Source organism: Phyllostomus discolor, chromosome 1, assembly GCF_004126475.2.
Source record: "Phyllostomus discolor isolate MPI-MPIP mPhyDis1 chromosome 1, mPhyDis1.pri.v3, whole genome shotgun sequence".
NCBI lineage: Eukaryota > Metazoa > Chordata > Mammalia > Chiroptera > Phyllostomidae > Phyllostomus > Phyllostomus discolor.
This window is the reverse complement of record NC_040903.2, coordinates 153,969,368-154,095,374: the sequence shown is the minus strand read 5'-3', so window position 1 is coordinate 154,095,374 and position 126,007 is coordinate 153,969,368. Positions and strand designations below refer to the sequence as shown.

The 126,007-nt window shown below is 46.7% G+C and overlaps 3 protein-coding genes and 1 non-coding gene across 10 annotated transcripts; 1 reads left to right on the top strand and 3 right to left on the bottom strand.

Moving 5' to 3' along the window:
* Window positions 1-2,146: 2,146 nt before the first annotated feature.
* On the top strand, window positions 2,147-7,234 carry ANKRD63 (ankyrin repeat domain 63). Its single transcript, XM_036031674.1, has one exon. The coding sequence runs from the start codon at window positions 4,280-4,282 to the stop codon at window positions 5,438-5,440; it is 1,161 nt and encodes a 386-aa protein (XP_035887567.1). The 5' UTR covers window positions 2,147-4,279; the 3' UTR covers window positions 5,441-7,234.
* Window positions 7,235-9,427: 2,193 nt separating this feature from the next.
* Window positions 9,428-44,523, bottom strand: PAK6 (p21 (RAC1) activated kinase 6). 6 transcript variants are annotated; one of them, XM_036031661.1, is made up of 12 exons: window positions 43,848-44,523; window positions 42,949-43,030; window positions 31,850-31,968; window positions 26,112-26,248; window positions 20,365-20,573; window positions 18,864-19,514; window positions 13,918-14,424; window positions 13,653-13,786; window positions 13,175-13,301; window positions 12,942-13,067; window positions 12,371-12,505; window positions 9,428-10,980 (listed from the first exon to the last, which is right to left on the bottom strand). In XM_036031661.1, the coding sequence occupies exons 5-12, from the start codon at window positions 20,566-20,568 to the stop codon at window positions 10,813-10,815; spliced, it is 2,052 nt and encodes a 683-aa protein (XP_035887554.1). In that variant the 5' UTR covers window positions 20,569-20,573; window positions 26,112-26,248; window positions 31,850-31,968; window positions 42,949-43,030; window positions 43,848-44,523; the 3' UTR covers window positions 9,428-10,812. The 6 variants fall into 6 exon arrangements, with proteins under 6 accessions (XP_035887554.1, XP_035887550.1, XP_035887557.1 ...); XM_036031657.1 differs by lacking the exon at window positions 43,848-44,523 and adding an exon at window positions 43,195-43,519; XM_036031664.1 differs by lacking the exon at window positions 43,848-44,523 and adding an exon at window positions 43,387-43,519.
* Window positions 44,524-59,177: 14,654 nt separating this feature from the next.
* Window positions 59,178-125,265, bottom strand: BUB1B (BUB1 mitotic checkpoint serine/threonine kinase B). 2 transcript variants are annotated; one of them, XM_028507402.2, is made up of 23 exons: window positions 125,015-125,265; window positions 122,281-122,427; window positions 116,747-116,806; window positions 116,192-116,336; window positions 99,946-100,142; window positions 96,510-96,679; window positions 95,273-95,487; window positions 95,008-95,099; window positions 86,210-86,439; window positions 79,835-79,947; window positions 79,200-79,315; window positions 78,337-78,386; window positions 77,142-77,199; window positions 76,920-77,025; window positions 71,462-71,733; window positions 70,410-70,543; window positions 69,960-70,100; window positions 69,537-69,637; window positions 67,344-67,493; window positions 65,607-65,749; window positions 62,363-62,534; window positions 61,484-61,590; window positions 59,178-59,743 (listed from the first exon to the last, which is right to left on the bottom strand). In XM_028507402.2, the coding sequence occupies exons 1-23, from the start codon at window positions 125,188-125,190 to the stop codon at window positions 59,512-59,514; spliced, it is 3,327 nt and encodes a 1,108-aa protein (XP_028363203.1). In that variant the 5' UTR covers window positions 125,191-125,265; the 3' UTR covers window positions 59,178-59,511. The 2 variants fall into 2 exon arrangements, with proteins under 2 accessions (XP_028363203.1, XP_035887544.1); XM_036031651.1 differs by having other exon boundaries at window positions 76,920-77,022; window positions 125,015-125,255.
* Window positions 111,792-111,955, bottom strand: LOC114493757. The gene has a single exon (XR_003684355.1). It is a non-coding gene; the product is annotated as a U1 spliceosomal RNA (small nuclear RNA).
* Window positions 125,266-126,007: the final 742 nt, after the last annotated feature.

Below are 126,007 nucleotides of genomic sequence, written 5' to 3'. Positions count from 1 at the left end.
GACCTCTGGGATCCTAGCCATCCCTGACCGCATGGTGAGGCTCAGGGTCCGCTCATTCCCTGAAGTTAAGGGCTGTCATTGACCAGCCTGCATACACACAGGATACAGCTGAGGGCGGTGCCCTGTCTCAGTCCTCCAGCTGCACCATCTGCCCCCCAGCTCAGAGGTAGAACCCAGGCCTAGAGCAACTCACTGACCCAGACATGGCGTACACCAGAGCAAACACCAAATAGAGCCAACTGGGCAGCGCCCAGCTTGTGACAGTGAGTGCCCAGGGGAGGGAGGGGCTGATTTCCCCTGCTTTTCTAAGCCAGGCCTGGCAGTCTCTGGGCCCCTAGTGTGGAGCTGGGGAGCCCAGGGATGGGGGTGCAATCCTGCCTCCTAGAGTAAGGCCTCTGCACAGCAAGCTGGGGGCTTCCGGGCCCAGGTGCTCTCCTCCTTGCTTTTTGTTCTCTTAAGAGCAAGGTGCCCCTGGGAAAACACTGTTATCTCTAGGCCCTGGAGATGAATTAATCCCTGGCATCAGGGGATGAGCCGAGGAAGAGTTTACCTCTCTCAGGGCACTGGGCAGGTGAAGGCCACCTGGGTTCCATTCCTGCTGGGTATCTATGGGACTGGGCAAGGTTCCCTGTCTACTTACCCTGCCTCAGTTTCACCTTTTGCATAAAGAGTAGGGTCCCTACTGCCTTCTCAATCCCACTGCTGATTCAGATGCCAGATCCCCTGTTGACTCACCCACCCCCTGCACCTCCCCCCTCTTTTGCCTGCACCCCCCAAGCTCTCCCAGCCACGTGCCACCAGGCCCAACCCTGCTGAGCTGGTGCAACGTGACAGGGTGAGGGGGATGGTGACACCTGAAGAGGAAAGAAGGGGGTCTGGGGGGTGGGCAGCTGCAGACAGAGTGACAGACTGCAGACCTGAGCCGTCTTTGCAAGGAAGCCCTTTTGCCAGCCTGGGGCCAGCAGGGGAGAGGCTCAGCGGGTGGGAGGAGAGAGGGAGTGGAGTGCCTGCCTGCCCCCTGCCTGCCTCGGCTCTATCTCCTGTCAGCCTTCAGCTCCCTAAGAGACAGCTTCTAATTTGGGCTGTTGGTGCTCTGTGCTCTGCAGCAAAGTTTCAGCTTTTTTTTTTTTTTCCAGCTTTGCTATTTCTTTTCTTTTCAGAACATACTGAGCCCACAGGGAAGTCAGAGCAAAGGCTCCAGGGCCTGAGACCTCACCCCGCCTCCCCCCCCCCCACCGCCCTACCCCACCACAGGCCTGGACTGATTGGCAAGGCCACCTGGAGCAAATGAAGCAGCTACTCCTTCCAAAGAGCACCCAGCACAGGGCTCTCTAACAGGCCAGGGTGAGGCCCTCAAGGGCAACCTCCTCAGCTCCTCTCCTCTGTGGAACTGTCTCCATCTTCCACAGCAACAGGGACGTCGGTGAGGCAGAGCTGCCTCAGGGAGGCTCAGGGGAGAGGGGCCATGGCTCTTTAGGGCCAACGACGTGCCCAATCGGTGTTCCTACTGTTTCTCTCCTTCATGTGGCAGGGTCACTGCCTTGCTGTAGGATGGCCTGCCACACACAGATTCCAGGGGTACCCCTGGCCTGACCCTGGAAACAGAGAAAGAAGGGAAGAAAGCAATTTCCTTCATGGTGGAGAAAAGGGAAATTAAGTCACTAAGGGAAGAAAAGCCTTTCTTCTTCTGCCTGAGTAAAGAGCTCAGAGAACATTCCTGTTCTCGTGGGGGTTGGAGAGTCTATACCCACCCCTGGGCGACACCCAGGTCTGGGGGCGGGATTGGGCTTTGTGCATGCTGGATAATTGTGTAGTTCTTCTCCTGACACTCTCTAGCAACATCTTGCCTGATGCAGGCAGGGTAGTATTATTGGCTCCATTTTGCAGGCGGGAATCGCACTGCTAGTAAATGCCTTCAAGCTGGGAATTAATGCTGATGTCAAACCCTGGCAGAGCCCTGAGCAGAGGGATTAAAAAATGCAAAATGAAAGAAGAGGGGCTTCACAGTTGCACAGGTTTACATCACATGTTCCTTCGGGGCAGGCTCCCGGGGGCCTGGGAGCTGGAGAGAGGCAAGAAGTTCAGGGTGCAAGGCCATGAGGCCGCTGGCCATGCACCCATGCACAGTCTTCCTGCTCGAGGCAAACCCTCTCCTGGCCCCGTACCTTTCCCCAGGCAAGTCCTGCTGCACAGCTTCTTGTCACTGCTCTGTGTGGGCTGAGGACACTTTTCCTTTTCTCTTAATTTCCTGTCTTTCATAGGAAGGGACCCTTTCAAGCAGCCCCTTCCAAGGTGTTTTTCCTGCCTCCAGGCCCTTGCTGCAGTAACCGGGTCTGGAATGTCCTCCTTGCTTCTTAGCAGCCAGATCCTGCCCCACGCTTCCTTGAAGACCCCCTCAGAAGCTCTACCCTTAGAATACTTCAGAGCCCTCCCTTCCCCACAACTCCACCTTCTGCTCTAAGGGCTGTCTCCGTTTGTATTTGACAGATAAATTCAGCCTTCAGGTGATAGACTCCACTTTTTATGCCCCACTCAAGAGGGGAGGTCTTTTCCATCCAGAACCGAACTTCTGCTTCTCTATTTCCCACCGTTGGAAACACAATACCTGGCTCACGAAAAGAATCAGCAAATTCTGTGGTTGATACCTGATTTCACCTCTTATTTTACAAATATCAATTTCAACCCTACACACCCCTCCCACATCCCTCTGGCTCTGAGGCGCCCTGACTCCCCGCACCTTAAGCCTGTGCACCCCGCTCCCCAGGGCCACGCAGCTGGCCAGAGGGAGACTCCATGCATTGGTTTTTCCACACCCTATTGACTCAAGCTGTCTTCTCTCCGAAGGGGTCAACTAGTGGTGAAGTTCAGAGCCTTGTGGTCTGGGGGTGGTTTTGTGCTCAAGAGGGAAATGGGGACGGCGGGGAGAAGCCGTGGGGAGAGCCTTGCGTGTGTCCCTCGACCTTTGCTCTTTCCGGGATGGCGGCGGGTCCTGAAGCAGAGAGAAGGCGGTCCCCAAGAGTTGCTGCTGCGGCGGCAGCACTCCGGAATCCTAAGGCGCCTGGAGCTGGCGGGCGGGGCGCGCTGCAGGGGTTGGAGACGTCTGAGACTGGAGAGCGCGCTCTCCCCCCACCCCCACTCCCAGGGAGCCTGTGCGGGAAGCACAATTGTGAATGCGTGGTTCGCTACACGAGTGGCAGTTCCCAGCCAGACTGAGCGCCCCCGTCCTGCACGCAACGCAGCTACCCTTTCTCCCAAATTACTCCCAGTCCGCCTCTCGCAGCCACCCTAGCTCGCTTTGGTCCAGTTCGGCTTTCATGGGGTACCATTTCTTCCCACCTGGACCTCTGGGGACAACGCCCAGTCTTCCCCGACGGTCCCGAGGTCCGGCCAGTTTTTAAGGAGTCTAGGGCACAGACTCAGATGGGAGCAGAGGGCGGGGAGAGAAGACTGTGACTTTTGGATTGGCCCGATAGGGTGCATGTGGCCCACAACGAACAGCCCCCGCCACCTCCCGCAGCCGCCGCTGTAGCCCCAGGGGAGCGCGGAGGAGGAACTGCTCCCGCAGATCTAGGCCCGCGAAGGTGTGGGGGTCAGAGTTGGTCTCCGCCGCCCGTCCTTTTCTGACTTGACGGCTCAGCCCGCTTCCAGGGCAGCCATTGCCATGGAGACCCCCGAGGCTGTAAAGTCAGGTATCCAGGTGGGTGGCGGCTCCCGCGCCGCTGAGCCCCTCAAGTAAGGAGCAAGCGCCCTGGCGTGGCCCGGCCCCCGCGAGAGGAGAGGAGGCGGAGGAGCGGCGTTAGCAGCTCGAGGAGCAGTGCGCCCCGCCAGGGCTAGAGGCAGGCGCGCGAGGCTGGCGCCACCGTCTCAGCAGGGGAGCGGGGGCTGCCTCGGGTGCGGGTGAGTGGCGCGGCTGAAGGCCACGAGGGACTGAGGGACACGGGGGAGGCAGCGGGAGTGTCAGAAGCGGGCCGAGTTTTGGCTCCGGCCGTCTCGTGGTGGGCCAGGCACGGAGCGCGGAGGAGCGAGCAACCTACACCTCCAGGCAGGCGGGAAGCCCAGGGAAGGAGAAGCGAGACGCCAGGCGTGGGGCCCAGTTGCGGCAGGACAGCGGGAGCCGCGGGGGCACCGGAGTGTAAAACTCAGGACCCTCGGCCGCAACCACCCACGCAGGCAGGGAGCCAAGCCAGAGACCCAGCGGAGGCCAGAAGCCGGCGGGGCACGGGAACAGGGGCGCCCCCGTGCGGTGCTGCCGGGCCGCCTAGGGGCGGCGGCCGGTGCCATGCTCAAGCCCAAGGACCTGTGCCCCAGAGCGGGTACCCGCACCTTCCTGGAGGCCATGCAGGCGGGCAAAGTGCACCTGGCCCGCTTCGTGCTGGATGCGCTAGACCGAAGCATCATCGACTGCCGCGCGGAACAGGGCCGCACGCCACTCATGGTGGCCGTGGGGCTTCCGGACCCCGCGCTGCGCGCGCGCTTCGTTCGACTACTGCTGGAGCAGGGTGCGGCCGTGAACCTGAAGGACGAGCGCGGCCGCACGGCGCTCAGCTTGGCATGCGAGCGTGGCCACCTGGACGCCGTGCAGCTGCTGGTGCAGTTCAGCGGCGACCCCGAGGCAGCTGACTCGGCTGGCAATAGCCCCGTGATGTGGGCAGCGGCGTGCGGCCACGGGGCAGTGCTGGAGTTCCTAGTGCGCTCTTTCCGCCGCCTCGGCCTGCGCCTCGACCGCACCAACCGTGCCGGCCATACAGCGCTGCAGCTGGCTGCCGCCCGCGGTCATGGAACCTGCGTGCAGGCCCTCACCGGGCCCTGGGGCCGCGCAGCCGCCGCCGCCGCTGCGGCCGCGGCCCGGGGCTCCAACTCCGACAGCCCCCCTGGCCGTCCGGCTCCGGCGCCCAGCCCGGAACGCCGACGACCCAGTCCCCGGCGCCTACAGCGGCCTCTCCTGGCGCGCTTTGCGCGAGCGGCCGGCGGCCATGGTCATGGAGGCGAGGCTGGCTCAGGGGGCAAGAGCTCGGGCCGGCACCGGGCGCAGGGAAGCGAGCGGCCCGAGTTGGGCCGGAGCATGAGTCTGGCTCTGGGTGCTGTGACCGAAGAAGAGACGGCTCGACTGCGGGCGGGAGTCCTGATGGCCCGACCACACTCGCCCCAGTCTTCGGGGACCGGGCGGTGGCATTCGCATGAAGTGCTGGAGGGAGCGCCCCCAACTTTAGCGCAAGCCCCCATTGGCCTTAGCCCCCACCCCGAGGGCGGCCCCGGCTCCTCCGGCCGCTTGGGTTTGCGCCGACGCTCCACAGCTCCAGACATCCCCAGCCTGGTCGGGGAGGCACCAGGGCCCGAGAGCGGCCCGGAGTTAGAGGCCAACGCTGTGCCGCACTCGATGCCTGGACCCCAGGCGTGGCAGGCAGGCACGGAGGCCGTGGTGTTGCACGCTCAACAGTAAACAGCGTCGAGGACCAGCCCTGTTCCCTGCACCTGCCTGCCTCTGCTCCACGTCCTCACTTTCCTGGCAGTTTCCCTCCCATCTGTGATCCCAGCACCTGTCCCCACTGCCAAGATAAGTGGCCTTCTCTCTGAAAGGGACCCCTATTATTTCTTTTTTGTGCTTGTTGGTATTTTTGGTATTCCCTGCCTAAGTCTCACTTTCTCCGCAGCCTGTCTTTCCTGTCCTGGAAGGGGAGGAGTAGAAGACTGGTTCCATGGGCTACAGCCTTCCAGGAAGGTGGACCCCCTTCCCTGCACCCTGAGGCTCAGTCCTGAGTCTGGCTGGCTCTTGCTTGGTCTCCTTCCCCTCCTTTGGTGGGGGGCCAGGTTTCCCCACACCAAAGCAGCGAGTATGCAGCAGAAGAGTGGACCTGTACAACCAGGGTCTAGTCCTCTCCCTCCCGGTGATGCTGACAATAATGCCATACTCGACCTAAGGCCCCTTCCCCTTAAGTGTTGGAGACAGGGAGCATGGAGATGGGCCTCAGAGACTTTTGGGTAAGAGGGCTGATTAGGAAGGAATCTTCTAGAGGTTAAGTTTTTCTAGGGAGGATCTCCTGCTTCAAGACAATGAAAGCCTGTTTTGCAAGTGACAGAACCTCTGGTGTTGAATGCTAATTGTCCTTTGAACCAGCTTTTGGGAATTCCAGTCCCCTCTTTCTCTTCCCCAGGCCCACCCAGAATTCAACCTCATTGACAGTGTGGCCCCTGCCAACGCCACCCCCAGGCTCAGCTGCATTTGAGTTCCATCTTTGGGGTCTCATCCCTCGTGGCCCAGCCTTATTTCCTCTCACTCTAAGAGGCCTGAAATGGAAAGCACTTCTCCCACCCCCACCTCCTCCCAGCTCCCCCATCCCACACGTGGGTGCTCCTGCAGGGTGGAACTGTTGCGAAGGCATTTTGCTTCATTGTGTTTCTCCCAATCCTCAAAGAACCCGTGTTTTGAGTCTTTGTATATGAAGCAGAAAGCAGCAGGTCTGATCTGAGGCTTAAGAACCTGACAATGTCTCTTTAAATAGAAGCTCCGCGAGGGGGATAATTGACTGAAGTGTTTGCCACGTTAAACGACGGCGCGCGGGAGTCAGAAGCCCACACGAGCTGCAGGTCCGGGTTTAAATTACATCAAACTCCAGCGAGAGCTGGGAGGGGGCTGTTAAACGGCTCCTGCTTCTTGCTGGGCCGTTAATGGAGGGCAGAGCGGATGATGGATGCAAGGGGTCGAGACCAAGGACCCCTGCCTCTGCCCCAACGCGTGGGACGCAGGTCCGGCCCCCGCTTCATTACTGGGCAGATTAGTGAGTCAGAGGCAACCGCAGAGAGGTGGTAAAAGGCCCTTTCCCGGCCTGGCCTTCGTTCCCTCCCTCCCCGCCCCCTTCTTTGTGCCGGCCTAGCCAGGGGGGAACTAAGAGGGCCTGGCGAATCTCACGCCCCCAGGCCGTGCGGAAGTACTAGCACGCGTCTGTGCACCCAGCCCGCCAGGCGGCGGCGCGTGGAGCTCTTTCTGTGAACCCCGAAGGTTGAGTGTGCACCCACTTACTCACCGGCGGAGGGGTCTTTTCAAGACGTCCATCTGTTCGTCTTTGCAGAACGAAAGGTTTCTCACCAGTAGCTCTAAGGGAACTGCCAAGAGGGAGAATGACCTGTGCTGGGAAGTCAGGTCTCGGGGTGACGGGTGGCTGATCAGGAGTGGGCCCTGCGGAGGTAGGTATCAGACGACTCCCTAACCCGCCCACCCTTCCAGGCCCGAGGCCGCGGGGAGCGGGAGGTACGGGGGGGCGTTGGTGGGGGGGGGGCGCCCTACACGGGACGTGATCTCTGGTGACCTCTGGTGGCAGCACTGCAGTCTCACTGTGTCCTGGCTCGGAGTTCGGACTTTTGGTTTTATCTGAGATCACCTCTGCTGTTTACTTCTTCCTCTGTGTGCATTTGCCCATAAAATCTTCAAACTCTTGTAGTATATTAAATCCTGATACTTGAAGTCATTTCACAGCAGTGAAGTAAGGGACAATGAACAAAAAAAATCGCATTTGGAGTAACGGGAGCGCAGACCCTTCACTAAAGACCCCAAGATCTTCCAGTCTAAGTCTCTGTCTTCAGAGGTCCTGCCGTCTTCTGAAAAACTGGAGCTTCCAACCTCTTCTTCGTGATTTCTGAACCGTGGGACCTGCTGATCACGCACTGTTTTCTTCTGATGAGCCCTGCTTTTGTTTCTGGGGTGCTTTGCCCTTCCCCCACTCCTTTCCCCTCAAACATCTGCCTCCCTTAGCCCACTGTCTGGGTGGTGGGGTAAACAATACAGAAGCTCCTGAAAAGCCAGAAGGAGGGGATCTGGGGTAGGATGGGGGTGGTTAGTCACCCCAAGTGCAAACTCCTTTTTTTCCTGATCACTATATCCCCTTGCTTGCTCACTCCCTTTCCAACTGTGTTTAATTTTCATGAAGTTTCTAATGGTATAAAAATACAAGTATTTTGGCTTCTTCAAAACACCCTGAGGTCTGAGTTGCACATTGTGTTGAAAGTTCTGTATCTTTCAAGTGTCACTGACATGGGGCTTTCTGGTTGAATGTCACCTGTGCCCTCTTTATTGGGTAAATAACCACAAGGGCCCCTCTCTGTGGAGTTGCCAAGGGCTGGGTAGTTGAAAGTGATGTTTCTAAAAAAACCACAGCTGATCTTTCCTGTCTGAACTGAACTGTGTGTCTGACTGACTTGCTGTTCTTGCAGGTTTCTTACCAGGCCCAGCTCAGTGCAAAACTTAAATGTTTCACCACATTTTGCTGTCCTGAACTTCCTCTCATTGTCAGCCCCAAGGGCATTGGGGGCTGGGGTCCTCTCTAGCTCTCTCCACTTTAGAAGAGACTTTCTAAACATTTTGCTTTGCCAACTCTTGTTGCTTTCGTCATTGTGAAAACGTACCCATGCCGCTGGAATCCAGGACTGAGATCAAACTCAGAACTGGTCTGAGTGAGGTGGAATGACTTACACACACTCTTTTGGAATGACATGGTGTGGGGGAAGGACTGTCAGGACTCAAAGAATAGTTAATAAATCCCGTATTGTTCAGTTGGGAGAGCTGGCCTCTCTGCCTTACCAACCGCTCCTGACTGCAGGCTTGTTTTGGAGAGGCGGAAGGGTGCACTTGGCCCCATCTCTGCCCGTCCCACTATGGCTGCCTCCAGGAGGTAAGACTCAGGTGCTATTTCTGGCAGAGCTGGTGGGCCTGGAGCCCTGGACCAGGGCAGCTATCTAGGTGTGAATGCTGTGGGGAGCAGGCCATGGTCTGCATGGCTCCTTGCTCCTGATTAAGAGGTTTCAGTGAGCCCTGGGTTAGGGGGTAGAATGAGCTCTCAGAAATGAAGTACTGGAATCAGTTTTAGAGCTGGAAGTTTTAAGATAATTTCTTCCACCCACCCCACCCCCACAACTCAAAGCCCGCTTTCTTGATTTCCAGCCACTGCACAGCTCTTTCACAACTCCTAAGTCCCTCAGTTCTGAGAGCCCAAACAGAGACCGCTTTCTCACTGGGAGCAGTTTCAGGCCCCTTCCTATGGACAGCTGAAAGACAGTAGCTTTTCACTTTCCAGGGATGAGAAGCAAATAGGGGAAGGGAGAAGCTGCTGCAGAAAGCGGTCATTAGCCTTAGTGGCTGCCCCCAGAGCCCCTGTGGAGCCAGCAAGCAAGATGCACGGCCCTGGCTTTCCTGGCTGGGCCCCTCTCCCCTGGGAAGGAGCCTGTCTATTTCTCAGCTCTTGCAGTCTCAGGGGTATTTCACTTCCTGTTTCCCTCACTCTCTGCGCTCATTTTGGGTCCACACACCACCAGGAGGATTGGGTTTTCTGTGGACTAGAGTGGCCAGTGGAAAGCTCATGTTGGGGAGGAGAGGGCCACACTAGACACCTACTACAGAACGCTCGCTCCCAGAGACAAGAGGAAGTCCAGAGGTTTTGAACACTCAGTTTAATTTAAAACAGGCACAAGTGCAAACAATTCACAAAAGTTTCTAGGGAAGATGCTTTTGTTTTCAAAACTCTGACCCTTAAAAAAAATCCTTTTTTTTTCCCCTTGTTTCTTTTTTGCCCCAAAGCAGGCCACTAGGGAGCAGAGGAATCTAAAAATACGATCTAGATAGGGTCCGGGCTCCCGGTGTTCTTCCCTGTCTCACAATAGCCCTGGAAGTAGGAGGAGCACAAGGAGACAGGTGCCTGAGGAGGCAGTGAGGGGCGGAGGGTTTGCACAAATGGGGTGCCCATTCTCTGGACATGATGGGGCCCCAGGAGCTGGTTCACCTCTGCCCCAGACCAGGATTTTGGAAAGAAAGAGTCCCTGATGTCTTGGTTGTTGAGATGAAGCTCACAGGTAAAACAGAGTTTGTTTCCTCGACCTCGCACACTCGGGCCCTCAGGCTCCACCGCGCGGAGGAAACTGGAGCCCCGCGCAGCCCACGAGACGAGTTCGTCTCCACATGGACCTCTTCACTGTTTGGGTAGAGACACAGGACTTTTGGGGGTGGGAAACCAGACCAGGAGAGCCGGTCCCCTCAGAGCAGAACTTAGTGGGGAAGAGGACGAGGATGCCTAACTGAAGGGACCAGGCTGTGGGGGTGGCCTTCCTCCACTCACACACAAACGGGCACACGTGAGCACCCGCACCCCGTGAAGTGACACCACCTTGGCCACTGGTCCCAGTATTTCTCTTTCACCCGGAAAATGTTCCTTCCCCTCCTATGGCCTGTGAATGGGCTGCCCACAGCTGGGAGCGGCTGTGCACGAGGGCGCAGTGCAGGGTCTGGAAGCAGGTGCAGGTGGGGCTGTGCCTTTAGGAAGGCAGATCAAGGGAAGACGATGGGTGCAGGTAATAAAAGCCTTCCCTGTGACCCTCTCCAGACACCAGGGTTTGGAACTGGAGCTGAGAACAGCGAGTATCCCAGTGAAGACAGGCACTCTGCCCTCTTGGGTGGCCTGGGATGCCAGTATACAATTGCCTTTAAAAAAATTGCAGCAGCCTTTTCTGCTGTGTTGGCTGCAATGTCCAGAAATGCTGGTCTCCGTGTGTCTTAGAAATATCCCTGTGCAAATAACAAAGGGTCATTCTGAAAAAGGGGTCTCCATCATCCCAAAGGCAACTGGGGACTCTCTTGTGAGGGGAGAGAGACTGAGGGGCAGGTCCGGCCTGGCCCAGTGGGCTGAAGGGCAGGAGGGTGGGGGTGGGGTTTCACATTCAATCTTTGGAGAGAATACTGAGAGAGTGAGGCAAGCAGGCCCTGCCAGCAAGCTGGTTGCCCAATGTCCCCTGCCTGTGGGCACAGGTGGCAGGTGCACCCTAGGAGTGGGCTCAGCAGGTGGAGGTCTGCTTGCGGTAGAGCTGGATCAGGGGTACCAGGCACTCGGGGAGCCCAGTCTGCAGCAGGAAGGGATGGTCCAGGAGCTCCTGGGCCGTGGCTCTCTCCTGGGGGTCCCGCACCAGCATCCGTTCCAGGAAGTCTCGCAGCACTGGGGAAACCTGTGGAGACAGGGCAGTGAGGAAAAGCTACGATCTGTAGTCATGTTGGGGCGACCATACACCTGGCCCCACCATCATCTGAAAGTCTTAAATTCTCTTTTCTTCCTGCTGCCTCCCAGGTTTAGCACTTCTGGGATTATCCGGTAGGCATAGAAAATCAGTATCAGTCCAGAAAGAGCGGCCAGTTTGCCTCTAGGGGGTGCTGCTGAGCAACAAACTTAGGACGCCTGGAGCCCTGGGGAGGGGAGCTCTGAATACAGCCCAGCTCTAAATACAGCCCATCCCACACCCCCTTTCTCTGGGCCCTCTCCGCGTTCAGGTCCTGTGGAAAGGGGCACGGGATCGGTATCAGTGATACAGCCCTGTGTTTATCCCTAACCTCCAGGAAGCTGTAATTTTCTCTAGACCTCAGTTTTCTCATCTGCAAAATGGGCTAATAATAAATCGTGCTTGTTCTGTCTGCCACAAAGGGCTTTAGTGAGGATAAAAAAAGAGGTTAGGGATGAAGAAGTGTTTCTGAAAAATAGAAAAGAACAAGGTGGGCCCTGAAAAGGAAGATTTCTTTGTTGCTCTAAGCCTTAGAGTCAAGTCAAGGACTTACCTTGGTTACTTTTGAGCCAGTACCTTGAGGTGAGGTAAGTCTTGCTTGGGCTGTTAGAGAAGGCTCCCTGCTCTGGGTAACTAGTCAACTGGAAATGTCCCCTATCTGCTAATGATGGGGTCAGCAGTGGTCCCCTAAAACCTGCTGTCTCAGAGGTGTTTCCCATCCAGCTGTGTTGGAGCCACAGGACTTCAACCCTCTGGGACACTTCTCACTCTGGCCACCAGATGGCAGAGACACTTTGCAGCCCTGTGCTGACCTGGCCACCAGACAGGTGTCTACAGGTGAGGCCTGCTGGTTTGGGTGGATTTGGTAGAAAAGGGTTACACACGCGCGTGCACACACACACAGGTTTTAAGGGGAAAACTGTGGCTCAGATGTGGTCAGGATGTGCAGTGATGGAGGACAAGCCAATTCACTGCGACAGACTGGGGAGGGCCATGCCGAGGCTTAGCTCCCACGACAGCTGGGGCTGAAGGGTTCCCGCTCAGCTCTCGTCTCTGGATCCCTCCCCAGATCAGGGATTCCTGGCAGCTTTGCTCTCCCTTCTCTTCGGCTCCTGTCAATCTCCCGCAGGTAGAAACTTGCCGGAGGGACCGTGGGAGTCCGTATACAGATGTGGCTCCATGCCTAGGTTCGGGCGTTGTGTGGAGGAGGAGGAGTCTTTTCCAGGAACCCAGACTCTGGCTTCTGTGAAAGGGAGAGGCTGGGCCTGGGAGCCCAGGCTCTGGTCCTCTAAACTTCAGGGAGAATGGGGTCTGTGGGGTCATGCCTTATGCACCCACTAACCTTATGAGAATTTCTCAGCTTGGGTGGGGAGCTGTCCCGGAGCCTTTTCATGGCTTGCACTGGGGAGTCACTGAAGTAGGGTGGCTCCCCATCCACCATCTCAATCACCATGATGCCCAGAGACCAGATATCCACCTGCAGGAGGAGAATGTCGCTGACTCCGCTGGCCAGAGCCTGACCCTGGGTAGCAGCACGCTGCGGGGCGGGGGGCAGCTGCTCCCAGTTCTCTGTAGTGAGTTAGCCTCCTTCCTGGACACTTGCCCTGTGAGCAGTTACTTCCTGCATGAGTGACCTTGACCAGGGACACTCTCTGAGAAAGATTATCACATATGGGGAAGCCTGGCCATATCCCACCTTGACCTTGAGCTGGGGACAAGCATTTGGGGACCAGTTTGTGGCAACAAAGTCACAGGCAAGAGTAGACCCATCCAAGAAGGGACAGTAGGCAGTGCGGTAGGGTCTTGAGTAAGTGGGGACCTGAGAACCAGGGCTATTTTTGGTGGGAGGGGACCCAAAGCGGAAAATTTCCCAGCGATTTCTGGGCGGGCTGGGGGATGGAGGGATCGGTTACCTCGGTGGCATACGGAGACCTGGAGATCACTTCCGGGGCCATCCAGTAGGGAGTTCCCACCAGGGACTTCCTCTTAGGGACATCTTTGCTGATCTGAGCGCAGAACCCGAAGTCTGACAGTTTCACCTGGGGGTCAGGCAGGAGGGAAAAAGGGGAGTGGTGAACTAGGAAGGGCCATGCTGGGGGAACAGGGAAGTGGGGGTGTGGGGGTGCCAGGGTGGGGAGGTCCCTACCCTGCCATCAAGGGTCAGCAGGATGGAGTCACTCTTGATGTCCCGGTGTATGACACCCTGGGCATGCAGATAAGCCAGGGCCTGCAGCACGGCCTCACACACAGTGGCAATCTGCTCCTCGTTCAGCCTGGACAGGGAAGGCAGGGCCACCATCAGAAGACAATGTTAGCTTTGGCTGGGCTACAGGACAGATGGGCTGAGAGAGCAGGCGCCCCACAGGCCCCACAGTTCCTGGGCGGCGTGTGCGGGAGCCCTGTTAGGAGGGAACCCTGGAGGAAGTGGGCCTGGGCCTGGGCTGGATACCCCCTTGCCCTCCCACTGCCCTGGGTCTTTGGGTCCTCTTAACCCGAACAGATGGGGGCACTGGGGGCGATCTGAGAGTTCCCCAAGTCTGCTGGGCCCCCAGCTGCCTGACATCCCTGCCAGGGCAATGGTGGGGCAGCCACCAGCACTCGGGGCCCAGCCCCCAGCTGCCCACCTGACTTGGGAGATGATGTCGGTGAGGGCCCCGCCCTGCAGGAACTCCATAAGCACCCACAGCTCCTCGCCCACCAGGTAGCTCTTGTACATCTCCACCACGTTGAGGTGCTGGTAGTCCCGCATGATCACCACCTGGGGGCGGGCGGGGATGCCTGAGTGCCGGGCAGACCCCACGGCCCTGCTCGCACCTGTCCGGCCTGGCTCCTGGCTCGGAGCTCACTGCCCATCCCAGATGCCCGCCCACATCCACCTTCTCCTCCCACCTCATTAAAGAGCAGCTCCCTGCGCTGCTGCTTCCTGAGGTCCATCATCTTGACGGCCACCTGGCGGCCCGAGTGCTTCTCCCGGGCCAGGCAGACAATGCCCGTGGAGCCCTCGCCAATCTTCACGTAGCTGTCCAGCAGCAGCCGGGGGTCACCCTGGTCCACCACCATCCTGAGTGCAGCCTTGAACTGCTCGTGCGTCACGATGCCCGTGTCCTCACCAGCCAAGGCACCCTTGGCTACCGTGGGGTCCTGGGGCAGGTACAGGTTGCTGGTGCTGATCTGGGTGTGCCGGGTTCGTGGGGAGCCAGCAGGAGAAGACCGGCCTGGAGGAGGGCCAGCGGCGGGAGCTGTGCGGAGGGACTTCTGGGGGCTGCTGGTATCTGAGGTGGTCAGAGGGCTGAAGGTCCCCGTGGGCTGGTCTGAGGGCAAGGACTGGGCCTTGGCCACCAGGCTTGTGGGGGAGCCTTGGCCACAGGCTTGTGGTGGTCGGAATGAGGAGCTGGGCTGCAGGGAAGAGAAACAGAAAGAGGTCTGGCCGTGGGGATGTCTAGAGCAAACGTCCCGCAGCAGAGGGTGGCTGCCGTGACACCCGGACACGGGCAAGGTTAATCACCAGGGCATTGGGCCAAGTTGGGGCGGTGCCGCAAGCAAAGCTTTTCAAACGGAGCAGAAGCCAAACGACAGTCCTGCTTGGGAAACCAACCCCCACTGCTCCCAGGTGAGCAGACCACACAAGAGCTCTCTACATCCACTTGCCTGCTCCTGGGAAGACAAAGAAAGCAGAGTCCCTGGGGCGTGGCGTCCTTGTGCTAGCTAGGTGTTTCTTCCTGAGGACTTGACAGCCAGAGCCCTGAGAGACCACTGGGAGGCAGTGCTCCCTCTGCAGCGGGCTGCGCAGGGTTCTGGGTCAGAGGCGGTGCTCCTGCGGCTCCCCACCCAGGGGCCCACTCACGTGGAAGCGCCGCTGCGTCCCCCACAGAGGACCGCAGGGCCGTGCTTCCCTCTCTGGGCTTTCGGGTCCCCCCGACCCCCGCCCCGGGCTGAGATATGGTGCCAGAGAGAACTGGGATCAGGAGGGTAGGTCAGCCAAACCCAGCCCTTGGGGATCCTGGGGAAGTTTTCTGAGGGCTCCCCAGAGGAGCCCCTCCACTTGCTCTCAAGCACAAAACTCCTGGCTGGGGACCGCCCACAAGCAAGGGATGGCAGGGCCTGTCCGTGTCCATGTGGGAAGGGAGGGGAGCTGGAGCTGAGAGACAGACAGGCTGCTCCCCACCCCACTGTGAGCCCTGCGCAGCCCACCCCTGGAAGCCTTTGAGGCTCCCCGCCTTTCTAGGCCCGGAGTCTCCCACCAGTCCTGCCAGGAAATGACCCCCAACCTCGGGGGCTCCCTATGCAGCTGGTGGTGTGCAACATGATATGAATTATGTGTTTTTAAGAAGGGCACGGGGAGAGGGCCCTAAGCAACCCAACAGGGGCCTTCGGGCCGCAGAGAGGCCCTCTCAGGGCTCCTCGAAGCCCACCGCAGGCGGTTGTCTCGGTGGTGCTGGCTACCCGCCCCGGTTCCTGCAGCTGCCGCCACTTTCAGGAAGCCTTCTCAAGCAGTGAGCTTGGGCTGAGCTGCTTGCTCAGGAGCCCCAAGTCTGGGCCCTGGGTCCCCTGGGCTCAGCCAGAGCCTTTCCAGCCTCTGCAGCACCCCTCCCCAGGCTTTGGGGTCCCCACCCCACCACAGTCCCCGGCCTTGTCTAGGGCTGAGCAGGTGTCTCTGCCTGCAGAGAGCTGAGAGCCCAGCACTGCCGTGGCCGGGGACGTGGGGCACAGGGGTGGTGCGGCCAGACTTGGTCTTCACCTCCGCAGGGACAGGTCCAAGTGTCCCTCCGCTGGCCCTGCTGCCTGTCTCCACAAGGAGGGAGCTTTTACTCAATGTCACCACAGGAGGGGACCAGATGAAATTTGCTAAACCACACCAGGAAAGGGAAAGGAGACAAATACAAAATTAAGGAATTTTGTTATAGGCTCTGGATTAATTCCGGAGTTCCTTGTGTGCCTGAGACCTCTTCTCCGGCAGGGACCCGCAAGCAGAGTCATGGGCAGAGTTACAGCGGTGCTCATGCTGCCTTCCCGGCCATGGTAGCAGCACTGGGCTCCCCGGCTGTGGGTCTGGGGCTGCACTGTAAGTGCCCCAAAGGCAGAGGCCATGGCATAATATTCAAAAAATAATAAAGCCATTCATTGCAGGTTTAACACTTGGACAAGGGCCTTAAATGCATTATCTCATTTGATTCCCACAACCCTGTGGGCTGTTTTATTATCCCATGGGCACTCTTATTATCACACTTGTAGATGAGGAAACGGGGTCAGAAAGGCTAAGTACCTTGCCCAGAGTCACTGAGTAGTGAGGGGCAAGGCAGACTTCAGCTCCGGTCAGCCCAACCCCTGGCCCCTATGCAAGGTCCTACTGGTGTCGTGTATCATTGGCATGCAATGGAGTGCCCAGTACATAGTAGGCACCTAACCGATGTTTGCTGATTATTGAGGTCTTCTGACGTGGCCTTTCTGCCTCTAAGCGGAACCACTTCTAAATCCCCAGATTTATAACTGTCCTGTCTCTTTGTCCTCCCCGCCCCCACTCGAGGTCTTCTATTGCTCTTTAGCCAAAGTGAGTGACCACAGGCCAAGCTGCCTGGGCCAAGCCCGTGAGCCCTAATGCCACAGGTGCTCCTGTAGCCACTCGCAGCCAGCATTGGCCACCGGCAGCCTGGCCTCCCCCGGCCCTTGCAGCACTGCTGCTGCAGGCACTACTGCGGGCCTGCAGGCCTGCACGGGCTGAGTGTGCGGGGCTGGCTGCAGGCTCAGCCAGGGGCTCCTGGGGCTGCGAGGGAGGAGCAAGCTGGATGCCTCCCACCCGTGTGGTGATTTGCCTGAAGCAGTGTTCTCGACTGGGAGTGACTGCCACTCAAGGGAAGTTTGGCCGTATCTGGAAGGATTTTGGTGGTCCCATCAGCAGGGTGCTGCTGCAGTCTAGGGGGCAGAGACCAGAGATGCTACTAAATGTCCTACAATGCACAGGACAGCCCCTGTGACAAAGGATGATCCAAATGCCTACAGTGCAGGGTTGAGAGGCTCTGGCTCCCAGCCACCCGGAGGAGGTCTCAGCCCTGCCTCAGAGGCCCGGCTTAGGGTATTTACGTAGAAACTTGCGCCCAGGTCCAGAGTGCGGAGAAGGAAAGCACTCCCCCGAAATCAGAACCGTGGTGTCTCCAAGCCCAAGACAACCACCACTTCCCTCCACGGGTGTGCGGCCAGCCCTGCACACCGGCAGCAGGGCTGGTGGTGGGCGCCCAGTGCAGTGTGAGGGCATGGGCCGACCGGCAGGCTGGGCGGGCAGCCCTCACCTGGCTGTGGGGTGCTGCCAGGATCCCAGAAACACGCATGTCGGTGCCCAGCCCAGTGCTGACACCCCCTCCCCCCAAGTCCCTGCAGCCCTCCCGAAGGACTCCCAAGGTGGGGGGGGGGGGGGGGCAATCAAGCCCCCTTACACACCAGCAGGGTGCGCTGTGCTGCTCCAGCCTCGGTTTTCTAGGGAATGTCCCCCCAGGGGCACAGACTCCCAGACCCCTCCGCTCACAGACTCTCGTTCCTCACACAGGATACGTCAATCCACTTCTCATCTCTTTGTTCCCAGGCCTCTACTCCGCAGGGGAGATGGCCCACTGTCCCAGTGCAGGGCTGGAGGGCACAAGGCCCAGAGCCTTCCCTGGGTGCTGCAGCAGTGACTGAGAGGCGGAGGTCCAGGCCCCTCCCCCCACGCCCCACCCACACTCAGGCCCCGGACAGTGCCAGCACTGCGGGGCGGGGACCAGGCTTGCCCTCCCCCGGGGGAGGGAGCCTCCGTCACCGAGCTACCAGTTTCTTAGTTCTGACATTGAACCCTCGGGCTGCTGCCTACGCTCATTTCTTCTGCCTATCCCTCAGGAAGGAGCTAGAGAGCCAGCGAAGCCTTCCTTCCCTGACTCGAGAGTGACACCTGGGGGCTGCCTCACCCCTCTGAGTCAGTCTTCTCCGAGGCCAAAGGAGAAAGGACGTTACTGCCACCGCAGGCAGGATGCCACACGGCACATAAGAAGCCAAATGGTTCTCCTCGGCCTGCCCAGAAATGTCACCATGAGGTCCCCCTTCACTGTTTCCTGTTTTATAAGAAAAATATGTGCATCTGAGACTGTTGCACAGGTCAAAAGTCAGTTCTCCGGGTCCCTCTGGACCCAGGCAGATTCAATCCTCTAGCTTTTCATACCACGCACAAACTTGAAATTAATCACTACAGAAATATTAAACAAAACCACCACCACTGAACAAAGGGCAGGCAGGCATCCTCACAAGGGCCGGGAACACTACCGAATGCTGGTGGGGAGAGGCAGTGCGGGGCCTCTGGGGCAAGTGAGGGATGGGGGTGGCAAGAAGGTCCGAGAAGAGGGAGGCAGAGAGGCCTCGCCCTGCCCAGGGCCGGAGCCCCCATCTCTGCTGCGGCCTGGGTGGGGGCTGCTGGGCACCCGGGACAGGCGAAAGTCTGGGCTTCTGTGGTTAAAGATGCTGCTTTTTCAGGGGGTGTCTGCCAGCCCGTGAGGTCCGCCTAGACACACCCCAGAGGACAGGGGTGTGAGCTGCTTGCACCACAAGCCCCTCAGAAGCACCCCTGGAAAACGACCTGGCGTACAACCTCTGACTCACATGTGTGAAACCTCTGGAGGAGGAGGGCTGAGCCAGTTCAGGAAAGAACCCTCAGTGGAGGCTGAGCTGATTTCTTGATTATTTCATCCCCTCAGGCTGTCCCCAACCCAACCTGGTAAACAGGGAAGGCCAAGCAGGGCCCGAGTCCCTGACATACATCACCCAGGCCAACCCCCAGCCCTGCCGAGAGGGGCCCCAGAGGGCAGCCCCCGACATACCTTGCTCTGTGGCAGGGGGCCGGGCTTGCTGCTGCTCGGAGGGGCCGTGGCAGGAGTCGACAGGAACATGCTCCGGAACAGCCTGTGCTTCAGGCTGCTCTCCTGGGTCTTGGGGCTGGGGCTGCCCTCCCCACCCGGCCTGCCCGCTGAGCCCACCAGGCAGGACTGCGGCCGGGCCTCCTCGGGGCCATGCCTGGCCGCCTTGGTTCCACGCCTTCCGGCGGCTGCAGGGGGTGAGGTGCCGGGCGGGGAGCTCTGCAGGCAGGCGCCCAGTTGCAGGCAGCGCTGCGTGGCACCCTGGAACTCGGTGGGGCCCAGGGACTGTGCCTTGGTGGCCAGCCCATTGGGCAGGACCCGCGGGCTCTGAGGTTCTGGCCACGGCATCTGCTGGCGGCCTGCCGGTGCGCCCCCATTGCAGCTGAGGTAGAGGCCGTGGGGGTCAGTGCGCTCAGACTGGGGGCTCTGCAGGTACATGTCCGGGTCGGCAGCCCAAGGCTCCTCCCCTAACAGCCCCAGCGACTGTGCCCGCCGTCGGCTGGTGGGGCTGCGCCCACGCAGGGTGTTGGAGCTGATGGCTGACAGCTTCTGGATGTCGTTGAGCAGCCCCGAGATGTAGCCGTCCATGGGCACGGAGCTGCCCCGCACCACGGTCTGCAGGGGGGCAGAAGAGCAGGGGTGAGAGGCCTGCTCTGGCAGCGAGGAGCGGCCTGGGGCCAGGCCGGGGGGGCCTCCTGGGGTCCTCGAGGAGGAACACCTAAGGACCTGGCCTGCTGTGTTATCCATCCACTCCTCGATTTTTCAGCCACTTACCTGGGCCTGTGGTGGGTCAGGCCTGTGATACAGCAGAAATAAAGGGAAAAGGCCCATTTCCATGGGGCTCGCAGTCCAGCAGGGCACACAGGTGAGGAACCACAGGCTACAATCCAGCACGCCGAATGGTGTGGGCAGCTGAGCTTAGGGAGCTGAGGGGAACCAGCGGGGACGGGGCACCCTGCCATCCGCTAGCTCTACCTGTGGCCTTCAGGAAGATGTGCGGAGCTCTCCAAGGAGGCAGGGACCGTTCCGGACTCTCCTCCGCACTCACTGGCTTTGTGACCTCCAAATCCTGACCCAGCCCCTCCCAGGCTCCTGGCTCTACCCTTCTTGACCCACACAACTCAATCCCCTAGTCCCACAGGGGCTGCAGGTCCAAGTACTGCGTGGGCATCCTTCCTACTAAAAGATTATTTGTTGTTCTCTGAAATTCAAATGTTCTTGGGCATTCAGTATTTTTATTTGCCATATCTGGCAACCCTTCCCTTTAGAGGACTCCCCAGGGTCTCCCTCCCTGGGTCACCCGGGGAGCGAATGAGAGGCTTGGTTGACAGGGAATAAATGGTGGCTAAGTGATAGCTGGTGACTGGGTGGGTCCTCCAGGTGTCTTTGTGGCTTGGCCAGGCCCAGGCATGGGTGGAGCAGGAGAAGCTGAACTTGGTCTCCCCATCCCCGCCCCCCACCTCACCTTCATGGGCTGGAGCTGCACCCGAGTGATGCGTGAAGGGTCCACCACGGGCTTGGGCCGCCGGAGCGTGTCCAGGATGTTCTGCCATTGAGGGGGGAGGCCCACAAACTTCCCTTCTTTAGGGTCAAAGGAGGTGTGGACGCGGTGCTGGAAGTTCTGTGGGGCTGAGATCTCAGGGCGTTTCTTCTTTTTCTTGCGGAACATGGTGCCTGTGTGGGGAGGGTCAGGCTGAGCTCCGGCGGGGGGCTTCACCGGGGCCGGCCCCGGGGAGCAGGGGCAGCTGCAGGGGGTGCTGGGGCACCAGGCTCTGGGCGCTTTCCCTCCCTGGGAGCACGTCTTCCCTGCCTGGGCCCAGGGCTTCCCCGCACCCCCCCACCCCGCTTCCTCAGGAAAACGGCCAGCTCCCAGCAGAGGGGTCCCAGAAACAACAAAAGCGCCATATAAGCCAACACAGGCAATCAACGAAGGAAACAGGTGCCTGTCCGCTGGTCTGTGCCAGGCCCCCTGTCGAGCAGGCAGGCTCCGGGGTGCCTCCTTATGAGACCCAAAGCCCATTACAAACATCGCCCACTGTCCAAGAACTAAAAACGGGGCAAAGCGGGAGGAGAGCTGGCAGATGCATGTTATGAAGTGCGTATGACGCTGATTTTTCGACCAGATAAGAAAGTAGAAGAAAAGGAAAATATGCACCAATCTCACTCAGGAACATGAATGTGAAAGTCCTAAACTAAACTAAGAAGTTGAATCCAATAGTATGTTAAGTTTTTGTTGTTGTCTTCTGTTTTACTGTGATTGGCTCGGGTTGCCCCGGCACGGCTTGACCACAGAAGGCCTGTGGATGAGGCGCACAACCTTCACGAAAGCCAGCCCCTCAGTCGCGGACCTGCTGCCGGTCTGGGACCCTGGTGTTAGCTACCAGGTGCTCTGCCCAGACCCTGAGAAGCCGGAGGGGCAGCCGTCTCAGGGGTGAAGCTCTCCGGGGGAGAGAGCCCCGCCCCCCTGGGGCCCGTTCTCTGGGTCTCAGAACACTGGCTCACAAAACATCCAGTCAAACCTGCCTCCCTTTCCCTGCGGTTTGGGGTCTAGCCGAGGCCCCGGTGCGCTCCCTCCTCCAGGTGGCCCTGGCACGCGGATTGAGAGAGGGAGACAGAAACACAGGAGGTCAGGTGACTCCTCCCAAGTGCTGCTCCGGCCTCACCTTCAGGAAGGCCCTGACAGGACCACATGTGATGGAGATCAGGGTCACAGGGTCACTCTGTGTCTGGAGTGGCTCAGAATAGCTCAATGGATTTTTAAAATCTTTTTCTTTAGTGTGGTAAATAAAATACACTTAGTGGGTTCTTATGTCACCTGAAAAGGTCACTTCTGGGTTTAAAAAAATATGTTTCTTGAATGCTCACGTCATTCATCTGTCCATAGATCTGGGGGACCTTTGGATACTGGGGTGTTGTCTTTTGGATCCTGCTCTGGAAACAGCATTTTCCTGGGCACTTCAGCAGGTTCTGAAGAAGGTCGCAGATCCAGGAAGCAGCTGGCACCCACTCAGGACAGCCATGGGCTTGAATAGCCACAGCTTCCCGGCTGGAGTTCACCCAGTGTGGGTCAGTCTGAACCCACGTCCTACCCCTTGGAATGTCAGCTACTCTCCAGGGCCTTGCGGTTCAGGAGTTCACCAAACACCCCCTCCAAGCAAAAGCACCCTGTGCAGGACCCCCGAGGACCAAGGACTCGGAGTGACATACACCTGTCTGAGGTGCAGGTGAGCTGTGGGGGTCCCCAACTAATCTGGGAGACTTGGAGCAAGTTACCTGGATGGTCTGAGCCGTGGCGTCCTTCATTGGTAAAATGGGGTTAATGGGAGACCCTGTGAGGTCACAGGGTTCGGGGAGCATTACGTGAGCAGATTGCTGGGCCGCTTCTCTGGGTCCCTGCTCCTAAGCTCAGGCCCTACATATGGGGCACGTGAGCAGATACTAGCCTGGGAGCGACACTAAACTTCAGCCTCAGATTCCCCTGTCAAAGGGCCAGGCCTGCCTTCTGGGACCTCAGGCCCTCGACACCTCTTCACTGTTAATTCTTGATGGTTTGGTAAAACCTAACCTCCTCCCTCTCAGCCCTTGGCTATAACGAGTTCATCCCTCCGTCTGTCCTCACAGCATCTGAGGTAGATAGACCCTCTATCCTGGGTTTAGCTTAGCTGAGCGGAAGGTTTCGTCTTGCTCCCCCACCCTATTAACTTCCCTGCAGATGCAGGGACATGCCCTAGAGTTAAAGACGAGCTGGCTAATACTTCTTCCCCCCAGGACATCCCTCTCCCCTAGCCCCTGCCCCACTGAGGGCCCGGGTTTTGCAGGGGACGGCATCTTTAGCAGATCATCTGAACAACTCTAGGGTCCCTGAGGCTCCCCCAACAGTGGTTTCAGAACACTCTTCACAGAGGCAGCAAGCAAGGCTGGGGGAAAATAAAGATGGTCAGGTGTTGTGGAGGTGAGGGCGGGAGCCGGTGGAAGCAATGACGGAGCTCAGGCTACGGGCTGGGACGGGCAGTTAGAGGTCAGAGCCAGTCACTTAGCTAGTGGGCAGCCCACACCTACCGGGAGCCTGCCAGCACTCTTCCAAAGTGTGGCGGAGTCGGCGCTGCTGGGATGATATGATTATGTACACAGAAAGTCTGGGGGCAAAGCTCTACCTACAAACCCTTGGGCTTACGTAAGTAAACTGAGAAGGCCTCTAATTCAAGGTCAATATAAAAAAATCAACTGTAACCCTGGCTGGGTGGGTCAGTTGGTTGGAGTGTCACCCCGTGCACCAAATGGTTGCCGGTTTGACCTCTGGTCAGGGGACGTATCTAGGCTGCAGGTTCAATCCCCAGGTGAGACACTTATAGGAGGTAATTGATAGATGTTTCTCTCTTTCGCTCCCCTGTCTCCTTGCTCTCTAAAATCAATAAACATATCTTTAGGTGAGGATTAAAAAAAGAGAAATCAATTGTATTTTGACATACTTGCAACAAATAGAAAATGAAATTTTAAAACAGTTTCTGTGATATAGTGGGAAATAGAAATCTGGTCATGGCCCCTTGTTGCTGGTGCACAGCTCCTGAACCCTTGGATTTCCCCAGGGTGACAAGAACGTCGAGCTCTCAGCCTCCCCTGCCCCCACCTGTGGGGAGGGGAGAAGGGCTGGAGACTGAGTGAATCACCAGTGGTCAGTGATTTAATCAATCACGCCTGTGTAATGAAGCCTCCATAAAAACTCCTGAGTGGCAATGCTCAGGGAGCTTCTGAGTTGGTGAGCCCACCCAGGTGCGGGAGGGTGAGGCGTCTGGAAAGGGCGTGGCAGCTCCATGCTCCTGGCCACATCCCTACACCACGCATCTCTCCCTTCTGGCTGCTCCTGGGTTGTATCTTTCATAATGAGCCGGTACAAGTAAGTAAGTAGTTCCATGAGCTATTCTCACAAATTACTGAACCTGAGGAGGAGGTCAGGGGAACCCCTGTTTTTATGGCCATTTGGTCAGAAAGACAGGTGGCCCACGACTGGCAACTGGAATCTGAAGTGGGGGCAGGTTGGGAGACCGAGCCCCACCCCACGGGGTCTGTGCGTCCCCCAGGAAGTCAGTGCCAGAGCTGAACTGAACTGAATGGTTGAACACCCAGTTAGTGTCCGAGCTGGAGCAATGGCCTCGGGAAGAAAAAACTCTCTCATTTGATGTCAGAAGTTACCAGGAAAAAGAATCCTCAGATACCATTTACCATTTTACAATAAATATATCAAATACCTACAAATTAATCTAATCAAAAATGTGTTTCTACATTAAAAAGTATAAAATAATTAAAGATATTAAAGAATGTTCATGAACTGAAAGACTCAATATTGTCAAGATGTCAATTATTCAATTAATTTATAGATTTAGTTCAATCAAAATCTCAATGTATTTCTTTTCGTGGAAATTGACAAATTGATTTTAAAATTCACAGAGAAACATAAAGAATCAGGAATAGCCAAGACAACCTTGAAGAACAGAGTTGGAGGATTATGCTACTAGATATCGAGGTTACTGTAAAGCTGTATTAATTAATACATATGAGGCCGGCACAAAGACTGATGAACAGACCAGTGGAATAGAAGAGAGAATCTAGAAATAGACTCAGTCATATCAGGTCACTCAACTCATGACAAAGGTGACACTGCAGACGGTGGGAATGGATGACCTTTTCCATAAATGCAGTGGAGCAATTAGATAGCCACATAAAAAAAGGAATCCTGAAAAATGAATTCATATCACCCCTCAAAATTAATTGGATCTAAATGTGAAGGATGAAATAATAAAGCTGGAGGGAGTGGTGGTGGTGGGGCCAGTGGAGGGGGACCCAGTGTCTGGCCATCCCTGCCCGGGGGCCCCTGCGAGTGACTGTGCAGAGCCTAAGTGTTTTGGGGGGGGCGTCTCCTGAAGCCTCTGACCTGCTGGGGCCGAAACCCGTCCACACCCAGGGGTCCCAGAGGTAAATTAAACTACCTGGTTTTAGTTTTCCAATGCATAATTTTTTTTTAATGTTTGTAAGGGTTTACTTGATCCAAACTGACAACATACACCAGGGAGAAGATCTCAGAGGACGCTGAGAACAGCAGTTTTGTGGTTGCTTCTGTGCATTTGAAATTAAGGAGGGAACTTCAGAACAGTTTCGGGAAGGTGGGAGAACACAGACCAGGGGATTGTGTTACAGGACAGTTGAGATCAGAAGGAGGGGCTGAAAGGGGGTGTTTCAGAGCTGTGCCGACCAGGGCGCCCAGAAACAATGCACAGGGCCTGCCTAAGGCCCTTTTGCTAAAGGAGGTGTGTGCTGGGGCGGGACTGCTGCCCACCACCTCCTGCCCAGTTAGGGTTTCTAGTCAGGGCGCCCTGTGAGGGTACTTTCCACAGAACCCCTTTCTCTTCTGCACCAACGCAGAATGATTGAGGTCACAGGTTAGGAGCAGGGCTTCTTTCTAAAGATTTCACCAAGATTGATTTGTATATGTAGTGTGAATGCAATGGCGGTTGAAGGAAATACAGCAAAGTATTCATTATTGTTGAGTTTGACTGGTGGACTACAGGTGATTTCCTCCTACCCCTTCTTTTTTTTCTTTTCTTTTCTTTTCTTTCTTTCTTTTTTTTTTATTTTTTGAGAGAGAGAGGGGAAGGGAGGGAGAAAGTGAGGGAGAGAAACATTGATCAAGTTGATCAGTTGCCTCTCATACGTGCTCTGCGCCCTGACCGAGACCAACCCCCACCCAGCCACGTGCCCTGACCAGGAACCAAATAGGAACCTCTCACTCTGGGGGACGATGCCCAACCAGCTGAGCCACATCAGCCAGGGGAACCCCATCTTTCTACTCTTCTCAATTTTCCTCAAAGCCAACAAACTGCTTCTCTAAAGAAAAGGGCGATCCATGATGACTGAGCCCCGAAGAGCCACTCACCCACTCAGGTATCTAATGCTGCCGAGTCATTGGGAGTGAAACACCTGAGACACGAACATCCTGCTTCCTTCCCACCACAGAGCCCGAGCCCTGGGAGCACACCTGCCTGCCCAGACAGGGGCCCTCAAGGTGCCGGTTCTAGTTCTCCATCTTCCACCCTACCTCCCCCCCCCCCCCCCCCCGCCCCAGGGAGGGCGCTGCTGCACCAGCCCTGAGGGCGTAGTGTTAACACAAAGAGGCCATGCCAGCGCCAGCCCTTCCAGTTGCCATCCCCAGATTCTCACCTCTGCATCCACACTCAATTCATCTAGTAGAGGCACTTTCCTCAAAGACGGGACCCTGAGGAGGAAGGAAGATGATTTTTCTTCAGAGAGCCAGTCTACCTTTCCTTCTGACTTGGAAGTGCTGTGGGCCTCAGACTCTGCAGGAGACATGGACAGAGGCAGGGCGCCAGCTCAGACTCAGGGTGGCCTCCTGTCTGTCTGACACCTCTCCCCAGCACAGGGCAGGGGGATTCTTCCCCAGGCTGGGGTGCATCGCTGTGACAGAGGAATGCTTTGAACTTTCCTCTTCGGAATGTCTGCAGATGCTGCTTTCCAGCTGGCTGGACCGAGACTGGACCAGAGGGGATGCCAGTGCTGGCAGGGAAGAGCTCGGCCCAAACCAGTCGGAGAAGGAAGCTCCCTGGGAGGCTGCTTCCTCCAGCAGGAGCCGGCAGAGGAGCCCATCAGTTCCTGGAAGAGTCTCTGGAGGAAGTGCTGCCACACCCAGTGCACCCGAGGGCAGAGCTGCTGGGAGAGTTCGGGGAACCACAGAATGGGGTCACTGATGGGGGGGGACTGTCATGCTGGAAGGGACTCGAGACAGAAAGGGAAGTTACTGTTCTTGAGCACCTGCTATGTGGTAGGCCCTTTCCAAGGATCAACTCATTTAATCACAACAACGCTAGGGGGTAGGAATTATAATTATTCACAAATCCAGACGGGCTCAGAGAGGTTAAATAACTTGCTCAAGGTCACAGAACCGGGGTTTGGGGTTGGGCCCTAGATGGGGTTCCACAGCCCCTGCTCCACCCACCGGGCCTACTCTGAGGGCCTTGGGTTGCTGTTAGTCTCCTTCCTGGGGTCTCTGTGAACACAGCCAGACTGAGCAGCTTGAGTGAGCTCACGGCAACATGTAGGAGCGAGTGGGCCAGGGCCAGCTCCATAGACCAAGATTGCTAGGTTCTTTCCGGGCTGATCTGTGAGTCAGAAGCCAGGGGGGCTGGGGCTGCCCTGACTTGCAGGCGGACCCTCACTTTATCTGAAACCAGGTTTCTTTTTGCCTTGTGAGGTGTGGGTGAAATATTCCAAACAGCTCATGTTGGTGGCTGTGATGTCAGGGCCTGGCACGTACAAAAAAGCCACAGAAGCAGCAGGGGTGCGTTCTCTCCAGTAGGTCAGGCCGCCTCCACAGGGTCTCGGTCTGAAGGCAGGCAGCCCACAGGCTTGGCTCGAGCAGTGGTAGGCAGAACTTTGTGGCTGCTGCTACAGTTCCCTGACCACACAGGGTTTGGGTGGCAGCCCTCAGAGCAGGGCGCTGTGGCGTGGCTGGCCTAGAGGTCATACAGGGGTAAGCAGAGCAGCCAAGGCGCGGGGCTCACCCTCCCAAACTGCTCCTCCTCCAGGGCCAGGGCCTGGGGTGCGAGGGCTACCAAGCTTCCAGGTCCCATAAGCCCCAGGCAGGACTATAGTGAAATGAGCCTGCGTCTGGACCTCAGACGGACCACAGCTCTGACATCCCGATGAGTGCGGCCCCTGGGGGCGGCCGTTGGGAGTGACTCCGACTGCTCTAAACAGGCTCCAGTACTTCCAGAAGTCCTCTTTGGAAACCACCTTTGGGGCCCATCTTGAACCAACACCGAGTGTTCTCTGAACCCGCCAAGTCTGCTTTCACCGGAAGTGGTGGTGTCTGACCTGGTCGCCCACCTTACCCTCCAGGCCTGGCTTCCAGTGGGTTTTGGCTATTTCCACACATTGAATTCCTTTCAAGGAAGGGACACCTAGCCCCTGGGAGGGATTCACAGGAACACACCACAGGCTGGGAAGGTAGCTTCCAGAGACCGAGCCAAAGAAGTGTGCAGCTACTCTGAAGGGGGCGGGGCCTGGTCTGTTGCATTCTGGGGTGCTGGTTAACTGTGTGCTGGGAATGCAGCTGGAAGACGGGGGGGGGGGGGTGGGGCACGGAGGCAGCTGCACCCAGCGCCCTGCCCTGAGTGCCGGGGAGCGAGAGTGGGGGCACAGCACCGCTTCCTCTGCCGGAGGCTCGGCACCTGCTAATCAGAGCTGAGCTCTGGCTCAGGGTGGCCCCAGGGAACGCGGTTCCTGAGTTCCAGCTTGTGGCCTTGGCCTACTGTCCTTTCAAGGCCTCAGCCTTTCAGGTGGTGCCCAACGAGTGGACTCCTTCGCCTCTGCCAGCCTCTCCTGTGTGGCGGAGTGGGAAGAAGAACAGCATGTGTTCTAGCTCGAGGCCCCATTCTGGGCATTCCCAGTCACCGTGACTCAGGGAGGGCCTGGTGTAAGCGCCGGGTCATGGGCCGAGCGCTTCACGTGCAGTGTCCTCACCACGAGCCCGTGAGGTGAGATTGTTACTGTCCCATCATGCAGATGAGGAAACCGACGCTCAGAGAAATTAAGTGATTTTCCCAAGTCAAAGAGCAAAGACAGGGCAGAGCCTGTCTGTCTGTCCCAGGCCCTGATAGGGGGACATGGCTGCCGTCAGCTGCCGCCTCCCTCCGCCCACAAGGCGCAGTTCTCGGCCCACCCAGGGTGCTGCTTGGGGGAAGAACTGTTCTAGAATCGCGGCACTGAGACAGAAGTATGACCCTGAGTTCCACAGCAATTAGACAGGCACCCCTCCTACTGCCACCATCCGGGCACAGAGTGGCCCACAGAGGACGCTGTCACGTCACCTCCAGAGCCGGCCCTCTCACCCAGAGTCTGCGGCTTCCCGCACACCTGTCCTGAGGAGCAGGTGCCTCGCAGCCCCCGGATGAGAAGAGCGTGGGCCACAGCCAGCCTCCCATCAGGGAATCCTCATTGGCCAGAGAAGTTTTCTCAAACTTTACTTCCTGGAGTTCGTTTAAATATAAAATTATATTATTCATTAATTTATTTGAAAGTACTTATTGTGTACTTACTCTGCTCTGGGATCTGGGACCACAGTGAGCAAAAGGAGCCCTTTCCCCCGTGGAGTTAGCTTGCCTTTCCAAACAGATGTCACTGGTCACCCTCCTGAGCTCACCTCCCACCAGAGGAGACGGTGATGCCTCACTCGGGGGTCTGGCCTCCCCTTTGGCCCTGCCCAAACCGCAGTCCCTCTTGCCTGTCTCCTGCTCACGCACTGCTCTGATGAGTTCGGTGGTGGGGAGCCCCTCCCCCTTCCCGAGGCCCCTGCCCTCTGTCCCTCGGTCCCCTTGCTACTCATCCTTTGTGTGGGGCTCAGCTCTGTCCTTTCTCAGCCTCCACTGGGTGTCCAGGACTACCATCCGCCCTTCTTTATAGGACGTGAGAGTCAGGCAAGGTGGCACCCCAGCACCGTTTCCTGGCCCCCAAATACATACCAGGGGGAAGGGCCTGAAGAGAATTTCATTTGCTTTTCTGCCCAGCTGTCACCAGCAGGGTAGGTGGGTCCTAGACCCAGGCCTTGGCCCTCACGGCCACTGTCTGAGGGTTCCGTAAGATCCGCCTGAGGCCACTGTGCTGCAGTGCAGAGTGTCCCCAGGACGCTGAGTAGTACTCAGGTCCTGTCGTCCCACTGGAGTGGCCCAGAGAGACTCGGTGTGTGCAGGGCAGAGGGCACTGCACACAGAACAAGCCTGCATGTCTGGGCTCCCCGCCCTCATCATCATTCCCACACTATAGGTCCCAGTGAATCCCCAGGGGAGAGATAATGGGGCTGTTGTTGAAAAGAATATGATAATAAAGCTCATTCAATCACTTGTGTCAACACTCCAGTTGAATAAGAGGCCAAAGAGCCAGGCTGGCCAGCCAGAGCAGGTCAATATTGACTCAGGCTCGCCTCTCAGGCCCGGCTCCAGCGGCACACTCTGCTGCAGCCCAGCGGTGGCAGCTCAGGGCGGACCAGCCCTCCGACCTCTGCTCACTGTGCTGAGAATCCTAACCCCTCCCCAGTCCCCAGGACTGCACTTTCCTGGGCATGGGGTTATCTCCAAGAGAAGAGAGAAGCATGGCCTGCCTGGGGGCACTGCAGGCCAGGCTCTGTCTCACCAGCCCGGATTTGCAACAGCTTCAGCATGCAGAGGCCTGGGTCCCCATCACAGAGTCCTCAGTGCCTCGCCAGAGGGAACTTCCAGAGTCGTCCACTCACAAGATCAGGTCCCCAATCACGCACACACACACACAGATTGTGTTTTCACAGCCCTTAACTTTCTCTATTTCATTTACCTCCTCACTCTATGCTTACAGTACCACTGTGACTTGAGCCAAATCTGCTTTGCTGGGTACAGTTTAAAGACGACAGGAGGCTGGGGAGAGGAAGGAGGAGACGAGAAAGGGAATGCACACAAGTACATGTACCAAGTACCCAGAACACGCTAGGCACAGCGCCGGTGCTTTTTATTATTAGTGCATTCGATGGTTACAACTCTACGTGGTAGACACTACGTGCTCTGTTACAACTAAAGAAACCGGGGCTTGAAGAGAAGCTATTGTTTGAGATGGTAAGTGTGGAGCTGGGATCCAATCCCAGTCTCTCCAACTCCAAGCTCCTCTGTTCCCAGAGAAGGTAAACGACCCACCTCAGATCCCAGAGCTACTTAGACATGAGACCGAAAGCCTCAAGCCAGAGGCTCCCTCTACCCCAGGCAACACCTGTGTGGAGTGTCACCACGAACACACACAGAGTATGCCACTGTTTCTGCCTCCAAACTCATACCCCCTTCCAGAAATGGGCCCTGCCCTCACCCCACGGACCCTCTTCTGCCTTTGCTGTCTTCCCGGGGCTTCGCTCTAACAAGCTCCAGAGTCTCCTGCCACAGAGCCAAACCATTCTCAACGTTCTCCAAGCGAGGAGAGCTCAGGTAGCTTCACCTTTTCCAACACTAACAAGTGGAGGTGAGAGATGTGGTCCTCTGCTGGGCTGTTCTCATTTCCCACGGTGACTCCTCACAACTATCCTGCAAGGAGGGCACGATCCTCCCCATTTTATAGCCGAGAACATTCAAGTTTGGAAAGAAGTAAAGCGACTTGCCTATGGAATCAAAGGCAAGGCCAGGATTCGAACCCAGCTCTTCTTTGTTCCGAATGTGTTCTCAGTCACTGTCCCACACATGGCATATGGGGAGCTCACAGCATTTCAATAAATGCTGTGACGGCCACAAAAGACCTGAACACAGACCCAAGCCTCCTCAACTCCCCCACCTACAAAAACAAGGAGACCCTAAAAGAACACCAGAAGGGGGCAAGGCACAGAAAGCACAGCTATACCCTGGGAACTCCTTATGTCTTAGCGCTTAGTGTCCCCAGCAGCATCTCCATCCCAGGATGCATGCTGCACACTGGGTACCAGAAAAGCCAGAGCAATTTCAGCAGGTTGGAGATCCAGGGAGCAAGTTGTCAGGCTGGGGTGTGCAGAGCAGCACCTCTGCCTGGGACTGCCTCCTGGGCTGCTTGGCACCGGCGCTGGGCCTGCGGTTGACTTCTTGTGCACAGCTGTGGAGACGCTGCCTTGCCCCAGACGGGCATCGTGCCTGATGACAGGCAGAGACTGGGCCGGGGGCAGGGCGGGGCATTCGAAGCCCAGCAGCCTGCTGTGGGCTGAGGTGGTGGAAGTAACAATGCATCTACACTAAGGATTGAGAAATGGCACCTAAAAGGGATGACAGCTGCTGCCTAACAGGACCAAGAACGGGCCAGCCTAGGAGAGCCACCTGGCTGCTCACTGTCCCTTCCAATCTGTCCTCATGCTGGTCTCCGAAGGCTCCTCCTGGACACCCTACCGGGGATGGAGGCCCCTCACTCACCTCTGGCCGGCTGCCTCCCTCGTGTCCTCTTCTTCCTGATTCCTCACCCTTCGGTGGGCAGAGCTCTCAGGCACCCGGTGAGGGAACACTAAGCACCTTGCGGGTCAGTCCTGTGAGGCCTAGATGGGAAGAGACCAGAGAGCCATTGTGACAAATATGTCAAGTGTCCCCACGGATTTTGCTAATGGCTGGAATCCAGAGCGTTCTGAACAGCCCCATGCCAGCCTGCCCGCTGAGCCACTTTCTCAGGTGCAAAGGGAGGCGGAGGGAAACTCACAGGTTGCAAGGGGGCAGTGTGCAGCAGCCCTTCCCACCCTTCTTCCTGCCGCTTCCTGACCCACAGCGGCCACAGCGCCCCCTTCCCCGCCCCCCAGGCCCAAATGGGGCGGGAATCTCTCAGCGACCCCGGCGCACCCTGGAGGTAAATCCGCGACCGCAGCGCCGGAGCTCTCAGTCCCTGCGCTCAGGCACCGGCGGCTCTGAACTTCAGGGAGTGAGAAACTGGGAAAGGGGGCCATGCGTACAGGGAAGCTTGTCCCCTGGTCCCGGCCCCAGCCCGGGGAGGTTAGTCAGCTTCCAGGGGTGGCTGGGACACCCACCTGCGATCAGGAAGCCCCCGGAGCACTCAGAGAGGGCGCGGGAGTCGGCCCGCCCTCTGCGGGAAGGACCTGGGCGCCAGGAACTGCGAGGGGAGGCCGCGCTTACAAGTTGGTACAACGCCCGCTTCACCTGGCCGCGAGTTTGATTTCAGGGTGTGGCCCCAGGGAGGACTCGGCGGGGAACACAGAGCCCGGGCCCGGGTTTGCCCAGGAAAAAAAATGCCAAGGGGGGACGTGACCAGGAGCCTCTCTGCGCTAGCGGTGCCTCCCTACGCAACCCTTTCCCTTAAACCCTTGGGCCCGGGCTTCCTCTGGCCCATCACCTTGGAACCCTGATCCCGGCCTGGCCCGCTGTGATCTGCCAGTGGCCACCAGGTCCCAGGGCCTCTGCGTAGAGGCCCGCCTGACCTGGATTATCTGCTGAGCCTCTCTTGGTGTAATTAACTCGTCAATTTGCATTGTAGATGCTCTGGGCTGCCTCCTCCCAGATCCTAGAGGTGCTGCGGTCACCTCCCACACATCTCCGAGAGTCCCAGCGGGAGTCCTGCCACCTGCCACCTTGGCCTGTCTCTCCATCTGGGAGGACTCCACAATTGTCCTGGGCAGGAAAGCTGGGATTAAAAGAGATTCCAGTTTCCTTGCCAGACCTTGCTCAGTTCTAACAACTCTCTGGCCTCAGGTAGGGGACCTCTGGGGGAAAGAAAGCTTTCAGGGGCCCTGCACCCCCAAACAGAGGATGGGGCTCGTTTCCACAGCCAGCACCTCCTGGTTGTACCCTCAGTGGCCTGGCTTAGGACCAGCATGGCTTTTCCAAGTAGCTCACTCCTGACTGCCCTCTGCCCTAGTTCTTTTGATTCAGAGGGTGATTTCTCCTGTGTAATAATGTTGTGGGGGAGGGGCAGAGGCCATCTGTCCCTTCCCCAATAAAGAAGTGAGAATATCCTTGCTGTTTTAGACTTGGCCCCCAGAAGGAGCTGTGTCCAACTGAGTGGTGAGGGGATTCTGGCTTGGAAATTCAGTACACCTGCGACCCAACTGGCTGCCTGCAAGTGGGGGCTGGGTGACCAGTAGTATGACTACAAGGGGACCCAGGGCAATGCAGAGGTGTTGGGCACCTCAAACTTTGGTTATTAATTGAGGTTACTATTGTCATGTATCATTTTTCTTCACGAATTCTTTAGCTACATCACTGCAATTTACAGATAAAGCAATTGCATATGGGCTGTATTGCTTACGCACAGTGTACTCCAGACTCCCACCGAGCTTAGTTAAGCTGGTGAGTGGGAATTCGCCAGCCCCAGGCAGGCCTGCCTCCTGTCCAGCTGCCGCAGCGCCCTCAGCCTGTGTGGGGAAGCGTGGCGGTGTCTGCTGGAGATGCTGGCCCTGTGGGCCGGAGCGCAGTGTGGAAGCTGGGGTGGTCGCAGGCAGGTCTCTGCTCTGCTCCTTACCCTGTCTCCCTCCTCTTCTCCGTGTCTTCCCCCCAAAATTCTTTGTCTTTGCTCAGGCTACACCATAGGCCCAACTCTGTTAGCCAACCTCTGACCTCCGGCAGCCCCCCAGGAAGCTGCCTGCTGAGCAGAGGACAAAGGGGCAACGTGGTACAAATATGGCTTCCTCCACAGATTAGTTACATAGCAGCACTGGCTGTGGGAAGTGGGTTGTGCTGGGTGGGTGGGGAAGGGGGCTTGCAGGGGGAGTTGGTTGCTGAGGATTTGAAATGAGCCATGAGCCAAAGCTAGAATGAAATGCATAACATCACTGAACCTAGAATCAGCACCCTAAATTATATTTTACTGACAAGCAAATGCACACATGAATTCTCTTCATACAAGAAAATACCTTATATACCAAAATGATAGCTCTGAGCAGTACTTTTGAACCGTTGAACTATGACAAGGTGTAAACACTAGAATATTATCAGAAGTCAATTTGTTATTTAATATGGTTTGAATCCAGGCTTGGGTATTCCAGAGAGGCTACCAGCCAAGTCCCATCCTCACCCTGCAAGCAGTGAGTCACGGGAACCCTGAGGTCCCCCCACCTTTGGGAACTTTGATGGGGTTTGGGGAGAGGTAGAGACCCCCAAATAAGACTGACTATGGAGGTAATGAACCTGTCGTCACTGAAGGCCTCAGGTGTGCTAGAGAAAAGCTCCATGCTGGATGCCAGGCTTGACCAGGGCCCCGCTCAGGGCCCTCACAGCCCCACGTTTCGGCACTTTTGGTCGCATCTATGGGTGGGTCAGCGGCACTGGCTTGGACGACTGTCTGCAAGTTAGGGTGGCTGGGATGTGCAACATAGGTCCTGACTGATTAACTCCTGTGGGTGACTCCTCCCCTTCTCTGTTGTCCTCTGAGCCATGCCCAGCTCAGCCTGCCCAGGAGGACAGGGCAGAACTCCAGTGCAGGGAGAGACAGGGACAGTCTGGAGGACAGCAGCCCCTCCAGCACCCACGCGCCCGCCTCTGGCCCTGTTCCCACGGCGCTGCGCCTGGCCAGGTACAGGGACCAGGGACCACCTCCTCTGGAGAACCCTGGCCCCGCAGAGGCCTTCAGGTCGAGGGAGCTGTCCATGCACTGCCGCTCTGCAGACTGGGCAGGAGCTCTGAGCAGGGGCAGAGAACTGACATTTCACCCTGGGCGATGGGTCTGGGAGCCCTGCCAGCACCAGGGCACTGGCCAACCAGAACCATGTGAGAAGGCGCACTGGGCGGGGCGGGCACTTGCTGGCTCCTTCTCGGCCTGGGTCTGTTGGGGCCTGCTGCAACGTCTGAGCACCTACAGCGAGGGCTGGGAGCCTGGGCTAGGACCAAAGAGGGAAGATACGATTGGCTTGTGGTTTAGAAACACAAACACATTATCCTTTCCCTGCGCCTTTCTGCGGCATGACTTGAAACGCCGCCTGGGGATCGGGAACTCTGTTGACAAGCTCGCTCACTGCTAGGGCTCCTTCCTCTGGATGACTCTGCCCTCCTCTAATAATACTAGTAACAATTCCTGCCAATTATTAAACGCTTCCGACGGGCCAGGCCCCATGCTCAGCCATCCACACGTATCATCTCACTCCAGGCTTCGCCACAACCTTGGCACAGAATGATGGTCCCATCATCTCACTTTACAGGTGAAGAGACTGAGACCCGGGTGGTTAAGGAACCAGCTCCAGGTCTGGTAGTTGCTGAATGGCGGGGCCCAAGTTTCCACCCACGTGCACCGCCTGATGGCTGTCTCAGCTCTGTGCAGCTCCGAGGCCCCAGCTCCGAGCACTGCCCAATATGACTTGACCATGACAGGTCATGGTCCTGGGAACAACTGGTGGGGGGGGCACCAGTCCCTTGCCTCCTTGTGCCAACACTGCCACCCTGTATGGGTAAGTCACGTGACACTGATTTCTCCCCAGTTTCTGACAAGGAAATGAGGACCCCTACACAGGCATGGGGGTGAGGGGCAGATGCGCTGCATTTTCTCCCACCCTGTCACTGAGTCCTCTGCTAGGAATCAGGTGCTAGATTCCCCCAGCTGTGAGCCAGCATCCTGTCGGAAGTCCCTGCATCAAGCCATCTGTCCTTCACAAACTTGGAATGGGCCCAGGACCATGAGGCCCACATGCAGGCACTGCCGGCAAGGTGGGCCCGGCACGCCTGCCTGCTCCTTGGCTGGAGGCAGCCGCTGGGGCCTGGGAGGGAGGCAGTCTTTGGAGTAGGTCTCTTCCTCTCCTTCTCTTCCAGGCTGTCCAACACCCATCCCTTCCTGCTCTTGGGGTGGCCTGGGCCAGTGCCGCTCACTCTGATGGCACCACATCTCTCTCTGTTGATGGGGCTGAGAGGCAGGTGCCCACCTCTGAGGGCCTGGGGGTGTGAGTTGAGTGGGTAGACACTGCCAAGCCCCTGGGGTCCTGGAGCAGGAGAGAGGCAGAGCCCCGCTGCAGAGAGCACGGGTTCTTGCAGGACCAGGGCCTTCCTGCCTCCCTAGACTTCCAGCACGTCTCTGTCTCTTCATGTGTGTAATGGGGGAGGGGGTGTGGCCCGCCCTGCAGAAGGGCATGGAGTGATGAGATGTAGACCAGGGTGGAAGGTTCCTGACCCTGGGTGAGGGACAGAGGAGAAAACCCTCTCCCGTGCTGCACATGCACATAGCTGCCACAGCGAGCGGCAGAGCCCAGTCTGGTGTGCCACAGGGGCGTATGTATGCCAGGGCTCTTCCAGCAGAACTTGCTAAGGAATCCACCCCACAGCTCTATCCCCTCCAGACCCCGGAGAGAGAACCCAGCCCAGGGGCAGCACAGTCTGGGCCCAGTGAGGTATTTGGGAGAAGTCCACGGGGCCCCCCGCCTGGCTACCGGACAGACACAGCCCGCTGCCTCAAACCTCTGCAGAGGCAACTCCCACACCCAGAAGCCTCTCTCTCTCTCTCAGCCTCTCTGTGCTGTTTCTCCAGCTTGTATCTGCACTAGGCTCCCTATGCCAAAGCGAACACACAAGGCCGGTCCTCCCCAAATGCAAACTGACACTGGGGGCCACACTTGCCTGACTGTCCCAAAGAAGCCTGTTGACCTGGACGAGCCACTCAGATGCGGGGGCCACCGTCCGCCCCTTCAAGGGGCTGAGGCTGGGGCAGTGCAGGCTGCGGCACCGTTTTCAGGACAGAGGTTACAAGCTGCCCTGGGGAGGGCTGGGAAGAGTCACTTCTGTGCTGAGAACACACATCTTAGAGACATGATGAATTCATTTAATATCCTCTCACTGCAATCACTTTGCAGCCCCTGCTCTTAATGGGCTTCAAAGTTCCACCCAAATGTCTGTTGCTGGCGGTTAGCTCTCTGGCTGGCGCTCTGGCTGGCAGAACTAACGGTGGGAAGCCTCCTTGAATGGAAACCCTTCACTGCCCCAGTGCCTTCACTGTCCTTTCCTCCCTCTCCTGAGCCTCTGGTGGCCACCCCAGTCTGAGGCTGGGGCAGGGCTATGACCGGCACCCAAGCCCTGGTGCCCAGGGCCTGACTTGAAGGAAGGACAGGTGAGTGGGGGGAGTAGAAGGCTTGTGACCAGGTGAGCACTCCGGCCAGAGGAAGGGAAGAGCCTGAGGAAGCGCGATGCCGGCTGTCCGAGCCCCCACACAGCCCTCCGGCTACAACGCCTGAGCTCTAAATGCACGAGGTTCACAGGCTGTGGGCTGTGTGGTCTCCGGGGAGCGCTGACCCCCCACCTATAGAGCTTGAGGAACTCTGCCTCCGTTTCTGCCCTGGGCTGGTGAGAGATGCATGGCCTGTGTAACTGCCGCTGTGCTGGGCTGGGCTGGGCTGAGAGGGTCCTGGAGGAGCCCAGGCAGCTGCTGCCCACCCTTCTCAGGGTCTTTCCTTCCTTAGTCCCTGGCCCACCCCTTGACTGCCCCAGGGGTGGCAGCCTTGGGACCTCCAGGTGAATGCTGGTGTGGCAAGGGCCTGGTGTGCACTGCCACACCCTCTCTGGTGGCTGGCAAGATGGACCCTCGGGAGGCAGCTCCTCCTCCTGTCCTGACCGCCCCTCCTCCGCAGGAGCCTGTGCCCTTGCTCACTCCCGGACCTTGCATCCTCGCCCCTGGGCTTGGCTCCATGCCTCGCCAGGGTTGAGACCTCCACCTTCCTCAATTCCAGATGCACCATCTCCAGCAAGACCCTCAATAGTATAATACTGAAGTCTTCTTGTCCAGCCTGGGCCTGGTGACAGGGTGACAGATGACAGGCCTCCTGCTTCTGAGATCTGACCTCTGATGGTAACCATTGGACATGTAAATTCCTGCCAGGGGCCAGAGTATATATACTGTGGAGAAATCCACCCGAGGTAAAGGGCCTCCCGTATGTCAACCCGCAACCCCTGCCCCAGTTTCTCTTTCATTCCTAGACACTCTCATCATCATCCCCCTGGGCTTAAGACATCGACAGCCTTCTGGCTATAATGTAAACTGCCTCCTGGGACAAGCAGAACTTGAGTCAATCCATTTACACTCAGTGGCCTGGGTGGGGTGGGCAGAGCCTCTTTATGCAGGGCTGTGCTGAGCAGGCAGGAGCTAAACTGGGCTTCTATGAGGAGCAAGATTGGTGGTGTGGGAGGGGGTGGGGGTGGGACCAGGACCATTAGGGCAGGAGCCACAGAGGAGGGCTGGGACCTGTCCACCCTCCTACTTTGTCGGACCACTGCTCTCAACCCATCAAGTTACCAGGCAGCTACAGGTGCCCGCCCCTGCTTGGGGTGCCTTCGAGGCTGCTGCCTGTGGAAAGGCAGCCTGAGTGGTGGGCGTACGGGGCTGGGAGGCGGGAACCCTCAGGCCTGAACTGCCAGTTAGCTGCGTGGCCTCAGGACCCACTTCCCTTCTCTGGGCCTCTTCTTCCCTCTCTAAAATCACGATGGCTGGATTAAATATTCCTAGGGACTCCTTCTGAATGGGCTACAGCCATCCAAGGCAGCCGGCTCCTCCCTGGGGCAGCCCTTTCCACCTGTGAGCTTCTCCTCACCGACCTGGGACTGTGCTCTGGACCTGCAAGGAGGCTGTCACCAGTGGGTCCCCTGGCTTCCTCCACCCTCTGTGCCTTTTTGCATAACTCCACTTGAAGCCTCACCTGAAGCTGAAAGAAAGAAAATGGAGACTGGAGGCTCCAGGCCAGGAAGCTGAACCAGAGAACCAGTCCTTCCGGTTTTAACCCTGTTGTTGCTGCAGCCTTCGGGAGCTGGGACCCACAGGTTGGCAGCAGGGGGCCTTGAGCACGGTCACTGGTTCCTCGCTATTTGCCTTGGGGTGAGCTGCCACCCTGGGAGCAGAGAACAGAACAGTGCCTCAGATGACCTGAGCTTTCTGGACCTGCTTTTCCGAGCACCCAGAGGCCCCCACCCCTGGTCCTGGGCAGCCTGAGCATGCAGGACACAGCCCTGCCTCCGCCCCCTTAGCCAGAGGCCCAGGGGCCTGCATGCTTTGTGTCTTGGGCAAACCAGAGCCAACCAGAAGATGCCAGCATTGGCTGACAATGCAGCACTCTCAGGGGGGAGCTGCCACAGAGAACCTGCGGGTGGATAAGCAAGGCCATCACTGTCTCTCTGTGAGGACGTGTGGGTCTTGCGCTGCCTGATGTATCATAACAAGACTGTACAGAAAATGCTGGTCGGAATGGGCGTCCCTTTGCCAGGGCTGATGTGGCCCCATGTAGTTACGAGGAAACCCCCCCTTTTTTACATGCTAATTCCCCCAGCATACGAAAGTCTTTCGTGTTCTGGGTTTGCCTTGTTCTTTCAGATGAACAGAACCTGGGATTCTCTTTCCTAAATTCATAGAGCAATAACCCTCGGGTAGGAAAAGAAAAATGTCTCTGCCTCTGAGCCTTATGAATCCTGGGCATTTCCAAGTCCCCTGCCACAGCAGTCCCAGAGATCGCTGTGGTCGCCAGTCTGGCCCTGCTGCACAACACACCTCCTCCAGGTGTGGACACAGTTCTTCAAGGAGGCGGGGCCGCCCTGTGACGAGACTCCAGGCCCAGAGAAGAACGTGACCAGAGTCAGACCAGGCTGCTAGATTCCTTCACTACGTGCAGTCCATGCCAAGGTCTCAAGACGTCACACTCTACACCCCCAGAAAAAGAAGGAACTCTTAACAGTCTCAAATTATTCTTTAGAGAACTTCAGTGGAAAAGCAGTTTGCTATTTGGGAAAAAAAAATGGACCTGGTGTTGCGTTTCTTCCAACATTATCAGGCATGGCTCTCTCAGCATTCTGAGTGCTTCAACTTTTCTAGACGGAGGAGTTCTTCCAAAGCCGCCTCCTCCATGAAGCCTTTTCCAACTCCCCTGAAGACCCCAGGGAGCTCGCTGCCTCCCAGCGCTTTGTTTCTCCGAAACTAACAGTCACCCCAATAGCAGCCGGGCTGCGGAGCGCTCCTGTGCCCGCCGTGTGGCTGAGAGTGTTTGCACGGTGCCTAATAATCCTCTCAACAACCCCGTCTCATAGGTCCTATAATTATCTCCATTGGACAGGACAGGAAATTAAGACCTAGCGAGATGAGGTAATTCATCTGAGGTCACCTGGCAGGAACCGGCTGCCCGGGGCCTGACACTCACCTGCTGACTCTTGCTGTTAACCCTCCACCATTCTGCCTTCTCTGGCCCCTGAGAACCCGTCTTCCGCCCATACCAGCAGAAGCCGCTTCTTCCTTTGTGTTTGCATTCTCAGCTAATCTTTTTTTTTTTTTTTTTAAGTCTACCTTCATAAAGTTCTATGTTAAGAACCACCTCCTGATATTGGTCTAAATTTATAAATTATCCAGACTGAGTGGGTCATGACGGATATTTTCAGAGATGACTAGGGAGCCCAGAGCGAGCAGAAGGCAGCGCCCCCGTCGCACTGCAGCTCAGCTGGCTTCCGGTGGGGTCAGCCCCGCGCTCAGCTTCCCTTTCCCTCCTCTGCCGAGGGCTGTGAGCTCCCGGGGCAAGGGCCCCGTCCTGTTCCTTTCTTGGCACTTCCGCCACCCTCTGTTTCTGCCACCAGTGATTTGTACTTGGGAGTCAGGCAATAGCTGGATCCTGCCTGCAAGCGAGCCAGAACAAGGCACCAGTTGCCATCTCCCAAGTGCTGCCTGGAGCCCGCATCCTGCCAAGACAAGTTTCCCTTTATCGCACACCCCACAATCTCACCTTAGCCCTGAGTGGGCCCTAGGGCTGAGCTCAGAAGGGGGCTTCCAGTCAGCGCGCTCTCCCGGGCAGGAGGGCTGGTGGGGCCTCAGGAGGTGGGGAGCTGTTTCTGCCCCCAGGCTTTCACCTTCCCATGCTCTACTCCAGCCTGGTAGCCGCCCGCTTCCTTCCCCCAAAGCAGGTGCGCAGGAATGAACTCTCTTCTCCGCGCCCTCGTGGGGGCAGGCTGCAGAATGCCTGTGGATGAGGCTTGCCAGCACCCTTTCTACTTCCCAGTCTCAGACACTGCTCCTGGGCCCTGCACCTTCCCACTCATGGAGCAGAGGGCGTCCTACGAGGAGGGCTCTGCTTTAGGCCACAGGACAGGTTCCCACGAGTCCCTCGGCCTTCCACAACCCAGACAGAGTGCTGGACTTCCCTCTGGGGCCACGTGTGTAAGGAGTACAGTCTCGGCGTTTCCACCGACCCCCTGCCGGGCCATCCCACAGAGGCGGGCAGGTATAAGAAAACCAGTGTCCAGAGCCCTCCCGAAGCCGTCCTTAAACTTCAGGCAGCCTCTCCCTCTCCTGCCCCTGTATCTGGCCTTTCACCTCTGCTCCCTCCTGGCTCCACCAGATGCCACCCTGCTTGCCTGCTGTTTGTCTGGCACTCCACACCCTCTGCCACGCTGACCCAGCTGGACAGCAGCTGCTGCTCAGCTCTGCACACACAGGGGACCCCTGGGCTTGGACACAAGGGGACCCGGGCTTGGAGTCACTTTTTGTGGGGAGGCAGGATTTCTTCATCCTGGAGCCAGGTGTGGGGGTTAGTTGAGAAGGAGACACTTAGGGGTTCATCCTGACTCTGGTCCCATGGGCTCCCCCTGCCTGCACCTTCCCTGTGCCTGGCACTTCGTAGAGAGCTCAGCTCACAAAGAATTGGTCTGTTCTTGGGGGACCAGGAAGCCCAGGCAGCCCCCACACTCCCACCTTGCGGCTACTCACGGGCACAAAGCTTCCCCAAAATCAAGTGTTTCCTAAAGCTTTGCTCCTGGTGCACAGCCACTCCTGACTAGGCCCGAGGGTTCCCAGGTTTGCCACTCCTGATCCGTGGAGAGGACCCCTTACTTGGCCCAAAGGCCTTATTCCCAGCTCCTAGACGAGCTTCTGTGGAGCCCAAGGGCCAGGCAGCCCAGAGAGCTCATCCTCAACACTTAGAGCCTGGTTCCTACCAGAACCAGCTTAGGAAAAGAACCCAAGCAGGGCCCCCCAACCTTGGTGTATGACACCAGCAAAACAACAAATTACACCGTATTGGCCTTGCTTCTTGGTGGGGCCCCAGCACTTTAACACCCCAAGCTCATTGTGCCTGACACCCCTGGAACAAACCAGGTCGCTCACCTGCAGCTGCAGTGAGGAGCCCCAGGCCTGTGAGGAGGAGTGACACTTAGCCAGGCACCCCTGAACCCTGCCTGCCAGTGAGTTTCGGGGTCAGACTCTGTCCCAGGTCAAGCCCTCCCCATAAGGCATGGCCTATAGCCTGGGTCCCAGCGATGCTCCATAAATATTTGTGGGGTGAATACAAGAGGGGAGTGTCCCAGAGGTGGGAGGGGAAGAGGGCATCCAGGAGAGGTGGCACTGGCTTGGCCTAGGAGGAGAGGAAGGTACAGGCAGGAATAGCAGAAATAAGGACACCAGAGGCCAGGTTGGACTGGGCTATTTCAAAATCCATCTGGAAAGGGAGTGGCAGGTTGGACAGGGCCCACAGGAATCCAGAGCTGCTCCCCTGTCCCACATAGCAAGTAGCCTGGACACCTCTGCACTCCACCCTGGCCTGGGAAGCCTGAGCCCATGTCCAAGTTGGTAGCAGGGACCTTACCGTAGCCGCTCCTCCAGGCAGCTGGGCCTTGAGCTCCCCAGTGCAGGCTGGTGCTTGTCTCTAGCCCAGGAAGCACCACTCCCTTCAGGCAAAAAGAAAAAAAAAAAAAAAGGAAAGGAAAAGAAAAAGAAAAAGAAAAAGAAAACCTCAGTGTTTTTCTCGCTCAGCCGCTTTTCCCAAAGGCTCCTGGTTGGTGTCGTCCTGCCTCTGTGGGCACAGAGCCTCCTCCCTCGGCAGCTTACTCACCGGTGTGCCCGTGAAGCTGCCAGCTGTGTGGGGGAGGGAGGGGGCCCACGCCCCTCTGCCTGACACACAGCGGAACATGCCCCGTGGGGGCCAGGGGCTCTGGCCTGAGTGCCAGGCCAAGCAGCGGCCCCCAGTGGGGTCCTGAGCACGGGGAGGCTGAGCCCCGGCCGGCACTCTTCTCAGGAAACACACCCCTGGGAGCTGGGCAGAGAGCACGCACAGACGCTGACCGGCACCGCATGGGCGAGCGACAGAATTCCTTGGTAGAAAGCTGTCTCCTCAGTGCCCAGGGCTGTCAGAAGAGGGAGCAGCCCCTGTGCTGTCCAGCCCACTGGCGGGCTGGCTTCCATCCTGGGCCTGCCTCCCCGGACCACTCCCTGCCCCGGCATTCCGCCGTGTGTCTGTGCTGTGGACTCAGAGAGGGCCCGGGCTTGTCTGAGCTGGAGCTGCTCCTCACCCTGCACGGGCCAGGTGCTTAGCTCCCTTTTCCACAGCGCCCATCTCAGAACCTGGGCTGGTCCAGCACCAGTGAGGGTGAGCTGCTGCCAAATCCCCCATCGCCAGCTCTCTGCGGATGCCCCCTGCTGTCCTCAGCACAGGCAGCACACACACTCGCACACACGTGGGGCCACACCCAGCACAGAGCCACCTACCTGCCCAGGCCAGCCTAAGCCAGTCCAGCCTCACTCTTCAAATGCCACGCTGACCCTAGAAGACACTCATTTACAGAAATACCTCATGGGAGCTGAGTTCAAAGCCAGCCCGGGAGGATTCCAGTCAGCATGGGCCAGACTCCCCTTCTCTCCAGACACCTCTAGAGGACACAGCAGCCTGATCACCATATCTGCTATTGCACTTTGTTGGCGGGAGTCTTTCCCACGGCACCTCGGGCCCCTGCAGCGTCTTCCATGTCCTTAAGAAGTGGCGGCAGACTCTCAGCAGGTCCCATCGTCCACGGTGCCCAAGGTAGGGAGGGGAGGCTAGAAGGGGTGAGACTCAGGTGCAGCTCCAAGTTTCCGGTTCCCAAAATAATCAGATGCAAAAGGGAAAAAAGGAACCTCCAAGCCAGCGGGTGACTCAGTGTCAGTGGGCCAGCTTAGTCACCTAGATGACTGCTCGAGGCTCCTGGAATGTCAGGCAGGGGAGCAGTGCCCTCCCCCACCTGCGGACCACAGCAGGGCTACCAAAGGGAACGTGGCCCGAGGAGCCCCAGCTGGCCCTTGGCTGCCTGGCAGGCGGCAACAGCGGCTCCAGCGTCCTTCCCCGCCTCGGCGTGCCCCTCCTCCACCGCGCACCGCGGCTCACTTTGGGATTTCTCCATTAAATCCTCAGGCAACGACCTGCTCCAACGTTGCTTGGCAATTTTGATATCGTCGAGGGTTGCCATGGGGAAGAGGGTGATGTCACTGACACAAAAAACCCACTGAATTTACAAATCAGCTGGGGCTGGAGCTATTTATAAAAACACGTTTTTCCCTGCCTTCCTTTACTGAGGGGGAGGGAGAGGAAGGGCTGCCTGCCGGGATCAGCGGGAGCCTCCCCCAGCCCCCCAGAGGCCGGACCTCCCAGGCTCCCCGCCCCCCGCGGAGCTGCGAGATTCAGACCTGGCCGGCCCTGGACCACAGCCGGGCTGAGCTCCCTTTCCGGGTCTCAGCTGGTTTTAATGTGAGCAGCACACAGGGGGTGCTGGGCAGCGTGAACGCTGGCGTCCTGGGTTTGCAGGAAGCAGAAGGCCGCCACTCAACCCGCCCCCAAGGTATCATTGCCCCTGGTCAGAAACGGGGGCATTTGCAGGTAGGTAGTTCGAGCTCCTTTGCGCATGCGCCCATCGGCCCCCTCTCCTGAGCGCTCCAGGTGGAGCCCGACCTTCTACAGTGCCCTCCGCTCTCTGAGCCTCTCTGCCTCCTTCACTGTTTCCTTTACTTCTCCCGGTTATCCCGCTGTGGGGTGCCCAAGTTTTGGCTCCCCACCCCTCTCTCCCCACCGTTACCCACATTCGGTTGAAACACTGTCCTCTCCGTGGCTTTGACCATAGACCTGGCAATGCTCACCCTGGAGCCCAACGTCCTGCTGCTCCGCTGCAGGTGCCGCCGTGACTGGCCAGCTCCCGCTCCCAGTGCCCAGTGCTGCCCGCAGATGGAAAGGGCCTGACTCTTCCCTCTCCCCAGCCCCCTACAACCAAGGTGGCACTACGCTGCTCATTGTTTTTGAAAACTCTTTCGTATGTTTTCTTCCACAGTGAGCAGTGTGGTGTTTGGTTAAAAGCCCAGGCTCTGACTTCAAGTACCTGCTCTGCTGGTCATCAGCCAAGTGATCTTTGGCATGTCATTTACCAACTGAACTCAATTCCCTCATCCATAAAATGGGGATTATTTCACCTGACTTCCAGGATTGTGGGAATCAGACGAACAAAGCTCCTGGCACAGGGATGGCTCATTCTGAGAGCTCAACAAACATGAATTTCCTTCTAAGTTTTCAGCTGGAATGACTGCAGCTGTCGCTCATTCTTACCCACTTACCAACAGGGGGCAGGCTGGTCTTTCAAAACCGTGACCCCAGCCACCTCCTGTGCAAAGGGCTCAAGCTGAACACATAGACATTTCGATTGAACTGCAAAGTATTATTAGCCCACATGGCATTAACCATAAAAACTTCAATTAGTCAGGTCCTCCAGCTACCAGCCATGGAACTCACCCTAGCTCCACCTTGAGCAGGAAAGAAAGTTTTTTGATGGCCACCAGGTAACTAATTCCTAGCATGGATGAGAAGTCTGGGGCATCAAGTTCAGGACAGCAGCCGGTGCAGCCCCAAGGTCTCCGGGCATCTGGACTGACCTGGACGGAAGGTCCTCCCCACGCACACCCTGCCTGTCACACCTCCACACCTGGGAGCCGAGAGCAGAGAGCAGCGTGGGGTCAGTGAGCTCAGGCCACGTGTCCACCTCTGGCTGCAGTAGGGCGACGGTAGCCTGGGCACAGTGCTCCCGTCACCAGACACGATGCGGTGGAGACCAGGGCGCTCGTACTGAAGGAAAGGGTGCCTGAGGCCCCAAACCGGCCGTTGGTCACCGCGGCATCTTTGGCACTTTTTCTAATCATTTTAAATTGCTGAGTGTGATCACTGGTCATTGTTGATTCTTCTGTTCTTGTAAAACGGATGGCCTGAAAAGGGATGGCCTGCACGAGCAGACTCATCCCCTGCTCTATCACGTTGCGTGACTGCTTGACTTGGTGAAAATATCGGCAAACTTAGATCCATTTCTTTCACAGGTTGTAGAAAGGGTGGGGTGTGGGGTGGGGGTGGGAGGGACCTGCCAGCCCGTTGAGGAAACGCCGCAAAGCTTGGCGGCCTGTCGCAGGGGCAGGCTTGCAGAAGCCTCCGCTCCTGGGCCAGCGGCGTGCCCTCTGCCCTTGCTCCCGGGGTAGTTGCCTCTCTGCTAACCCCAGGAGGCAGAGTTGTCCGCGGCAGGAGTCCGGGCATGGTGCTGGGCACGCAGTAGATGCTCATGCAAACTTTGTTGAATGAATGAATAAACACCCGCAGGGCTTCCGTGCTCTGGCCTCCCTTAGTTGGAATATGGTGAATCACGGAGTTGAGAGGGATTCTAGAATCATCGGCCCCACCCCTGCTTTTACAGGTGAAAAAGCTGCAGCCCAGAGATCAAGTGACTCAGCAAAGCCACACAGGAAATGGGGGGGGGGGGGCACGGCAGGGCTGGAATGTGGCTCCCCCTCCTCGCAGGCCTCTGTGGTTCCCCATGCTGTCCATGCAGGCCCGTTCTCGCTTGGCCCCGAGTGCGCTGTGTCCGTGATCTGGTCAGAGGCAGTGGGAGTGCTGTCACCACGGGCATTTCTGCCTTTGAATCTTGGCTCTCAGGGCTGCAGTGTGCAAACCAGCCAAGATGGTGTCCTTACAGTTTCTTAATAACGTCTTCCACCTGAAGCTCTTTTGTTCTTGAAAATGGACGTGTACAAAGAGTCTCAAAAGCAACTTGCCTCATCTGCACCATTTTGGTGAGTCAGGTTCAGCTGGAACGGTCGCCTGTGTCAACAGTGCCGCTGCGTGGTTCGAAGAGAAGCATTTGGAGTTGTGCTTAGAAAGGCCCTGTGACAGTGAAGTCCTGAACTTTCCCAGAGACTGACGTTTCAGAAACAAGCGTAGTGTTCTAGCATGTGGGAAGAATTCCCTTTCACTGCCAAATTTTTCTAGATCTCCCGATTCTTCCACACACTCCCCCACCTCCTCCCGCTGCATGCAGAGAGGACGCTTTACACAGGCCTTTTTGATGGCTGCGCGGGCCTGTCTGTACCTGCCTACACTCGTCAGCACCTCGCACCTCAGGGCCAGGAAGGGAGGAACGGATCCCGCTCGCCTTCCCCTACCGCCGCCTTCCCCTACCCCCGTCCCGGGCCAGGGCAGGCTCCAGAGAGGAAGCCTTGGATTAATGAGCAGGTGCTGTCACTGGAGGCCTGTGTCCTGCACCCCAGGTGGGGCTGCAGTTACCTCAGCAGTGTCCCTCAGCCCTGGGCCTCCAGGAGAGCCAGGGCAGACGCAGGGGCCTCACCTCCAGGAGATTTTCCCAAATGGCCTCCTGCATGGCAGGTGGGGTGCCTGGGGAGCAGATGCCTCCAGGGCACTGCCTGCCCTCTCAGGTATGGCTGCAAAAAGGAGGATGACCAGGTCAGGTCCTGGGGGTCCTCAGTAGGAAGGATGCTTAAGGACCTTGTCAAATGGGGGTACTCTGGGTACCTTCTGTGCCCCTCTGGTGCGTTTGGGGTGGGGGTAGGGAGCCCAGGGTGATGAAGTACCCTGGGGGCAGGGCGAGGTGTTGGGAGGGCTGGGGGGGGCGGCGGGGGGCACTTTTCCTAGTCCCGCTCCATTCAACAGGAGTGCCTGCTGGGCTGCAGAGCAGGGGATTTCTCCAGCAACTCTCCACTACAAATAAAGCAGATCGGAAAAGCCCAGGAGTCACTACCGAGAGCCCTGCTCCCTGGCCACTGCCACTCTGGCCTTGAGCAGAAGGCCCAAGACTGGCTCTCGGCCTGGAAGTGAAGAGTGGAGGCCTTCCAGCAGCCCAGCGTGGGCTGCAGAATCTGCCTGGACACCGAGGGGCAGTGAAGTGGGCAGGAGGCAGAGGGACCACAGTGGCGTCTGACAGAAAACAGGAATTATTCCCCAAGAAGCTGGTTTGGCATCCCCCACGCCTCGGGGGCAACCGGGGAAGCCAGAAGAGAGAGTGACGGGGACGGTCAGCAGAGACACACACCCGGAGGAGAGGGCAGTGTCAGCAGCTGGCCAGAGGCACCGTTCTGGACGGCACCCCTGTCCTACCCAGTCCATTACAGTGCCATAGGGGGCGAGAGGGAGAGGAGCACAGACCAGAATCTCTTCGGGATTAGTGGTGACCAGGGCTAGGGACATCCAGGAGTTTCCCCTTGGGAGAAACTGCGCTGCAAGGGAATGGAACACGTTTTCCAGGGGTGTGTGGAATTGTGAAAATACTTGGTTTTTTGAGGTGGTGTGGCAGCAGCTGAAAACATTTTAATCGTGTATTTGGCAGGTGTCAGCACAGGCTGGATCTTTCCAGCTGTTAGTTCATTGAATCTTCAAAACACCAAAATGTCGATGTTATTACCCAGATTTGTACAGAGGAGGGATCTGCGGCTCGGAGTGTTGCCCTGACTCTCACTGTGACCCCGTGGCCGGGGCGGGAATCCCCTGGGGCGGCTCTGGCCCGACTGTTTCTGGGTGACACTGCGCAGATGGCTGAAGGGAGCTGCTCAGCCGGGGTCTGGCCACATCCCGAGCCGGGAGTGCTGCAGAGAGGGATGAGCTGCCTCTGGCTGGCTTTCATCTCTGCGGGACGGAGGACAGGGCCTCGAGACTTCAGGAGGGAGTCAGCACTCAGTCCTCGGAAGTTCGGTGGCTGGCAGCAGGCCCAGCAGCGGCCGCATTTTCCTGGGAGCAGCCTCATGGGGGGAGGGGGGGCTGGCCAGGCTCTGTCAGAGCACGGACGAGGCGGGACTAGCAGAAACAGGCTGGGCCTTCACAGAGACAATGAAAAAGAAAAGCCCTCTGTGGGCATCCCTCCCCACTGGGCTGGTCCCAGGGGCACTTCAGGGGGTGGACCCTGAGGAGTTAACGGTAAGGTGAGGGCCGGCTCAGAAACAGGTCAGAGCGGTTACAAACTGCTGAGCCCCAAGTACTAGACTCCACACGTGTGCCCTCTTTTCAGCGGAGACGCGACGGGCCTCTGCCATCCCCGCCCCAGTCTGCCAGGAGCAGAGCCTTCCACACGTCCCAGCCTCTGCAGGGGCAAGGACTGCGGACGTGTCTGGCCGTCCACGTGATACAAAGCGGGAAAAGGAGATAGGCGGAGGGTTCCTAATGCCCCGACAGTGACTGTGGCTAAAAGCTAATTTTCCTGAGCACACATTATAGGCCATGTACTGTGCTTACTATACATTAACTCCTTAAATCCTCAAATAATCCAATTAATGAATCCATTCAATAAATATCCATTGAGTACTTGCTGGGTACAAAGCTCAAGTCCCTGTCCTCATGTAACTTGTGACCTAGGCCAGAACCCTTATCCCATTTCAGAAATGAGAAGACGAAGGCCTCCTGAAGTCAACTCCCTTGCTCGGTCACTGACAGGACAGGGGCTGACAACCGGGTGATGTTTCTGGTCCAGGATGCGATTTTGCTACCAAATCCAACACCACCCGTGCAGCAGACACTGCTGGTTGCCTCTCTAAAGCCATCTCACCTCTCTTCTCACTGGCTGGAAGAAACCCCGAGTATGTATGTGGATGTGCGCTCTCCCCCTTCCCGTGTGGTGGGGGAGGGCCCCTCCCCCAACACCAGTCCCAGGGATGACTCCTGGTTTGGACCAGTTTCAGCAAGGCCCTTCCTTTTGCCAGGGATCAGTGTGGGAGCCCAGGGAGGGCATGTGACAGAATGACCAAAAAATAAGAGGGGAAGTTTGCCGGGAGGGTTTTGGGCAAGTTTTCTTGTGCTGCTCCAGGTTGTTGAGCTGGGAGCTGTGGGAGCCATCTGCGTTGCCCAGGAGACCAGCTGGAGGACAAAGCCAGCACGCTGAGGACGGCAGAGCCCAGACCTGGGACTGGGTCCTGCGCAAGGAGTCCAACACCAGGCTGGTGTCCTGTGAGACAGCAGACCTTCTTACCCCTCCCAGTATTCTTCATTGTTGTGTGGTTACTTTTGTAGGTGAAAACTACCTTATACAAGCCAGCTCCAATCCGTCATACCATGACGGCTTCCGGGACACCCCAGCCCAGGGTGGCCCTCACGTCCGCCATGTGTCCTAACACACCTTTGGCTTCTGGTCATGGCTCACTGTGAGATGTCCTTTGACTGACTGCCCTGCATATTGTCTTGGATTTTAACCCGTAACATCCTGTTTGTTGAGCTAAGTTATAAATTCCCTGAAGGGAGTCAGCATGCCTTATGTCTCTCTATCCTACTGGAGCCCCTGTAGAGCCCTCTATATATTTATTAGCTAATCTTCAACACATTTCAAGAGATTATTTCCTGTCCTGGAGCAGGTAAAAGAACACGTTTAAAGCAAAATAGGAGGCCCTGGCTGGTGTGGCTCAGTGAACTGAGTGCTGGCCTGTGAACCAAAGGGTCACTGGTTCAATTCCCAGTCAGGGAACATGCCTGGGTGCGGGCCAGATCCCCAGTGGGGGGCATGTGAGAGGCAACCACACATTGATGTTTCTCTGTCTCTCTCCCTTCTGTCTAAAAATAAATCACCTTAAAAATAAGAAAAATTAAAGTAAAACAGGAGGCAGCAGGTTGCAGCTGGAGGCCTAAGTGGACGCAGCGGTCGCACCAGCCCCACCCGTCTCTGAGCCGGCTGCTGCGGAGACAGGAATCTACCGCTTGCTACGAGCCAAGAAACGTTCATGCTTGGCAACCATACTGTGTTGTTAGTTCTCACAATGCCCTTTGGGGTAGGAACTGTCAGCACTAGTTTCCATATTGGCAGACTGACCTGCCGTGATCAAGCAGCTGGTAAGGAGCAGACATGGGGTATGAGCCTGGGTTTTCTAGTTCTTCAATCCAGTTCTTAGGGCTTCCTATGCTTCCCCTTTCCTTTTTCCTATTAAACAGTGGTCACCTTTTATCCACTGGCTCAGGACAGGGATAGGGATGTAGCAAAGCATAAAACAGAAATAGTTCCGGAAGCCTCTACAAAGAAGTCTCAGGAAGTCACAAAATGTCTAGGATTTAAACAGGTTGAGTGGGCCCTGCCCCCTGAGGCAGAAATGTCTCTGGTGAGGGAGAGGAGTGAGGACGAGTGTGGGTGGCAGAGAAGGGATCTGCACCCTGCTTCCCGCTGACGTGAGCAGGAAGACCCGGCCTGACCCGGCACAGCCAACGGGACCGGAGCCCGACCTTTAGACGGCTGTGCTCTGACCTCGGCAGGGCAGCTGCAGCTGGCTGTAAACCACAGGAGGCCCTTTGCGTTTAAATGACCTTGAGACTAAAGACTGGGGACCAGATGGACCTTCATGATAGCTTGGTGCTTGCTTCTTGGCTGATCTTGAGACTGTCTTCTTTAAGTATATTTTGTTGCCTGAAGGTCACTCCCAACAGAAACACACCGTTTTGCCTTATCCTTTAGCTTATGGAACACCACACTTCTTTCACTCACCTTAATTATGCTACAGACTTAGCTCTACTCTGGACTGTAAATTAATCCAAGACTGAGACTCCAGTCAAGTAGCTGGGATCCCAATGTACTTGAGAAGTTTCCAGAGAAATTTAGACCATTTAAATGACATTTAGAACTAAATCAGTACAAGCATCTAAGAGTATCTGTACTAAAAGCTTTAGTTCTCAGTACTCCGCAAAGTAGGCACCCAGAGTGTCCTCATGCTGTGGAGGAAGGCCCTGGCTTAGAGTAACGTGTCCAGTGCCACACCGCCAGGAGTCAAGCCCAGGCACTCTGGTTTCTAGAGAGAGCATTTCTAACAACCATGCTGGCGTTTGGTGTGGTGCCACAGGCAGGGAGCCTCCTCAATACTGAGGAGGTTCTGGGCCTGTGAGGTTGATGCCCTGTAGTATGAGCACTACATGCAAATTATATCTAGGGTATAAGAGACATACACCTTATCCCAGAGAGCTCATCTGAGTTAAGGTAAGGCATGTACATGTGCACCTGTCCTAGGCAACTAATAACATAGCAGGGGACTGGTATGGGCAGGAGCGATGGGCTGCCCCCAGCGGTCGATACACCACAGAATCTTGACCACTGGTCCACAGGGTTGGATCCTGGATGTGCCTGACTGGGTGAGTTCTAGGCAAATGGCTTCTTTGTCCGTCTAACGACGGGTCCAGCTGACCAGTAAAGTCCCTCCCAGCAATGCTGGTTAACTTCTGTCTGCTCTGCCCAGCGTATGTCTCTGCCCATCCAACCCACTGGGCTCACGGGGACTCCCTGACCCACTGTACCACACACACTCACCCTCCACTGTCCAGTTTCCTAAATGGTCCAGTTTCACTGACACTTCACGTGTCATCCTTTTCATCATTTTATTACTTTATTCTAGTGTTACCACATTTCTTTTTCAATTTTGTTTAAAAAATGCAACACAGCCCTGGCTGGCGTAGCTCAATGGATTGAGCAAGGGCTGCAAACAAAAGCATCGCAGGTTTGATTCCCAGTCGGGGCACATGCCTGGGTTGCAGGCCACGGTCCCCAGCAACTGCACATTGATGTTTCTCTCTCTCTTTCTCCCTCCCTTCCCTCTCTAAAAATAAATAAATAAAATCTTAAAAAAAAAGCAACATCAAACAAGTAAATGGATACTCATATCATTTTAATGGGTATTTGTTTTTATGAAATTTCATCCTCACTTGGCTAATTGCAGGACTGAAATAACTAAATAAAATACACCACGTGAGCAGGCCGGTAAGATTAAACTACTTTGAAACTGCCGCACACACTTATTCACGTAACTGTTTCAAGTGAATGTGAGGCTGATTTAAACACAGGTGGGAAATAAAGCACACATTGTGATGGAATAAATAAACCTGTAAAAATAACATTTAATTTTGAAAAGAATACACACAACAATGAAGTGTAATAGCACGATGCAAGGTCAGCAGCCAGTCACAACAGCAGGCTAAAGAAACGCGCATGCAGGGACACGGACAGACAGGGGAGCGGGTTTCTGCGCCGGGCACGCGCAGCGCAGGACAGGCTCCTCCCCCTCGCTGAGGCTCTCCTGCAACTTGTTTTTTGAAACTCATGGCTGCTCCTTTCCAACATTTTAATTCCCTTATTTTTTGAGAACTATGTGCTAATTTCTGGGAGCATATAAAGTAAGTAGACACATAGTCCTTTGCTCATATGAGGTTTGAAAACTAGCAGTTTGATTGGGCAACCACTGTTCCCCACGGAGAGAAATCTGAACTTACGGGACAATAACGCTCAACAGCGGAGTTTGCCGCCGCCGGAGCCTCTAGCAGAGCGAGGTTACCGGAAGTGCTGTGCTCCGATGGGGGAAAGGGAGGTGTTTACAGAGGTTCAGCCTAAGTTCATCACTGTGTGGTCCTTTCCCAATCACACAATGTCAGTTTCTGGAAACTCAAGTTTTTAATACAAAAGCCATAAAATATATTTATTTTGAGCAAGTTGAGTTTTATATAATTCAATCCCTTGTTCACAGACATAGGAAGTTGTAACAGTAGGAAGATGGTAGTTTGAGAAAGCATATCTTGAATAGAAACATGACAAAACATTTGAGCACATGAATTTTTAGCATACTAAAAATAGAAGTTTAGATATATTATCCTCAACGATTTAAAATTATTTTCGGGCTCACATTTTATTTCCAAATTAACCTACATTTCGCATTAGAAAAACAACTAACATGTATTAAGCTTTTTACTTTTTTAAATGTAGATAAGGGAGAAGATGACAAACCACGGCCCGTAATTCTTAGCCTAGATTATCCTGTGGACGTAAGAAAGTAATGCCCCTACATATCAGAAATGTACAAATTAACAAGTAAAAGCCTTCGTTCTTTCCTCTCCCCACCATTATACCCTCTCCCCACAGGCAATCACTTCGTCCTTTTTGACAGAAGCTGAACATGTGGGCAACTCGTCTTTCAAAGCCTAACTCAGGTTCTGCCATCTGGAAGGCTCCTGCCAGACTGGAAGACGGGCCTTCAGCAGCAATGCCAAGGCACCCCACCCCTGTCTACAAAAGTGGTCTGATGTCACCTCCGCTTAGTGCCAGGACCCTGCGTTCCCAGGGTCAGACTGTTCTCTCGGACATAAGGAGCCTTGGAAGCAGGGAGGACGGTTACAAACAGCGCTTTATCTCCGCCCACCAGTGTCAATATTTCTTTAAGGTAAATAGTAGGAGACTTGATCAACAGAAAGAAATGAGTATTTAAATTTAATAAAAATTGCCAAATCACCTAATAATGCACTAAATTTGCATTCCAGCTAATAATGAGTGCTTGCCTCCCTTATCCTCAAACACAACTTTCAACTACTACGTGAGTGATGAAAACTTCAGGTTTATGTTGCATTTTTTACAGGAAACAAAGCAAATCCCTGCCCTTAGGAGCTTAAATTCTGGTAGTAGGACACACACACACACACACACACACACACTTTCAAATGACTGTGAGGCTCAATTAAACACATGTGGGAAATAAACATTTTGATTAAATAAACTTGGAAAAAATTTAATTTTGAAAAGAGTAAACAGGACAATGCTCACCCTCACACACACTCACACTCACACACACATGAGGTGGTTGATAGGTGCCAGAGAGAAAATAAGGCAGGGTAAAGAGGAGAGAAAGTAATAGCAGTGTGTGTGGGGCAGCTATTTTGCACAGAATGGCCAGGAAGGCCTGTCTGATGAGATGGCTATTTGAGCAGACACCTGAAGAGCAGTAAGGGAGTAATCCACGTGAAACCCAGGAAAGGACATTCCAGGCAGGAGAAAGGGCAAAGCGAACAGGCTGTAAAGAGAGAAACTAGTCGCCATGTTTGAGGGGCACGAGGAGGTGGGCAGATGAGAGTGCCAGAGTGGGGTGAGCAAGGGAAGGAGGAGTCAGGGAGAGGTCAGGAGTAGTCGGGTCAGGTCTTAGATGCTGTGCTGCGTGAGATGGGAGGCCACAGGAGGGCTCGTACGTGCCTGGAAGAGGGAGAGGAGAGCAGAGACAGTTGTGAGAACTGAGGCAATCCAAGTGAAAGATGATGCAAGTATGAGGGGGAACCCCTCAAAACTGGAATTGTCTTCTGGAGGGTGGGCCTCTTGTGGTATACAGACTTCCCCCACTAGATGAGTGTTCTAGAAACCCTTCTGTGTCAGTGTACCAGTTGGCATTGTTGTCTCTGTTTGGCTTCAGTGAATTTTTTGGGAAGACTTTCCACACATTTGCCCATTTCAAGATGGGTGATTTATGAGCACACCTGCCCACACTGTGCTGAGTGTTCAACAGCTTTTGACCAAAAAAACCCGGCATGACTACCATGCCCCAACCTCCCTATTCACCCAATCTTGCCCCGGTGACATTTTTGTTTCCTGGGATGAAAAAAGTCCTCAAAGGGAGCTCTGGCTGGTGTGGCTCAGTGGATTGAGAGTGGCCTGCTCACAAAAAGGTCATCAATTGATTCCCTGTCAGGTCACATGCCTGGGTTGTGGGCCAGGTCCCTAGTTGGGGGCTTGGGAGAGGATGGATGTATCTCACATTCATGTTTCTCTCCCTCTCCTTCTCCTTTTCTTCCCTTCTTTCTAAAAAAAATTAAAATAATCTTGGAAAAAAAAAAAGGCTTCAAAGGGAAATGTTTTGCCCAATGTAGAAGAAGTGAGACAAAAAATGGCAGAAGTACTAAAAGGCATCGAAATTGACAAGTTCAAACACTGTTTTGAGCCCTGGCTTGTGTGGCTCAGTGGATCAAGTGCCAGCCTGCAAACCAAAGGGTCAGTGGTTCAATTCCCAGTCAGGGCACATGTCTGGGTTGCAGGCCAGGTGCCCAGTAGGGGACACTAAAGAGGCAACCACATATTGGTGTTTCTCTTCACTCTGTCCCTCCCTTCCCCTCTCTAAAAATAAAATCTTTAAAAAAATGTTTTGAGCAGTGGAAAAAAACATCTTGATAGGTATACTGCATTAAATGGAGAGTACTTTGAAGGTGACTGAAGTTTAAACATGTAAGAATAAATACATCATTTTTTATATTCAATAATTAAAATCTGGGTTTTTTGGGTCCCACCTCATATGTATTTGTAAGTAATTTTTCCTACTTTGTTTTGTTTTTTGACAGGAGAGATAAGTGGCCATGTTAGATTTTGTTTATTATACTAATATAGCAATCTTCTGTTTATATCTTGGTTTAATGTCACATAGACAAGAAATTACAAAGTAAACTAATATTTTATATTCTTTTTTTGTATTAACATTTTTGACCTATCTGAAATTGTTTTGTGCATAAGCATTAAAACACATGGCTATGACATTTATCCATCGCACAAGAGCACCAGGCTGAGAAGGACCAAAACCCGGCCAGGCAATGGTGCGTGGTGGGGCACTGCGTACACCAGAGGGCGGGCCTCTCTCCAACCGGTACAAACGTGCAGCGCAGACCAGTGGTGGCACTGGTGGTAGAGATCCACCTCTAACCCACTGTCTCCACGGCAGTCATTGAATAACACGTCTTTCCCCACATTAACTTGAAACGCCACCTTTATCATATTCAATTCATGGCTTCATGGGTCTTTGGTGGAGCCATGAACCTCAAAGGTTGAAGTTTGTCTTATTAAAAAAAACTTTTCTTTAATGTACCTTCCTTACAAAGGGAACCTTTAATTTTAGGAGGCAGATTGGAAGCAAATTTTAACATATTAGAAAGAGTTGGTGAAGTTGGATAAATAACCTCTCATTTTCTGATGCAACAGGCGAGAATCATTTCTTTGCTGTCTTTGCTTAAAAACTTTACCCTAAACACAGTAAGATTCATTTCAGAGTCCTGCGCTAAGCCTCTGAAAGGCTTTCTTATCTATCTTGAGGTAACAGCTCCACTAACAGTTTGACGTCCTGCTGTTACAGGAAAACCCTGTGCTTCTAGGTTCAGGCTCGGCACTGGTTAGAGCGCTCTTTTCCCCGGGGAGAGGGCTCTTCCACGCCGGCCATCACAGGGGGGCGGGGCTTCAGAGCCACTGCAGATTAGTGAGGGCACTCTGTGCTCCATGGTCTCTTTCAAACGGAAGTGAGAATCCTGCCTTTTCAGCTTTTTGATTTTTCTTCCTTCTAGGTCCATCATCATGCTACTCTGCCTCAGTGAGAAAAGAATTAAGAATCATTTAAAACTTCAGTAAAAAATCAGAGGCTTCTTTCTCCCAAGACAAACAAGCATAAGAGATAAGAGAAATACGAATGTGCCAGCATGTGGTTTTATGCTTCGGCAAAGAGAAGATGAAGGCATCACAGGTCCCAATTGGTCAGGCACTGCTCCTGCCCCCTGACAAAGGCCTGCAGTTGGAGGGGAGGGGAAATAGGGGGAGAGGCGGCAAAACAGTTGCAAGTTCTCAAATGAGTAGCTTCCTCAGATTCTCTTCCCTTTCCTCAGAGTGGACTTTCAGAAATTAATCTCTCCCCATGCCCACTGGTTGGTCAGCCTTGCTGTCAAGGCTGCTGAAGAATTCACTAGATGGCAGCTAAGTTTATGTAAGAAAGAATCTAAATTTATTGCCCAGCCTCAGAGTAATGCCTTTGTGTTAAGCAATAGATGGAAAAATGAGGAGAGCAGGGGGGCTGAAGGGCTCAATCACTAGAAGATACAAATACATTGTTTTACATCTTCAGTTGTATGAGAAGAAGCATGAAAATGTTTGAGGAGTCATATTTTAGTTAAGAGCAAGAATTTCTGACTCGGCGCTTCAACTATATATGCTTAAATATTTTTAGTTGAGACATATTTAGAATTTTCTGCTTTCCAGAAATCTTAGAGCAGTAACAGTGACAGCTAGAGCTTAAAAAAAATCAGGCACCAGAATGGAGACATATATGATAATTAAAAAAAAAAAGGTTTTATTTACTTATTTTTAGAGAAAGGGGAAGGGAGGGAGAAAGAGAGGGAGAGAAACACCAATGTGTGGTTGCCTCTTGAGTGCCCCCTACTGGGGACCCAGCCAGCAGCCCAGGCACGCGTCCTGACTGGGAATGGAACCAGCGACCCTATGGTGTGCAGGTCTGTGCTCAATCCACTGAGCCACAGCAGCCAGGGCCATATATGATGATTCTGATATTTAGATATGAAGTAAATAATTTTCAGTGTCCCTTTATACCAATTTCCTTTCCTATCCCCAAGGCCAGGGGTAGTTCATGCTTCCATGTGGGGGCCTAAATACTTCATCTAGACCTACTCTTGCAAGTTACTCCACACTTCAGAGTTATTTCTTTATTCTGACCTTCCACATCTTCAGATCTTCCAAATAACAAGACCCCTTTCTATTCCTTCACGTCTCCACCAAGTCATTCCGTGTGGAACACAGAGGTCATCAGCCCATTTCTAAAGGGTTGCTAAACCCCATTCAAACCTTTTCTTTTCCTTTCTAACAGCCACTGACATAATCAGAGACCCAGTAGCAACAGAACCACTACATTATATAAATAGACCAAGGAACTTGGTGGATAAAAAATAAAAAAACATTAAAATACATTGAGAACATATATATGTTCTCAATGTATTGCCACTTGAAATTTAAGAAAATTTGGCCTTGTATAAATCGTTTTATCTACTTTTCAATCCAGACAACTTAGTTGAAGGTCAGGAACACCTGAAGAAACAGCTGCTCCGTCATGACCCTATCGTAACAGTCCCAAATCTAGACTATGTACGTTTCCATGGCACCATGGTTCCTGTCTACAAAAATCAGGCTATTTATCATCTTAGTTGGCAAGAAGTAGAAAGGATGGTAGAAGCACAAATTTAACAAATGCTATTTTATTATTTACTAAAATACACAGTGATTGTAAGGGTACACCTCACAAATTACAAAAAGGAAAAGTACAGGGGAAAGTAGAGACAAATGCATTAGACAACAAGGTACCCATTCACATGGAGAGCATGTAGAATAGAACAGTTCTTTGTTAGTTAGACAAGAACAAGAGTAGGTACATTGCTGTGTAAAAAAGTGCCAGTTACCTAGAAGTATACCGCTACCAAAAAGTAGAAGAGTGTTGGCGGTGCATCTAAATGTGCCCTAAGTAGATGACAGCACACACAGGTCGGGGTCCTACGACAGAACCAGTGGCTTCAGGCAGGCATCTGAGAGACACTTGGCTGCCTATCTTGCTGGAAGAGCAAAGCCCCAGGACCAATCAGCTTCCCTACCTTCCATAAAGCTTTGTTCAGGTGACTTTGGAATGTGGTGTCAAACACCCCATTCATTTCTGCTGCGAGTTCCCTCAGAACAGACACTGTGGACTCATCACTGGTATTCAGAATCCGCACAAAGAATTTATTCCACAATTCACCATCTTTTAGCCTAAAAATATATAAAACCATTTCCATCAAGATTAGGCATATAAAAGTTAAAATTCTTTCTGTGTTTAACTCAAGAAGTACATTTATGCATCAAGATGATTTAAGGCAATGCCCAGAACTCTAGGGTTAGAGATCATTCAAGTAGTCCTTTGAAAGTCCAAGGTGAAACTTTAGAAAAAAAAAAAAGACTGACCACAGTGGGAAAAGCCATAATACAATGCACAAAAAGGGGGAAAAAATTCTCTCATCTGAATCTACACATTTCCGTTGTACTAAGATGCAGCCTTTCCCTTGTACAAATAGAAGAAACATGAACGTCGTCTCCTCTACTCTGACTTTCCTAAAGTCCAGGTCACTGGAGACCGCAGCCCTTCTCTACCCACCCAGTGGTTTGCTATCTCCACGATCCTCGGAGAATACGAAGCTTGACTGAAGTAACTACATGATATTTTAAACCTATTTTTAAAGTACATGTTAGAGACAAACAAGACTGGCCAAACTCTGAATCAAATAAAGAAAAAAATGTTATTCAATTGTTGGGAGGGGGAAATGGAGGAGAAGAGGTGTTAAATCTTCAACACTGATTTTTTTTTTTTTAAACCAAAGAACAGCCCTGGCTGGTGTGGCTCAGTGGATTGACAGCTGCCCTGTAAACTGAAAGGTCACTGGTTCAATTCCCAGTCTGGGCACATGCCTGGGTTGCGGTCCAGGTTCCTAGTTGGGGGCGTGCAAGAGGCAACCAATTAGTGTTTCTCTTGCACATGGATATTTTCCTCCCTCTTTTTCTCCCTCCCTTCCCACTTCTAGAAAATAAATAAATCTTAGCCCTGGCTGGTGCGGCTCAGTGGATTCAGTGCCAGCCTGCGAACCAAAGGGTCACTGGTTCAAATCCCAGTCTAGGACACATGCCTGGGTTGCAGCCAGGTCAGGTCCCTGGTAGGGTGTATGAGAGGCAACCACATATTGATGTTTCTCTCCCTCTCTTTCTCCTTCCCTTTCCCTCTGTCTAAAAATAAATAAATAAAATCTCTAAAAAAATTTTTTTAAATAAAGAAAATAAATAAATCTTAAAAAAAGAGAACTTATCAATAAGCATTAGATTGGTAACCTTGTTCTGAGAAGTTATTAGCTCTGATAAACTGAGGAAGAATATGGAATATGTAACAAGGTGAATGAGCAGGCTTGAGGAAGTACTAAAGTTCTGAGACCAAGCGGCTCTCATTAAGAGACCATTTACTTCTTCACCAAGGAGATTCAGTTCTCTGTTTTGGTTCCATCCATTCATTTAAATAAATAATAGCCTACAGTTAGTATATAATTTAAAAATTTAACTCTCTTCAAGAGATGCTTCACCTTTCATAACAACAGCTATGAAAGAGGGGTATAAGACTTAAGACCAGCCCTGGCCTTTATGACAATAAAATCTTTTGGGGGGGGGGGGGGGGCGGGGAGACTAAGACCAATTGGTTAGAAAATTATTCTCATGAAATGTTTTGCAGTCTGTATGATAAATCTAGGTCCAGAATGATGTCTTAAAGTTTGAATTGTTTCTTATTTTTAATTACCAACTCCCCTGTCTTGCACTAGGTGCTCCGCTGACACTCCTAAGAAACACTGGTTGAAACGAATGGAATCATGGCATTGGGACTAAAAAAACTAAGGCTGCCAAAGCAGAGAGAGCACCCAAGAGAAAGCGAAGATTATTTGAACAGGCAGAGACCCTGAAATCACTAATACTTACTCAGAAATATTTTGGCTAAGTCTCCAGAGGGACCCATCCCAGAAGACCTGTAGGTGCTCCTTGAACAACAGTAAATGTGCTAAATCTGCTATACCCAACAGATCTACCTGGAATCACAAAAAGTATTGTCAGCTAAAATAATTCTCTGCTACTATCATGGTAATTTATTTATGTAGGAAGTTGAGAGATACTATAGTGATTAAGTTTATTTTACGATATATTACTTTAGTAGACCATTCCTTACCCTTACAGTAAAGGAAAAGCTCCTTAAGAAGTGATCAGTTGAGCCAACTCTAGGAATCACCCTTAAGAACAAAAGGTAACAAAAATATCTGGACCGTCGAATTCATATTTGTGGACCTACTGCATTTGAGTGGACTCCAGCTGTGATCTAAACGTGGTCCACATGATTAATTCAGGCTCATGCTACACATTCAGTCAGCAAATGCCGTATGTCCAGAGCTGAGTCAGAAAGCATTTGTGCAAATAACATAAAAAACACTCTATATTTGTCCTGATGTTATTTTCATATTACATTATTTGACTTAATAGTCAACGATTCTGATGAATACAGAGCAGACTGTTATCCTTATTTTACAGAGAAGATCACAGAAAATGACTTATACAAGACTGCCTGGATAAGTGGCAGAATTGGCCCCGACACCCCGGCTACTGAGTTAGTCAAGGGTCTGCATGTGTGTGTCTATTCTTTAGTGTTGAGACAAAAAATGGCACATTTTGCTTGAGTTGATGATATTTGAAAACTAGGTCATCTATTCCAGGAGAGAAAATATCAGTAAACAGTAGCTCCCATAGCTTCTCTGGAAAAGAAAGCGACCAGGAAACCCTCCGCACGTGCTCAGGCGTGCTCACACTCACCTGGAAGGGGGAAGAGCAGCTGGCCAGGATCTTTTGTCCTTCCAGGGTCTGCACCGTCCGAAAGCCACTGAGGGTGAAAACATCCAGCTGTGCTCTCAGGTCAACGCTGTAGGAAAAGTCCACTATGTTCAAAGCTTGATTGTTCTTCTCACAATCATAGAGATCGTAGATTCTAAACCAAAATTAAAGAGAGAGGGATAATAAAATAGGCCATGAAAGAAGCTGCATAGATGGTCTTAAAAAAAAAAAAAAAAAGAAGAAAAAGAGGTTCTGTAGGTGTCTTAGCTATGACAACAGCTCCCTCCAGTGGTTAGTTTTTGAAATGCACCTGTAAGAGCAGTGGCAGTGTCCATCCGACCAAGAAAGGAATGTCAAGATTATAGTTTAGTGACACAAAGTACTTACTGTATATCTAAAATACAGTCCATGGTCACCACAGAACATTTATAAGTTTCCACATTATATAAAGGAAGTATTGGAAGTGGAGTGCATGCCTCTGCCTTACACTGTACATATAAAAGCAATGATTATACATACTGGTAAGAATTATGATAGAGAAACTAGGTGTCCTAGTCGTTCTTGTTTACTATTATAAATTAGACATTCCAAGTTTCCATTTTCATTCAGATTCCTCCCTCCCAGAGTTTAACTGAAAACAACATAAAGCTCTTTTTTTGTAAAGTGCTACCTACATTGAAATGTAAACTATACTGTCCCTATTAAACTAATACAAAATTCTCCCTTGCTCTTATTTCAACTCTTACTTCCTGAAAAAACAAAACAAAAAACAAAAAAAAACAAACAAAAACACAACTATGTAACACTAATTCACTATTAATTGATTTTATTTTCCTCGGGTTTATTCCATGCCATAAAGCTATTACACTCACAGAAATGCAGGAACTACTTATGTGAGAGAAGCAGTGGGCTAGTTTTGTGTTTCTTTGTCTCCATGCTTCTCCCAGTTACTCTCCTCAAGTCCCTGGCCAACACTGCTGGCAAGTCCTATTCCTAAGCACAGGCTCTGACTAACCCCATGATACAAAGCACCAAGTGATCTATTTTACTTCAAAATTTATGTCTACTCCCATTTTTCCTTGGTAAAAGTTGTGACCGCTCTTTTGGCCATCACAAAACTATAATTCTCAGATATTTTTAAACTTGAAAGAGGCAGGGAAATGTTTCTTAGGTTAATGAAAAGAAGCAGGTAGGTCTCTTCGCTCTCGAACTGGCCACTCACCATTGCCATGGGCAAGGCATCCATTTTTTAAATTTTATTTTCCTCACAAAAAATATATAAAAACTTCATTAAATGACTTTGAAAAGTTCTTTTAATTCTTTTTGAATCTATCTGAAATTTCCTACCAAATTTGCTAGGCACTGACAAAAAGGCAATGCCCCCTTAACACTATGTGCTTTTCTGGAGTCACTGGTGACTGAGAGAAGGGATATCTAAAGACACAGCACGGAAATGCTCAACCCTTAAAAGGCTTAGTTAGAACACCCCTTTGCTTAAAATCTCCACCATCTTCAGAACTCTAGCACTACCCTCTAAAGTTTCAGTGGTGTGAAACACAGTGAAAATAAAAACTATACCCAGGTTCTCACATTTGAAAACACGTGGCAGGATTTCTGGTGGTCACAATGGCTGGGGGAATCCATTTAACTGGGTGGAACAGAGATATAAAACATCCCCAACATGCCTGGAACAGACCTGCACAAAGAATCGTCTCATCTAAAATACCTCTGCTGCCCCAGATGAGAAGTGCTGCTGCATTATGCCCGGGGAAGGTGGAAGAATTCTGCTTTCTCAGGAAAGAAGGTGGGATGCTCCAGTTCTTTTGGTTATAATTGCAGAAATACATTGAGGGTTCCTTTGATTTCCACACCAACTATAATTCAGTCTTCTCTTACAGATTAAGTAATCAAGGGAAACATAAAGAATGACGGAAGCTTCTTGTACACATCATTGACTTCAGAGAGAGCTAACTGGTCACTGGAAGCTGGGGCAGACAGACGCTTTACACTGGACAGCTGTACTCAAACACTATGAGACCAGCAGCTGCTACAAGGGTGTGATGGTCCTCCATTCCTTTTCATGAAACAAAAACTGTGGGCTATGCCTTCCTTGGCCATGCTTTAATTTGTTCTTCTTTTAAAAAATAATTTATTTTACTGTTTTTTATTCAATTTATTGGTGTGACATTGATTCACAAATCCATCCAGGTTTCAAGTGTACAAGTCAATAAAACATCACCTGCACACCGCATTGTGCATCTGTCACCCCAAGCAAAGTCTCTTCCCACCCCCATTTTTCCCACTTTGGCCAGCTTACCCACCCCGCCCCTCAATCCCCTTTCCCTCTGGCTATCACCACACTGTTCTCTTTGTCTATGAGTTATACTACAGTTGTTGTTTTTCTTCCTTAATCCTTTCACCTTCTTTCATCCAGCCCCTCCACCCTTCCCCTCTGACACTGTCAGTCTATTTCCTGTGTCCATACCTCTGCTTCTATTTTGTTGATCAGTTTATTTTGTTCATTAGATTCCACATGTAAGTGAGAGCATATGGTATTTGTTCTCTCTGATTGGCTTCTTTGATCTAGCATAATAATCTCTAGGTCCATCCACGCTGTTGTAAAAGGTAAAATTTCCTTTTTGGGGCCGAGTAGTATTGCACTGTGTAAGTGTACATGCCTTAATGTGTTCTATATGTTCTCAGTTCTTAAATATTTGGGCTTTCTTATTTCCTGCTCTGTGCTTACCTCCTGAATCCGATGGCTAAGCTGGGTTTAATTTGAACAGTAAGCCCCTTTCCTTGGCATAGCTTGCACCTGTACTTTGGTTTCACCCATTCCTCCCACAACTACCTTCATCTGGCCTGACTGAAGCTTTGGTCTGTGAAACTAAGCGGTGCCTCTGTCCCGCCAGATCTGCCCCGGTCCACTCGAAGACGGGTCAGACTGTCTACCTTCCCCCAACATTCTTATTTTACATTTCTTCCTGACAGGAATCACCTCAATACTGAGTGGGTAATCCTTTTTTCTGAATTAATATATTTCCAAAATGTCTTTTTCTTTGAATTCTTTTAAACTATTCCCAGTGTTATTGCCTTTTAGGTAGCAAATATTCTCTTAACACACTAGTTGGTCAATGTGGCATTTGTCAAAAGGTAGAAGAAAATGACAACTATCCGTGTTTTAAGAGAAAGCTAAGAGAAACATTAAAAGAATGAAAGGACCAACCTGTTTCGAAAAATCAGACTCCTTGGACTCAAGTCACCATGGACTATCTCTGCTTTGTGTAGTTTCTCCACTATTGTCAAAAGGTTATAAACAATCAGCACTGTTATTTCACGGGTAATAAATTCACTGTGTTGAAAAAGATCCTGCAGATAGAAGGACAAACAAACTCACTATTTCTTAAGTTAGAGTGACTGCACTTACACTCAACACCTTGCTTACTGCTGCTTTCTACTCTTCCTTGTAGTTCTCTAGCAGAATGTAGGCTCCTTTGCAGGCTGGGCCTTCGCCTCAGTTTGAACAACACTGCTCTTCTGTGAGATTCTTTGTGAGGATTTCAGGAAACAATGGATGGTGAGCATCCCGGATGGACCTGGCCCATAGAATGTGCTCTATAAATGGTAGCTTTCAAATACCCCTATTCCAACCATTTTAGAGAATTCATATTACAATCAAAATATTCAGCAAAAACCTTCTTAAGAACATTCCAAATAAAATGTTGTATTGTCTTTGGGGTCTAAAAATAACCCAGTGGGGGGTAGTATAGATAAAATAAGAGTGGCAAAAATAGTCCTTTTAACCTCTGGTTCCCATTCCTTACAAAAGGAGTTTGGAAGTTGCCATTCTGTCTCATCAAGTAAAAAACTTAGTAACTCTTCTGGGATCTGGAAGCGTAGATCCACACTTTTGTGAGCTTTTTTTTACCTGTAAGAGCTATATACCAGGTTCTCACAGTAAATATTGGGAAAAATTTCCTCTCCTGCTTCTGGCAGGAGGAGGAGAAAAGAAACCATTTTGAAATAGTCTACGGCATTCTTTTCTTTCTTTTATGGGAAGATTTCATTTTATTATTTTTTCTTTAAGAGGGAGGGAAGGGAAGGAGAAAGAGAGGGGGGGAATATCAATGTGTGTTTGTCTCTCTCACACACCCCCTACTGGGGACCTGGCCCACAACCCAGGCATGTGCCCTGACTGGGAATCGAACCAGCAACCCTTTAGTTCACAGGCCAGCACTCAAATCCACTGAGCACACCAGCCAGGGCCAGTACGCTGTTCTTAACAGGATCTGTCCTCAGGGAAAACTGGTTAAACAGGTTCTACCTGACCTGGGGAAAAGAAACCCCCAACAGCTCCAGCTGGTTCTAGCTATCCTGTTCCACATGAGGGGGGCTGGAGGAGGGGGCTAAGAAACCCTTATGAAGTTCACAGTCCAGAGGCACAGGCTCACTAAAAAAGAACATAAATCGCAGGACTATATAATGCTTCCTCTCCCCTCACACCTTATCACTACATTATAAAGGGTCTACTTATAGCAGTTCCTTTTACCAAGTACATTGTGTCCGGCTACCAAGAAAAAAATTACAAGGAATACTGAAAGGCAAAAAACAAAATTTAGTGAGACAGACCAAGCATCAAAACCAGACGTGGCAGGGAAGTGGGAATTATCTGACCAGGAGTTTTAAAACCAGAGGGACCATGAGCTGATGATGATCCCAGATGACTGGGTCACTGTGCTGTTACCAACTTCTGTATATGTCTGAACACCGACATCATAAAAAGTTAAAAGAGATTCTTGGTAAAAATAACTTGGGAAAAGAAAATGATCGATGCTTTTCATTTATAATGAATTGGTCTATTTCTAGAAGATTAGCAAGAATTTTGTTCTAAGTCCTTTTGCTAAATGAAGCACAAATCTCTCTACCCGAGGATTTGAAATTATATTTTTAGATGATTGCAGACCTGAAGGGTGAAGCAGTCTGTGTACTGGTGCCAAACAATACAGCCATCCTGGTACTGATAGTAGCTGCACAGATGATCACACTCTTCATTCAAACGTTCTTTCAACTTCAGGTTGATATAAAAGTCCCATGGGACAGTTTGAGGAGACACCTGTAAGAAATTATGTTTTAAAATAAGAGCAGTTAGAATCTATGGTTATGGTTGGCAGATTAAAAACATTCCCTCCAGCCTCTCCAATACTCCAACAGAAATAATAGTAAAGGGATATTTTTTAAAGTATAAATGTCTAATGAACGACACAGCATCAGCAAATTCTGGAAGCTGAAAAGAGAACGATAAGAGATAACAATCCACTTGGCAGACCCAAGGAAGGCCGATTCTAGCAACGGAGCAAGCTGAGAGCAACCACACTTATGATAAAAGACCGCCTCCCTATAGTATAAAACTGGCGGCCAATTAGCCAATTAGCTATAGGAGGGTGAAGGCAGAGCTACACCAGGAGGGGCTGAACTGCTAAAGAGGAAGTTAGATCCCCGATTCTCCCTCCTCCTCTTATAACCTGGCCTAGCAACTGCTTCTCCCCCAGAACACCAGAAGTTTGTTCCTAGAGGGCAAAACAGAAAGGCTCTGGGTTAGAGGATACCAGGCACTCTTGAGGCTGGGAATACCACATGGACAAGAGAAATAAGTTTACATATCAAACATTAAGATGACTTCCTTCTCCTCTGCTCTCCAGACTAATTTCCCCACTCAGCTTTCCAGAAATAGCAGCCAGGATTATGTGCTCCAGGGAGGAAATTAGAGAAGTTTTCTCTGAGGGATCTGATCAGTTCAACAGAAAAGATCTAAAGATCTAATAGGTAGAATAGAAAATGGCCAAGCAAGATCATGCTACAGAGAGCCCCACAGCTGTCAAGGTCCCTTCCATACACAGAGCTTTCCATTGGCTTTCAGAGCCCACACTGAAATAGGAATAGAGCACCTGAGACTTGGAAGCCAGAGATCAAAACAGACAAAAGGAAATAGGCAACAAAGGAGGAAAAAATTAAAGCATCATTAATACACCCAGAGAGATAAGGAATATGCCACCTTTGAAATGAAGAGAATGCTACAAAGAAAATTCTGAGAATAAAAGAGCTCTTGCAAACTAAATACATGAAGAAACAAAAAACACGGTAAAAAGACTGAAAATAAAGTTGACAAAACATTCCAGAAAGTAAAAAAGACAGAGATAGAAAATAGGAGAAAGAAGATAAGATTTTTAAAGATCTGTCCAGGAGATCTCATATCCTAATAAACGGAGTTCTTAAATGAGAGAACGAAGACTGAGGGGAAGAAAAATTTCATTCTTTGAAGAAAATTTCTCAGAACTGAGGAGTTCAGATTGAAATGGCCATCAGGTGCCTAGCATATGGGTAACAAAAGACTGTACCAAAGCATGTAATTGTGAAACTCTGGAAGACTAGGGACAAAAGGTCCTACAAGAACCCAGAGAGGGGAAAAATAATCTCTCACAAAGAATGGCAAGACTTTAAGAGCAAGATCAGAAGTCAAAAGATAATAGCACTCATCTTCAAAAGTCTAAGTAAAAAGCATTTTAAACCTTGAATTCTAACATCCGATCAAACTACTAATCAAGTAAAGTGTGGAATAAGGAATTTTCTGGATGAAAGATTTCAAAAAACTTACATCTCCTGCACCCCTTCTCAGGAAGCTACTAAAACACAAAGGCTTAAACCAAGAAAGAAGAAAAAAATGGAATCCAATATAACTAGACATCCAATATAAGAGAGGTAACGTGAATCTCTAGGATGGCAGTAAATGAAATTTTCAAAATAATACTCTGTGTGTGTGTGTGTGTGTGTGTGTGTGCGTGCGCGCGTGCACGCAACTGAAGGCTAGAATGTAATCGGTCCATACTGGAGTAAGCCAGAAAATTTCAGATTCCCTCAAAAAGATAAAATTATAGGAATAGTTAGTATGTATGGACGCATTAAGAAACCTATACAATTGCTTCTTATTTCTGTTATCTGATCCTGGCACATAATGATGAGTGATTTCTTGAAGCATCAGTGACTTTCTATAAGAAGCTTATAGCCTGTTCAAAGGACCTGATGGTACTATGGAGCCAGAGTTATTGCTTCAACACACATTACTGACAAGGTAACTGTAATGACAAGAAATCAGTCCCACCTTTATTAAGGTTAATTCTGCAGAGTTTCTTGGTGTCACCCAGAACAATTTGTAATCTTCACATATTAGGTATTCTTGTTTAACGCAATAATCCTCATTACCTGTTGGGAAGATTTGACTCCATTTAAAAACCACTGGAATATGTATAGGCCCCTCGCTTCTACTCCCTGGTTCAAGGGCTAACAGCACTACATATTTGCTAGTTAGTAGCAGCTAGAATATTTTTCAAAATCACTTGTTAAACACTGAAAGAACACATAATTCCTATTGTTACTGGGACAAGAACTTATCAATGTGTCAACTTCTATGATTCTATTTCTTACAATCTAGAAATATTTATTGACCAAAAGCGTTAACCTTAAGTACAAATAATCACTTTGTACACTGTCACACACAAAAAGACATGCATTTAGTGGTACTTACCTAACTCAATTTCCTTCTCTATTTCCAGTTCAGGCATTGATCTATCTTCTACAAAAAACTCTGCAGAAGCACTCAGCTCTGGTTGGGATCTTAGTAGTTGTCTACGATACTGTGAACACCAGGGTGACTGAATGGGGTTTTCTGGAGGGGGAGGGGCAGTTGTAAAAAAACAAACAGACAAAACATCACCCAGAAAACCTAAAAGGAGTACTATAACAGAGGGGATAAAAACAAGATTACATGATTAATACCGATAACCTAACAACACTTATCCACCTCAGGCCTCTATGATATTATGCCCATTTAGTACTAATACATTTTAGAAATTTCACAGTTTATGGGAACTTTTCTAGAAAAGGAAAACATAGCTTGGTTTGCTGAGATAAATGAGTGTTCACCAGACATGGATGCAGATGTCTGCTTACCAGTCAGTGGTACGTAGGCACTCACCTGTGGCCTCATTAGTAAGCTCCAGTTTCTCGGGAATTTGAAGACATTTGATGGAGGAGGTGCTTATACCCGAGGCAGAAGATCCAGACAACCCAGAGGAGTGTGTGGCCTCACCGCTGTCTTCAATAATTGGGCTAGGAGAATAACAAATAAGTCAGTCCCATCAATTTACCTGTTGTGATTTTATTTAATATTTAACAGTCTCATTTTCAAAGGCCATTATTTTCCTATAACAGAAATAGACTCATAATCAGAATCCAGGTACCTTTATTTACCCTGACTGACAAGCAATACCTAGCATTAAATTTCTCAACTTATGACTTATTTACCTAATCTATAGTAAATGCCAATTCTTCATCTATACTAAACTATTAAGAAACTAAGACACTAACCTTCTTCCTGTTTATCCCTTCTCTGAACCTCGCACTCTGCAGTAAGAAAGGGTCAAAAAAGAAAGGGGGCACCAACATCACTCAAAGTGAGCGCACGCTAACAAATGTGATAAAAAGTTGGTTGGAAAGAGTTTGAAAATGCAGTTTAAAAGCACAAATTAGCAAACTTAAGAATATTCCTCAAGCTGGAATAAGTTTGTTTAAATTAGCTGGCTTTTAAATATGGCTAGATATCATAACGCTTGGTCTCTGGCTCTCTATGCGATTCCTTCATACCTACTTTTTCTTCATTTCCAACTCTTTATCAAAAATACTTTGTAGTTGCCTAACTGAAAATAGTATTAAGTTATTTTACCATCATTTTAAATTTATATTAAAGGAAAAATAAATGCTTTCTCTCTCCCAGTCAGGTCTACATCATAATCCTCCTGGGCCTCTTAATCCCATAACCATCAAAATGTACTTTTCTAAACATCATATTCAAATCAATTACTAAATTCCATTGACATTTTACCCGGGGCAGCCCTACTGTCATGTAAAGCACTTAGCACAGTACCTGGCAGGTAGTAAGAGCTTGATAATTAATTGCTACAACTGATAAGCACATGCAGGAAGAGCATTTAAACAATCTGGTTTGTGCAACCTATAATCACCAGTCACCTCAGCTTCTTGGTGCTGAGAGTTGGATTGTAGACAGTGCCACAAACAGTTGGCTGGTCCTCAGAGGTCTTCCCATCGAGATCCTCTTCCTGCAACAGTCTCTCTGGATCAGAAGGATCCTTTAAGGTTATTATCTCATGAAAAGGAGTTGATACAAAACGAGCAGCTCGAGCAAAGTCACAAGTGTCTTCTGGGTTAGGACAAATAGTTACATTCCTGAAACCTGTGATAATAGCATCTTCACTCAAGGGCTCAATTCCTGTAAATTCATCCTGAAATTAAAACCATGTAAAATTTAGCTGCAATATTTCAATAAGAATATGGATGCCCTATCTTTTTTACTTAGAGACATATGTTAACTAAGTGATTTTTAAAACAGGGTACAGAAGAAGCATATCAGAATCTCTAAGGAGATACACTTTTTAAAAGCATTATCATAATATTTGAGGAACAAGGTTTTGTATCATGAAAGCAGCAAAACTACGTTTCATCAAAATTACATTGTGAGGATTCTCTACACAAAGGAAAAATAGTGAACAATGTCTTTTTCACAACAATTTCATTTAAGAACTAGAGGACTAATATTTTTCATCTTGTTTTGGCCTAGAAAACATTCTGATAATCTGCTATCCTCCTACCTTTTAAGTCATCTTCTATACCAAATATTTAATTTTTATTTCATTTTTTTAAGAAAGATCTTATTTACTTATCTTTAGAGAAAGGGTAGGAGAAAGAGAGGGAGAGAAACATCAATGTGTGGTTTCCTCTCACACGCCCCCAAATTGGGGACCTGGCTCACAACCCAGGCACATGCCCTGACTGGGAATCAAATTGGCAGCCCTTTGGTTCGCAGGACAGCACGCAGCCAAACCAGCCAGAGCTTTATTTCATTTCTTACAGGTAATTCACAATCATGGTAGAAAATATGTAAAACAAAATATAATGTATAAAAAAATTTAAAATATGCCTTTGTCTTAAAAAGTAATAATACATACAGCCCTGATCAGGTAGCTCAGTTGGTTAGAGCATCACCCTGATACACCATTGTGGCAGGTTCAACCCTGGTCAGAGCACATGTAAGAGTCAGCCAATGAGTGCATGAATAAGTGGAACAACAAATCCATGTTTTCTTCTCTCTCCCTCCCTTCTTCCCTCTCTCTCTAAAATCAATCAATGAAGATTAAAAAAGTAAAAGTAATACATATGCATGGTTTAAAAAAAATCAACTAGTTTAAAAGGACACATAGTGAAAAACTCTCCCTCTTGCACTTGACCCCTCATCTCCCCTTCAATTATCACTCCTAGAGGCAACTACTGTTGCCATATATACATATCTGGTATGATACATGAACAAGCATATTCTATGCGTTAAAAAAGGTATCTTAAAACAAGTGCAATATACGCTACTACAGTTGACCTTTGAACAACTCAGGGTTTAGGGAGCCAACTTCCTCCCCCTGCACAGTTGAAAATCCTTAGATAACTTTTGACTCCTCCAAAACTTAACTTACAAGTTGTCCTCTAGTATTGTGTGGGATTTGATCCAGGAGTCCCCTGCTGGAAGCTCAAATCCCTTATGTAAAACGGCACAGAACAATGCACACACTTGGTCCTCCCGATCTGCAGATTCCCAACCACAGATGAAAATTACTGTTCGGTTGGTCGAATCATGAATGTGAAACCTGGGGAATTGGAAGGGCCACAGTACATTGCAAAGAAGTCCACGTATAAGTGGACCCACGCAGTTCAAACCCATGTCGTTCTAGGGTCAACTGTATGTATTAGTCTTTCTCCTATTTTTAGCATATTTTTCTGTGCTATTAAAAATTCTTTAAAAACAACATGGTCACAGTAAGGATGTATCAGAAGTCAACTAACTTTTTTATTTTTTTAGGTCATTCCATTTTTTATTTTAAATATCTTTGTACATTTACATCTTTGGGAATATCTCAGGAATCCTAAGGAATTAAGGAAATTAATAAATTAAGGAAATTATCCCTTAATTTCTTAAGAATAATTCCTACAAGTAGAATTACCAGGTCAAAAGGTTATGAATGCTGCCCTGGATGGTGTGGCTAAGTGGTTGAGTGCTGGCCTGCAAATCAAAAGGTCACTGGTTCAATTCCCAGTCAGGACACATGCCTGGGTTTTGAGCCAGGTCACCAGTAGGGGGGGGGGCACAAGAGGCAACCACACATTGATGTTTCTCTCCCTCTCTTTCTCTCTCCCTACCCTTCTCTAAAAAATAAATAAAATCTTAAAAAAAAAAAAAAAAAAGGTTGTGAATACTAAGGTTCTTTATACATATTGCCTGGTTGCCCTCAGGGTGACTGTACCTCTTTAAACATTTACCTGTTGTATACAAAAGTGCCTATTTCATTTAACCCTTATGCATACTAGATATTAATTTTCTAGATTATTGATTTGACATATACTTTAAATCTGACAACATTAGTAAGTAGAGGTAAGAGGTACATCTAGAAGAAATAATTAATGTGGCTAAAAATTATAAAATTAAAGTAAAATAGATATCTATTGTCTAGGAATACATTTTATGCAAATACTACTTATGGCACTTTAGCCATTTGAAATATGATTTTTTTTAGGGGGAAAAATTCTGATAAGTACCTATTAACAAAATTAAAGTAAAATGTTTTAAAACCAAAAAACTAAACTAAGATGGACTCTTTTAATAATTCAACCCATTTTTGAACACCTGAACATAGAACTACTACCTCAAAATCTAGATGATCATTATGTTTTCTGGTGGTATTCTCAAGAATACAGTATGTAATTAATTACCCTTCAACATTATCTTCTCAAAACAGTCAGTGGACTAGCAGAATTATCTGGTAAAGTATTTAAAACAACAATACATGCTTGTATTGTCACCCCAATAAATTTAATAAAAATTATTTTTCAAAAAATAAATGCTTGGATATCACCCCTGGACATTATAATTCAGTATAGCTAGAATGTGGCCTGAACACCTATAGTTGGCTCCCTAGGTTCTTCTGGTTACTGAAAATTTTCTAATCTTGATCTAGATGGAGATTGCACGGATATTCACACACGTAAAATCTCATGTAGCCGGACAATTAAATTTGCAGTCTACCGGATGTAAAACACAAGGTCTGTCTGGAAAAAGTCCAGCCATTGTTAATATAATGAGAATGGTTTGTGCAACATTGATGTAACCTGGCAGCCAAGGAGAATGGACTGGAATGTGCATGCATGAACAATGATGACTTCACTGTACTAGTCAGTGGGGAAGATACACACCGTTGAGTGAGCATGTGTGTTATGTGGCCGTTTCCATTCAAAACAACTAAGTGAGTGCAATGAATCTGCATCAATTTTGCATTAAGTTTGAACATTCCTCCAAGGAAACTATTCTGATGATTCAGAAGGCCACAGCTATGGGTAATGGGTGATTAGCAGCTTTATCAAAATAACATGCCCACTCATGCATCATGTCTTGTCCAGAGTTTTTGGTGAAACATCAAATCACCCAGGTGACTCAGCCCCCCTACAGACCAGATTTGGTGCCCTGAGACTTCTGACTTTTCCTAAAACTAAAATCACCTTTGAAAGGGAAGATATTTCAGACTGTTGATGAGATTCAGGAAAATGGGCAGGGCAGCTGATGGCAATTGGGAGAACTGTGTGAAGTCCCAAGGTGTCATTGTCCTATGTACAGTGTTTCTTATATCTTCTTTAATAAATGTCTCTATTTTCATATTACATGGCTGGATATCTTCTGGACAGACCTTGTATTCCATGTTCTTCAACCTCACAACAGATTTCCAGATGCTGGCTTAAAGAGAATGATAACTCCTTCCTTAAAACTTCAAGACTTGAATTGTTATGTGAGGCCTTTTTACCCTAAGCATTATTATGTCATTTGTCCACAGTGGTTAAAATAGAACATTGCCCTGGCTGGTGTGGCTCAATGGATTGACTAAGTGGACTTTGAACCAAAGGGTCATTGGTTCGATTCCCAGTCATGGCACATGCCTGGGTTGCGGGTCATCCCTGGTTGAGCACCTGCAAGAGGCAACTGATCGATATTTCTCTCACATATTAGTGTTTCTCTTCCTCTTTCTCCCTCCCTTCCCCTCTCTCTAAAAATAAATAAGTAAAATCTTAAAAGAAATTTTTCAATAGAACATTACTAAAGTCAAATGGCTGGTCCACATTACTCTTCCTTTGCCACAAAAAGCATCTTATGTAAAAAGAACAATGATTCTCTATTATGTTAGTTTAAAAAGAAAAAGTGCTAAAGACTTTTAAGACAGTGATTTTTTTCCCCACTTAAAAAATTGAGAGCCCTGGCTGGTGGTGCTCAGTGGACTGAGTGCTGGCCTGCAAACCGAAGGGTCACCAGTTGGATTCCCAGTCAGGGCACAGGCCTGGGTTGTGGGCCAGGTCCCTGGTCCTGCAGGAGGCAACCTATTGGTGTATCTCTCACATATTGGTGTTTCTCTCCCTGTGTTTCTCCCTCCCTTCCCCTATCTCTAAACAGAAATAAAACCTTAAAAAATTTTGAGATATAATTATATAATTCAAACTTTCAAAAAACTTGCCTTTTGAAAGTGAACGTTTCAGTGGTTTTTAGCACACTCACAAGGTTGTACAATCACCACCACTATCTAACTCCAGAATGTAGCCACACACCCCCCACCCCCCCACCCCCCGGCAAAAAATCCATACCCATTAGCAGTCAGTCTCTAACTTTTACAATCTCTAACCTCCTGAAAATCCCTAATCTAGTTTCCATTTTTATGGATTTGCCTTTTCTGGACATTTCCTGAAAATGGAACCATATACTATGTGGTCTTTGGTGGTTAGCTTCGTTCTCTTAGCAGTGTTTCCAAGGTTCATCCAAGTGGTAAGATGTATCAGTATCTCTTTCAATTTTATGCCCGAGTAATATTTCACTGTATGGATATATAACATTTTACTCAACCATGTACCAGTTGATAGAGATTGGGTTGTTCCCACTCTTTGGTTATTATGAATAATGCTATGAATATTCATGTACAAATTTTTTTGTGTGAACTTATGTTTTTAATTCTCTTGGATATAAATCTAGGAGGAATTTTCTGGCTGTATGGTTACTCTGTGTTTAACATTTTGAAGAACTGCCAAACTGTTCTCCAAAGTGGCTGCACCATTTTATATTCCTACCAGCAGTGCATAAGGGTACTAATTTCTCAATATCCTCACCAACACTTGTTATTTTCTGTCTTTTTGATTACAGCCATCCTAATGTCTGTGAAGTAGTACCTCACTGTAGTTTTGATTTGCATTAGTCTGATGACTAATGGTGTCGAGCATCTTTTCATGTGCTTATTTCAAGTTAATAATGTTCATTTGAACCCTAAACTATTTTGAGAATCGAATGAAACAACCCACTAGTCTATTATATTAACTTAGGAATACTGTTCCTCCTTACACAAACATCTGGAGATACATCTTCACTTGAGGTGATGCTGTCTGAAGTTTTGAGGACTGCAAGGGGTCTTCGTTGGACTAAAACCCGTGAGGGATCTGCAGGAGGACTGGAAACAGACACATTCCATTTAGCAAATTTTCTTCTATTGACACAGATAACAGTAATCTCTCATTTACAAAAACAGAAAACTTTCAAGTTCAAAACAAAACAAAAAATTCAGACCTGATATTCTTTTTTTCTGAAAGAAACTCATCAAAAATGGAAAAAGGTATACTGGAACCTATAGAAAAAAAAGATTAGATTTATACTCTTAAGAGTAAATGCTCTATTCTTCAAAACAACTAGGTCAATTAATATTTTGTATTGTTTGAAAGCAGAAAGGCAATTTGTTTGTTTCTTATAATGAATAATTGCAAATGTATAAAGGTAAAGGCCATTTAATGATAATTATCTAACCATGGAGGATCTTGCGTGTCTTTATTCCCCATCACCATTACTCTCGAAACGGAGCCCAACTCCAGATTATTTTGATGCAAATCCAAGACACTATAATTTCATCTATAAATACTTCAGTATATATTGCCATAAGAGAGGCTCTTTAAAAAAGCATAATCTCAAAATGTAATCATACCTATAGGATTAATAATTTCTGAATATCCAATATCCAGGCAGCCAAATTCCCATTTTACCATAATTTTTTAGAAAGTTTGAACTGGGGATGGAGAGTAAAATTCATGTACTGTGCTGATAAAAATGTCTCTGATATAGCTTTTATTCCATTGAATTCTTTTTAAAATAATTTTTTGTTGAAGAAACTGAGTTGTTTGCCCCATAATGCTGATTTTTTTTGCCAACCACACCCATCTGTGTTGTTTAACCTGTTCTTCTATGATTTTGTTTCCTATAATTTGATGGTTGGAATTAGAGGTTTAATCAGATTCAATTCAATGTTTTTTTTTAAAAACTACTTATAGTGGATATTCATGTTATCACTTAACATGTTACTAAACGAAAGAGAACAAATTTGAATATAAAATAATATTAGTTTTAAGTTTCTTTTCTTTGTTCCAAAAACCACTTTCCAGTCTTAGCTGCTGGATACTATAGATATGCTTAGCTTAGTGTACACTAACTAAAGTGGAAGATTATTTGGTAGTCAGCATAAATTTAAATTTACATTTAAACCAATTATTTCAAAACCCTGAGGAATCTTACAAAAAGTCTTTCAAATGTCTATCTTATCTTGAATCACATGCTTATAACTGAATTCCATGATTTAAAGATACAGTAAGAACCTTAGTCCTCTCTCTGCCTTCTTTCAACCCCCTTTACAGTAATTAAGAAATATATTTACCACATGTCACATAATGCATGGGTTATCAGCAAGTTCTTCATGATATTGTAAAATACAACTCACCTTTAGCGTGAGGTTGTTCTTGCCAAACGTTTTCTGCAAGTGAAGTTTCCCTGTAAAGAAACTTGTTTTAAAATATATGCTTAGTATCCACAGAATTGTTTAATTCTTAAAAGTCTAAGAGGCTTTTTATTAAATATAATCTTCACTTTGAGATAAAGAAAATATTCTAGTATTGTAAATCCAAATACTTTAATAAGATGGAAACTTTAGTCATTAAAATTGTTGTAGAAATACGTTAGATAGTAGATGTTAAGTTACATTAACAGTATAAGTAGATTAAAGTAGATTACAAAATGGTAAACTCTCATTTTTATATAACAAAGCAAGAATAGAACACATAAAGAGAGATATACCATGTTAATAGCACTCATCTCTTGGTGGTAGACATAAATGGTTTTGCCTTTTTAAATTTTATTTATTTATTTATTTATTTATTTATTTATTTTATTGATTTACTTTTAGAGAGGGGAAGGGAGAAAGGAGAGAAACATCAACGTGTGGCTGCCTCTCGAACACCCCCTACCAGGGACCTGGCTCACAACCCAGGCAAGTGCCCTAATTAGGAATTGAACCCTTGACCCCTTGGCTTATGGGAAGACACCCAACCCACTGAGCCACCCCATCCAGGGCTGGTTTTGTCTTTTAAAGAATTATGGCTATTTGATTGCTTGTATTTTTTTAATGGAAAAAAGTCAGTACCCTAGCCTGCCTCATCAACATCAGAGTTTACGTTGTGACAGAGACCTGCAAAAATCATGTCTTAATACTACAGAAGTCAAGGAGGCTTCAAGCCACTAGAGAGTCAAAGGTTGGTTCTAAATGCCCTCCCAGAAGCATCATTCTTTCCATTAATGTGGTCCTACCTGGCACAAAAATTTACTGGACAAACAGAATTGGACAGAGTCATTCCTGGTATTTCCTGAGGCGCAGAAGCAATCCGCAGATCAGCTCTCTCCTTTGTAGGCATCTTTTCTTCTTGCTATGTGCATTAAATAAACAAAATCAATTTATCCCCATGTCTAGAAAATGTTACCTATATTCAATCTTTAGTTCCAAATTAGCTTTTTCATACTATCCCCCTGGATACCTACTAACAAGATAAAATGTCTGTTCCCCAAAAGTTCCTTCCAATAATTTATGTTCCTAGTATAAACTGGAACTGTTGTAATCAACTGAGCAGTGCCAACCATATATGGAATTTCCTTAGTTAACCCCATTTTAATGGAAAATGACTAGAGTAAAGAGCTAATGTTACAGGTAACAAAACAATGGTTTAGAATATAACTAAGAAGTCAATAAATTATATCACATACCATAAATTCCATTTGAAATCACCTGTTAAATTACTTTCTTGCTCAATTTTGCTGCTATTAATTAATAGATAAGAAACTAAAGAAAACTCAAAATGGTGGAGGAAAGGACTTTTTCTATTCTTTTACATTTCTTAAATTTGTTTCAATACGCTTTAGAATCTTATGTATTAAAAAAGAGGAATAACCTGATCAACCGTTCTTCCTTGCTGAGTAGTTTGAATTTGTTTTAGTTTCTTCTCCATCTCTTCAATTTGCTTCTGCATTTCTGCTCTCTTCTCTGCACTGGTCAGTAGCTCAGCTAGAAACAATAAAGTTGGCTGAGGCATTTACTTCTTATAGCAGTTCCTTCTGTCAAAAACCATCTCTGGGGCTCCTGTCCTCAGCATATATGTTCATATTACAGCTAAGAATGATATAAGTGGTCCAGAATCCTCAAACTGAGGTCTCTTATTTCTTCAGTCAATAAAAAATAGAGTATATACCACATGCCAAGCACAACTCTGAGCATTTAGGTTTCGGTGGTGCATAATACAAAGTCCTTGGTCATGTGATGTTAACATTCAATTTGGGGGAGGCAAACATACACACATATACAGTAACAAGAAAAAGCAATGTTAAAAATAAAGTAAAACAGGTGATATGAGAATGTATGACTGGGTTGGGAGACGGGGTCAGGGGCTATTTAAGACCAGTGATAAGAGAAGATCATTTAAGAAAGAAACTTTATATAGCTATAATCTGAATGACTAGAGGCCAGTCCCATACGGATCCAGGGAAAGATAATTGGTGAAGGGATGAGCTGGCACAAAGGCCCTGACTCAGGAACAAGATTGCGGTGTTCAGGGATCACACTGTGTTCCAGTGAAGGCCGGCATGGAGTGATGAAGCACAGTAAGAGGGAGGAAAGTAAAAGATGAGGTTGGAGAAGTAGGCAGAGGCCAAGTCACGTGGGGGTAAAGAGTTTATATTACATTCTAGACAATGAAAAACACTGGGGAATTTTGAGTAAAGAAGTAACATGATCTGATTTTTAAAAAAGATCATTTACTGTGAGCAAAACAGACTGTGGTAAGAAAGAGTGTTGAAAGTCCAGATACAATAGTCTAGATAAAAGATTGTGCTTTGGATTAAGGTAATAATGGGAATGGGATAAATGAAAGATTTGGAGAATTTTGGGATGGAAAAGTTAATGGGCTTATTCACTAGTTGTGGGAAATAGTAAGAAAATAGTGATCAAAAATGGCTTCTGGATTTTTTTGCTTAAATAGCCAGGGTGCACAGTGATATCTTTCATTGAAATGGGGAGCTGCTGGTACGTGTGTGTGCTGGGGTGTGGTTTGTGACAGAAATCAGTAATTCAGTTTTGGCTATGTTGAGTTTAAAATTTTTATTAGTATCAACAATAGATATAAGTCTGGAGTTCAGGTGAAATGACAGGGCTGGGCAGATAAATTTGGGAGTCTATAGCTTATAAACAGTATTTAGTTCATTACCTAGAGATAGCTGTAGAAAGAAAATTGGAATATTCCAGAACTTTATCCTGGGCCTCAGGAAGAGGTCCTAAATAAGAACAGCAATAAAGGAAACTGAGAAGTAATACATATCAACAAAGAAACCAAGAGAAGCATTTCATAAAGAAGTTTTAATCAACTGCCTAATGAGGCCAAAATCAGGACAGAAAAAGCCCGCGGGTTTGGCTGAAAGGAGTTTTCTGGTGGCCATGATCAGACTACTTCACCGGAACAGAGGGGTGCTTGAGGAAATAATAGGCAGTGAAGATGATTACAATTCCCAAGAAATTTTGCCGTGAAGGGAGAAAATTGGGTAGTAATAGCTGGAGAAGAATAAGGATAATTGAGGAAATTTAAAAAATAAAAAGAACTAGAAACATTAAAAGTATCTTTGTTTTAATGGTGAGAATGATTTAGAAAAAAGTGCTGGGAGGAAAAAAGAGCTACTCCTCTGATAGGAAGAGAAAAATATTAGTTTTAACAGAAAGAATGTTAAGGTGCATAGATATGAATTATGGGATATGGTAGATGTGGTAGAAGAAAATGGAGTTACCATTATATTCCTTTCACTTTCCCAGTGAAGTATGATGCAAGATCATAGCTAAGGAAGATCAGCAATATAGAAGATTTAAAAATATGAAAAATATTAAATTAGTTGTTTAGCAGAAATTCACCTACCAGGAAACTGTAGTAAGACTGCTAAGCACTGGTGAATACCAATTTGAGACCTGTGGTCATGAATTTAAAGTGAGACTTGTACACACAGTTGCATTTTTCTCCAGCTATTTTTAAACTACTTGGATGCAGAGACAAACTGTGAGCAGACAGGTTAATTTAACCAGGGTTGAGGTTTTGCCAGGCAAATACAATATAGAGATAGAAAGTTAAACAGGTAAAAGGGTATTTACAAGGGAGTGATCATAATGATGAATCACTGACTCTGAGCTGGGAAGAAAGGAAATCAGGACATAAGGATGATAATAAATAGTACAAAATAAAATTGGTAGGGATGGATTAGCAATCTCAATAAGGCTAAAGAATTCCAAGCCCTGGCTGGCGTAGCTCAGTGGATTGAGCGTGGGCTGCGAACCAAAGTGTCGCAGGTTCAGTTCCCAGCCAGGGTACATGCCTGGGTTGCAGGCCATAACTCCCAGCAACCGCACATTGATGTTTCTCTCTCTCTCCCTCCCTTTCCTCTCTAAAAATAAATAAATAAAATCTTAAAAAAAAAAAAAGAATTCCAAAAACAGAGTCCTAAAGCAAGTAAGCTAGAGGAGAAGGTAGTAGTCAAAAGAAATTTCAAAAGAGTTCCTGAGTGATAAGGTCAACAGTAAGACCAGGGAGGAGGCAGTGAGCAGGGCTGAGGAAGAGATCACAGGAGGTATGTTGGCCATAAAACTGAGAAGCCATAGCACTGGGAGGGGGAGGGGTGGAGGGAAGATACAGAGCTAGGTGCTTAGTCAATTAATGAATAATGGGGAGTGATCAAAAAGTCTGAGGTGAGAAGACTAAGGAGCCTCAGGAAGTAGGTTTAAAAAAACAAACAAACAAACAAACAAAGGACACAAATGTGAAAGAAATGAGAAGTTTTGAAGGAGGAGAAAATGATGATTTGGAAGTAGCAATGGAAAGAAAGAAAAACAACCTTGTTTCTCTCCAGGCCCTGCCCATGGCCCCCTCACTTCCAGTATTCCTACCTGACGGTGAGCAATCAGTGGTAGTCTTTGAGGCCAGTTTCTAACACTGACCAGAAACCACTTTATTATAGGCATGAGGATTTATAAGAATGCAAACTATACACAGCAGGGAAATTACATGTTCATAAACTAGATTCAGAGACTGGCTTAGGAAGTAGAATTAAAAATCCAGAGGTCTTTTTACCTATTCAAATCCCATCTAACCCTAACACAGGTCCTTTTCTGGCTTGCTGAGAATAAAATGTACTATCATCTTACAACTATATGCCTGATGTAAGCTAGATCTTTCCCTTAAGAAAACAGTTTTCTTTTTTTTTAATGCTGTTTTATTTATTTAAAATTTTGAAGTATAATTGCCACACAATGTTAGTTTCAGGTATACAACATAATTATTCTATATTTGTATATATTGCAAAATGATCACCACAATAAATCTAGGTACCATCTGTCACCACATACAGTTGCAAAAAATTTCTTGTGATAAAGCTTTCAAGATTTACTCTCTTAGCAACTTTCAACTATGCAACACAGCATTAACTATAGTTGCCATGCTGTTCATTACATCCCCGTGACTTACTGTAGAAATAGAAGTTCGTATTTGATGACTCCTTTCAACTCATTTTGCCCACCTTCTTCCATCTCCCACTTCTGACAACTGAACTGTTCCCTGTATACAAGTTTGCTTGTTTTAAGATTCCACATGTGAGATCATACAGAATTTGTCTTTCTGTCTTATTTCACTTAGCATAATGCCCTCAAAGTCCATCCATGTTATTACAAATGGCAAGATTTCATTCTTTTTTGTTCCTTTTCTTTATCCATTTCTATATTCCATTTTCTTTATCCATTCATCTATCGATAAACACTCAGGTTGAAGGAAACACTAGTTTGTTTTTTTTCAAGATTTTATTTATTTATTTTTTTAGAGAGGGAAGGAGGGGAGAAAGAGAGAGAGAGAAAAACATCAATGTGCAGTTGCTGGGGGCTGTGGCCTGCAACCCAGGCATGTGCCCTGTAACCCAGGCATGTGCCCTGACTGGGAATTGAACCTGCAACACTTTGGTTTGCAGCCCACGCTCAATCCACTGAGCTACGCCAGTCAGGGCTCGGAAACACTAGTTTTTTATCTAAGCACCTAGTTCCTTTCCCAGCTCCTATTTGCCTACCCTCCCAGCCTACTTCTTTGTTATGGTGGTTTCCATTTTTAATTTTTTTTAATTTATTGAATTTAGAGAAAGAAAGACAAAGGGATGGGGGGAGAGGGAAGGAGAGAGAGAGACAGACCGAGAAAGACATCGACATGTTGTTCCACTTATTTATGTGTTCATTGGTTGATCCTTATATGGGCCTTGACTAGGGGTTCAACCTGCAACCTTGGCACATGGAGATGACACTTGAACCTACTCAGCTATCCAACCAGGACCCTGGGTAGTTCCTATCTTTTAAAAGCCTTGCTCAACTATTTCCTTGCTTCCTAACCATTACTCCTCTCCTACCTAGATACATAGGTTCCATTTTTCAATACATTATTTGAGCCTAGAGCACCTTTGTCAGTCTTGGAAGGCACTAATTGATACAACGAATGAAGGCAATGCCAAACTTACTAATAAGTCTGCTTTATAGAAGCTTGCTTCTAACCTGTCACTTGGAGCTCAGAAATGATTCTTCCTTAAATAAATTATAAGTAATGGTTAAGTTTCCTAGCTTGCCTTACATATGAAGTCCGTCAGGAAAAAGTCCAGCCATTGTTAATATAACGAGAATGGTTTGTGCAACATCGATGTAACCTGGCAGCCAAGGAGAGTGGACTGGAATGTTCATGCATGAACAATGAGGACTTCACTGTATTCATCACTTGGTGTGGTAGATGTCGTTGAGTGAGCATGTGTGCTGCGGGGCTGTTGCATTCAAAATGACTGAGTGAGTAGAGCAACAAACCTACATCAAATTTTGTGTTAAACTTGAACTTTTTTATTCAGATGATTCAGAAGGCCACAGCTATGGGCAATGGGTGAAGGGCAACTTCATCATGACAAAGTGCCCACTCATGTATCATGTCTCGTTCAGAGTTTTTTAGCGAAACACCAAATCACCCAAGGTGACTCAGCCCCCCTACAGCCCAGATTTGGTGCCCTGAGGCTTCTGGCTTTTCCTAAAACTAAAATCACCTTTGAACGGAAGAGATTTCAGACCGTTGATGAAATTCAGAAAAATTCGACAGGGTAGCTGATGGTGACTGGGAGAACTGTGTGAGGTCCCAAGGTGTCTACTTTGAAGGGGACAGAGGTGTCATTGTCCTATATACAATGTTTCTTGTATCTTCTTTAATAAATGTCTCAAGTGTCGCAGGTTCGATTCCCAGTCAGGGCACATGCCTGGGTTGCAGGCCATGACCCCCAGCAACCGCACATTGATGTTTCTCTCTCTCTCTCTCTCTCTTTCTCCCTCCATTCCCTCTCTAAAAGTAAATAAATAAAATCTTTAAAATAAATAAATAAATGTCTCTATTTTCATATTACATAGCTGGATACCTTCTGGACAGACTCTGTTTACCATATTCTGTTAAGTGAGCTGAGTTATGTTAGTAAGTTATTCTTGATATATGTGTAGAAATATTTCTTTCTTCTTTCTCAGTATAGATTATAGTCAAAACATCTAAATGGATTAAACTTATTTTTGGACCCTGCCCCACACCTCCTTTCCTGTATTGTCCTGTCCCTCATCTTCTAATGCCTTAAGCTCCAAATACTATACTTCAGTAGTTTTCAGCCCATTCTATACCACCTCGCCCCTAGTACCCCAGGCTCCAGAACAGAACGGCTTCCCATTTTCCCAAAATTCTAAATTTCTCAATTTACAGTGAAACTTCCCTTAAATTAGAAAGAAGATAATGTCTTTAACAAAATGATACAAATAAGTATCATCTAAGTGACTGAAGTGTGACTGGGTATGTTAACCTAAATAAGCCCTGGGAGAAATTCCGGGTAGACTATCAAAAGTCGAGTGAAATATTTCAGGCAACCTGAGGGAAGTACTTAATGGGGAGGCATGGCATGTGCATGTGTGCATGTCAGGGGTCACAGCCATCTGCCTATTGCATCAGTGAAGATGAATTCTTCCTGTAGTTCAGAGCTTCTTCTCCTTTTTGAACAGACTGAGTTGCTTAGTTTTTCTACCCACGGGTCTCCATGGAAAGCAGCAATGGGAATTCAGCTTAAATAGAGAGAAATAGTAGAAACCATAGAAGGATCACATAAATATACAATGGGGAAATTTCCTCAGACTTAATATTAACTCAACCTTCCTACAACTAAGTTATTTTGACAAATTTGAACTAGATCAATACTCATACCTTCCCTTTTCTCTTTTAATTTCTTCCGGAAAACTTCAGCCCGGATCTCTTCGAAGGAGAACTCTCCCACTCCTGCATAAATCTTCTCCTTGCAGTACATCATCTTCTCTTTCTTCTCCTCAGATACTTGCTGATGGCTTTGAACTCTTTGCAGGAGATCACCTTCTTCCTTTCCAGGCTTTCTTGTGCTTAGAATATGGTTTATACTGGGTTCAATTTTGCATGGTGTCCTAAAAGAAGCAAAATAATTATTATTCACAATACAGGCCAAATAAACTGTTTTTCAGAAACATGTTTTGATAACACAGGGACAACATTAGCAGCAAGACTATATATGATTGATTAAAAAAACAAAAACAAATAAGGTTGAGAAAAGAGACTAAAAATGATTTAGGTGAGTCATTGACAGTTATGTTCTAAGTACTACTTTGTTATTACGAGGAAGGAAATTAACCATAAGTTAGGGTCATCAAATAACTTATATTCCTTACAGGAGAAAAATATCATAATATAATTTCTTAATCAAACCCATATGTAATACAGCCCATTTCCCACATTTTAGCACTCAAAAGAATTAGAATTAGGAATACAGCATTTAGGGAACTGATGGTATGAAGTTCAATGTTCTCAGCTGAAGAAGAAAGAGAGAGATAATATAGGTTGAAAAGAATGAAGCATAAAGTACCTCAATCAAGACAGGACAGGTGTTAGATGAATCCTGGCTATGGATCAGAATGACTTATATACCTTTTATTTTCTTATATACCTTCTTACAACTAAAGATACTTGGTCCTTACCCCAGGTCCACTAACTCAGAGCCTTCAATGGTAGGATCTAAGCATCTACATACTTAAAAGGCTTCCTCAACTTGCTTAGCCTGGTAAAGAACATCATATTTAATGATAAAAGATAGAATGTTTCCCCAGTTAAGATCAGGAACAATATGAGAATGTCCATTCTTGCTACACATTGTACTGGAAGTTCTAACCAAGGCAATGAGGCAAGAAAAATAAATAAAAAGCAACAAGATGGGAAAGGAACCAAGTAAAGTAATCTCTATTTGCAAATGACTTAATCTTATATATAGAAAATCCTAAGAATCCACTTAAAAACTATTAGAACTAATAAATAAGTTCAGCAAACGAGTAATATATAAAAATCAATAGTATTTCATATACCTTTGATGAACAATCTGAAAATAACATTAAGGAAATAATTCTGTTTATTAATAGCATCGAAAAGAATAAAATACTTCAGAATAATTTTTTTAAAGGGCAAAACTATAAAGCCAACATAAAGATTACTGGTTGCTAGGAATTCAGTAGAGAGATGGATAAATAAATAAGGTAGAGGGAATTTTTAGGTCAGTGAAAATATTCTGTAGGATACTGTAATAATAGATGCATGACATTCATTTGTCAAAGCCCATAGAAATGTAAAATACATTAGAGTGAACCCTAATGTAAACTATGAACTTTAATTAATAATAATTTATCAATAATGGATTAATTCCTAACAAATATACCACACTAATGCAAGATGTTAATAATAGGCACAATTGCCCTGGCTGGTGTGGTGGCTCAGTGGATTGAGTGCCAGTCTGTGAACCAAAAGGTTGTTGGATCAATTCCCAGTCAGGGCACATGCCCAGGCAGGCCAGGTCCCCAGATGGGGGCATGCAAGAGCAGCTGATTAATGTATCTCTCATACATCAATGTTTCTCTCCCTTTCTATAAAATCTTCAAAATGCTCTACTGAATAGCAAAATAAAATAGTGGGTTTAAAAAAATAGGGACAATTGAATGAGAGGTGGAGGGAGTATATGGGAACTCTGTACTTTCTGCACAATTTTTCTGTAAACCTAAAACTACTCTAAAAAATAAAGTCTACTGATTTTTAAAAAGAGTGCATAACTTGTATCCTGAAATCTATAAAACACTGTTGAAAGAAATGAGAGAAGATATAACTAGGCCCTGGCCAGGTAGCTCAGTTAGTTAGAACGTCATCCCTATTTACCAAGATTATGGAGGACTCTTGGTCAGGACACAGACAAGAATCAACCAATGAGCCCTGGCTGGTGTGGCTCAGTGGATTGAGTGCTGGCCTGCGAACTGAAAGGTCACCGGTTCAATTTCCATTCGGGGCACATGCCTGGGTTGCAGGCCAGGTCCTCAGCTGGGGGAGTGTGAGAGCAACCAATTGATGTATCTCTCACACTCTGATGTCTCTTTCCTTCTCTTTCTCACTCCCTTCCCCTCTCTCTAAAAGTAAATAAATAAAATCTTTAAAAAAAATGAGGCAGCATAGTGTCTAGCATACATTAAAAAAAATCAACCAATAAATGTATAAATAAATAGAACAAAATTGATGGGTCTCTATCTCTCTTCCTCTCTAAAATTCAATAAACTTTTAAAAATTTTAATTAAAACATAAAGATATAACTAGATGGAAAGACAACTCATGTTCATGGATCAGAAGATTTGATATTGATAAGACAGCAATATTCATTAAATTGATCTACAGATTCAACACAATCTGTATCAAAATCCCAGCTGGCTATTTTGCAGACATTGACAAGCTGATGCTAAAATTCATATGGAATTTCAAGGGGACTACATGCTTAAAACAATCTTTAAAAAGAACAGAGTTGGACCCACACTTCTAGATTTCAAGTTACCATAAATTTACAGTAATCAAGACTGCTTGGTATTGGCATAAGGATAAACATATACATCAATGGAATAGAATTAAGTGTCCAGAAATAAATCCATATATTATGGTCAACTGATTTTCAACAGGATACAAAGACTATTCAATAGGGAAGGAAGTTTTTTTTCAACAAATATTGTTGGAATAACTAGTATCTACATGTGGAAAAATGAGATTGGACTCCCTCCTTACACTATACACAAACATTAGCTAAAAATGTATCACAGACATGTAAGAGCTAAAAACTATAAAACTCTTGGAAGAAATCATAGGAGTAAATCTTCATGACTTTGGGTTAGGCAAAGCCTTCTTAGATACAATGCCAAAAGCACAAGAAACAAAAGAAGGGACTGTTATCCAGAATGTATGAACTCAGTTTACGGCCATACCACTCTGAATGCACCCAATCTCGTGATAATATATATGATAACATATATATTATATAGAAGTTTTTTTAAAAGAGTTTATTTATTTATTTTTAGAGAGGGAAGGGAGGGAGATAGAGAGAGAGAAAAACATCAATGTGCGGTTGCCGGAGGTCATGGCCTGCAACCCAGGCATGTACCCTGACTGGGAATTGAACCTGCGACACTTTGGTTCCCAGCCGGTGCTCAGTCCACTGAGCTACGCCAGCCAGGGCTAAGAGTTCTTATATATTAAGAATTCAACAATAAGACAAATAATCCAACTGAAAAACAGACACAGGATTTGGCTCTGGCTGGTATGGTTCAGCTGGTTGGAGTGGTCATCCTGTAAACTGAAAGGATGCAGGTTTGCTCCCCAGTCAGGACACACACAATAGGCAACTGATTGATGTTTCTATCTCATGTTGATGTTTCTCCCTCTCTCTTCCTCTCCCTTCTCTCTCTAAAGTAAATAAACATACCCTCTGGTGAAGATGAAAAGAGAGAAGTCACATTGTTAAGAGGAATAAAAAAGAAAAATAAACAAAGGATTTGAGTAGACATTTTTCCAAATAAGATATACAAGTGGCCAGTAAGCCCATGAAAAGATGCTCAGCATCACTAGTGATCAGGAAAATGCAAATTAAAAACCCTGACGGCAATAACAAAACAGAGCAAAAATAAGAAGTGTTGGTTACGATGTGGAGAAATCAGAATCTTCACTGAGGTATTGTAGAAATATAAAATGGAGCAGCCTCTTTGGAAAACAGTTTAACGGTTCCTCGAAATGTCAAACGTGGAGTTACTATACAACTCTGCAGCTCCCTTCTAGCTATACTCATATACCCAAAAGAATCGAAAACATAAGTCTACACAAAAATATATACACACAGAAGCATTATCCATAACAGCCAAAATGCAGAAAGAAACAACCCAAATGTCCAAAGAGTGGCTACTCTTGCAAACAGTATAGTGTAAGAAAACTGAAGATATTAGCAGAGGCCAAATCATAAATGGTTTTATAATTTATGTTAAGGAGTTTGGGTCTCATCACATAGGTTAAGGAGAACTAGCGAGGGACTCTGATCGGGAAAACACATGATCAGATTGGCACTGCAGCTGTGACAGCATGAAGAATGCATGGGCTGAGTAAAGTAGAGGTAGGGAGATTAATTAGGCTGCAGCAATCCCAGCAAAAAATGACAGACACAGAAATCATAAAGAGGAATGAATTTGATCCATGCTACTATGGAGGTGGCAAGAGTGATTTGGTATATACCTTCTTCTACTCCCTGCCCCAGGATGAAAAGGCTGCAAGCACCAGCCTGACCACATTGGGAAGATGGGAGGAGAGGTAAAGCTGTCCACCCCCTACAAAAATAACAAACTCTTCATCATAGTGATGCATATTCAGACCATGCAACTGCTCCAGGATGGGAATGACCCTGACCCCTAAGTGAAGACTTATCTACTGCCTGACTTTCAGAAAACCAAGAAGAAAACAAAAGCAGCCTGGGAAACAATCCCACCTACAGTGAAATGCATATGATGGGATCCTCAAGGGCAACCTGCAGCAGCGAGAGCTACAGCTTAATGTTGAGGGAGCAAGAATGCAGGGAATATTCTCCTTGACTAGGTGCACATCTGCCTGTGACAGCAAGACCTAGCCCAGGAGAAGACAGGCTGGTACACACTAGAATCTTGAAGTCATGAGACCTCATGAGCCCAGCAGAGCCCAGGCCCAGGACCCCAGTCTGACGGTGGAGCAGGGGAAGAAAACTCTGTTCTCGATTTGTCTTTTCCTTTTCCTTGTGAAGGGGCAGGGTGCTTGGCAAGCCTCCCTGCCCTCTGCTATCCCCTCCTCTGCAGACTGAGTTTGAGGTGGTTGTAATGAGCAGCCCCTTAGATGCTGTGAGGATGCAGCAAAGTTTTAAGTTTACCTTGTGCCAAAGAAGCAATGCCTGGTTTGGGGTGCATGGGATGGGCTGTATAAAATAGCTTTTGCGGGGAGGGAGAGTGGATATCTTTATTTTTAAGAAATGAAATAATGTCTGAACTGGACAGGAAACCTTGTCAGAAGGCAAAAATTAGACTATTTGGACTTTCTGTATGATTGGGGAGGGGCCCAGTGGGTCCTCGTTTGGCCCCCGTCTAAGGGCAGGTTGGGGAGGGGCAAGGAGAGCTGCGTGTGATAGACTTGGGCCTGTGCTGCCAGGCCTTTCTGATTTTGCCCCCAAAGGAGAGCAGTGTGATACCTATGTGTGTAAGGAAGGGCCTTTCTTACATGGGTCTGTAAGAAAGGGACCAGTGTTCTTTCAGGAGAAATTTTTCCTCTCATCTTCCCCTACGTTGCTAGGACTTGCCCAGAATATGTCTTCTACCCCTCCATTCTCTCACCCTTCCAGGGGCCATCTGGTCCTGTGAATATACTGCACGTGGATGCTCCCTTACAGGTCTCCCCCTTCATTTTTCTCTGTGAGATACAGTGCTGCTTCGGCCCTTGATTTTGTTTCACCCAAGGGCATCTGGGCCCTGGAATATTATGTTTTATTTTTTTAAGAAAGGTAACAATGCAACTGAAACACAAAAAAAATTTGTGCAGTGTATGGAGAAGGTACTGTGACTAATCAAATGTGTCAAAGCGGTTTGCGAAGTTTCGTGCTGGAGAGTTTTCACTGGACAACACTCCATGGTCAGGTAGACCAGATGAAGTTGATAGCAATCAAATCGAGACATTAATTGAGAACAATGAACATCATACCATGCAGGAGATAGCCGACATACTCAAAGTATTCAAATCAATAAAGTTATTGGTGAACACGAAAAATGTGTCTTTTATTTTATGGAAAAAGTCACATGGACTTTTTGGCCAACCCAATATTTGCTGTGTGACATCAAAAGATAAGGGGCAAACTGGGGAACATATTTGCAACTCCTATTACAGATGTTAGCTGGTTTTCTTAATCTATGAAAAGTCCCTGGGACACATTAAGAGAAACACAAACTAGAGAAAAATGTTACAGAGAGGTCAAATAAGACAGCCATAGAAAATTTTGAGCAGAAATGAAAATAAAGTTGAACATCTTCTATACCACACTTAGTCTCACATAATTGTGTCTACAAAGTGATTTGAAACATTAAGAAAATTAAACATCCATAAGTGTGTACATATCAATTTCTTCAGGTGATCCTTTGTAAGGGCTCATATGATTTTCTTAAGAATAATCTCCCTTGTGTTTAGTTCTTATCAGACAGAAGTTCTGCTTTAAATCGTATCTATGACTTCCGGCAAGATGGAGGAATAGGTGGGTGCACCATACCTCCTCGCACAACCAAGAACAGAACAACAATAATTTACAACAATGATTTGCAGTCATAATATCAGAACTGTCAGAGGATTTATCTAAATGGAAGTCGGACAGCCTAGAAGTTGAAGTAGACCCGTACATCCAGACTGGTAGGGGACTACGAGCCGAGCGAGCGGGCGCGGGGCTGGCGCCGGTCGCAGGCGCGCGTAGGTCGGGGGAAATTTGGCGCAAAATCGGCGCGACAGCGCGACAGCAATCCGGGACGCAGGAGCGCAGCGGTGTAGCGGTGATCCCTGAGTACGCAAGCGGTGGCTGGGGGAATCAGTGGGGCAGCGACTCGGGACCAGGGCAGAGCTCACGGCCCAGAAGCCCAGGGAAGTGTCTGGCTCCAGGAGAACGCAAGGGTCGCCATTGATCCCTCCTGTCCCCGCTCCCGCCCCTGCCCCCACATATAACGTCACAATCTAGTGACTGGGGTGCCCAGCACCGGTGAACACCTAAGGCTCCGCCCCCTACCATAACAAGAGCGACCAGACCGAAGAATAAATAAATAAATAAATAAAATAATAGGAGAGACAGGGAAAGACGTAAGACATGTTTCCAGCAGAACAGATCAGACCCCCAGGACTCATCCTTTTGAGTGACCAAGAAATAGCCAATCTATCAGATGCACAGTTCAAAACACTGGTGATCAGGAAGCTCACGGAACTGGTGCATTTTGGATCCAAATTACATGAAAAAATGCAGATTACCATAAAAGGGATGCAGGAAGACACACGGAGAAGAGCCAATTGTGAAAGGAAGGAATCTGAGTCTCAAAACAACACAGTGGACCAGAAGGGAGATAGAATCAACCAAGCAGGAGAGCATGATGAAATAAGAATTCAAAAAATCGAAGAAAAGCTTAAGACCATCGAGGACACCTTTAAACGTTCCAACATCCGAATTATAGGGGTACCAGAAGGGGAAGACCAACAAGTGGAAAAGTTATTTGAACAAATAATAAAGGAGAACTTCCCCAAACTGGCAAAGGGAACAGTCTTCCAAGAAATCCAAGGAGTGCAGAGAGCCCCAAAGAAGTTGGACCCAAGAAGAAACACACCAAGGCACATCATAATTACATTAGCCAAGGTAAAAATGAAGGAGAGAATCCTAGAAGCAACAAGAGATAAGGGGACAGTAACCTACAAAGGAGTTCCCATCAGACTGTCAGCTGATTTCTCCAAAGAGACCTTACAGGCAAGAAGGGGCTGGAAAGAAATATTCCAAGTCATGAAAGACAAGGACCTACATCCCAGATTGCTCTATCCAGCAAAGCTCTCATTTAGAATGGAAGAGAAGATAAAGTGCTTTTCAGATAAGGTCAAATTAAAGGAGTTCATCATCACCAAGCCCTTACTTTATGAAATGCTAAAGGGACTTATCTAAGAAAAGAAGATAAAGAAAAGACATGTATAGTAAAAGGACAGCAAACTCACAATTATTAACAACCACACCTAAAGCAAAACCAAAAGAAACTAAGTAAACAACTAGAATAGGAACAGAACCACAGAAATAGAGGGCACAAGGGGGGGCTAGCAGTAGGGGTGGGAGGAGGAGAGAGGGGGAAAAGGTATAGAGAATAAGTAGCATAGAATGTAGGTTGAAAATAGATAGGGGGAGGGCAAGAATAGTACGGGAAATGTAGAAGCTAAAGAACTCATAAGTATGACATATGGACATGGACTAAAGGGGGGGAAGGTGGGTGGGAGAGGGGGCACAGGGTGGAGGGGAGTGAAGGGGGAAATGGGACAACTGTAATAGCATAATCAATAAAATATATTAAAAAAAAATCGTATCTATTTCTACACTGTCGTACTACCTAGCACATAGCGCAGGTTACAGGTTAGTTATGAGGAGACTTGCACTGGGAGACAGAATACGGTCTAGCACTAGAATTCCACAAGGTCATGTACTAGACCAAATCTCAGGCTGCCTGATTAACTAGTCATCATCTATCATTCTCTTATAAACAGAAACACTAAGGATTAGGAAGAAAAAGCAAAAGACATCTGAAGGGGCAGGATCAGAGAAAAAATTATCATAATTTCTAATTCCTGTCAATAATAAAGGTAGAACATCTCACTTAAATCACAGTGATTAACTTTGACTTACAGAAATGTAAATATAAACCAATTAAGCTTACTCCTCAATTAGAATATTACCAAATAGTCTCTGAACCCTAACATACCCAAAGGAACACAGACATAAAGGAAACACAAAACTTCGTCTGGTTCCTTCATATCCCTAAAGAAGAAAATGCCTTTGGGAACTAGGGTAAGTGCCTCTACCCACACTTAATAATTCCCGCCTCAGAAAATCTGGAAATCAAACTCACATAACAGGTTGTTGTGCAGTCTCTTCCACATATGGAGTAAAGCTGGGAAGCGTAGAGGGTACAGCTGTCACAGAAGCTGTGCTGCCATGATGCTGGTGATGAAGAAGACAACCAAAATTACCATAGTTTTACATTCTGACACAAAAGATGCAGACCATGCCTAATTATTCAAGAGGAATTTTTTTAAAGGTGCTAAAAATATTCCTCTTACCCTAAACCTGAAGTTTTTGTTACATTGTCAAGTACACTGGATCTGAGTCCTTACCCTGTGTTCCAAAGGCCTGCCCGTGTTCCAAGGGCCTGCTTGTAGCTCGTTTTCTTTGGCCCTGGGCAAAGGGGGTGCTGTCCATGGCTGCGCTGCAGGCTTAGACAGCTCTGCTATAGAAGCCTCATCAGCATTTTCATCAAAAATACTGATTCTAGAATTACTTTGCACTGGCTGAGGAAGTGGATTTTGGAGTCCTCTGTTCTGGTTTGGAGCTAGGAGAAAAACATTAAAACCATGTAAAATCTTTAATTATCCCACTCAGAAGCCAGAGAAGGTTACTTCTACTACCATGGAATCAAAGAGAGTTTAAAAAATAATTAGTTACCTTTTTAGTCCACTGTGTGTTGTTACTTACACTCTCCCTTTCCCTCTTCTACAATCCTCTGTTCACAGGTATAAAAGCCCAAGTACTACATCTTCCTTCAGTCATCATTCTAACAATGTCTACTTCTATCGAGACGAACCTAACCTAAATCATCATTTTTCAATTCAAATTTTTCTGTCAGTGGAAATCGGATCAGTTGTACCAAATCTAGAGAAGACAAACTACAATTAGCCCATTTACTAGGCTGTCCTCTGACATAGGGCTGCTTGTTACAATCAAGCTTCACCGTTAACGGAATGAAATGTTCTTTAGGACCATCTACTCCTTTATACTCTCATTCTAGGATCTCCAAGAAACAGTCTAAATATTGTAAGTTGATACCAAAGAAGGGATAAGAGATTTTTAAAAAATATTCTTATTTACATGCCTAATGCTACAAATTTTGTTAATAAAAATTTATTGCTCTCTGTACCTTTTGCTCAATGTTGTTGTGAACCTAAAATTTCCCTAAAAAATAGTGAAATAAAAATAGCTTACTGTTCATCTTTAGGTGTACAAAGACAGACCAATTTCTAGCCCCAAAAGACTGAAGACTATGTTAATTAATACATTCTCTGAGGTTTTGGTAGGTGTAGACTTTAATTATATAAACTTTGACAATATATATCTTTTTTCAACTAATAACACTTAAATAGAAACACTTCATGCTTCCTATATTAGGTTTTTCTTAATGAAGACACAAAATTGCTGGCACATTTTGTTTTTTGTGCACACTGTGATCTCAGCTCTCCTTCTTTTTGCTACCTAGTACTCAGAAAACTAGGACAATGTCTACATATACATTATCTCTTTACATAATCTGCCTACCACTTGAGACTAAGAGATTCCCATAACATTGAACAAACTTACCCTTCAGAGCACCTCCTACACGGCTGATTGGAGCTCTCGCTGTCTTTTTCCCTTTGCTTTTAAGTTCCGCCAGTGTACTTCGTTGTGGTACAGAGGATCCAAAAACTTCCTCCTCTTCTTCTTTCTCAAGTGCCAACACAGTTTGCCGAGTCACTCGAGCCTGGAATTGTCTAAAGGAAAAGAATGAACAATTAACTTTTAGTGAGATAAACACTACTCACCAGATTCAAATTTCTAATTTGTTAAAACAAGAGAGAAGGGTAGGATGAGGGAAGAAATATACAGAAATAGCCCAAATAAAGTGTTTATTTTCTCAGGCATAAAGAAGCCACCTTGGGATGAGAGGTTTGGGCTAGAATGCTTAAGCTTCTCCCTTTAAATGTCTAAGTGTGACCAATTAAAAATCCTCTGAAGATCACCATTAGGATGGTCTGAGGATAAGATCAGGGTGACTAAGGTTACAGAATTTATTAATGTCAGAGTTTTATTATAAAACTTTTTAAACTTATAGTTGATGAAGGTAAATAAGCACCCAAATACCTTTCATGTAGATTTATCAGTTGTTAACTTCTTGTCACATTATTTTATCACTGTCTTTTATGTGTCTCTTTCCCTCTCCATAGAGCGCCCCCACAACTCACCCTTTTTCTGGAATCATGTGAAATAAATTTGCATTCAGCATAACATTTCACTTTAGCAAAACTGGCAGAAGTTTGAAGACTAAAGTTGTGCTGCTGCCAAAGTTTTAAGTATTAACAAAAGGGTAAAAACAAACAAAAACAAAAAATAAACTGCAAATGCCGGCCAACATGGAGTAAGCCCATGATAGCACCCCCCTCACTGGTTAGAATTAAAATCTCTCGAGATAACACAAAAAAGCAACTCTGAAAAGTAAACAAAAGCAAGTGGACTGTGGAGACGAGTCAAACTTGAAGAAACAACCCACACAGGGTTGTTTCCTCTTTTTTTTCCCTTCTATTTTTTTTCCCTTCTTCTATTTTTTTCTTGTGGTTTTTTGTGGGGGGTTTTTTTGTTTGTTTTTGTTTTTGATCCTTACCCGAGGACATTTTTTCATTGGCTTTAGAGAGAGAGGAAGGGAGAGAGAAGCATTGATTGGCTGTCTCCTGATCGCACCAGGATTGGGGATCAAACCCTCATCCTAGGTATGTGTCCAGACTAGGAACTGAACCTACAACCTTCCAGTTACTAGATGGATGCTCCAACCAACTGAGCCACACCAGCCAGGGCTCTCTTGTGGTTCTGAATTGTTGCAATGGTGGTGTGGAAAGCTAAAACTCCTAGAGAAATCTCATCTTTGTGGCCAAAGGCCTGGGAAAGAGGAACTCTGAGGGCCAATGGGTATGGGACAAATATGGGAGCAGGTCAGCTGAAGAAGAGGACCTCCTAATTCTGTACCTGAACTGGCACAAACCCTGGACTCACTCACTCCTCAGCTGTGCACGCACAGGGCAGAACCAAGGCAGCACAAAAAAGGTCGTGAGAACTGAGCTCTAATATAAACCACTGCCCAAGTCCCAGAATATCCCAGCACAAACCCAAAGGTCTTGAAAACTGAACTGATACAACACACTACCCACATAAAACGATAAAGAACTTGTACCATATGAATGTTGGTTACCTGCTGAAACAAAATCATCAACATTCTCCACAGAATATCAACCAACAGGACCCAGAGTGTAATAATATGTTATCGGTATAAATGGCCAGGATAAAATCCAAAATTACTGACATACAAAGAACCAGGAGAATGTGACTAATTCTCAAATGAAAAGATAACCAAGAGACACAACATCAAGATGACCCAGGTATGAAAAGTTTTCAGAGATTTTAAAGCAGCCATTATAACTATGCTCCATGAGATAAAGGTAGAAACATCTGAAATGAGTAGAAAGATAAAAATTCTTAGCAGAGATACAGAATATATTAAAAGAATCAAATGGAAACTTTAGATCTGAAAAACTCAGTATCTAAAATAAAACATTTACTGGATGGACTCAGTATCAAAATGAAGAGGGCTGATGAAAGAATAAACAAACCTGAAGACAAATCAGTAACAACTGGCCGTTCTGAAGAACAGAAAGAAGATATAAAATTTTTTAAAACAGGAAGTAAGGTTCAGGGACCTGTAGGACAATATCAAAAGATCTAACATATGTGAAACTGAAGTCCCAGAAGAAGAAAGAGATAGAGGTGCAGAAGAACATTTTTAAATCATGGCTGAAAACTTTACAAATTTTGTGAATGGCATATATTTATAAATTCAAAAAGCTCATTAAACTCCAAATGGATTAAATGCAAAGTTAATCACATCTAGATACATCACAATCAAACTGCTAAAAATCAGTGTTAAAGAAAAAAATCTTAAATAAACCCAGAGAAAAATCAAGACATTACAGTCAAAGGAATTAGAAGAGATAAAAAGAACAAAGTTAGAGAATTCATGTTACCTGACTTCCAGATTTACTATAAAGCTACAGTAATCTAGATAACGTGGTATACACAAATGAATACACAGGCCAATAGAACAAAATAGAATAAAAGAAATACACCTACACAAAAATGATCAAACTGAAACTGATTTCTGACAAATGTGCAAAGGTAATTTATGGAGGAAGTCTTTTCAACAAGTGGCATAGAAACAAATAGAGGCTCATCTACAGAAAAAGAACCTTGGCCCAAACCCTCTAAAACAATTAACCCAAAATGGATCACAGATCTAAATGTACAAAGTGAAACGATAAAACTTCAAGATGAGAACAATGGAGAAAATCTTTGTGACCTTTGCTGAGACAAAATTCTCAGATATACCAAAATCATCCATAAGAAATACTCAATGTTAGGCTTCTTCAGATTAACAACTTTTATTCCATAAAAGATATTGTTTAAAAAATGAATAGACCAGACTTAAGCTGCGAGAAGTTTACAAATCACTTATTTGACAAAAGACCTGTATCGGAATACATAAAGAACACTTACACCTCAAATGCATGATGCTAAATGAAAAAAGCCAGACTCAAAAGACTGCATATTGTATCAGTCCGTCTATGACATTATGGAAAGGCAAAACTATGGGGCTAGAGAATACATCAGCTGATGCCAGAGGCTGGGAGTGAGAGTCAGTGTTGACCACGAAGGGTTCAGCATTCTAGAATTCCATGGAGTGATGGAACTAGTCTCTATCACAGTCATCATAATTGTTACGTGTCTCTTTTCATCTGTGAGAACTTGTAAACCGTATACCATAGAATGAATTTTACTGTATGTTAAATTAAAAAGTTAAATATGCCATTTAAAAAACTGAGTAGTAACTGAGTAAACCTACCAATCCATGGAGAGCACTTTATTAGATGTAAAAACGACCATTTATAGCCACTAGTTTCAAAGAGTTTAAACAAGCTCCAGAGAAGCAGCTTACCGGTGCCGGGACTGCAGTCTTTCCAGTGGTTCAGCCTTCTGTTGAATCCCTTCCTGAAATATCATATCTGCTTTCTTAAAGTTTTCCCTGGCTTCATATTCTTCAGCCCATGAAATGTAGAACTGAGCAAGTGAAATGCCAATCCCTTGGTTGTGTAAATAACTGTACATATCCAAAGGCTCATTACATAAATGCCCCTGCAACAGATTAAAAGCACTGACAGTTAACCAATTTCTACTTACTTACTGTCTGTTGCGTGCCAAACAATCACTGGTGACATACTATCCGTAGTTTCCGTGTTGGAAAAAATATATATATCTATAATAATACAATGTTGTAAGGACTACACTGAGAGGACCTAAGAAACAGACAAAAATAACAGATTAATTTGTGAGAAAAAGGGATGGGGAGGAAAGACTTCAAGGAAGTATAATACTTACTTGTGGCCCTGAAAGAGGAATAGACTTACATGAGCTAGAGAATGGGAAAGGAAGGGCAGGACAAGGAGAATAGTTTGCTGCGGGAAAGGGAAAATAGGAGTTTGAGAAAAAAGGTATGACAGGTCTTGAATGTTAAGGCAATAATTTTGAATTTACCTGATAGTCAATGTAAGTGTGATGACGTGGGAGAGCTATAAGCAGCAAGAGCAACAACAAAGACATAGTCAAATCTGTATTTCAGAAGGGACCTTACAAGACCAGATACAATGTAGATGATTCTGGTAGCTAGAAAGGGTTGGGGGGAATGCAGGTGGAAATCACTAAAACTCCACACCATTAACAGTTTGATGTGCTTTCTTTCATCTTATACAGGATAAGACGATTTTTATAATTTTATAAAGTTTTAATGATAAAAATTATTTATATTCCAATTAGTGTATTATTCATTTTTCCATGCTGCTGCTTACTCTTCACTATTATTTTTAAATAGATCAATGTTCCATTTGTAGATCTTACATCAATTAACTGTTCACCTATTTTTGGATATTCACATTTTGCATTACCGCCTTAATAAAAATTCCTTAATTCCTTAAAAAGTCCATAGTAGGGTTATATTAAAAAGTTAAAAATTGTTTTTTAAAAGTTATGTGACTTTAAAATGATAGTAATAATTCCCAAATACTAATTCACAGGAAATACTTAATTTTAAAACTCCTTAATTTCATATAAAAATGGCATTTCAGTATTCTAATTAGTTATTTTACCATCAGGTAGGCTAACATTTTCTCCTGTTTATTTATTAGATGTATTTTCTCGCATACCCACCTTTTCCTAATTGTCTAGCCTAAGATAAGTCTTCATCATATGTACACCCACACGACTCAATACTTTCCCTCTTTCTTTTTTGTTACAATTAATTGCTTAACATCTGTCTTCCCCAATAAAGTAAGCTCTGCAAATGCAGAAAACATTGCAATTTACTATATCTCAGACCCTAGCCAGGGTCTGGTAGAAAAAGGTTGAATAAATGAAATGCTCCATTTATATCTGACAAAAAAAGTTACTATTTTGTAGTTTAATTTTGCAGTAACTCAGTAAATGGTTGTTTTCTGCTTACCCATATTAGTGATGTTTTCCAATATGTTAGAGTATTTGAAGAAAAGTTTTAACTCTTTATCAGTATAAGACCCAGTCCTAACATTAACTTCACTTTAACAACTTTGTGAATAGCTCTAGTGCACAATGAAACGGCCAATAAAGGCTGGCTGTCCTATGGTTATTCCAGAGGCTAAACGAGATCACTTCAGAAAACACAAATAAAGGGACAACATGCTCGGAGTAATAGATCCAAAAGTTAAACAAGTCTTTTTGGTAACCCCCAAAAAGCCAAACTAAAACAATATTACCCTTTTAACTAAAAATACTGGATATTTCTAAGAACAAACATTTCCTTAGCTAGACTGTAATTATCCCTTATAAAAATAACTGACTGGAGACATCTTCGTGCAAATGAAAATAGTGAGAAAACCATCTGTTACTCCTCCTATTCTATTTTTTTAAAAATAGCAAAATAGTTTAATATGCACCTTGTTACCCACGTACAAAGTTAAGATTATGAGTAGAGGACTTCCGGCCAAGATGGAGGAGTAGGTAGACATGCTTTACTTCCTCACACAACCAAAAGAAGGATAACAACCAATTTAAAAACAAAAAACCAGAATTGCCAGAAAATCAAACTGTATGGAAGTCCGACAACCAAGGAACTAAAGAAACATTCATCCAGACTGGTAGGAGAGGTAGAGATGAGAAACCAAGGCAGAGAGGACTTGCAACAAGGCAGCAGTGGCTGGCTAACTGGGGCAAGCAAGGTGGCAGCTAACAGAGTGGGTGGTCCCACATTCGTGTGCAGATAAACCAGGAGGAACAACTGGGGAGCAGCCCAGGGTTCCAGAGCCAGAAATTAAAGCCTCAAAACCTCTGGCTGTAAAATCTGTGGGGGTTGTGGTGGCTGGAGGAACTCCCAGTCTCACAGGAGAGTTGGTTGGAGAGACCCATGGATCCTAGAATGTACACAAGCCCACCCACCCAGGAATCAGCACCTGAAAGAGCACAATCTGCTTGTGAGAAGGGAGGGAAGTGACGTAAAAAGTGGGGTGAGAGCCAAGCAAGCAGCACTGTTCCCTCTCTGGCCCTCCCCCACATGCAGTGCCACGATTCAATGAAGTGGGCTGCTCAGCCTTGGTGAATACTTAAGACTCCACTCCTTACAATATAACAGGTGAACCAAGATAAAGAAATATGGCCCAAATGAAAGAACAGATCAAAACTCCAGAAAAAGAACTTAGCAACAACGAGACAGCCAATCTATCAGATGCAGAGTTCAAAACACTGGCAATCAGGATGCTCACAGAAATGACTGAGTAAGGTTGCAAAATAAAGGAAGTGAAGGCTATACAAAGTGAAATAAAGAAAAATATACAGAGAACCAACATTGAAGGGAAGGAAACCAGGACTTGAATCAGCAATTTGGAAAAAAAGAAAGAAATAAACATCCAACTGGAACAGAATGAAGAAATAAGAATTTGAAAAAATGAGTAGAGGCTTAGGAACCTCTGGGACAACTTTAAACGTTCCAACATCCAAATCATAGGGGTGTCAGAAGAAGAAGAGGAAGAGCAAGAAATTGAAAACTTATTTAAACAAATAATGAAGGAAAGCCTTCCTAATCTGGCCAAGGAACTAGACATAGAAGTACAGGAAGCCCAGAGAGTCCCAAAGAAGTTGGATCTAAGAAGAAACACACCAAGACATGTCATAATTAAATTACCCAAGATTAAAGGTAAGGAGAGAATCTTAAAAGCAGCAAGAGAAAAGGAGACAGTTACCTGCAAAGGAGTTCCCATAAGACTATCAGCTGATTTCTCAAAAGAAACCTTACAGGCAAGAAGGGGCTGGAAAGAAGTATTCCAAGTCATGAAAGGCAAGGACCTCTCTATCCAAGATTACTCTATCCAGCAAAGCTATCATTTAGAATGGAAGGGCAGAAAAAGTGCCTCCCAGATAAGGTCAAGTTAAAGGAGTTCATCATCACCAAGCCCTTATTATATGAAATGTTAAAGGGACTTTTCTAACAGAAGATAAAAAATATGAACAGTAAAATGACAACAAACTCAAACTATCAACAACTGAACCTAAAAAACAAATACTAAGCAAACAACTAGAACAGGGACAGAACTGATGGAGGACTTAGTTTAAGCAATAGCTAATAGGCTTAGTAATCAATGCAGGTAAAAGCCGTTGTTTCAGGAACTGAAGGTAAGACCCACCCTGACTCCAGGAGACCACAAGCAGTTCCACCTTTGTGCCTGGGGGGGACTGCAAGCAATCCAAGATATCTGAGCCCTTGTACTCCAGAGTGGGATGGCCACCACCCAGGGCAAGAATGCTGCAGTTCTTTAATCCAATTAAGTTTTCCCTGAATTCCAACCCCCTTACCTACACTTTGTTCTCCTTGTAAAAAGCCACTTCAAAATGGAATTTAAGATGGTCTGTTAGAGTACAAACCCACTGTCTTCTCAGATCACAGGCCATCTGAATAAAGCACGCCTAAAGATTTAAACCCTGCCTCTGTTCATTGGGTCTGGTAGGTAACCAGCAGCACGAACACCAGCTTTTCCTGTTTCAGAATCACAGAAATGGAGATCACATGGAGGGTTATCAGTGGGGAAGAGGAAGTGGGAGAATGGGGGGAAAAGGTACAGGGAATGAGAAGCATAATTGGTAGGCACATAATAGACAGGGAAGGTTAAGAGTAGTATAGGAAATGGAGAAGACAAAAACCTTAAATGTACAACCCACGGACATGAACTAAGGCGGGGTAATGCTGAAGGAAGGGAGGTAGGTGCAGGGTGGAGGGGGATATATAGGAGAAAAAAAAATGGGACAACTGTATTAGCAGAATCAATACAATATACTTTACGGAAAAAAAAACCCAAAATTAAGATTATTGCTGATCATTTAGAGTTGATCATTTGAATTTGAGGGTTGTCCAGATCAATGCTTCTCAGATTACCTCAGGGGCCAGTTTTGGGGGGTGTGTGTGTGTTGTATAAAAATTTCCACTCCATTGTGGACTGATATTTTTTAAAAAATACAATAGAAACAGCCCTGGCTGGTATGGCTCAGTGGATTGGGCACCTGACTGTGAACCAAAGGGTTGCCAGTTCGATTCCCAGTCAGGGTACATGCCTGGGTTGCGGGCCAGGTCCCCAGTAGGAAGGTGCTCAAGAAGCAACCCCACACTGATGTTTCTGTCCCTCTCTTTCTCCTTCCCATCCCCTCTCTAAAAACAAATAAATAAAATCTTTTTAAAAATACAATACAATACAATACAACACAATAAAAACAGAAGTTACTAGATAAATGATAATGCAGTTGGATGTTGTGACAATGTCAAATGTTTAACAAAATTTCTAAGAGATTATTCTAAATTTTTATACTTACCTCGAACAGTCTGTAGACCATTCTTTCAGTAACACTAGTTTATAAAAATGTCATTGTTCTTCAGTAGCAATGCCATGTTAACATAAATGAACAGAAAAACTATTCCAATTACCTGTTTCTCTTAATAGTACCAACAAAATATAACCATAGAATCCTGGGATTAAGTCATTTTAGATGTTTGCCTAGTCTACCTTTTAATAAATCACATAGATAAACATGGTATTCAACTCCTCCAACAACCACATGAAAATTACAACTAACTACAGAACATCATTCAGAACCGCCTGAAATCTGGCTGAAAGGAAGTCTTACAACTAGGGAGTTAGAGAAGAAGCCACGTGGAGACTAGTAGAAGGGCCAAAGACCTGAAATGGTTGGTCCCACACCCATGTGTGGAAGATAAAAATTGGGAGAAAGAATGACATCAGAGGAAAGGCAGAGTGAGAGATCCTTTTGGTCTCTCCCCTTGAAGTGTCCACAATTTCCCCCTCTCCCCCTCCCTCCCTTCCCTCTCTAAAAATAAATAAATAAAATATTAAAAAAAAAAAAAAAAAGAAAGTTCTCAAGGTGGGCTAGTGGAGCAAAAGGGAGAAGAGAAAAGGAAGAGAAGCTGATAGGACCCAGGGATGCAGCTCGGCAGCTGAGAGCTCACAGTAGGGCTCAGCTCGGAGAAGGGAGGAAGCTGGTTGTAGCTGACACGCTCTTTAGCCGGGAGGGGCAAAAAGACCCAGTGGTCACTCCTACAGGAATGCACAGTAAGAGCTGCAGCTGAGCTGACATTCCTGGGATAGGACACAGCACAGGAGCATGACTGTGGTTATTGGGTGGTTAGCAATTCAGACAGAGAAACAAAGCTACAGAGCCTGGCCACCTCACCTTAACTTCCCAGGACTTGATTCCCTTTGTCCTTGCTGTTGGGTTGTAGAATTCATTATCTGCAAACCTGAGAACTAGTACTACAGCATCATCTTTTCCCCTAAACAAAGAGTATACATACTCTAACCAATCCCAGAGTCTGGTCGCAGGGGGAACAAAACAGCAAAGAAGCTGGCAGGTTCTCCCAGCCCTCCCAAACTCCATGCACTGCAGCTACACTGACCATAGTGTCTAGCTCTGATGGACAACACTGGGATTTCACAGAGCTAAAAACAAAAACAAAACAAAACAGATAAACAAGATACCCTTGTAATTCAGTACCACCTATTGAAAAAGAATGGAAAGACCTCTTCACATTAATCTGCTAGAGATATGACACTCTCACACTGATGCCTAGACAGAGAAGGAATCCATCAAATATGAACACCCAAGGTAGACAAATATCATGAATAACCATGGTACAGAGGCAGCTTAGAAAGAAAATGAAAAATCTTCAGAAAAAAACTTAAAGACATGGAAATATGTGACATAAATGACAGACAATTCAAGACTGTATTTCTTGTCCTGGCTGGTGTGGCTCAGTAGATTGAGTGCCAGCCTGTGAACAGAAAGGTCACTGGTTTGATTCCTAGTCAGGGCACGTGCCTGAGGTGCAGACCAGGTCCCCACTTGGGGGTGTGTGAGAGGCAACCAATAATTGTATCTCTTGTACACTAGTGTTTCTCTCCCTTGCTTCCTCTCTTCCCCTCTCTCTAAAGGTAAATTTTAAAAATTTTAGAAAAACAAAAGTCTGCAGTTCCAGAAACACTCAACATGTGAGAAAATACAGATAGGCAATTTAGCAAGCTCAAAAAATAAACAACACAAGTCCTTCAAAGAGACTGAAACTTTAATAAAGAACAAAATGGAAATTCTGGAGAAGAACAACTCAATCAAAGAGACAAGTATGAACTAGCAACACAGGAAAATGAGCAAACCAAATGGAGTAAAAGATCAGTGATTATCAAAGAAAAAAATCCAGAACTGACAGAGAGGGGAAAAGAGAGAAACTTGAACATTAAAAAAAGTCAAAGAACTCTACAAGAGCTATCTGACTCCATCAGAAAGAACAACATAAGAATAACAGACATACCAGTTAGAAGAGAGGGAGAATGGAAAAAAAGGGCATATTGAAACAAATAGTTGATGAGAACTTTCCAAACTTCTGTAAAGAGCTAGATCCTTGAATCCAAAAATCAAACAGAACACCTACTTATCTCAATCTAAAGAGGCCTTCTCCAAGGCATATTGTATTAAAACTGTCAAAAAAGAATGACAAAGGAAGAATTCTCAAGGCAGCCAGGGAAAAGAAGAAAGTAACCTATAAAGGAAAGCCCATTATCATCTTCTCAGCAGGAACTCTACAGGCCAGAAGAGAGTGGAAACAAATAAACTACTGCCCTGGCCAGGTGGCTCAGTTGGTTGCAGCGTTGACCTGTACACCCAAAGGCTGCGGGTTCAATTCCCAGTCAGAGCACATACCTAGGTTGCAGGTCCTATCCCCAGTCAGGGCATGCACAGGAGGCATCGATATTTCTCTCTCCTTCTTTCTCCCTTCCTCTCTTTCTAAAATCAATTAAAAAACAAAACATATTCTTGGGTGAACATACACTCGGTTGAGGGTTAAAAAGAAAAAAACAATTCAAATTACTGAAAGAGAGAAATGATCAGCCAAGAGTAATATATCCAGCAGAATTATCCTTTAAAGATGAAGGAGAAATGAAGACTCTTCCAGACATAGAGCAGCAGAGGAAGTTTATCAAGGGGTTATTCTACCTGAAACAAAGAACAAAAGGTCACAAATCTACAAGTAAGATCACCAACAAACTTACAGCATAAACAGGGATAATTTGTGACAATAAAACATAAAAAGAAAGGGAGAAAGGGTCTAAATTTGCAAAGGAAAATGGAAGTCTGATGCACTCAAAATAAAAAGGACTACTCTATATATGAAACTTTCTTTTTCATAAATCTAATGGTAACCACACACACATCCACACACCCACACACACACAAAACTGAGACACACAGCTCAGAAAAAGAGGAAACAAGTGTGGAATAGCACCAAACAAAAACAATAGACAGAAACACAAAGGAAAAGAACCAATGGAAGTCTCCTGGTATGCACCCAACAGGGGATTGATGTTTCTCCCTCAGCCTCCCTTTCTCTCTTTCTAAAATCAATAAGCATGTCCTCTGGTGAAGATTAGAAAAAATCACCATGCATGGAGGCTGAGGGAGACAGAGAGTTTCTGGAGTCCCAGTAGTTCCTGTTAAAGTACCCATACAGAGACTTACTCATACTCACTCCCTCTAAGCTTCAGCACTGAAGCAGCAGCTTGAAAATCACTAGAAACATACAGGGAGGAATTGAACTGCATGGCATCAAGGCCTGAGCTGAGGGTGCAGCTTTCTCCCAGACAGAAATGCTGCTAGAGGCCATTGTTCCTTTGATAAGTCCATCACACACAGAACAGGCAGGCTGGCACCATATCTGAGTCTCCATCAGCCTGGCTCACACTGTTTGCTCTACCCTGGTGATTCCTTGAGATACTACCTCACCCAAATTTTGGACCCACCTAGGCTGTTCCCAGTGCTTTTCCACAAGATTTGTGTGTGTTGACTCATACCTCAGATTTTCCTAAAAGCTCTCAAACAAGCAGCATCTGGCCTCAGTGTGCCCTGTACCTCTTGCTAAGTGCCCCAGGCCCAGCACTAACAGCAGGCCACCTAGGTACAGCTTGGCTTCACATGGGCACCTCTAAGCCCAGCACAAAAAGTATCATCTGCAGATGGCTTTGAAGCTACCACTGGCGACCCCAGGCAGAACACAGGTGGCAGCTTAACTTGGCCTGCACCTCCCAAAAGGCCCCAAGGCCAGTGCACCCAGTGGACAGCTTCAGACCATGTCAAAGCGCCACCACCCAACCACCTCCATGACCAATACACTCAAGGGAAGATTCAGTGGGCACCAGCTATGCTGAAGTAAGATCTGTTCTGTGGGGTGGGTCCCTAGCTAATCCTCCATGTCGGTTATAGGTCAACAAAGAGAATCTTAAAAGCATCAAGAGAATAGCAGTTATTTACCTACAAGGGAATTCCCATGAGACTGTCAGCTGATTTTTCAACAGAAACTTTGCAGGCTAGAAGGGATTGGCATGAAATATTCAAGGTGATGAAAACCAAGGATCTACATCCAAGATTACTATACCCAGTAAAGTTATTATTCAGAATTGAAGGACAGATAAGAGCTTCCCAGACAAAGAAATGTTAATGAGACTTCTTTATGAAGAAGACAAAAGGTTAAAAATATGAATAATATAATGGGTATAAATATATATCAATAATTATTTCAAATGCAAATGGATTCAATGCTCCAATCAAAAGCCATAACTGACAGGTATGGCTTGGTTGGTTGGGTCATTCCACAAAGTGAAAAGTTGCCGGTTCAATTCCCCATCAGGGCACTGCCTGGGTTGTGGGTTTGGTCCCTAGTCAGGGCACATGCAAGAGGCAACTGATCGATGTTTTTCTCTCACATTGATGTTTCCCTCTCTCTTTCCCTCCCTTCCCTCCTCTCTAAAATAAATAAAATCTTAAAAAAAAAAGGCATACATTGGGTGAAAGGATAAAAAAATAAGACCCTTACCTATGCTGTCTACAAGAGACTTACTTCATACTTAAAGACACACATAGACTGAAAGTAAATAGCTGGAAATTTTTATTTAATGCAAATGGAAATGAAAAAAAAAACTGGGATAGCTATACTTACATCAGACAAAATAGACTTTAAAATAAAGACTATAAGAGATAACGGACATTACATAAAAATAAAGGGATCAAGATAACAAAAGGAGATAACCCTTATAAACATTTATGTCTTCTAGATGTAAAATCAACAAGGAAACAACACTTAATATGACACACCAGATCAGATGAAATTTTCAGAGCATTTTACTCCAAAGCAGCAGAATATACATTCTTTTCAAGTGTACATGGGACATTTTCTAAAATAGACCACATGTTAGGACACAAAACAAGTCTCAAAAAATTTAAGATTGAAATAATATGAAGTATCTTCTCTGTCTACAATGGTATGAAACTAAAAATCTATTGTGCTGGCTGATGTAGCTCAGTGGATTGAGCACTGCTCTGTGAACTAAAGGGCTGCAGGTTCAATTCCCAGTCAGGGCACATGCCTGGGTTGCAGGCCAGATCCCCAGTAGGGTGCACACAAGAGGCAACCACACGTTGATGTTTCTCTCCCTCTCTTTCTCCCTCCCTGCCCCTCTCTCTAAAAATAAGTAAATACAATCTTTAAAAAAAAGAAAAGAAACTTGAAATCAACTATAAGAAAAAAACTTAAACATACACACGAACACACAGAGGCTAAATAACCTGTTACTAAACAATGCATGGTTAACAATGAGATCAAGGACAAAATCAAAAGGTACTTTGAGACTTCCAGTCAGGATGGAGGCATAGATAGACACACTTTGACTCTCACACAACCACAGAAAGAACTACAACTAGATCTCAAAACAAGTAACACCCAGAACTATTAGAAAATTGAGCTAGATGGAAGTCTGACAACCAAGGATTTAAACAAGCCACAGTCATCCAGATGGGTAGGAAGGGAAGAGTTGCAGAGACTGGTGGAGAGGCACTGAGACACCATGTGGTGCAGAGAGGCGGCAGAATGGTTGGTGCCATATTCACATGTGGTGGATAAAAATCAGGAGGGATACCTTGGGAGCCAGCAATTCCAGCTCCAGGACAGACCATGTAGCCCAGGGTTCCAACACCAGGGAGATAAATCCCCATTAACTTCTGGCTGTAAAAACCAGTGGGAGTTGGGACAGTGGAAAAACTGCTGGATTTTCAAGAGACTCCACTTAAAGGGCTCAGGTGGACTTAGAACATACAGAAACCCACCCACTCTGGGATTCAGCACCAGGGCAACAGCTGGAAGGGCACCAGTCACATACGGGAAGTGGGTGAAATGACTGGAAATGGGGTGAGTGCCAGCAAACCTCCAGAGGCCAGCAGTGGTACTGTCCCCTTTCTAACCTCTTCCCACACACGGAGCCACAAAGTAGTGAAACAGGTTGCCCTGCCCTGGCAATCACCTAAGGCTTTGCCCCACATAATTTACAGGTGCTTTTTCTACAATAAGTCATGGTACTAAGACAGTGAGTCAAAGCAGCTCTACCTAGTACACAGAAACAAACACAGGTAGGCCGCCCCATTGAGGAGACAAACAAATATGGCCCAAATGAAACAACAGAACAGAACCCTAAACACTAAACAAAATGGAGATAAACAACCTATCAGATGCAGAGCTCAAAACACTGGTGATCAGGATGCTCAAAGAACTCACTGAGAACAGCAACAACATAAAGGAAGAAATGAGGGTTACACTAAGTGAAGTAAAGAAAAACCTACAGGGAACCACCAGTGGAGAGGAGGAAGCCAGGATTCAAATCAATGATTTGGAACATAAAAAAGAAATAAGCATTCAGTTAGAACAGCAAGAAGAAAAAAATAATTCAAAAAAAAAAAAAAAAAAAACCAATCTCCAAACGTACCAACATCCAAATCATAGGGGTGCCAGAAGGAGAAGAAGAAGAACAAGAAATTGAAAACTTATTTGAAAAAAATAATGAAAGAAAACTTCCCTAATTTGGTGAAGGAAATAGACATACAAGTTCCAGAAGCATAGAGTCCCAAACAAGTTGAACCCAAAGAGGATCACACCAATACACATCATAATTAAAATGCCAAAGGGATAACTGTAATAACTTAATCAATAAAATATATTATAAAAAATAAGATACTTTGAGACAAATGAAAATGAAACCACAATAACACAAAATCTACAGCACACAGCAAAAGCAGTCCTAAAAGGGAATTTCATAGCATTGGAGGCATACCTCAAAAAATAAGAAAAATCTCAAATAAACAATCTTTTTTTTCCTGTTTTTCCCCCAGGGGAGAGTGCGAATGCAGTCCCCCTCTACCACAAATCATGTAGTCGAGTTTCCCACATTAGGGGAAATCACATGGGCCAGCACATCCAGAGTGCAATGCACAAGCCTCGCCCTGGGAAAACCACCTTCATGATCGTGGTATCTCCTCTTCCAGGTAAGTATCAAATAAACAATCTAAACTTACAACTAAAGGAACTTGAAAAAGAACATCAAAGCCCAAAGTAAGTAGAAGGAAGGAAATAATAAAGATCAGAGTGGAAATAAACAAAATAGAGCCTAAAACACAACACAAAAGATTAATGAAACCAAGAAATGGTTCTTTGAGAGGACCAAAAGAAATAAAATCGGAAGTGACATAGAAGTACAACTGACACCACAGAAATATGAAGGATTATAAGGAAATATTATGAAGAATTATATGTCAACAAATTGGACATCTGAACGAAATGAATAAATTCCTAGAAACATACAATCTTCCAAACCAAAACAAAAAGAGACAGAAAACCTGAACAGACTGATTATAACTAATAAAATCTAAGCAATAACCAAACTCCTAACATAAAAAAGTCCTGGACTGGAAGGCTTCACAAGTGAATTTTACCAAACATTCAAGAAGTAACACCTATACTCAAACCATTCCAAAAAAATTCAAGAGGAAGAAAGACTCCCAGGCTCTTTCTATGAGGACAGCATTACCTTAATTCCAAAACCAAATAAAAAGACTACAAAGAAAGAAAACCATAGGCCAGTAGTCATGATGAACATCGATGCAAAAATCCTCAACAACATATTAGGAAACCGAGTTCAGCAATACATTAAAGTGATCATTAACCACGATCAAGTGGGATTTATTCCTGGGATTAAAGGATGACACAATCTGCAAATCAACAACATTATATACCACATAAACAAAATGAAGAGTAAAAATCATATACTCTTATCAATACATACAGAAAAAGCACTGGACAAAATCCAGCACCCATTTATGATAAAAACTCAGCCAAGTGAAAATAGAGGGAACATACCTAAACATAATAAAAGCTGTACATGACAAACCCAGAGTAATCATCATTCTCAGTGGGGAAAAACTAAGAGCATTTCCTTTAAGATCAGGAACAAGACAAGGATGTCCCCTTTCACCCCTGTTACTCAACACAGTACTAAAAGTCCTAGACACAGCAATGAGACAAGTAAAAGAAATAAAGGCATCCAAATTGGAAAGGAAGAAGTAAAACTCATTATGTGTGGATGACATGATACTGTATATAGAGAACCCTAAAAATTCCACCAAAAACTACTAGAACTGATCAATGAATTCAGTAAAGTAGCAGGATACAATGAAAATTCAGAAATAGGTTGCAGACTTATATACTAATAATGAAGTATCAGGACCTAGGCCCTGGCTCGTGTGTAGCTCAGTGGATTGAGTGCGGGCTGTGAACCAAAGGGTCACTGGTTCGATTCCCGGTTGGGGCACATGCCTGGGTTGCAGGCCAGGTCCCTAGTGGGGGCCATGTGAGAGGCAACCACACATGATGTTTCTCTTCCTTTCTTTCTCCTTCCCTTCCCCTCTTTCTAAAAATAAAAAATAAAGAAAAATAAAGAAAAAATTTTAAAAAAGAAAATAAATTACCTAGGAATAAATTCAAGCAAGAAGGTAAAAGAACTGTATTTGGAAAATTATAAGATACTAAAGAAAGAAATTGAAGAAGATACAAATAAACAGAAGTATACACTATGCTTATGAATAGAAAGAACTAACATCATTAAAATGTCCACACTACCCAAAGCAATCTATAGATTCGATGCAATGTCTAGGAAATTACCAATGTCATATTTCACAGAACTAAAACAAAAAATCTAAAAATTGATAAGGAACCATAGAAGATCCTGAATAGGTACAGCGATCTAGAAAAAGAAGAACAAGTTGGAGGTATCACGCTACCTGATCTCCAACTACCCTATGAGGCCGATAGTAATCAAAACAGCATTATATTGGCATAAAAACAGACATATAGATCAATGCAAAAAAAAAATGAAACTAGACCACCTTCTTACACCATATACAAGAATAAACTCAAAATGAATTAAAGATTTAAATGTAAGACTCGAAACCATAAAAATCCTAGAAAAAAACATAGGCAGTAAAATCTCTGACATTTCTCTTAGCAAAAAATTTTTTGAAGCAAGGGAAACAAACGAAATAAACAAATGGGACTATATCAAATTAAAAAGCTTTTCCACAGTGGAGGAAACCATCAGCAAAACAAAAAGACAACCTAATAAATAGAGGAACATATTCACCAATGATACATTTGATAAGAGGTTAACATACAAAATTTATAAAGAACTCATACAACTCAACACCAAAAAACCAAATCATCCAATTAAAAAATTGGCAGAGGACCTGAATAGACACTGCTCCAAAGAGGGCATATAGATAGCCGATAGACATATGAAAAGATGCTCAATGTCACTAATCATCAAAGAAATGCAAATTAAAAACCACAAAGAGATATCACTTCATACAGGTCAGAATGCCTATAGTCAATAAATCAACAAACACGCTGGCAATGACATGGAAAAGGGAATCTTCATGCACTGTTGGTGGGAATGCAGATGGGTGAAGCCACTATGGAAAACAGTATGGAGGGTCCTCAAAAAATTAAAAACGTAATTGCCTCATGACCCAGTGACTCCACTTCTGGATATATATCTGAAGAAACCCAAACACGATTTTGAAAGAATATATGTACCCTTATGGTCAATGCAGCATTGTTTACAATAGCCAAAATATGGAAGCACCACAAGTGACCATCAATAGACACGTGGCTAAAAAACTGTGGCACATATATTCAGTGGCATATTATTCAGTCATAAAAAAGAATGAAATCTTACCACTTGCAACAGCATGGATGGACCTAGATGGTATTATGCTCAGTGAAATAAATCAAGTTAGAGAAAGACAAATACCCTATGATTTCACTTACATGTAGAATCTAAAGAACAGAATAAATGAACAAATAAAAACAGAAACAGACTCATAGATAGAGAATAGACTGATGGTTGCCAGGGGGAAGAGAGGGTTGGGGTACTGGGTGAAAAAGGTGAAGAGACTGAGAAGTACAACTTGGTAGTTACAAAACAGTCATGAGACGTAAAGTACAGCACAGGGAATATAGTCAACAATATTGCAATAACTATGCATGGGGCCAGGTGGGTCCTGGGAATATCAGGAGAACACTTTGTAAAGAATATCATTGTCATGTTGTACATCTGAGACTGATACAAAATAACATTGAATGTAAACTTTAATTGAAACATAAAAATAAAAAAGACAAGCCCTCCTCAAGAGATATATTCAGGCCAAAAATTTTATCCATTTCAAATGTCAATATTTCATCAAATTACAAGTTATTATAAATATTCTATTATTTAGATCTAATCTAATACCTAATTACCATATTTTTCAGACTATAAGGCACCCCCCAAATTTGGGGAGAAATGGGGGTGCGTCTCATAGTCTGAATGTAGCTTGCCTGGATCACTGTGGTTGGCGGGGGACAGCCTATGTTATTTATGTGATTAAATATTTTACCAGATTTTTTGCTTCAAAATTTTTTTTTCCTATTTTCCTCCTCTAAAACCTAGGTGTGTCTTATGGTCTGGTGCATCTTACAGTCCAAAAAATTTGGTACCTATTTTATATATATATATATTTTTTAATTTATTTAAAATTTTAAAGTATCTAATTATCCATTACCTAACGTCCCATTCTAAATATTTATCATTTACTTTTTTCTAAACTCTTTTAGGATAAAAGCAATGAAATTAATATCTAAGTAACCTTGGTCATTGTTACAAAGAAAATGTTTTCATAAAAAAATCCTCAAGAGTGTTCTAGAAATAAGAGAACTACATGTCAAGTAAGATAGTGCAATGTAGTCAGCAAACATTTTTGATATAGCAATAAACTAGATAAAAGAAGCCCAAAGACAGATGAAGAACTAAACATCATTTTTTGATGATGATTCTCAAAAAAGGGAGAAAAGGATATCAGAATCATCTATGAGCTTTTTGCCAATTTCACTAATGCCCTGTGTTTGCTCTTCTACGTCCTCCTCCAATACCGCTGCGCGACCCAGTTATGTTCAAAACAAACAAAGTAAGCCACTCCCACAGACAGCTATACCAGCCTTATGATCACTTAAAGGCGTATAAAACCTTATATTAAAATTCATCTTTAAAGTAAAACCAATTTACCAAATATTGAATATTTACTAAATGCTTAATATCTACAAAATGGCTCAGGCTTTGCCATTTTTTGGTGTACCAGGTACTTCTGGAAAAAAATCTCTTGGTTTAATATTTTAAATTCAGATGGCATTTGAGACTTACCAGTTTAAGCCAGAGACTAAGAAATCGAGGATCATTATAATATCTTTTTTCCCCTTGTAGTGCTTCTACAGCTCTTTCTAATAATGTTGACATATTACTTTCCTTCCCTCCCTGAGGATAGTTCTGCTCTGTCCAGTTAATATACCTGAACAGAAAGAAAAGGAAAAGAATACTTCAGAAATATGTTAAACTTTTGTTCTTGCTCCAAGACCCATTCTGGAATTTTTTAAAGCAGAAATATCTAATATATTGTAAGTATGTTTATCTTGAAGTCCTCAATGACATGCCCCAAGCCTGTACCCCTCAACTTTTCTAAGTATCTCCAGTTAAGTATTTGTTGGAAATAATGGGCATGAGGACAGAAGGGCGAAACTCATAGCTCCATGCCACACCCTGAGTACCTCAGGAAGAGACATTATGACTACTCTCTCTGTGTGTCCCCAAAAGACCACTTTACATTCTGGAACACTGTTCTGTACACCCCAATTTGAAAAGCATGACCATAAGGACTCATATGTCAAGTTTCTACTGCCCTTATTAAATAGAAGGACCCACCTGTCCCAAACATCCAGAGGGTCATTTCCAGTGTAAAATCGAATTTCAGATTCAAATGCCCTGAAATTTAAACAGAAAATGTCAGCATAAGCAACAGTGAAAATAGCCAAATGAACAGGTATCACCTCCATTTTTACTCATTTATTAAGTGTTTAATGTCAATCTAGATAATTGCACTGGAGTTTGAGAGTTTGTTAAACAGAAGGAACAAGAATAGAAATAATTAGGATTCTGCCTGTTAATAGAACAAGAGGGACAAAACATGTACAAATTAGAGAAGCACATTCCAAGACAACATGGAGGAGAGCAGTGTGACACAGCAAGTTAAAGCCCTGGAGCAGGACTCGCTACGTTCAAGTGCAGCTCCAGGAGTCACTAACTGGGTGACCCGGGACAAGCTATTTACACTCTATTTTCAGTTTCCTTTTCTGAAAAATGGGGATAGTAATACTATCTACCTTATTAGGTTGATTAGTCTTAAAGTGTTTAGACATAGCAAGTAGTCAATAAATTATAGTTATCATCTTATATGTGTATAACAGTATTGAACAAATGAAACAGACACACACATATCTCTTAAAGAAAAATTCTATAGGCAATATTAGTCAGAGAAGAATAACACCATATAAAATTTGGGAAGTGCCTTAAGAAAGTATAAAATATGACTTTGTAAAGGCTTAGAAAAGACAGAGGGCTAAGACTAAGTTAAGACTGACCAGTTAGAATAGAGGAGAAGTACTGGGTAATAAACTACAATTTAGATAAATCAACAAAAACTGTATAAGGCATTATCGTTGATATAAAGAATAAAATACCCGGCTGGTGTGGCTCCATGGACCGAGCACCCACCTCTGAACCGAAAGGTCACCAGTTTGATTCCCGACCAAGGCACATGCCTGGGTGTCGGGCCAGGCTCACCAGCTGGGGGTGTGCAAAAGGGAACCAACCGCTGTATCTCTCACACACTAATGTTTCTCTCCCTCTTTCCCCTCTCTCTAAAAGTAAATAAATAACATCATTGTTAAAAAAAAAAAGAGTAAAATAGTTCCTGACACAAAGGAATTTATACTCTAATAAGACAAAGTATAAAATTAAAAAATTAACTAAAAATACAAAGCAGTATAGTATATTACAATTGCCAAGAATGGATTGTTATGGTTTCAAGGAGTCAAAGAAGTAGCCTCAGCCCTGGCTGAGTGACTCAGTGGATTGAGTGTGGGCCTGTGAACCGGGAGGTTGTCGGTTTGATTCCCAGTCAGGGCACATGCCTGGGTGCAGGTCAGGTCCCAAGTTGGGGGCACACGAGAGGCAACCACACATTGATGTTTCTCTCCCTCTCTCCCTTCCCCTCTGTCTAAAAATAAAATAAATAAAATCTTAAAAAAAAAAGGGCATGAGTCACTATTGGGTCTTTAATTCTTCAATTGGTTAGTATCTTGAATATGACAAGATTTTAAAAAGATTAACCGAGTAACATTATAAGAACAGGCCCATTTGAAAAGGGCCACAATTATGAAGCTAATATGGTGATTTAAGTATGAGATAATGAGGGGATTATCTGTAGAACAGTGAAAAACTAAAATCCAAGACACTACTTGGAAAAATCAGTCATCCTCCAAATTAATCTATAGATTAAATGCAATTCAACCAAAATCCCAGCAGGCTCTTTTCTAGAAATTAACAAGATGGTTTTTAAAAATTGTTTAGAAATGCAAAGGACCAAAACTAAGCAAAAAAAATGTTTAAAGAACGATGAAACTGGAGAACAAACTCTACCTGACTTTAAGATTTATCATATAAAGCTAATCAAGACAATGTATAATTGATGAAAGAATAGGCAATTAGAGCAATTAAACAGAAGAGTCCAGAAATAATTCACACAATCAAATTATGTTTTTTTAATCCTCACTCAAGGACATGCTTACTGATTTTAGAGAAAGCAGAAGGGAAGGAGAGAGAGAGAAAAAAAGTATCGACATGAGAAAGAAACATTGCTGGGTTGCCTCTCTTAAGTGCCCTGACCTGGGACAACCCGTAACCTAGGCATGTGCCCAGAACTGAAATGGAACTCAGGACCTCTCAGTTTACAGGAGGATGCTCCAACCAGCTGAGCCACACCAGCCAGGGTTTTCCACAAGAGCCCCTAGCAATTCAACGGGGCAAGTAAAAAAAAAAAAAAAAATCTCTTCAACAAGTGGAAGCAGAAGAGTTGGATATCCATATTGGGGCAGGCAAGAGGGGAAAGGAAGTACTTTTACTCCAACCTTACACTATACACAAGCATAATTTTTATTTTTTTATTTTTTAAAAAGATTTATTTATTTATTTATTTTTAGAGAGGGAAGGAAGGGAGAAAGAAAGAGAGAGAAACATCAATGTGCGGTTGCTGGGGGCCGTGGCCTGCAACCCAGGCATGTGCCCTGGCTGGGAATCGAACCTGCGATACTTTGGTTCACAGCCTGTGCTCAATCCACTGAGCTATGCCAGCCAGGGCTAATTTTTTTTTTTAAATTTTAGAGAGAGTAGAAGGGAGGGAGGAAAAGAGAGAGAGAAATACTGATGTGAGAGAGAAACATCCATTGGTTACTTCTCTCATGCCCACAACCAGGGACCTGGCCTGCAACCCAGCCATGTGCCCCAGCAGGAAATGAGCCACCTTTCAGTTTGCAGGACAATGCTCAACCCACTGAGCCACACCAGTCAGAGCAAGGATAAATTTAAGATGAATCATAGACCTAAACATAAAAGCTAAAACAATAAACCTACTAGAAGAAAACACAGAATATCTTTGCAACTTCGGAGTAGTAACAATCTCCCAGAGAAGACCCACAAAAAAAAAAAAAACTAACCATAGAAAAAACACAAAAAAAACACTGATTTAAGCTTCATGAAAATCAAAAACTTTTTATCAAAAAACACCAGCAAGAGCCCTGGCCGGTGTAGCTCAGTGGATTGAGCGCGGGCTGTGAACCAAGGGGTTGCTGGTTTGATTCCCAGTCAGGGCACATGCCTGGGTTGTGGGCCAGGTGTCCAGTGGGGGGCACGCAATAGGCAACCACACACTGATACTTCTCTCCCTCTCTTTCTCCTTCCCTTCTCCTCTCTCTAAAAATAAATAAATGAAATGTTAAAAAAAAAATACCAGCAAGAAAACAGCCATGGACTGGGGGAAATATTATAACACACACATATATATTTCAAAGACTTATTTATTTTTAGAGAGGGAAGGAGGGGAGGAAGAGAGAGAGTAACATCAATGTGCAGTTGCTGGGGGCCATGGTCTGCAACCCAGGCATGTGCCCTGGCTGGGAATCGAACCTATAACACATATATTTGATAAAGGACTTGTATACAGACTATAAAAAGAACTCCTGCAACCTAATTTTAAAACTGGGCATAATATTTAACTAATACACAACAAAAGAATTATATAAAAGGCCGTGTAAAAAGTATTCACTATCATTATGCACCAGAGAAATGGGAAGTAAAACCATGCGACACTATTACACATCCACCAGGATGGCTAAAACAAAAAAGATTGACCCCCAAATACTAGATTGGATTTGGAATAAATAGACTCATACATTAGTTGTAGAAGCATAAAACTTGATAATCTCTTTGGAAAACTGGCAGTTTCTTAAAAAGTTAAACATATGTTTATTCTATGACTCAGCAATTCCTTTCCATGAGAAGTGAAAATCTATATCCAGAGAAAGCCTTGTATAAGAATGTCCATAGCAGCTTTATTCATAAGCACACAAAACTGGAAAAACTCTAAATGTCCACCAATTGATGAATGGATAAACAAACGGACTACTACTCAGTAATAAAAAGGAACAATCTATTTAATACATGCAACATGAAAAAGCCTAGAAAAATGCTGAGTAAAAAAACTGTATAATTCCATTTATATAAAGTTCTAGAATAAAGCAAAAATAACCTACGTTGCAAGAAATCTGATCACTGGTTGCACTGATTGGAAAGGGGTACGAAAGAACTTTTGAGGTAATAAAAATGTGCCTTGAAATGCTTGTCAAAGCAGATTAAATGGTACTAGCTCTGGCTGGGTATCCCAGTTGCTAATGCATGATCCAGTCAAGGTTGTGGGTTCTATCTCTGGTCAGGGCACATACAAAAAGCTACCAATGAATGCATAAATGTGTGGAACAACAAAATCGATGATTGTCTCTCTCTTTCCCTTTCTCAAATCAGTTTTTTTAAAATGCTAATAAAGCCCTGGCTGGTGTAGTTCAGTGGATTGAGCGCAAGCTATGAACCAAAGGGTCGCTGCTTCAGTTCCCAGTCAGGGCACAGGCCTGGGTTGTGGGCCAGGTCCCGGGTGGGGGCCACGTGAGAGGCAACCACACACTGATGTTTCTCTCCCTCTCTTTCTCCCTCCCTTCCCCTCTCTCTAAAAGTAAATAAATAAAAATCTTTAAGAAAAGAAAAAGGAAGGTTATTTATGAGAGAAGATTTAGTATTTAACACATTAGTGAGACATTTATCTAATTATACATTACAGGTACATGAAAAGACATTTAGAAGACAAGAGATGTACACAGTAGTTACAGTCCTAGAAAACTTAAATATGGAAAGAGAGCAAAGGGCAAGGAACAGAAACTTAGGTAAAACAGCAGGAAATCAACAAGGACAAGGACTAAGTGGAGAAGTGGAAAAAAAGTAGTACAATGTCACAGAAACCAGGAAGAAGGGGTAAGAACAGAATACAGTACCAGTAGCTCTGAAACAAAACAATAAAACCCAATGCTTTTAAAGATCCAATGAGATGAACAAGAATATTCATTATAACACAATATTATAATTTGCCAATGATAAAAGAATTTTGTCAGAGATAAAGGGTAGAAGCTATACTTTGACAAAAGTATATTTATCAAAACATGTATTATTCAAAGAAAGCAAGTTCCATAGGTCTATTTGAATAATGTTGTCATATTTTTCAGCTTTTGTTTATCCAGAGTTTGTTAAATCATTATTGAGACACTTTCTAGTATAAATTCAGTTTCTTTGAGGTTTACATTTTCTTCGGAGATCACTATTTTTTTTCAGCACATTATCAAAATACTTTCCTAGAAAGTTAATAATTGAATACACATAAAAGATACCAGATTCACTCTTCCTCAGGACTCAGAATCCAAGGAAGAAATGCCTCTAATTGATTACTGTCAAAGAAGAGTTAACTCTGTTTAGGGATTCCGAATGAGATAATACTTTCAGGAAATACTGTAATATGATACTTGTTTTACTTTGCTTCTCATTGTCCCCTGTATAAAATGCATTTCTATTTATATAAGAGTTTGGCTGCTCCACAATGAAATGAAATCCTAAAGCTCTTGTTCATCATATCTGAGATCTTTAGATAGCCACCATGTGATGAGAAAGCAGGTGAGCAACAGATTCATGGACTATCAATTCTTGAAGAGCACTCCTTATACCATTGTGCATGGATCCACACAAATTATCTACCACAGTTGGGGATGAATCATGACAGCTTGAGCCCCAGCTGTTCTACACACCATTTCTGCTGCTGTAGAGTAGTGTTACGGGCCAGTTCTTGCTGCGCCAGTACTTCCTGAAGTGTGGATATGCTCCGCCCTTGCCTTAAGGGTTGCACATTTTCTTTACTCAGCTCCCATTCATCTCCCTCCAGGGACATGGCTTCACTGTGAAGAGGGAAACAAAAGTAAGTTTTATACCAACCTATAGTGAGTTATTATATCACTAGAGTATTGAAAATGTTCTCAGATAAGTGATTAGTCATGATTTCTGGATTGAATATCATGGGCACACACATTAGTTGCGTTATTACACTTCTAAGCTCCTGAGTATTTGTGACCTGGTTCCCAAGTTTACGGCTGTAGTATATGCCTAATGGAAGAAAGAATGTAGCAGGGAATTGTGAACAGTACTACAGGAATAAAGTTTAGCCCTGGCTGGTTGGCTCAGTTGGTTATAGCATCATCCCCGTACACCAAGTACGATTCGATTACAGATTTGATTGCTGGTCAGGGCACATACAAGAATCAACCAATGAATGCATAAATAAGTAGAATGGCAAATCAATGTTTGTATCTGTCTGTCTGTCTCTCTCTCAAATAAATACATTTAAAAATTTAAATTTAAGAATAAAGTTTAAGGAAAGAAGGGGGAAAAAGTATAAATTTGGCAAAGTAAACAAAAAGCAGTTCTATGCCTACCACTGAACACACCATCTAGTTTAATTTAAAATCAGTGAAGTGTTTGTCAGAATAACACCCCATGTTTCAACTGATGACTTAAAACTAAAGTTTATATACATAGGTGGTCCAGAGCAGAAGCAGACAAAAATATAGCTTACTGGTCTCAATTGCTCCCCACTTCCCAATTCTACCAAGCCTTTGGGGAGAAATCCCCACAAGTGTTCTGGAGGCAATGACCATATTGGGTATTCACTCTCAACTTCAGAGCTCTGCCACAGTCAGATAAAAGCCTACTTCTGGGTGCCAGGAGTTACTTCTGGGTTAAATTAGAGGCAGATTAGGCACCAACTTTCAAAATAGAGTGAAAGTTATCTGTGACCTCCATCTAGATGAGAGCAAAAACACTTAAAGAAAATGTTATTAATAATTTAGGTTGTAACTACTCACATTTGTTTAATATTGTGTGAATCTTATAACAGCCAAGTCGTTTACTTTTTTGTAACCCCAGGTCCAGTAACAGGATCTGACACTAGTAAGCACTGAATAAATACTTGAGTTCATCTGAATTTCTTCTCTTGCTCTTGAACTAGCAATTAAATTATCTCAGTTAAATGTCCTAAACTGAGTTGGGACTTCCTTGCTTTGTCCTTCTCCTGCCTCCTCCCAGACCTGCTCCTCCCACGGTCTTCCCTCATCACAACTTCATTTTTCCAGTTGCTCAAGTCAAAAGTCTCAGCGCCAACCTTGACACCCCTCTCACATCTCCCTGGTCACTCAGCAAATCCTGCGGGCTCTACCTCTGAAATACATCTGGACGTCAACCTCTTCTCACCATCTCTACTGCTCCCAGCTTGGCTCAAGCCCCTGCCTCTCTTGCCTGGATTATTTCAGTAACCTCTGAGCTGATCTCCTTGCTTCCAGTTCTTTACTGCCTTTAGCCTTTTCAACACTGCAGCCAAAGTGACCCCATTTAAACCCATGTCAGATCATGTCTTTTTCCTGCTGAAAATTCTCCAATGACTTGTGACTACAATCAGAGTAGAAGCCAAGTCTTTACAATGCCTGCATCCTCACCCTTTCCTTTTTACTCTTCCGGTTCATTCTGCTCCAGCTACTTGTCAGGTGCAGGTCCTCCCCCAACCCTCACCCTCCAGCCTTTGTACTTTTCCTGTATATATGCAAGACTAGCCCTTCAGCTTCCTTCAAGTTTTGACCAAAATGACACCTTCCCAGTGAGAACTCCTGTTCAAACTATCTAAAAGTGTACCAACCCCCTTCTCCCCACTGTTTTTTTTAAGTAGCGACCACCACCAAACTTTTAGCTTATCTATCGTGTTTATTGTCTGTTGTCCCTACCCTCATCCCACCCCAGAAACTAAGCTTCAGGAAGGTAGAGATTTTTGTCTTTTATTTGCTGCACCTAGCACTTAGTAGGTCGTCAATAAATATTTGTTGCATGGAATTAAACAGCTCATGATACGACATTTTCGTATTGTGTAGCCCAAAATGAAAACACATAGAGAATGCCAACCTAGAAAAGCTGGTACACATTTACATATGGAAAAGCAGCAAGTATGCAGAGAAGGGCTTTTTAGATTTCTAACTGCCACTGGCATAATTATAGCACCTACACGTTGTTGAGCTGTTACTTGGAGGCCCTTACTTTACAAATACTTTGAATTTTCCCAAAACTTGGTAAGGTAAGATTAATCAGTATTTTCCATATTAAGACGAGTCCAAGGTCCAAGAGCTAGCAAATGGCTGAGCTGAGATACAAACGCAGACCCCACTACAAATTCCAAAGTCTTAGTAATACTGGGGTCCCACAGCCTCCTTTATGTTGAAGCCGCACGGAGCGGGATTCTCAGTGCCTGCATCCCAATGAGGTCAGTGATTACCCCGAGTCTTCACCTCCATCCCTTGCGTCCGACTCGAACAGAAAGAAGGCTGTGACCTGGCTTGCTCTTCTACTGACCGTCCGCTCCTCTCCCTGGCTGTTCTTAGCGTGGCCTCTGTCACCTGTTAGACACCCTCGGGTCTCGCACGCCCAGCTCTCAGCTCCTGTACATACCTCAGAGCACCCCCTTCCTTCTTCTTCGCCTCCATCCTGCATTCCCGGCTCAGAACCTCGTCCTCCTGCGGGCCTTTCCTCGGAGACGCAGACCGTCTGGGTTTCCTTCTGCAACCTGCCCTTAGATTAGAAGTATCGAAGCGACCAGAGGGGGATCCGGGACAAAAGAAGAGCATGCACCTAACTCCCTCACAAACCAGCCACCTCTAGACCAGCCGCCAACTTTCAAATTTAACGGTCCCGCACGACGTAGCTACGTCCCTCCGCTGGCACTCGCGTCTTTTGCTTAAGGCGTTCTGGGGCTTGTAGTTTATCCTGGGTTTGGGTCACGCAGTCGCGGTGCATAGTGGGAGTTGTAGTTTCCACCCTGGGTGGCTGCCCAAGTGCTGCAAGCCGAGGCGGTATAAATTCCCTGCAGGTGTTGTCCGCATGGAAGGCCAGTCTCTGAGCCAAGCCAGAGACATTTTCAGCACCAGAATTTCTTTGATGTCTTGAGTATAGGGAGTTATCTTTGACTGCTCGCATTTGACTTGACTTTTTTCTCCGTGGCTGGCCAGGCTGTATGATCACACCCTGCTCTCATGTGATCACGCCCAAGTCTCACATGTGCCCATAGTTCTTAGGCTGCTTTGTCCCAGCTGTTTCCTGCCTGTCTTTAAAATTCAGAAAAGCTGGATTCCCCCCTGGTGGAGTAACTCAATTGGTTAGAGCAGGGGTCCCCAACTCCGGGGCCACAGACCAGTACCTGTGGTCCATGGCCTGTTAGGAACCAGCCGCAAAACAGGAGGAGAGCTGGAATGTAATGCGCTTGAAATATCCCGAAACCATCCACCCCATCCCCGTCCGTGGAAAAATTGTCTCCCACGGCACTGGTTCCTGGTGCCAAAAAGGCTGGGTTAGAGCATTGTCCCAATACACCAATATTGCAGGTTCCATACAAGAAACAAGCAATGAATGTATAAATAAGTAGGACAAGTCTCTGTCTCTGTCTCT

What these genes read in the sequence shown, in the direction of transcription:
- ANKRD63 (XM_036031674.1), top strand. Translation starts at nt 4,280, where the DNA reads ATGCTCAAGCCCAAGGACCTGTGCCCCAGAGCGGGTACCCGCACCTTC.
- PAK6 (XM_036031661.1), bottom strand. Translation starts at nt 20,568, where the DNA reads ATGTTCCGCAAGAAAAAGAAGAAACGCCCTGAGATCTCAGCCCCACAG. An exon ending in TGCAGCTCCAGCCCATGAAG is followed by an intron (nt 19,515 to 20,364) that starts GTGAGGTGGGGG and finishes GCCCCCCTGCAG; the next exon opens with ACCGTGGTGCGGGGCAGCTC. An exon ending in GACATCATCTCCCAAGTCAG is followed by an intron (nt 13,302 to 13,652) that starts GTGGGCAGCTGG and finishes TTCCCTGTCCAG; the next exon opens with GCTGAACGAGGAGCAGATTG.
- BUB1B (XM_028507402.2), bottom strand. Translation starts at nt 125,190, where the DNA reads ATGCTCTTCTTTTGTCCCGGATCCCCCTCTGGTCGCTTCGATACTTCT. An exon ending in CCTCTGGATGTTTGGGACAG is followed by an intron (nt 116,337 to 116,746) that starts GTGGGTCCTTCT and finishes CTTTCTGTTCAG; the next exon opens with GTATATTAACTGGACAGAGC. An exon ending in CAGAATTAACCTTAATAAAG is followed by an intron (nt 67,494 to 69,536) that starts GTGGGACTGATT and finishes AATTTCTTACAG; the next exon opens with GTGTCTCCTCAAACTGTCCC.